Genomic DNA, 138,456 nt, shown 5'->3' on the forward strand with positions numbered 1-138,456 from the left:
ACGTGGGGGATTAGAGAAACACAAAAATAGCACAAGGGATTAAAAAGACAGTGTAAGTGGCTGTAGAACAACATCTTCCCTCTCCCAAATGACATTTTTTCATCCAGTAATTCATCTATCTCAGCCCTCGTTAAAGTTAGTGGGAGCCTTTCCATTAGAAGGATATTGGATCAACCCCAGATCCTCCATGCTGGGTGTAACGGGCACAGTCGTTAAGCTCAGAGGTGAGTGGAAGGAATTTTATGACTGAAGAGTCTGTGTGAAATTTCAGCCTTCTTGAATCCAATGGTGAAACTCCCATTAACTTCATTAATGCTGGGATTTTGCCACTAGACTCAGCATGAAGTGAAATCAATGTGGCAAGAGTCAGTGGGATGTTTGACAACAGAGGTGCTAGCTGTGTTTTACCCACGGTGGGAATGCAAAGCATAAACTGTTTTCACTGTTGAAGTTTCATGCTGCCATTTCAGTGGCAATAGGGGTGAGTTGAGCTCTACTGCAGCTGCCTGTCTGGTACGGAGAGAAATTCTGGCATGGCACCTGACACAGGCTTTCCTTCCAAAATTCTCTCTTGGGAGTTTTCCAGTATATCCAGAGGTGGCTGTATCTAATATGCAGCAGATGACTGGAATATAGCACACTTCCATCCAGCACCAGACACCATGCCCATAATCCCTACCCAGCTGGAAGAAAGCATAAAGCAAGAGTTCAAATCAAAATAAGGAATTTGGAAGAAAAGAAGCTTCTAAGAAAGTAATGAGCTGTACCCATCTAGCTGTGCTATCTGCAGGGAAATGATGTATTTTTGAATTGGAAAGAGATGCATGTATGTAAGAAGGAGGAAAAAATGATTGAAAACACATGGGAACGGAAAGGATTTTTATCACCCTCTCCCCCAGTTTGAAAAGAAAGCTGTCCGTTATAATAATTGCAGTGTAAGTTCCAGAAATGTTCTGCAGTGTGAGGCCAGATCCATCCCTGGAGGGATTGCAGGCAGAGATGAATATAAAAAGGCACAGGAGTTCAGGGATAGGTCAATATGATGATTTCAGTTTTTAAACCGTAGTACAGGGTTTTCTAGAAAGAGTTGGAAATCTCTTTCCCTTAAGTGGTTGGAGTTGAACTCCAAAACCCAAAGGCTCTTAAAACTTTAGTTGTTTTCTGAAATATTTGTGGTTATCAATATCTAATCCTAGCCTGCTTCCCAGCCTTGGGCTGACTTTGAAGTATTATTGAAAAGAACTGCTCTGCACTCCTCCTCTGCCCTAGCCTGCTCCCTAACAGGTTCCAAAATGAAAGGGTTTGTTGAAAGCACGTTTCACCTTTTATTTCTACATGTTCTTGACTGGTATTAGCAGTATCTTCCTTAAAAGAGATGAGGATAATAACAAGGTGATGCTTAATTGCGGTCCCTGAAAAAAAGAAGCCACTGGCTTTAGGCTCTCTCTGTAGCCACCAAAGATCTTTGTCCTTGAGGAAAGCACATAGATGTAGGTGCTCCGTTTTAGTGCCTGCGTTTAGACGGGCTGCCTGTAAGCCTGACTTCCCCTGGGGTTAAATGATTCATCCGTTCAAATACTATTTTATTGGTAGTGCCAGCTTGTCACTCATGTAGAGAAGCATCAAATAGGCTACATTTTTTCTGTCACCTTTTCCACATGTTAACAGTAAACGTGGTCCCCCATTCCTACCTTCAACACCCCATCCCCACTACCCCACTCCCTTTTCTTTCTGGAGCATTCAGAGTGCATGACTTCATCTGCTTGATTATCTCGAGCCTTGGGAATGCTGGCTTTGTCTCTGAAACCACCAGAATGTGCTGAGCAAACACTGCTCCTAGTCAGGCTGCATCAAGGCTGGCAGCTAAAGCCTCCTATGCAAGAAAACTTGCTAGGAGCTGCTTTTCAATGAGATCATCTTTAATGATAGGGGGTTGTCTTATTTTGGTGAACTAGATTGAACATGAGGGCAGTATCAAGGCCAAAATAAAAGAGCTGTTGTTTCCGAATGTTTTTATAGCTTTCTAGGATTGCGGTTTTGCACAAAAGTGGGCATTCATTCTTTGTTATGTTGCAGTTTCATCTTTCATACTGACAACGTGGTTTCTGTCATTGGTAGTGCCAGTAAAATCTACATTGGTAGTGCCAGTGGATTTTTAAAATGTAATTGGGGAGAGATGGGTTTTCTCTGAGAGGGCTGGGCAGCTGTATCTCTGACTTCTTAATAAGAACTATGTTGTTCACTCAAGTTAGTCTGGCTATAGACCATTGCTGTTCTCTGTGCATCGAGCATCTCATGCATGGAGTAAGCTGAAGCAATGGTAAGGGAAGGGTGGCTAACAAGTATGTAATGGGGGCCATTTCACAGGAACTCCTGCGATGGGACTGCAGGAGCACTCTGTGCAACATCTCCAACTTGTTGAGGGGTGTATTTGCTGCCACAGCTGTTCTGATGTGCCATCTCATGAAAGAAACAACAGGAAATTAGAATGGGTTAGATATTACTGGGATATGAGAAAGAGTATTATGTTTCCATATTAGCTGATAATATCTAGGCTATGCAAATGCAATCTTTGTGGTCTGCAGATATCTCCTTCTGCCCTCCATGAGGAAAATAAGTTTTTAGAGCTTGCTCAGAACTTCACAGAACATCAAGCTGTGGCATGATACTGTCAGAAGTGATCCAAAAGCAGGGAGGGAGTGCGTGGAAAAAAATTATTTGAGTTGTGTACCCTGCCCCCAGTCTGCAAGGGCCAGGCACATCTTGAATTTTCTCCTTGAATATTCAAAAAATGTGGGCCTGCCACTATGGGTACACTGCAGAGGCAAATAATGCAGATGGCAATTACAACCACTGTTCAAATCTTAGTCAAGCATGTGCTTATTAGTCTGAACACTGTCAAGGTCCCAGATTTCTCCCTCTCAGGCAGTCCAACCCCTGCAGGCTTAGGAGCTGCCAGTGCATGTGAGGACATTTGCTGTTTTCTGTCACAGTTCTTATATGAATATGAAGTTGAGCGTTACCCTGGTGTTACAGTGATTACTTCCAGCACAGCTTTTTGGGTGAAATAAATCAGTCCAGTCAAATTAGGAAGTGATCCAAGACCTTGCTCATAACCCAAATTAAGTAGAACAAAGCTTTTATTTTATTCTGGTTTAGAAAAGGTTTAACTCTTTGGCATGAAACCCTTTATAGTCTCTCGTAGTCCATCACACAAGCATCAAAGAAATTGCTATAGCTTGGAGAGAAATTCTTAAAAATGTTTTAGGAAAGAGATTATTCTCACCGAACTGAGAAGATGACCTTGTGCTGAGCTGAAACTGGCTTCCAGGAGCTTTCAGGTGGAAGCTTTGAATATCCAGCCTGGAGACTGGCTCAGTTTTGATTGTTTCTATTGAGATTGGTGCTCAAGCCAGTGCTAATGCACTTCTACATGGCCTAGCATATAGAAGATGTAGCTCTATCACAGATTATGAAATTGAAGCTAGAGGAGGTCACTCGGAACAACTGCTGACTCTCAACATTTTAGAATTCTTAAGTCTAAGAAATTTGTATCTGTGAAATTTTAAAGACCTGGAGATAGGAGCTCTGTTGACTCCTTTATGTTGCTTTTCAGGCAGTGAGTGGAAAAAAGTGTACTGCTAACAGGCTATGAAAATTGAATGCTGGTGGTAAGTATAGGTCAATCAGCTTGACATTGATCCAAAGCAAAATAAACAGAATAGACAGAACAACTGAAATAGGAGTCCTTAAATAACAAATTAAGGAAGCAGCACTTTGTTAGTATCTATCTACCTGAGCCTAAGGAAAAACGAATCTTGTCAAATCAGCTTGATGTAGTTTAGTTTACCAAGATTACAAGCTTGCTTGATTAAAGTTGCAGAAGCCTTCTGAATGGGCCTCCTCCGCGTCTTGATCCAGAGAGAAAATGGACAATGTCCAACAGAAAGTGGTTTTGATGCTGACAGAACTCTGAATGGAGATGGATGGAGGGAATCATCCCTGAGCCGTTTGTGTATATAGCAGGCTTCCTCAGGGATCGTTTGCTGGCTTTTCAGTATTGAACACTTGTGTCAGTACCTTGCTAGAAAGCATAAAATCATTATTCTTAGTGTTTGCTGATGTGCATACAGACTGGAGACAAGTGAGGGAATAACTAATTCAGCTCACCCACATTATTTGATAAACTATGAGAATGTAAAAAATGCTCATTTATTATTTGCCTGGTACATGGGCTTCTATTTAAAGCTCAGGACAGCAGGTCTTGTGGGGGCCAGAGGCTTTGGTCCTGAAAAGCAGCAACCAAGAGCCCCTGACGGATGGAAAAGGGAGTATAAATCCCGACACTCTGCCAGGGTGTGGGGTTTGATAAGGCACCATTGTGGATGTGGAAGGAAACGTTAGAAAACTAAACTCAGTATTGGTAAAAAGGAAGTGGGTTGTTTACAAAGTCACTGTATGTTGGATAAAATCCACTTTTGTGCAAAGGGCTAGCACAGATGATATCAAGGTTTGGAATGAGATTTTCATCTTGGACTGCCTTTCAGTGCAGGAGTGGAGTTTACCCTTCAAGCCTCAGTATGTAATTGTGCTACATCAGGATTTAAATTCCTTATTTACTGTTTTCTGACAAACATTTAGGTAAATGCTGCATTAAGTAGACATTTATTTTTAATAACATTGACATTTCTCTTGCTTTTCTCGTGACATTTTTAGCATCTTCACAGATACCTGCATAGCTACTTCTGTTCTAAAATTTGCAGTAATTAATTGCTTTTCTGTGTGTCTGTGGGAGCAGCTATCAGCAAAGAGAAAGGGAGGCACTGCAGTTTCACATCCTTTGATTAAAGGTAAATTGAAATAATTAAAGATGTGGTATTTAACGTAGAGGCTTTAGGGCTAAAAACCAATATCCTGATACCTGCTGAGAAATAACTTTCACCACAAATAATCTCTGTTCTAGTAACTTCTGCTGTGACTCAGGCTAGCATTGGAATGTGGCCTGCAATAATTAATGTTCTGAGACAAAGGGGAGACTTTCTGTTCACCCAGAAATAAATCATGTTGACTGCTTTTCTCCTATGGCAGAGCAATATATGTATAATCTAAGATGTACAGCGCAGCAGTGGAGCCTTTTAGAAATGTATCATCTCATTGGTCAGCAGTAAGAAACCTAATGCAAGTGATAGGTGAGCAGATGAACACTAACAATTTTGGGAGCTGGCTGGTGTCAGGGATGCTACACCGTACTTGTGCATCTAAGAGCGCCGTCCACCTTTTGGTCACCAGTATCAGTCTGTCTGGAGGTGAGACCCTGCAGGAATGTCTCAGGATTGGTCTTTGGGGGATTGCCTGAGCACTGAGTGGAGCTGCAGTTGTGGCAAGAAAACCAGTGCATCGTGTCAAGTGCTGATAACAGGAATTAATTAATTCTGTGAGCACATATTGGAAGCATAAACAAGAGTATTGTTTGGTGTCTCTTAACAAGCTGGTTATGCATGTCCATGTAATGACTCTGAAGAGCCTTGGAATAGCTTTTGGAGTGGGAGGCAAGGGAGAGCATCCATTTTGAGCAGGTATTTGCTAAAAGTGCAGGGTTTTCTCGTAGTTGTGAGTGGAGCCTTTCCATACACAGCCTGACCTCACAAACGCAGGGTTGTTTGTTGAAGTATTAACCAGCTACTTGGGGAGGGTTTCTAAAAACAGCTCTTTTTTATTACTTTGCAAGCACTCGAAACAAAATTGCTGATGTGGTTGTATCAATTTCCTTTCCATGATTGTCTGTTCTTTCTTTGCTTTGGTGTCTGAGATGCTTTGGGAAGTCTGGGATCTTCCTCCCTCTCTTCTATGACTCCAGCTCCTCTCCAGGCTGCGCTGTCAACCACAGTCTCTCTGTCTCTCATCCTACTGTGAAATCTTCAAACCTTTAACCAGTGCTGTAGTTAAACGGCTCCTTCTCACAGTGCTGCAAAAGCTCGTCTTGCTCTGCATGCCCCGAGTTTCTGTACTGGAGTCATGGCTAGAACTGGAGGAACAGCCTCTGCCAGCAACCACCCACCTTTTCCAGGACTTTCCACCAGAGCAGGCAGCTCTTTGCACTTGGTATCATCCCTGCTGTGGCTGAGAGGAGAGGTGAACAGCAAGCACCAAGGTTATGGTGTCACAAAGCATCTGATGAGGTGGCATCAGGCAATGTTAGTGAACCTGGGCTTGATACCATGTTTTTTCTTCCAGCTCAGCTGAAAGGCTGACTCAGGAATTTTAGTAAAACGTGTTCAGTAGGCACCTGGCACCTGCCACAGACAAGACTGCTTCATTGTCTGGCGTGTGTTCATTTGAAAAAGCAAATATATGTAGTTTGCATGTCTAATTCAGCTAGAAGAGACAGAAAAAGACCAAAAAAAGATGTTTTTCTGTTTCATTTCTGGAGCCATTCTACTTTTGTGTAAAATCAGTATTGTGATTGAGGCATTCTTATTATAATTTTGCAGATACTTGTTCGTAATGGGAGACATTGCCATGTGGCATTCTTACACCCTTTTTTTGTCCTTTATGAAATTCTATGGTTTCAGTTCTGAGTAAATTAGTTTTGGATTGGCTACTCCAGATGTAGATGCTGTCTGTTCATAAAGCAGGTGCTGTACAGTAACAGAATTAAACTGCCAGTTTAGTTGCACTTGAGCACCTCTGATTTGATCCAAAGAAACCTTCATGCCAGCAGAGAAAGTTAACAATTTTGTTTTCAGCGCAAGCATGAACTTTTATGATGCAGAGCTCTTATGATGCAGAAGTTGTGCAGCTGACTGAAGTAAACTGACTGGTGATATTGCTGCTCTTTCATGCCTGTCCTCATTTACTGGTTATAAACCCCTGCCTCTTTACCCCCCTGTCCACAGCAGGTTTCTTACTTTCTGTATCTTCTGGGCTTCGGTAACATGTTTACTGAGAAAAACTCCTGTTGTCTAGTCTTGAGCCTTTGTGTGTTTTTATACATTTTCTTTTTATTTGCATTAAAAGAAAAAGGTGGAGGAGGGGCAGAACTTGGATCCTAATGAGAGGTTCGTTAAGTAGTGGGTGCAACTTGGAGGCTAAATGAAAGCTTTTCCTTTTGAATCACTCTGCATTTGTACAAGCGCAAGGTGCCCTTAGTACCTTTGTAATTCGAAGTCATTTCCAGCAATATGAGTGCGGATGGAACCAATCACTGGTCCTTATTTCTAGGCTCTTTCTATTTTCTCATGGAGAAAAAAGTCTTTCTGATGTTCTTTTGAAGCTGAACATGATGCAAAAATCAGGCAGACCTTTCATCTTTCCATCTTCTCTGTTGAAACATGGGGACATGAGTCTAGCACATGGATCAAATCTCCTGCACACAGGGCTGGAGACAAATCACAGCCATCTCTTATGTACAGGACCCCAAGAAGGTGCTCACCCCAGCCACAGCCTATGGAACAAACAGTTTCATGAGGGTCTGTGCCCAGCCCTATTGCAGGACTGGATCCCCATCTCACTCCAAGCAGGAACCTGGGGCAGGCTGCCCTCACGTGGGGACAACATGCAGCGCTGGGGTGAATGGCCCTTGCCTGCACCTGTTGCTATTAAAACCTGTGGGAGATTCCTTTTCCAGAAGCCTAATGGGATATGTTTCAATCTCTTCTAATTGAGTAGTACTACAAAACAAAATGCTGTTTGAAAATCAATGTCCTTTTGTATGTAGATCTTCTCTTTCACCTCTCTCATCATGATCAAGGTACGGAGCTGAATTACAAGCCCTGCAACATCTGGGTGATGACTGATAACAGGGTACATTCGCAAGGGGCCAAAGCTTGGTCTAGACCGGGGAGCTGGCATAGAGAAAAACACCTCCTTTAAGGAAATCTGGCAGCTCAAACAGACTGGCACAGTTTTTCTGCCGCTCATCCAGACCATGGTTAGCTACCGGGCTGGCACGCTGGTGGAATGCTCCCCACATCCATCCTCTCTCTGCCACGCACAATCTATCCCTCTGTGCTGACCACTGGAAAAGCATGTAGGAGTTATTGTACAAAGATCTGCCTGTGCAGCTGGTGAAGTGAGAAGAGCTTGCTCTTGGATACAAACTACAACAGCTTTTTTATTTTTTTGAGTAGATTAGGTGGCAAATGTGCACTGTCTTCAGAGTCATCTAAAACCAAATTAATGCCATGCACTTGTAAGCCGAGGCATAGGGAGGCAAGTAAATCCTTCTTTCCAAGTCTCAGGGGAGTTGCTGTTTCCCTGCAGCATGCAGGAGGGGTTCATGTGTGCTTAAAATGCCGTGTATCAGTTACAGAGACCATGCTGCTGCTCAGATGACACAACTGGTAAGCACACAGTTTTCTTCCTTCTTGACCTAGTAATGTGTGTGCCCTCTCATCTTTGTCCCCCATTTTGTTTTAATAGGGAGCAGCCTACACTACCAGCATAACAATTTGTTCCACGGGGGCTTCTCCTCATCTAAGGATGATCTTTAGAAAAAAGGCTGGGGTTGGATTGACACATGGGAAATTATTATACTAAACCTAGATTGCATGGGGAGATCTGCATTCAAAGCTGATGCTGCTCTTGCTTTTTTAGGATTTTTAGGATGGCAGAAATTCAGGCTGGATGCAGCAATGCTGCTCTTTGCAGCTGGAGGTGCAGGGAGAGGTTTGCTGTTCCCTTATGTGTCGTCATGGGCTGTTGGGTTGCTGGAGAAGCTGACAGGTTGCTCCAGATAACTACCTGGGTGGGGTATTTTTGAGTAACTGCTTCTGGGATTGTCCTCAACCCAAAGACCTGTTAAAATTAGAGATTGTCTGCTGAATAGGGATTTCTGCTCATAGCCATAAAGGCTAAAATGACCAGATAGAAAAAGCTATCAGTTTCCAGTTCTCCTTGAGCAGATGTTTCTATCTCCCCTCTAGGGGTGAGCAATGAATGGAAATTAGTTATAGGGAGTTCCAAGGGAAGGCAAAAATAAAAGCAATTTAATCATAAGGTAAGTGTTTATGTTGCAGAAATAATGAACAGGTTTTGAGCAATAAAGATTTTAGGATATAAAATAGGGAAATGAATATTTTATGCATGGAAAAAAATTTTGGTAGATTCTGAATGCTAGATTTCATGCTGGATTAAATTTGTACTATTAGTTCTGTACAGAAAATTGAGATTTTTTTGTAAGGGAAACAGTAGCAGGACTTTGTCTCATAGAGAGACATGATGAAAGAAGGGCTTTCTCTCGCCCTACATTTACATCCAAAAAATTTTGCTTTTTTTCCTGTTAGTATCTTGACCAAAACCCCAAACATTTTTAATGCATACTCTGAATACTGCTTTGCCCTGTACTGCACAGACTAGAGGCAGCTAACTGAAACAGACCGATGGGAAAGCATCAAAATTATTGTACCAGGAGAGATTGTTTATATATCTTTATTTAGCAAACGAAGTACATTGCCAATAGGAAGGAGAAAAATGGAGACTCAGCTGTGTTTACCAAGGCAACAGAAATTTTCCTGAAGTGAGGCCAACTTTGATATGAGCTATTAATTTTGCTTGATTTTTGCAGGGGTAATTCTCAATAGGGCTTGCATGTCATGTTTTTGTGCGAGGACATAAACAACTTGCTTTCAGTTCATGTTAGCTTTGCATCTGTGCTTCTGAAAACTGACACCTGCTCTGGCACTTGCAGACCTGTGTCATGGCTGAGAAACAGGTTGTACCCTGTGCACTTTTGGGAAGGTTTGGGATCCTAGTGGCACCAAAACAGGTTCTTGAAGCAATGCCAAGTGCACTGTGTTAATCTTGTATTTTTTGCCCTTCTCTTCTTCCATCTCAGCAAAGGTTTTCCTTGTGGCCTTGATCCAACAAGCCATTTAACTGCATGCAGGTGCAGGCATATGATGGGACTTCCTGGTATGTCTCACTGTGAGCTAAACTGTATTTTCAATGAAAAAACAAATACAAGACAACTTCTGTGCCCACCTACCCCTGCCAGCCACAGCCTTTGTTAATGATGAGTACAAACATATTTCCAGAGCACCAATGTACAAAGGTACAAGTCCCTTGGCACGTTCTGACCTTCAAAGATGGGCACAGTTACTGGGATTTACCTGCAGCACTTTGGCTTTATCCATGAGAGCAGTTTTGCTGGGCAGTGCAGCAGGCTGTGCCTGGGTCTCCTTGCTCCCTGGATGCAGTTGTCTGAGCACAGGTTGTCTGGTCATGCAAGGCCACCTGCAACTCTTGCACCATCAGTGATCCACATTGTGCCAGTTGTCAGTGACAGGCACAGGTGGTGGTGTCCTGGAGGTTGCCATCCATGAAACACTAGAGGAGGGTGAACATTTTTCTTCAGGGTTTCCTATGAATCGCACTTTTTCCCATTCCCTAGGTGTGGCTATTAGTTGGTGGCTTCAATACCTGCAAACCTATGTGAGATGTCAAGTCTATTTCTGCTTCTGTCCTGCCTCAGATAAAGTGCCAATCATGAGTGCCAGTGCATGAATGTCCTTTCTCATCCCACAAGGCCACTCGTCCTCCTGATCCATTGACCATTACCTTGAGAGTCTTGTTCCTTGGCCCTTTTTCTACTGCAAATGTAGGTAAGTAGCTCACAACCGCTCTAATAACTACCCTTTCCCATTGGCAGGAACCCTTGGCCTTCTCTTTCCCCACTGACACCTTTCCTCACAATGTCACCCTATTGTTACCCCCCTTCTCCTTAATCCAAACTTTTCTGCCAAGTAGAATTTATTTAGGTTGAAGTGGGTTTTTTGATTTCTCACTGTGCTCAGATTGCAATGCCTCAGAGTGAGCCCTGCCTCTCCCCATCACCTTCTTAGCAGAGCCACGTTGTACGAGTATACTATTAAGTTACTTCCTTCCACTCCCTGGATTAAGAGCACATGTAGTAGGTATTGTTCAGGTTTTGAAAGCTAGAAATTTTCTTGGCCTGGCCAAGCATGCAAACTCTGACCCATTTGGCTGAACCTCTTGCACGTGTGACTGCCCCCTGAAGAGCTCTATTGTTGTGGCACTACAGTGCTGAATTGGCTGTATCCTAGTAGGGAATTACTTGGTGCTACTTAAGTGGAAATGTCAACAGTCTTGCAAATATGAAGTTATCACCAGAATCTACTTATGTGCAAGTTCCTACTTATGTGCAAGTTCTGATAGACTTCTATCCACTTTAAGAAAATGATAGCTTTGTCTGTAGCTCATATTTCCTGGCTTGCACAACTGAGAAGAGTCAGTCTCAAGGAGTTATTTATGGTGTTTGCCTGACACCAATATTTTCATCCTTTTGAGCACTGTAAGCAATCACTGGGTACAGTCAATTTGGTAAGATTTGGTTGGGAGTTTTATTTCAAAGGACTTCTACGTAACACCTAAATTAAGATTTGATTTGAACCCTGAGGAGAAATATACAACTAATGGACATGACTCAATTCCTCCATACTTAGAAAAAATCTACTAACATTTTTTGACAAATGGATCTGAATGAGGCTTAACCAAGGACCTTAAGCTGTGGGCCCAGATAAAGAGGTTCCCAGAGAAGTCTATGTGCAGCTTGTCCTTTCTTTTGGCAGCCCCAGGCTGATGGAAGCTCTAAACTTTGTTCCTTTCCCAACTGTCATGGTTTGAGATAGCCCCAAAATCCAATTCCCTGGCTCCATCCCCCCTCCCACATCTCAACCTAATGTGAGATGGGCTTTTCCAGACAAAACACACCAGACTCAAAGTGGGGGAAAGGGAATATATTACAATGACTGTACAAATAAATACCATATCACATTATACGCATGATTACAACTATCTCTACCATGACATATAGTATTTACAATGATCAGATCTCTTCTCCCCTCCAAATAAAAGTCCAGGAGGGAAAGAAGGACAGATCCCTTCCAGTCCTTAAGCAGCAGCTCCTCTTCTGTCCTCCATGCAGCAGTAACTGGGTTGTTGTAGCTGGATCTCTGTTCAACATACACAAGGGGGTCTCCAAGCCCCTCGGCTCTCCTTCGGTCCAAGCGAAGGCCTCACCTGTGGACTGCCAGCAGGGACAAGACTCGCTTCACCGCAGGCATATCACAAAATGCAGGGGCATCTTCATGAAAGTCCCTTCCTCAGGGGATTCAAATTCCCGTTTGCAGAGCTCCGTGCTCTGTCTCCAGGCAGCGGGGGGGGGGCAAAGCCCTCCTCCACATTCCTTTGGCTGTCCTGGTCCAGCTTCAGGATGCCTTTGAGCTTCTCGGCTCCTCTCTGTAAGTGCTGTAGCACTCCAAGGTTCTTTCAAGTAAGAGTCCATCATCTTCCTCCTTCCAGGAGGTCTCAAAGGAGTTTGGGGGGTCTGGTACAATCTTACCCCCAGGAACTCTATCTCTCAGCTGCTGGCTCTCTTTCTCCTGGCTCTGTCTTCCAGGAGTCTGCGGTGCTGCATGTTGCTTCTGCTGCTCCTTCTTGCAGGTCCTTATCTCTGGCTCTCTGCCACCGTTTCTCTGGTCAGTGTCGGCTGCTGCTCTGTGCTCATGAAGAAAAACATCTCCCAGCATAACTACAGGCACCTAGCCCAGCTTTATGCTGTTCCAGGTCCCTGCAGCCCCCCCAGCCGGGGGCTGGGAGGGGGACCAGAGGCCCCAAGGGGCACAGAGCCCCTACCTCGTGGCCCTACAACATGGCCACCTCTTCTCCAACAACCCAAACTACAACTCTTCTCTTCCGGTCTGGTTGTGAGATGTTGACATTTCTGCAGGAGCGCCCATTGGGCAGAACTTCAAAACTTCTAAGGGTTTCCACCCCTTGGGGTCTACCACTTCTCTTAGCCTCTGGGGGAAAACAAGGTCCAAACCACGACACCAACCCAAACACTAACCCTAGGGGTAGGCCAAACCCTTTTCTAAGGATCACAAGCTGTAGCAGCAATCAAGAAGCTTTCAGGGGAGAAATATTTTTACAGCCTCCTTTGTCAGCCACAACACAACTAGAGTTCAAGGATTTTCCCTCTCCTGACCCTAAACACTGGCCATGGCTGGACTATCACAAGCCACGCCAGTGATGAAATTTTCAGAGACAAAATCCTAATGAATCCTATCCCTCCCTCTGAGGGAGCTCCTTGGCAGCTCTACATCACATGCAGCTTTAGGCTTTGACATTCTCCTGAACCTAACCCTAAACCCTGTGTGTGAGCTGAGCATTTGCCAAAAACACTGAGCCATGGCTGAGATAAAGAACTTGTGATGGGAGAAAGCTCTTTGCAGCCCCTCCTTTCCCTTTGGCTGTCCATTAACAACCACATGCCAGCTGGAACTATAGGACCTGTAAGTGCCCTCCCTGTAACCCTAAGCCAAGGTGTGGGCTGCTTCATAAGTAAGAACACTAAGCTATGGCTGAGATGAAAAATGTAGCAGGGGGTTAAGTTTTTTACTGTTCGTTCCAGCCTTTTCCAAACCTTTTACAGACCCATGCCAGCTGGAGCTCTAGACATTTTTCCTCTTCCGCCCTTAGCCCTAAAGGCTAAGTCCCTGAGGACACCTGATCCTTAGACAGGCACACAAAGCAATGGTCCAGATGAAAAAGCAACAGGAGGAGAAATCTTTCTGTGGCCTGCACTTTCCTTCAGAAGTCTCTCACCAGTGCTAACTGGTACTTTAGGGGCTTCCCTTTCCCAGCACTAAACTCAGCTCTAAGACTGCGCAGGGAATGAACCCTTTGCTGAGGACCCAAAGCCCAAATCAAGCAGCTGTCAAACCTTCTAGGAGACTACTGCTTCTTTTGGCAGCCTGTGGGGGAATGGAGCATCTACTGAAGCTTCTGGGTTTCTCTCCTACCTAAAGCAAAAGCCTGACCTTGAGTTAACTATAGCTAGGGATAACCTGCCATGGTCCCAATGAAGATATCAGAGGCACAACCTTTCAGGTAGCCCATACCTTAATCCTAACCCTCAGTGTAGCATGAGCCCTGGGTCATCATTTAAATGAAAAAGTTGTAGGGGAAAAACATTTTTGCTGCCTCCACCTTACTTTGGAAGCCCCTTGGCAACACCATGCCAACTGGAGCTCCTGTTGCCGGCTTTCTCCCTGTTCCTGTCTCAACCTTAGCCCTACCCCAGACTCCCACCTCAGCTCTTCTACAGCCCAGGGAAAAAGGTTGTCAGGGAATCTTTTTTTATCAGCTTACACATTGCTTTGGCAGTCCAATGCCAACTGGAGCTTTAGGTCTTGTCCCATTCTCAAAGATTAATGTCACCGTTACCTGAATTTTAACCCTATCCCTAAACTGGGCTATTCAAGAGATAACCAGGTTACTTAGAATCAGAGAATCAGCCAGGTTGAAAAGGACCTCTGCGATCATCAAGTGTAACCCTTGATCCACTACCGCCGTGGTTACTAGATCATGGCACTAAGTGCCACATGCAGTCTCATCTTAAAAACCTCCAGGAACAGAGAATCCACCACATCCCTGGACAGTCCATTCTAATGCCTGATTACTCTCTCTGTAAAGATTTTCTTCCTAATATCTAACCTAAACCTCCCCTGGCAGAACTTGAGACCATGCCCTCTTATCTTACTGATAGCTGCCTGCAAGAAGAGACCAACTCCCACCTGGCTACAACCTCCTTTCAGGTAGTTGTAGAGAGTGATGAGGTCTCCCCTGAACCTCCTTTTCTCCAGGATGAACAGCCCCAGCTCCCTCAGCCTCTCCTCATAGGACTTGTGCTTGAGTCCCTTCACCAGCGTTATTGCTCTTCTCTGGACCTGCTCCAGCACCTCAATGTCCTTCCTGAACTGAGGGGCCCAGAACTGGACACAGTACTCGAGGTGTAGCCTCACTGGTGCTGAGTACAGGGGAAGAATCACTTCCCTGGTCCTGCTGGCCACACTGTTCCTGATACAGGCCAGGATGCCATTGGCCTTCTTGGCCACCTGGGCACACTGCTGGCTCATGTTCAGCTTCTTGTCAATCCAAACTCCCAGGTCCCTCTCTGCCTGGCTGCTCTCCAGCCACTCTGTCCCCAGCCTGTAGCACTGCAGGGGGTTGTTGTGGCCAAAATGCAGGACTCGGCACTTGGCCTTGTGGAATCAGTCCAACTCTCCAGTCTGTCCAGGTCCCTCTGCAGAGCCCTCCTGCCTTCCAGCTGATCGACACTCCCCCCAGCTTGGTGTCATCTGCAAATTTGCCAATGGTGGACTCAATCCCCTTGAGTGCTGAAATGCTGACAATATCCTTCCTTCTACCTATAGTGACTCACTTTTACTCTTTAAGGTCTCTGTTCCTCTTAACTCTTTTCTTAGTGCCACAGCCAGGCACAGCACAATTAAAGATTGAGTCATATTGCTAGTGTGTTTGTGAGACCTATTTAGGGTTCTTCCTCTCAAATGAAAAAAAACCCCACACATCTGCCAGGTAGCACTGTTGTGTCTGTGATTAATTATGGGGTGGATTGAGACCAGATGACATCCTCATGAAATGAGCACCTTTGTCCACTAATGTGTGTGACCTCTGTGATAAAGTGGTGGTGATAAGGGCTCCAGACACCAAGTGTCTTCCTGCCTGTTCTGGTGCAGGCCAAGCACTGTTTTCCCCCCATCCTGAAGATTTTCCCTTGGCATCCAGCTGGGCAAAACAGAAGGGTCAAACCAGCTCCCTGTTCTTTTGCATCCGGCTCTTGCTGTTCCTGCCAATGGAGCTGAAAGGAAGACCACATGTTCATTTTCATGTCATTTCTCCCACCCGTCAGCTGGAGCAAGCCATGGATCCCTGCCATCTAAATCCTGCAAGTGTTTCCCTTCCCCTCCCACCCCCTTCAAATATGTGTGCCCATGCTGGAAATCACTTAATAATAAAATAAAAGGCTTCCCATATTAGGAAAGATTATTTTCTGTAACTTCTGGTACAGCATGTTCCAATATTTTCAAGGACCTCTGCATGTCCTCTATTATGCTTTAATGCTGGGAAGGCTGGGGCATCCACCCCCAGGGCATGTATGGAAACCTCAGCACCCATCTGCCTCAGATGTCCATCATGTCCACATGGGAGGGCTCACAGAATGGTCATTCTTAAACACACACACAAATCACCCCCAAGCCCATCAGTAACGGGGCTGTGCAGGAATTAAGGTGGAGCACTCTGGTAGGCAGGAGCTGTCAGGCCCAGAAGATCTGCTCAGAAGTTGTCATCCCCACCAGCTCATAAGACTGCTGCCTTCCTCAACAATCAGAGAGCTCCTCTCCTGTGCAAGCAAATCACAAAATCTTACACAACTCTGCAATGTCATATATTCCCAGGCTCAAACTCTGGGAACGTGAGGGGATACCTATCATCCTGAATAAAGAGACCCAGGGAGATGGTGTTGGGTAGCCAGTGGAAGAAAACAAGTAGTAAAAGAAATATTTTCCATCAGGAAAAGGAATGAGCCAGGAATGATCCACGTGTCTGGAAAATGCAACAGTGAATGTTAACAGATCCTCACCCTGAGGTGTGCCCTCTGGTTGTTATTGTTTCAGATGGCCTCAAATGAGGGTTATCTCCCGTAGCTTTTCGGATCCTTAGCAAAAGAATGAAACCTGCTCCTTGAGATCAGCCCAGCTGCATCTAAGGCTGTGACTGTACCACAGCTCAGAGCTATAGGACTGAATTTAGACTAGTGCAATGGTCATCAAAGTAAACATGCAGCATGTTCAGAGACCTCAAGGGTTCGAGGCCAGGAAGGGAGGACGACTCTGAAACCTGGAAGGCAAATGGAAAGAGCAGCTAATATGAAAGAAAATTGCTGTATTAGGGATCTCTGTAGGCCAATACCAGGTTAAGTGCTGATGAATGGTAATTGCCTGAGTGTCACTCATGGGTTATTGCAGGGTGGATAATAACAGATTATTATTCAGCCAGGAGAGCCCTAGTGCATTTTCATGTGATACACAAGGGCTTACCTACATGGTTTTGGTAGTGCTATAACTCCATCTGTAGCCATTAAATCAGGACATCCCTCTGGCATGGATGCAGTTAGATGGATGGGACCTGACTCCCACACATGAAGTAGGGAAGGCTACATGGATGCAAACAACTCCAAGCTGATACAGCCACCACCGGCACAAAAGTTCGTAGCATTGAGATGACACAGTGTAAATCACAACTCTGTACCCAACAGTAGAGTGAATCACTAAAAAAAACCAAATCCAATCCCTGTGACATAATTTTAAAAAAAGAAAAGACAAGCTTTGTTTTGCTGCATGTTCATCTTTCCAGCTCCTTGACACCAAAGGCCAGAGGGATACATGGATGCACAGGCAGCAGCAGAGGGGAAAGGCAGGATGAGCTGATGGTGAAGATCTGTCCTGGCACAGCACATTGAAGCCATGCTGTAACTACTGCAGGGCTGTTGTTGTGCAGTGTAACAGGCAGCCTGACAGAAGCAGAGTCTGAGGGAGGGTTTGATGAGGCTGAATTTGCCAAAGAGCTCTTCAGCTGTAGGAAACAGCGATGGGGAAGGTGCCTAAGGGAGGAATGAATGGTGGAGCGGGTGCAAGGGTAAAACAGTTGGCAGGGTATTGGAAAGCCATAAATCTTCAGCCCTGGCATATATGCTTGCTAGGTTGGCGAAAAAGGCATATTATGAAACTTGCATCCTGAAATGTGATACATTTTAGTAGAAATATTACTTTGAAGCAAGATATATTATTTATTCCTGACCCTTTCACCTCAGCCAGAACACTTTTTCATATGATTTAACTGAATTAACAAGTAGGCTGTGATCTGATGAAGCAGTGAATTCTGCAGTGGTGCTAGGGGACAGAGCTCCCCTGTCGCCAGGGATGGGGCTATGCCACAAGATGAGAGCAGCAGCTAGGGGAAAAAACCAAAAAGACCTTAGAAAACATTGATTTTTGTTGGATGTTGAGGTGATGTGAATGGGTAGACTGGGGTGAGGGCTTCAGCTGGTCTTGCCATGACGTTTTCAGGCCTGAGCCAGCAGCTGCTCAAAGCAGAGGAAGCAGCAGAAATAACAATTTGCCAAGAGCAGTTGTGATGTATTTTGGTTAATGCTGTTCGCAAAAGTTTACTAAAGACCACAACCTGCTCATAGGGCCAAATTAAGCTGAGGAACATTTTTTTTTTTAGATTTGAAAGGAGACTGTATTTATTTAATAATATATCCACAACAAAACCAAGTTAATTCTCAATACAGAAATCAGGAAGTGCACTTCCAGCAGGAGGCACGAAGGACATGCATGACCACCACTCATGCAGCAAGCTGAAAACATGCTGTTAAATGATGGTCCTCTCTGGTCACAGCATTTGGGGTGACAGTAGAAAGCCCAAAGAAGTCTTGTGACCCTCTAAAATGTCTAACTGCATGAAGACGGATTTTATTCTTCCAGGAGTGACTACTGCTTCCCATGGTTACTCTGAGTGGGGCTTGTATTTGGTGTCAAGGCAGTGCCTTGTTGCATACTCAGTTCCCCAGCTCAGGGTCCCTTTGCAATGCTTGAGGGGGATATATTGAATGAAATATGTTTACTAAGTCCTTCTCAAAAAGTACAGCAGGAGGAGGAAGAAGGTTCTCAGAAAGTGCCAGCATTAGTGCAGGATGTGGTAGATGGAGATTAGCTTCCTCCTCTCTCCCTCAGGCTCCCTAGGCTCATCTCTCACACCTTCCTGTTGAAGCTGCTTCACTTTTCTTCAGTAGTTACTTGGCTAGAGAAAAAAAGAGCAAACACAAGGCAATTGCAATAATAATAGCAGCAGTACTAGTAGTAATAATAATAACAACACTAATAATTTACTGCTGACAGCTGCATGGATCACTTTGGGTTCTGACTGTTTTTCTGATCAGTGTGTTCTCTTGCACCTCTGAAAGGGCAGATGTGCTGGCCCTGATCTCCATAGGTGAGTCAGAAGGACACTGAGGAGGCAAATCTGAACCACTGGAGTTGCTGTCTGCTGCCCTTCAAGACTCTTCTTACTCTCCAACATAACCAAGAATGCAGGGTTACAGCCTGTTCATCTCTGCTTGGGAGAGAACACAAATGATCCTCAGAAATCAGAGTGAATAATTCCTCTTGCACAAGAAAAAAATTAAGCATAAGGAAATGACCAGAAAGGAAGAATAAACAAACGTGCTGAAAATAATTAGTATTAGTAGATGCAGATTTTGCCTAATCAGGAAGGTAAATGGCTGGGGCACTGCAGAGGCTGAGCTTGAACATGAATATATTCCTAGCCTTGCACATCACCACTCTGGATTTAAGGAGGTGTCAGCTGGGGAAGAACTTGCACTAGTGATTGTCACATCCAAAAGCAAAGCCAAAACAGACTTCTTACAAAAGCTAAATCTTGATCCCCATCCCCCCTTTACCCTCATTCTCAGATCGCTAACCACTGGTTGCAGCTACTCCAGGCTCAAAGGGGAAAATGCTGAACTAGGGCAACTCTTCCTCCTCCAGGACATTTATTAAACTAACACCTTTATTATTCAAAATATTTGAACAAGTGGTAGCAGGGTTACCTCCCTTTTTCAGAGGTCTGCTGACGCCAGCCCTAACACAGCAGAACAAAGCAGAGACTTTTGCTCAGCACACCATTTCTCGTCTCTCTGGTTCCCCCTGCACGAACTGACCCCTGATGAAGGGCAGGCGAAGGCCTGAGCTTTAGAACAGATTATCTTGTTCACCCTTGGAATTGAAAGCAAACACTCTCAATTCTCCTTTGATGCCAGCTGACCTAAATCAAAGCTCGCAGACCCCTGGCTGATAATGTTTACCAGATGCAGCAGTGAAGAAGGGTTTCTAATCTAGCTTCTTGCTTGCTAGGCATCCATACTGAAAATTAAGTACATGGGTAGGAGTTTGGCATCTGACTGCTGTGAGAGAGGGCTTGCAGAAAAGAAAAGGCAAAGAGAAAATGATGATCTTTCTTCATAGCCCAGTACATTCAGGTACTTGACTAATAGCTTGTGATAATCCAGGTAAGTGCAAAAGACCCCATTAGAGGTTCTGCAGTGCTGGGGTTTGCTGGCAGCTGGATCTGTACTAACATTTGGGAGCACGGGGGGAGTTCTGTGTGGCAAATATACATTGACAGGAAGGTAGAACCAAGCAAAGGGAAGGAGCAACAAAAGTAGCATTAATATTTTTGCTGGCAGAAACAGAAGAAAATTGGAAGTGTCATCTGAGGGACTCTCAGTGGCAGATACGGGCCTGATACTGCTGGGGATACAGATACCTCTGTCATCTGCTGCACGGAGAGAGAAATGGGGACAGGTACCTGATCACCCCATGTCGAACAGAACAGTGATGTGATGCAGATATTACTTCATAACCTGCAATTATCGTCTTGGAGAGTTAGTCCTGCTGACAGCTCAAGAATGACAAAGCAAAGGTGCTTCAGTACAGAAGGAGGAATGAACTTGTCTCAGGAGAAAGGCAAAGAAAGTCTTACAAATGCTTGACTTTCAGCGACACAATCTATTACGTGAGCACTTCAGTTGAGCCTATTGAGAAAGGGAGAAGGAGAAGGAAGGGGGGAAAATGTATGCATTCATATTTCAGAGGCCCAGCTGCCCAAAGCAAACCCAAACAAAAGGCACTGTTGTCCCATTGCTGGAAATAACAGCAAGATCCGGCTTTGGGGCAGCAGGAGAGAACTAAGCATCACATGACAGGACATGTCCACGCTTGTGACGGTCTTTGTGCTGTATATATAGCTTTGTATATGATACAGAAAAATACCAAACAAAAGAAGAATATCCAGGCCCCACAACTCACTGTGTGTCCTTGTGTGTCCTGGGGTTATGCTTGTACTGCCAGGACACAGCTCTCCAGTCACATCAATTCCCTGGGGCTCCTGGGAATGTGCTGGCCATCCTGGGGGATGGACCCTCCTTTCAGAAACTGCCTTAAAAAGCAGCAGCTGGCTGGGAGCAGGGAAAGCAGCCAAAGGATGTAACCTTGTGCATGAAGCAAAGGCTGGTGAGCATGGCCTGCATGGGGAGGCTCTTGTCTGGTGTTCAGGGCAGTGGAAGGAAATGTGGCATGGCTGCAAGTCCTGCATACAGGGAGGGGGAACATAAAACAGGAGTCCACAGGAATATTCTCCTCTCCCTCCTCCTCCACATTTTTTGTGTATGTGCCAATTGCCATTTCTGAGAGATCATGTTAAGGTAGTTTGACCTGGGCTAAGAACTCTCATTTATCTTTGCTTTTTAAAGAACTGGGGCATAACCACATCGTGTGGACAGTGAGCTTCACACTGTGCTCCTTCACACCAGGCTTTGCTGTCTGAAGAATCACTAGCTTGCTCTCAGCTCCATGAGCCTGTGACAGCCAGAAGGCCAAAGAGCACAACATGGGATGTGTACATCCCCTCCAGAGGTTGAAGCAGCTGCTGCACAGTAGCTGGTCTCTCCATCACCTGTCAGGCTCACATCAGTTACAGCTGCCAGCGTGCTCCCTCACCTTCTTCCCCATGTATCATTGACACACAGGAGCCACAGCCTTTTCTCCATTACTGGTCCCACCTAAGTCCTTCTCCCAGAGTTGTTTTTACCTCTGTTGTTCTGCAATCCCTTTGCCTGAGCAGGACCCTGACACTTCATGATTCAAGCAACAAATGATACATAATTAAAAAACATGCATGACCTGACTGTCATATCCTGTTAACCAGTTCTTTGCAAGAAGCGAGTGGCAGAACCCAGCTATCCTCAGCAGGTCTCATCTGTTTTCTCCCAGGTGCCTGCCTTCTTCACTCCTCACCTCATTGTGGAGCTGCTAAAACATCAGTGAGATGTCTGAGTCAAACCCCCATACAAGTCCAAATTTTTGTTCCTAAGCTCCTTAGATGCATCCTGCTGCAGCCCTCCACATCCAAGATGAAAGCCAAAGGATGGAGTAAAAGGAACCCTCTGCACAGTCTGATCCCCCATGGGCAGGTGACAGAGAAGTCAAGGCTCTTTCTTGTCTTGAATCCTGGGATGCAGCCTTCCTGACCTGCCTGTTTTACTGTATTCTCATTCAGTATGTATGTACTCATGTACTCATACCAGGAATTTCAGTTTCAAGCTCACTATTAGCCTGGCCTGAATCTGCTGCCCCACCCTCTCCCAGTCTGTCCAGTGTGTTTGTTTCAGTCTTGGACTGAAGTTTGAAGTGAGGCAATAGGTCTTCCAGACAGGAAACTTGGGCTCAGGGCTGGCAGAGGTTGTAGGTTTGGGAAGCACAGGTGTGGGGGCTGCACCCTCCTGGCCCTCCCTCCATCTCCCAGCAGTGCCAGCAGCACAGTGCCTGCAGCCTTTCCTTCCGTCTTTCCTCTCAAAGCACCTCAAGGATGCCACCCTGGCACAGAGCTGCCTCCTAACAACAGGGGTGCTTAAGATGACATGCATTTAATTATTATTTAGCATGTGGTTTGCATGCTGTCTAGTCTTTGCTTGAAAGACGGTGTATAGGGAGAGAACCAACAAGTTTTTTATAGTCCTGGAAGAGCTATGAACCAAACCGGCTCAAAAGTAAGGTAAGCTGCAGATGAAAGGAAGAGCCATGTGTTGTTGCCACAGGTGAGCAGCCAGGCATCTGCTTTAACAAAGAGTGTTTAAAGGCCCCCAGTAAGCACACCCTTGCTCATGTCCCTATCAAAAGGAAATTCAGTCTCAGGAGGATTTATTTTTTTTTCCCTGAGAAGTTTTCCAGCCATATGGTGCCAGTCTCAAAAATTCATGTCTGAATCATTTATTTTTTATAGGTAAATATCTTCCTTCTGTCTCTCCCTTATTCAGGCTTCATTAGTGGGACCAGAACCAATTTTTTTTTTTTCTGAATAGAGAATGAGCGTCTTTGTCTTGCTTTCTTGGATTTGTGGAATTTTTGCTTTGAGAAGTTTTGCCATAAGGGAAGGAGGCTGCGCTTGTCCCATCCCATGAGGTGGCTCAAGGAAGCTCCACTCTTCGCCACCTTGCATGCAGCACAGGGCTGCTGGCAAACATCCCTGCTGAAGTAGAGGAAAGTCCCTCAGAAATTGCATTTATGTGATAACATGCTTTTGTTACAATATACGTGTTCAGCTCTTCTTACAAAGACCACTGTGGTTTCCTCTCTGCTGACTGTGTTGCAGCACCTCTGGAAAATACACTTCATCATCACTTCAGCGGTCCCGTCATTCTCCAGGTTGTCTGCCATCATCTCTTGCAAGCTGGAAATGAAACAGCACTTTCTCATTTTATCTCATGGAAGCCAATACGCAGATGTGTGTGTGCCTGGATGGGTGTGGTTTTAAATATGTCTCCTGTTTGGTTGCTGTATACTCACCAGCCGAGTGAGAAAACCAGCACTGCAGCTGCCCTTCCCTGGCTCCTCTAACTGGGCTCCACCATTGTAGTGCTAAAATATCCTCCCAACAGCAGACTGAAAGCAATGGTGGGAGAATACTTTCATATTCAACCTGATATACTCAGTCTGGGCTATACAAAAGCCTGAATTACATACTGCAGTTGGGTTGTTACCTGCAGCGATTAGATGTGCACTAGCATGTATAAGCAAGTGGATGTATCCAACTTTGGGAAAGATTTTATACAGGCAGATAAGGTAGTCCTCTCAGTTTCTCTCAGCATGAGGATTTTCTGCTTTAGTGGTTTATTTTTGGACATGCAGGCTGCAGATAGAGGAATTTTGTTAATAAAGGCATGCAGTCTCGTTTGTGAAAGTAACTTTTCTTTTCAGAAGTATGGGAGAACATTGTGCTGTTATACTTAAATCTGTACATGTTTTGCTGACTTAGAAGTTGGCACAGCATTTCAAAGACTAACTCATTAAGCCTGATTTCTGTCCTTTATCTTTTGTTTTTTAAAAGGCTTTTCTTTCCAAAGTCTCCTTTTCTTTCAAGGCACTTCAGTGAAAAGTCTTCTCTTGCCCACCTTCACAACTGCATGTAGCATCCTTCAATTCTTCCCGATTTATCTTCTGTATTCTCTTGACTAGAGGCAGATCATAAATTTGCCCTAATTTATGATCCGATGTTTTTATTTCTCTTTTATTTCAATTCTGCATTTTCTGACACATTATTTCACTCTAATGAAAATAATATATCTATGGAGGTATGCTTGTCCTTCTAAAAGTAAATTATAGTGGCCTACCACTACAATAAGGACAATAAATGTATCAACTGGAAGCAGAATCAACTGATTCCTTGCTGCCATTTCATCAAGCATCTGGACCTTTTTTTTTCCCCCTTGAACTACTACTACTTACATGTTCAAATTAAAAAAACTGTGTTTAAAAATAAAGTGAAGGGTCAAACTCTGACCTTGTCTTCTGTGGGAACTGCACTGATGTGGTTCTTAAGATTGTGTTCTGGTCAGAGTTCTACAGTAGAAAGAAGAGCCTTTTTTATTTTCTTTTGGCTTTTTTGGGGGGGCAGCAATGGCTACAGGCTGAAAGACCGACTTACGTCTTGTTTGAAGGCTTCAAAACAAGCCAGTCCTCAGTGACAGTTCTGGGACTTTATTTTTGTACTTTTCTTCTAGCTTTTGTCACCAAAGGTTTTGCAGGAAGAGAGGATTATTATTATCAATTTTAAAGAGGTCATCTCCTCCTGCTTCATCTCTCTCTCTCCTGGAATCATTATTTTCTATTTGTTACATCACATTTGTTTCTGTGGAAGTGTTTATCGTAAAATAGAAGAACATGACATCATGCAGGAAAATAACAGCGTAGCTGAGGAATTTTTAAGGGTGTCCTGATTTTCATTTTTTATTTTCTTGAACCTGATTTGATCTGTTTGCCTGAAAAAATAATTTTGCAGACAATAGGCATTCTACCTACCAGTCCCTTGCTAATATGTATGACTTCCCAGAGCTTTCATGTTTCAATATGAGATGATCACCAGTGGCTCAAAATTTAAACTTCCAAATCAGGGTTAATCACAAAAATGCATCTAGATCCTCAGCCATTGATGCCCTGGCAAAATTGTCCATTGATTGTGACTCCTGCCAAGCTGGGATAAAGATTAGTTAATGCCATGCTCCTGATGATCCTTTGCATAATGTTTAGTTTATCTGTGGGGAATAGAGAAGGTTTAGACAAGATAAAATATTCTCCCACTCATGCTTGGTGTTTCTCCTCCTGCTGGAGGTCAGAGACTGGCTACAGTAGGAGGAGAGAAGGTGCTCAAGAGTCAAAGCTTCTCTGTGTAGCACTGAGCAACCTCGTGGGTGACAGGTCATTCCTGTAGTCCTCAGACTCAGAACTGAGATGATTGCCCAGCTGGAAACAAGAATCAAATGAAGAACCAATGAGTTGCCTCCCAAGGTAATACAGTGTGCAATGTACCCTTGTAGGTCATCTGGACTTTTTCTGCAGATATGTTTTTTACTTTGACATTGTTCTAGGACATTATGACCCTTATTGCTACCTTTCTGTGGTCCTTTGATGTGGTTTTTGCATACTTTATTTCTGCACCAAAGATCTCAAGTTCTTCATGGATTAATGAAGTGTTTTGTGGCAAAGCAAAGAAGGGGTGTGGATCCTTCCATTATATAGTTGCCTATGACTGCCAAAGACTGGATTTAATGACTCAACAGGCTTCTTCCAGTTGCACTACTGATACCAGTAGTTCATGCTGAGCTTGTAGGAGAGTCTGGACTATGGCCCTGACCATGCTTTAGTTGCATTCAGGTCTGGATTTGGAGTAGGAGTATTGTAATGAGCTCTGAAAGTCACAAGTTACCAAGAGGAAGGAGCTGAAAAGAGCAGTCTACTGCCTGAAGTCCACAAACTTCACTGATTTGAAGCCTTCTGACTTCACATCCCATACTCCTCTTCTGAATTTGCTTTTTTAGAGAAAGGCTTTCTCATTCTCCATGCAGCAATGGAGTCTCCTTGCATATCACAGTCTTAAACTTGCCTGAGGCCTCTCGATGCTTTAATCATGAAACACTAATTCAAGAACCAACAGGAAAGACTTTTGGCAGCCACTGCAATCCTGCAAACACAGTCCCTTCCTTACTCTGTCCCTAACTCTGTGTATGATTTTGCTGCAGAGACTGGCTGAATTTGCTGTGGAACTACTCCTTCATGCCTGTTTTTCTACTGGGGTTTTGGAGACCTCTTCACAGTTCTTCTTATCTCCACCTCCACGCTCCTGCTCCTCTGTTTGTCATGTCTATTTTATGATCTTTCATCAGGTGGGATCATGCAGTCTCTCAGATAGTGAACATCCTCACCCCACAGATATTTAACAAATCCAAATACCTGCATTGCTATTCTGGCCAGGAGGCATTACCCTGGCATGGGAGTTGGAGAACAAACAATCAGGGCACACAAAAGGGCTGAGGGAGAGTTACCCAAGCTGCTCTTCAATGCTTTGTCATGGAGTCACATGGCTCTGAAAGCCATGTGGCCAAATGGCTCTGAAAGCAGCATTGACTATGACAGACCAGATGTACCTCCTGCACTGCACCCTCAGTGCCTCTGAGCATCCCAGTGGGTTTTCTGAAAGGAAAAGCACAGGGGACCATGGTGCAGGCTTCTCGAGGTGGCCCCATGGAAGGTCTAGGGGAGATGGGAAGATCCATGCTAGTCCCATGGTAGTGAGCCCTCCTTGGCCTCTGGAATGACTTATAAGCAAGGAAGTCACCCCTTTCTGCAAAACAAGAATTGAAAATACGAGGCAAAATGTTGCCACAGCAATTTTAGAGGCCTGCCTCAGAGATACCTTGGTAGAAAAAACAGCAACCAAATGCACACAGTATAATGGGAAAGAGAAGATTTAGAAAACATCAATTGTTCTGAGGAGATAAAGATAAGCTGATGGATGTGTTTTAAAAATGGGAGCTTTATCCTCATCTTTTTTATTTAATAGAAAGGCTGATTGCATTCTCTTTCATATGAAAAATCATAGAATCATAGAGTGGTTTGGGATGCAAGGGACCTTAAAGACAATCTAGTTCCAATCCTTCTACCATGGGCAGGGACATCTTCCACTAGACCAGATTGCTCAGAGCCCCATCCAACCTGGCCTTGAATACTTCCAGATGTGAGACATCCACAGTTTCTCTGTGTGATCTGTTCCTGTGTCTCATCACCCTCACAGTAAAAAGTTTTTTCCTAATATCTAATCTAAACCTGCCTCTTTCAGTTTAAAGCCATTATCCCTTTTCCAGTCAGTGGGAACTTCACCAGATTGCCATGACTTCTCAAATATGATGGATATTGGCTTAGCCTACTTCCCTGGCCAGTTCTCTCAGGAGCCATGGATGTATTTTGTCAGGTCCCATGGACTTGTGCACCTTCAGGTTACTTAGATGTTCTTGAACCTGGTCTTCTCCTGCAATGAGCAGTTCTTCATTCTCCAAGTCCCTGTCTTCGCCTTCTTCAACCTGAGCAGTGTGGCCAGAACACTTGCCAGTGAAGACTGAGACAAAAAAGTCATGGAGTACCTCAGTCTTCTTCTCCACGACCCAGATAACCAGGTCTCCCATGTCCTTCCTGAAAGGGCTCACATTTCCTCTAGTTTTCCTTTTTTCACTGCCTTGCCTATAGAAGCATTTCTTGTTGCTCTTGATGTCCCTGATCAGGTTTGATTCTGTCAGGGCTCTGACTTTCCCGACCTGATCCCTGAACAGGTCTGCTTGAACAATTTTTCTCTATTTATCACAGGCTACCTGTCCTTGCTTCCACCCACTGTAGGCTTCCTTTTTGTGTTTGAATTTGTCCAGTATCTCCTTGTTCATCTACACAGGTCTCCTGGCATTTCTGCCTGACTTCCTTTTTGTTGGGATGCATCAATCCTGAGCTTGAAGGAGGTGATCCTTGAATATCGACCAGTCTTCCTGGGCTCCTCTTCCCTCCAATGCTTTATCCCATTGTACTTTATTAAGCAGATCCCTGAAGTGCCAAGATCTTCAGTCCTGAAGCCCAGGGTACTGTGTCGTGTGCCCTCCTCATCGCCTTGAGGATCCTGAGCATTTCACAGTCACTGCATCCCAGGCTGCCCTTGGGCTTCATATTTCCCACCAGCACCTCATTGTTGGTGAGAAAAAGGTCCAGCATAACACCTCTCCTCATTGGCTCCTCTGTCATTTGGAGGAGGAAGTTATCATCAGTGCATTCCAGGAACCTTCTGGATTGCTCACACCCTGCTGTGTTGTCCCTCCAACAGATGTCAGGGTGCTTGAGATCCCCCATGAGGAGCAGGGCTTGTGAATATGAGGCCATTCCTATCTGTCTGTTGAGGGACTCATCCACTTGGTCTTCCAGGTCGGGCAACCTGTAGCAGACCCCCACTATAATGTTACCTGTCCCAGCACTCCCTTTAATCCTGACCCATAAATTCTGGGTCAGCTCCTCATCCATCCCCAGGCAGAACTCCATGCACTCCAGATGATCACTGACATAGAGGGTAACACCACCTCTTTGTCTCCCCTATCCGTCCTTCCAAAAGAGCCCATAACCTTCCATTCCATACTCCAGTCATAGGAGCCATCCCACCATGTCTCCGTGGTGACAGTAAGATCACAGCTTTGCAGGCATGTGCATGTCTCTTAACTCCTCTCATTTATTCCCCGTGCTGTGTGTTGGCAAAGAGGTATTTAAGTTGGGCCTCCTGATAAAGATGACTTTAGTGGCTGTGGTGGCAGGAATACCTTTTGTGCGGCCCTTCAGGTGCTCTCCTGATCTTTCTCCGAGCTTTGGTCATCTCTTGCTTGCACTGGCATCAAACTGGAAGGGAAGCATTGACATTCCCCTCCCCTAGCAACTTTAGTTTAACAAACTTTATTAAGCTTCAAGTTTAATAAACCCTTTAGTTTAAATAAAACAAACAAGTGAAAAGGAGGCAGTTGTAAATTTTTAGCTGCCTATTTAAAAACAAGGGAGCTGAAAACAGTTATTCCAAAGGCATTTGCTTCATCCTGCTCACTAACTTGTAACTCCAGTGGAATAATTAATTAATTTGAGATGTGCAAGTGCATTTCCCAGCATCTCCTGTAATCAATCACTCTACAGGGAGACAATTAATTTATCAAAATTAGAAATTCTTGATAGGGCTGTTTCACAGTTCCTCTACCTTTAGAGAGGAAAACAAAAGAATGAATTAATTAAAAGGGAGAATTTCTCCAAGTAATGACTCCCCAGCCAAATAAAATTGAACTTATTGTGATAAGGAATTTACTTTGGGCTTGGTGAGGAAGTTGGTGAGCTCTGAAGGCAAGCAGCTTCCATAGACAGCAGTGCCCAGAAACTGTATGAGCTCTCAGTCTGCACTATTTGTGCCAGGTCTCAGCACTTTCTCCTAAGCCGTTCAGCAACACTTAGAAACACCAGCTTAATTTTAAACTCATTGGCTCACTAATTAACTGCTGAGGTGCCGTTTCATCAAACATGTGGCCACAGCACAGGATATATGGGCAGATGCTCCCTCTGCAGGCTGGTATTGCCCTCAGGATGTGCTGGAAGTCGTGGTCCCTGCAGCAGCCCTTGACTGAGGCATGATTTTTCTCCATGTCCCTGGCAGAGGGGAAGCCACCAGGCCCAAAGTTACTGAGGATGGCTGGAGGGCTCTGCCATTTCACAAGCTCCAGCAGCTATTAGATGCACATTCACTTACAAAATCTGATGTCCTTATGGATGCTTATCTGGAGTTCAGCATGATGGAACCTCAAGTTTGGGGCTTTTAAGTGCTCCTACAATGCAAATATTAGATAATATTTTATAAAAGTAAGAATAAGAAAATAAACTAAACAAAAGCCTGGCTCAAATTCTGTTGAAATCGGTGAGGCCTTTCTTTTGAGCCCATTAGTGTTCGGATTTGGCTCTCAACAAAAATTATTTTTTTCCATGAAAGAAACACTAGAAGTATGTTTGCTGTTCCTGCATTCACGTACAGGATTCTTCCACTTTTTTCTCTTCATAATGAAGAATTATAGACTTAGTCCTAATCAGTCAGCAGCAAGGAGTGAAGAACAGATCCTACACAATAGATTTTATCAGAGAGATAATGAAACCCACATGACATTTCAGGAAGACCTTTGAAAGCCTTTTTCCTTAGATAAGCTATCACCTGCTCTCTAAGCAAAATTGTTGTGACTATGGGGTTTTTCCCCTTTGATTGCCATTTACATAACCTTTTGCATAAAAAGCAAGATTCTTGTTTCTGAAAAGTCCATGTTCTCCTCTTGCCTGTTCCCCTCCAACCCCCCAAAGTTTCCATTCTCTGTTGGCAACTTGATAAATCACTTCCACGAAACTCAATTATGGTATCACCAACACAGCTTTATCACTTTGGATGATAAGGAATAAGCAGCAAGCACAGCCACAAAACTGCAGAAATACAGATTATGTTTCCATGTCATTTGCTCCATTAACAGTTGTATGGAGTGTTTGAAAAAAAAAAAGAAACAAAAAGAAGACATGATAGAAAGAGATTATATTCTTTACATATCTCAGATGCTTACAGCTGAGGTAATACATAAATTATTAGCCCTAGGTAGGGCCTTCTGAGACCAGTGAAAGGACTTTCATCAGCTTCAGTGAGTTTCAGATAAAACAATGCTTTTGGAGTGAAGCAGAATACCATTATGTAATGAATGCTGACAAAAATTGGAAAGAGAAAAAAAAAAAAAAAGCAAGTGAGAAGAGAAAAAAGGCTGTAGGCATTTTTGCTGACTTGGATATAAAGGTTCACAGCAGACTCCATTGAAGCCGAAACAGATCCATATCTAAATGGAAATAAGGAAACCACTACATCTGAATGAGATTTTGCTGATCCAGTCTAATTAACCTGGTAAATGTTCAGATACTTTAGTAATTAAACTTTAACTTTAGAAGTTAAATTGCTTCTAAATAAGCTCCTGGAACTTACTTTTGGCAAGGACATCAACAGTATTCTTGTCTTCTACACTACAAGACCCTGGAGCATCATTATGATGGCCATGATTATAGTCCAAGCCACCACTAGAAACAGATTTGAAGAGTTAGAGACCCATATTTAACTATAGTCAAGGAGACTTGTGGAAAAAGAAAAACATCAAAGAATTTTAACCAGCAAAATTTATTCTAACATTTAAATCATTAAGTGCTACAATCAACTTGTGCTGTAAATAAAATGAACTGTGGGAAAGTTAATGGACAAAACTACAGTGATAACAGTAGGTTACAGAGAAAATATTACTGGTTAATAATCACCATCCAAAACATGTTTAAATATTTCTTAAATAGAGACACATTGCAGCTTGGAAAAACATAAGGAATACCTGTAAGACAGGACAATCTGTCTCGGGAAGGCCATGAGAGTGGCTATGAATAACCTCCTTGACATGACTTTCCAGGGCAATGCTGCACAAGAAGAGGAGCATCAAACAGAAGTTACATTGCCCTGTATCAGTGCAGCATCCACAAGACCGCTTCTGGAGTGAGATTCCCAGTTATGGGGTCCATGCTGCTCAGAGAATGAGGCAATACTGCCAAGAGTCCACAGGAGAATGGTCAGGGTGACCCTCAGCCTGTAGACCAACCCCTCCCAGGTGTGACTTCAGGTGTGGCAAAGGCTGGCATTCTCACAAAGGAAGAATGACTTAGGGTTTTACACACAGAAAAATCTATCTGAAAAACAAATGGTGGGGTTGTATAAAGTTGCAGACAAGGGAATAACAAGATCTGGTGGGTAGAAATTGAAGTCAGATGAATTCAACCTTGATGCAAGAAGTAATGTCCCTACTGCTGAAGTTGATGAGATGTTGGAGTGCCTGTGCAGAGGAGGAGGTGGATTGCATTCACTATGCTAGGGGCCTCTGTCGGTTTGTGACAACACATGCCCTTTAAAAAATGCTGCTCTCTTAAGATAATTGCACAAAATGCATGCAGAGTCACAGAGGGATGAGTAGGCAGGAGGGATCAAGGTATGGGAGACAAGGTGCAGAGGGGAAATTGGGGCGGATGAGATCTGGCACAGATGCATCCCTGTTATTTGCACTGCTGTGGATGGCTGTACACATGAAAATACAGTGATTCCCCTCTTTGGTGCCTCCTTGCTCCACAGAGAGGCTGGGGAGTGCTATGGGTCTGGGCAGTGCCAGCATGTGCTGATAAGGCCATTAGTGCAATGAACATCCCTGCATCCAGGCTTCATGCAGTTGCCCAAGGGGTGTTGAGGGGATATTTTTATCCTGCCAATGTATGACTATTAGATATGTATTTCAGAAAAAGGCAGAAAGAAGAAATTTAACTCCAACTGGGCACAGTAAATCCAAACAGAAAGAATCATAGCACAGCAAGGCAATCATTTGGTGCTGGCAGATGATATAGAGATCTCTTTTGCATTTTATTTAGACCATTAACAGATACAGAATTAGACCAGAAGAATCCTTTGGGTAACATCTGCTGGGTCCACCACGCTGAGCACGGGCCACCATGGTGTCCACAGATCCTGGGGCTTGCTGACTCCTCCTGCCCACCCCTGCCTGCCGCCACCACAGCCTCTTCAGCTGATGGGGTCCAGGCTTTGCTTCTGTCTCCAACTAGGAGAGGGCCAATGGGATGCAGTGCCATAGAGGGAGTCCCTGTGGGCTTCCTGGCCTTTGGCTACCTGAATGCTGAGCAGAAATGAAAAGTTGTTCATTGAGAACTGGACTCCTCTGGCTTCCTGCTGAGTGTGGCTGAAGCCCTTTAATCAGTGGGAGCTAATTTGGGAACTAATTACACTTGGTAGAGGAACAGGCTGTCAAGTAGTGTGGGAAAAATTATTTTTGATTCAGCAGAAAACATTTTAACCTGAGGTGTTCTGTAGGCAGTAGGCACATATAGGAAGCAGGCATTTCTGAGAGCAGGATACGTTGTCTTTTCAGCAACATTCCCCCTTCACTGGGGATGTGTCCTATTTGGACAGTGTCTGAAAGATAGAAGATGAAAGGCTGCTGAGGCTGAGGTTTCATACTAGCCAGCACCACTCCACCTTCCTGCTGCATCAGAGGAGTGACAGCAGCCAGCGGGGTGGGATCTACCAGGGCATGTTGAGGCTGGTGTTGGACCTGAAGAAGGCTTAGGATGTGCAAAACCTCTGGACTTATTTGCTTATCAAAGGATTTAGGCTGAACTCTCTAGAAGAACCTGGCACAGACTGAGCCCAGCTCAGCCCCATCGGCATCCAGGAGGAGCTGGGCTCCTCAGTTCCTGGACCTCTTTGAAAATCCCAAGCTTCCTCTCCCCTCCTGCCCCTCGGGGGCTGGGACCATCTCACAGTGCTTACTTGTGACTTATTTCATAATGTAATAAAATATTCATGATATGGCAGATCTTAAACTTGCAAAACTCTAACAACTACTGTAACGTGGAGTTTGAAGGGCTGGCGACTGTAAATGGTTAACTAACAAGTGTTTACAGCGCCTCATGATAGTCGCTGGCACTAAGACAAGGGCAGTAAAAAGTGTATTAGATGAAGATAAATGTGAGACACAGGCAGAAACAAGTACTCCAGCAGATGTGTGTGGAAATTAATGGGGTGGTGATAATAACAAATTCTGATTTGTCACACAGTAAATGTGTCTCTTGATAATTGGTTTCCAGTAGGATACCAACCGAGCATGCAGGAGACTTAAATGGGGTGACATCTCCACATTGCCAATGCATTGGATAGACACAGAATAGTTCAAAAAATATAGCTGTAAAAGTTGAGTTTCTTTTGTCCCATGTAGTCTTCAAGATTTTATTTTCTGGATTGGCGACTCAGTCTCTTGATAAATAAATCCCCAGGGCTACCAGGGAAAGATCTCGAGCTGAGATTTTGGTCACGTTCCAACTACTGCTGCAGATATCCTGTCTGATGTGGGGTGGGCAGTCACCACTGGCCCCACATGTCTGCTCATCTACCAAACTGGGACGTGAAAGCTCCCACACAGCACAATGCCAGATGTGTTGTTGAACTTCATGTGTTTATGTTTGTGAAGAGAAAATAGGATGAAAGGCATTGCAGAAATGCAAGATATGATTTGTTATGATTTAAAAGCCATTCTGGTTTAGCAGTGCTACTTTCAGATATTTACACCCTGAAAGCATTTCCAGATAAGGACTCAAGCCCAGCTTTTCTTTTCCGGTCCCATTTTTTTAAAGAAGAGGAATAGTTTCCAAACCCTTTGGAAATGAGACTTTGAGCTTGCCTGCTGCAGCCTGTGTGACCACAGGAACAGGCTGTGGCTTCACAGGCATGGAAGCATGGAAAATAGTTCCTCTGGTTGCCTCTCTTCCTCATATGAACAGATACAGTTCCTCCCCTAGCTTCATTCTGCACATCCATCCTTTCAGGCATGTGCAGTGAAGGTAGCACCAACCCATCCAGGGCTTCAGCTACATCCATTATCTGTTGCCCAGGAGGAACCAGGACAGATGGAATGAGCAGCAGGGGAAATCAAGGGGAGGGAGATGTTTTGTGGTTCCTGTGCTAGAAGCATAGGCTGTGTACCTGGAGTGCAATGTGAGGGTGTAGGTCTACCATGCAAAATTTCTTGTCAAGGAAGTCACTCAGGAGATGCTGATGCTCTGCATCACAGTTTGCTGCTGCCTGAACTATGCTTTTAAAACTGGGCAGCAGCTCTATCTGCCAAGGCCTTGGGAAGTTCCAGCTTAATAGCAGATGGAGGGTTTTCTTTGCTTGCTGTATTTTGAGGAAGGATTATGTTTTTTTTAGTTGGGGTCAGTTTGGTGAAGCTGTTCACAGATCTGGGCTGTAAACACATTTCCCAGCACAGTGGAGGTTGGGAAAATGAAATTCATCTCGCAAAAGACCGGAACAGCCAAGCCAGGATTGCACCAATGTCAATTTTGCCAATTGCGTGGAGCTCAGGCTGTAGCAGGGGAGGGAGAAGAGGAGGACAGAAAACCATGAGATTGGTGTCTCTATAGGAGTAACTGTAAAAAGGACCCACCTCATCACTGGTACTTGGTATTTCTTTCCAGTTACCTGGAGTGAGGTTGGGTGAGTGTGAGAATAAATCATGTGGGATGTCTCTGAGCACCTACTAAAATCTAGTCATTTCAATAAGTGAGGGGTATGAAAGACAAAGAAGATGGAATTTAGAGATTTCTGTCTTACATCCTAAAATAAATATGACATTTTCCACTGCCAGTGAAGGTAGAAAGTACTTCCCTGCTTGAAGTCTCCCTGCTGAGATCACTTTGGCCGCAATGTGGTGGTGCTGCTCAGATACTCTGGTCCCTGGCCCCTTTCCTGACCTCCTCATGTTCAGGCACATCAGTCCTGCACCCCTTTGCCTCGGGCTTGGACAGTGAGGGGTCAACAGCAGAGTGTAGTGCCTGAAAAGTTCCCAAAAGCAGTGCCTGAAATGTCCCTGAAAGCAGTGAGCAGGGGACCTGCTGGCTCCAGGCTACTGACGATGTACCTCAGTTGAATGCATCTAATTTCCCAGTCATTGCTTCTTACACACATGACCTGTTAAAAGGATTAAATTAAAAGAATTCCCAGAGCTAAACTAGTGATGATATGATGAGAGACAGGAGCTCAAGCATATCCCAGAGGTGACTGATCGGGTTTCCTAGGATGTATTATTTATGGGGCCATCTGCTTTAGACAAGTATTGAAGTCTGAAGTGGAGGAGGATTTTGATGGAATTCACTCATTTAACTGGGACAGGGCGATGGTGGGGGAGATGCTGTGGTTTCCCTCATCCACCCCCCCTCCCAAAAAAAAAGAAATTATGTAGTTATTTATTGGATAAAGCTGGTAGCAGAGTACCTGCATGTCAATGCCTTCAACAAAATGCTGCTCAGCTCTGAGAGCTCAGACATGTCCTCACAGAAGGGGCCATTCATAGCATGGTCCATTAGCATAAGGGATAGAGGTACAAATACATTCCAGTCTGAGTTACTGGTACTGTGAAATACAGGCATATAAACAGAGCCATGACTGGAATGTGAGGAGGCAGGGGGAGCAGCCAAAAGAGGCAGAGTCGGCAGGAGAACAGGAAGAATTTCCCCAAAATAGATGATTTAGTTACTATATAGCTCAGTAACTGCAGAATCTGCTTACAACTATTATAGACAACATGAAGCAAAATTGCAAATTTAAAAAAGGAAACTGTCTTTCTTTCTGATTTAGACTGACATGCTATTTAAATAATATAGGTCAAACAATCTGAAATAAAATATCTTCATGAACAGGATTCCCTTCTGTCCACCTCCCACAGTGCTAAAAGAAGCCATCTTCTGGTGACATTTCCCCATCACATGTGCATTATCAGATTTCTAAATATCAAAGATTCCTCAGGGTAATGTCTAAGCCTTTCTTAGTGATCAGGAGTGAAAGTCCTCTCAAAGCTTTGGTTGGGTAGGTTCTACTAAACTTTTACATAGAAATGTGCTGGAAGCTACCTGTCAGTTTGCTGTCCACTTTCCAGTAATTCAGACTAATGACTCGTCAACAGCCCTTTTTTTTTATCTTTTTGCATCTGTCTAGAAGGAGCTTTCTGCTTCAGTTCCTGGTTTAATAACACAAGGCTATATACTGAGGCAAAATTCTCACCAAGTCTTACTTGATTTGTCTCATGACTGTTTTCTTAATCCTTATTTTTAGTTTTTGAAAAAAATTATCTGAGCAACTGGTGCTAGCATTAAGAGATTTGTAGCTCTGAATTCGGATATTGCTTAAGAGCTGTTCTCCTGGACACTGGGCTCATGCATGGAAGTTTTGATTACAAAAAACACAGAGTCACAGACTATAAGAAACGTGTCTGTGAATGTCAGAAATGCTTTTATGCAGAGTTTTTGCTTAGGTGAAATTTCAGTTCCTGTATTACAGAAGGTTTCTCAGCATTGCTACCTATCAGCATTTTATCCAAACAGGCAGGGAATTAGACTTCTGTCTGGTGGGTAATTTGTTGCAAACAGGCAGGGAATTAGACTTCTGACTGATGGGTAATTTGTCGCATCATCCATGTGCCAAATGGTCAGGCTGGGAAATGCAGTCTGCAGAAGGAGCCTGGTTTAGGTCATATAGCAGGATTGTTCTTCCTCATGAGCTTCACTGAAGTGCCTTTCTGATGTAGCTGCCATCTCGCTGCACCCCTGGCAATGGCACACCAAGGCACCACTGGGCTCTTCTGACAAGGAAACAGTGTCTTGGGATGTGGCAGTCAGGAATAGGGAGCAGTGAAGCTCCCCGTGAGTGGCTTCAGCCACGAGTGTAACATCAGCTACACATTAGTTATCCATGAGGGCCTATAGCAAAGGGCTGGGTGCCTCTGTGGCATCTGGACAATGAGGGTCAGGGTGCTACGAGCTAGGTGTTTACAGTAGAGGAGAGATCGCATGAAACCCCATCTGCTGGGCCACGCAGGCAGGTGCCTCTTGCATACTACCATAAGGTACCACAAGGGCAATTCCTTGGCACGTGCTTCAGTGTCTAAATACCCAGCAAGGTGAATGCAGACAGAAACCTGATGAAGATGAGTGCTTGGGGACAAGCAGGGCAGGACATGCACTATCTTCCACTGAAGTCCCTTTTTGTTCCTCCATTGCTGTAAAAGTGATACTAGTGACAGATTTGTCTCTCTACCTCCCAGCCCAAAAGCCTCCCAGGGACTGGATTTCTCTCCCAAAACTGTTCCAGTTGGCAGCCCTTTACCTACCACAGGGAAATGACTCACAAAAGACAAGACCTTTGGGCAGAACAGAAGGCCAGGAATTTTAAAGCCCTTGGAGGGGCTTGTCATCCAGTGGCTTTTGAGCAAATGTCTCTGCATAGGCTTCTTCATTTTCCATCAAAACAGGCTGAAATGTTATGAGATCTTCTTAAGGAATACCTACAGCAAGCAAGCCTCCCTATATGTTGGTACAGCCTTTATCAAAAAGTGCCTTGCTGCTGGCACTGTGCAATTAAAACAGGGATAAAAAACCCAGTGCCCTTGCTACTGGGTTGGTATTTTGCTGGATTTTTCTTCTGACTAGTTATTCTTCTGCTGATTTAGTGAGTTGAACTGTCTGGGTGAAGAGACATGTTTTTGGAACCAAGGTGGTGTAAGTAGTGAGAGTAGCTCTTAGAAGAGATGAAGCGAGAAGAGAGGCTGGTTTTGGTGGTGTCTGAGTCTCAGCTGACGTGGATCTCATCCCTACGTGCTGTTCTGCTGTCCTCTGTGCTGTGGCTTGTTCAGTCAGTGAGAGGGTGGATCAGGAGATCAATTGAAATGACAGGAAGGTTGCTTCTCTCTTTTCCTTGGGGGTCCTTGTGCCAAAGTCGCTTCCCTGATCAGGACCACTGCATGACTCTATGAAGAGCTGTGTGGGCCGACACAGCAATGTGGGGAAAAGCAGGGCAGATTTTGCTTAACTCACCTTTGCTGCTAAAAATGCATTCACTGCATTGGAGCCTCACAGACCAGACCTGAAACTAAATTTTGTTTTTCTAAGAAGGCATCTGTTCAAGTAAGCACTGATGTTTTCTGTGGAGTCAGCAAAAAAAAAAAAAAAAAAAGGCTTTTGGTGGCTTCCAGGTCCTGTTCCTTTAGGTTTAAATGTCTATGCCATGTGGACTGTATTTTGCTGTGTAAACAGCAAGCCACAGTAGAGGTACTTTTGAGGTCTGCGTGATCATGTTACTTCCAAGTGGTGGCAGTAAATACAGTCATGCATCTCTGTACTCCTGCATGAAGGCGGACATGTGGCTGGTTGCTTGTAAGTGTGGAGTATCTGGGCCCTTATGGACTGCACAGAGCTCCTTTGACACTGTATGTCCAGATGTGTCCCATGAATATTCACCCTGGCATGGCCAGACATCCTGAGGTATGATCTGAAGGGTACATCCATTTCCACTGAATGTCTGGATATATATCTTGCCCTAGCCATTCAATTTTAGCCATTAGCTAAAAATACATAATGTGCCTCCAAAATACAGCTGTAACTTCATCAAAAGTTTCTTAGTTTTTTTAAATTGATTGTGATTTCCTTGGGCATTTGCAACATTACTGGGGCGTTTCACTGAAAAAAAAGAGCTTTTTAATATGCAGATGCCACACTTGTCTGATTCTGATTAGTTACAAATTCAGATAACTTAATTTGATATTATTGATGTCCATCTTGTTTATTCTTCCTGGATCATCCCTAACAAGAGGTAAAAAGCACTGCACTTGTGGTAAAACAAAATTTTGCTGCTGCAGCCTCGTAAGGTTGAGCACAGCTGGTGTTTTACCAGGAGAATAGGTCTTTATGAAACACAGCCTTGCTCCCTGCAGTAAGCTGAGCCTGCTGGTCATGCCTTCTGCCTCTGGCCCTCCCGCTGACCCCAGGTGTGCCATCCCTCCTGGATAAAGGGTCTCAGCTCTGCTGCATGGGCCCATACTGCTTCCCAGCACCTGCAAGGATTTAAAGACCATTAAAATACTCCCTGGAGCCGGTCGCTCATAATGCAGTCAACACAAAAGGCCAAATTCCTTTCGCAGGAGAACACGGGTACATCTGCATGCAATCATCTTCCTCCAGGCAGACGGCCCGATCAAGCAGAAATGTGATTCTCCACACTTAGTCCAAGGAGTGCTGGGTAGACGCCTACAGCCAAGGGGCTGGGATTTGGGAGAGTCAGAATAAACGCGCCTTTCACGCCCGGCATCCCCAGCAGTCCAGTGGCTCCTGCGCTCACAGCCTTGGTCACTTCTTGCTCTGCTTGCAGAAGGCAAGGCATACTGAAATAAAGAGAAACTTGTTCTGTGGCAGGAAAGGTAATTTCTTCTGGCCAGGCATTTTGGAAGGAGACAGGAAGCATATTACATTAAAGGTAAACTGATAAAATATTTGTCTGCTGGAGGAAGGGGAGGAATGTCAAAAACATGTCAGTGTTCTTTAGAAAAAATTATTGTGGTGTCTTACTCCTTCCCTGACAACAGCTGTGGGGTGTCATAAAGAAATGTTTAGCCTTCGGTGGTCTATAGCCTCATGAAGGGGATTTTCCTTGCTGGAAGGATGCTATTTGTCCATCTGTGCACATGTGTGTGTGTGCACACCAGGGTATGAATGCCTCCTCTGCAACGGAGGAAATGGCTGAAAATATTAGAAGTGAGTGGACATAGAGGGGATACTAACAGAGTCTCTGGGAATGCTATTGTTTGTTTCTTAATATTTTCTTTATTGCAGCTGACCAAAGGAAAAAAAAATTAAAAAATCACTTCTTTAGCGGAAGGTGCAGTTTGTAGCACAGATGTGTTACGGTTTATGTACTTTTGTAGATTTGTCACATTTCATGTTAAAACTTTCATGCTGATACTCAAGAAGACTGAAGAATTAATATAGGTGCAATTAAGAATGCTATGTTTGGGTAATAAAGGGAGAATATTTTTAACAAAAGCAAGCTTGACTATTGGGTTGTTGAGCTTCACTGTGATTACTGAAAGCAAGGTGAAGACAGCAGTCACAGTGTACTTTTAATCCTTAAATCTGATCATCAGTTAATGTTTGTAAAGGTTTGGTTGTTCCACCTTCTCAGACTGGTTTTTACCAGCTCCTAGTCCGTATAGCCTGAGGACTTAAGCCAGGTTTGCAGAAGGCTTGGGCACAGCAATGCAATTGTAGCCTCAATGCCCCAAAGGCATGGGTGTCCCAGCTCAGCGCAGCATCCCTACAGCTGGACTGATTAAAAGGATCAGAAGTGACAATTCACCACATCCCCGCAGGAAAGTGCTGCACTGTCGGGCTGGGCAGGAGGACCTGGGGCAATGCAGCCTGCTCTGTATGTGCCATTTGGAGGCATATGATTAAATCAGGCATAAGCTTCTCCTAAACTCTTTGAACTGAACTCTTGCCAAAACCTGACAAGGTCTTGGTTTCAGCTAAGCTGTATTCCTGGCCTCAAACAAGTGCCTAATAGAAAGAACAGCTCTCTAGAATAAGTCTTTGGGCATTTTTGGGAATCTATCTGGTTTAGGGAATTTCTTAATATAAGGGTAAGGTGAAAGAACATCATCCCTTAACAAGTGCAGGGAACAGTGATGGACAGACAGTGTTTCAAAAAAAAAGTTGGCATGCAGAGGTTTATTCACTAGTCTGCATGTTTTGACCATTGCAGATTATTCACATACCTCCATGTACACATGCAGAATTTTAAGGTGGTTGTAGAATGATCTGTGCCAGTGCATGAAAATTCAAAGGGAAACATCTGTCATTAAAAAACAATAGGAAAAAGCATTTATTTAGCACAGGCTGAAATACAGAAATGTTTGCCTGCTGTGTTTGGCTTGATTTGCTATAGGGAAGACTTAATGACATACAGAAGGGTTGTCTGTACGAAACCGTGCGGGGTCTGCTGTTTTCTGGGGCTTCACTCCTGAATGTTCATTTGGGTGTTGCAACACACTGACACTCTGTAATAAATCCATTAGAGTATTATTTAAGGGCCTCACACTCAATGTATTTTTTTAATATGGCTTCATTCCCTGAGAATGCTAATGCAGATATATGGAGATAAGAAGCTTTCTGATGACAGACACAGATGGGATGCCTTTAAGGCTGTGTCAGTGGCCTCTGAAAATATTGATTGCCAAGTGCAGTTATGGAGAAAAGATTCTGAAGCCTTTGGAACAGAACAGTTAACAGAGCATGAATCAAACCTGGGTTTTCAGTTATAGGAAGGATAAGCCCTTATGTGAGTCCAGCCCTATGGCAGTCAGCCAGTCTGATGGTTGGGTCTCAATGTAGCTATAGAAAAATGCACATCTGTGTTCCTTTGCTTTGTGGAGGCTGTCCTTACAGAGAATATTCTTACCACTCACCACATAGATTTCATCCTCAGCAGGAGGCTGAGTTTTCATTCTCAGAAGAAGGTACAAGCACAAATCTTCAACTTCAGGGAGTAAATGCAATTTGTCAGGCTCCACTCTTGCCCCTTGGTCTTTCTAATAGGCTACCCTACTGCCTTTTGCCTGCTCTGCTGCTTACTTGCAGCCCCTCTGCTCCCCATAGCACTGTCTTAAGTCATCCTTTGTCAGGTATTGCCTGAAGCCACTGTTGTGCAATTGATGGGAAAATGGCGATGGTTAGGCAGAAGGAAAGTTGGATTGGCTGGAATTTCTGAACAAATTTGGAGCAATCCATTTTATAGGTGATTTGTTAATGTACAAACTCTACACTACCACTTGTCTTTTCCTTCCTTTTATACCTGAGAGAGACACATTGATTTTAAGGCTAGAAGACATCGCTCTGGGCTGACCACCTGCATAATTCAGATCTTCTGTCATCCCTGTATAAAGTCATATTTCAGGATCAAGAAAAGCACCTGTGACAGAGACTATCTTTTGGCAAGAACAAGAAAACCTCCGCTTGATTAAGAAAGATCCACGTAGTCCAAGACAATCCTTCAGAACTTGTTTCAGTGTTGACCAAGAAAAATGTCATACTCCTTCCACGTACTTGTCAACACCCATCTGATATTTTCCCTCAGAAGTTAGACTCTGAGCCCATTACACATGCAATTAGGTTATAAGTGCCCCAGAAGGGAGGCTGCTCCACTACCTGTATCGCGCCACTACCATGCATCATCGCTCATGCACAAAATTCAAATATTAGTAAGCAAAATATGTGTTTCATAACTGGAATTGTTCTTGTCTATGTAGTCTGAGAAAAGGTAGATATATTCTCCAACATATTTCTATGCAGAGAATGTGCTTAGATCTTTCATTAACATTCCTAGTTTGTATTGTTTATTTAAATATAAGAGTTTAGTTCTCTGTAATGAGAGCTTATTTTTAAGTGAAAATATATGATGTTTAAGTGAAAACCAGAGATGACTGAGAGAGACACCTCTGACATAAGAAGAGGTGAAATTTGTCCATAATGAAACTAAAATGAAGGTATTCTCTCAGCCTTTGTTTTAATCTGTTTCTTTTTTTAGCCCTGCCTGGAGTTATCTGTGCACTTGTAGAGAAATCAATCTGTTCCTTGGGCAGTGGGATCTCTCCATTGCTAGGGCAGACTGATTGATTGTTTTGCACATTGAGACTGTAGGTTTGACAGGAACTCTATGGGAATGTTAACAGCAGTGGAGATTTGAGGGATTTGGCTTCTTTACTAAAATATATACCTTACAACATATGTTCCTTTTTATCAGATAAAAATTCCTCTCTCTGCTATGTATACCTCTCTTCTTTCTGCTGTGTTTCTGTTTCTCTTCTCTTCTCTTCTCTTCTCTTCTCTTCTCTTCTCTTCTCTTCTCTTCTCTTCTCTTCTCTTCTCTTCTCTTCTCTTCTCTTCTCTTCTCTTCTTTTCCTCTTCCTTTTCCTCTTCTCTTTTCTCTCCTTCATTTCCAAACATCTCACTATGGGTTGTTTAAAGTACAAAATAAAAGATTAGTACTTTGGAAGAGCTTTTCCATGGGCATGTTTAGTGGCTTTGTGATGATTCCGTGATTTGGTTATATTTGGCTTTTTTTTTTAAGTGTAGAATTATTTCTCATGAAGTGGCCAACCCAAAACCCCCCCAAAATTATTATGAAATTATCAAGGGTAAAGTGTTGACTTCACTAAACCCAAGAACATCTATTGCATTTAAATCATCAGAACAGGATTTTTTTTGTCCGGGTGCCTAAAATTTGCTCAGCAGCCAGCCAGGCTCCGGCTCTGAAAAATGTGCTCCCATGATGGGTAATGCTTATTCAAGGTATGACTGATCTATGCTCCCTGTTTTCTCCTCATTGAATAAAAAGAGGCAGAAAATTTCCTACCTGCTCCTATGTACTCCCTGCTGTCCAGGGAAGTGGTGGAGTCACCATCCCTGGAGGCTTTTAAAAGATGCATGGATTTGGCTCTTAGGGACATGGTTTAGTGGTGGACTTGGCAGTGGGAGGTTTGTTGTTGGACTCCATGATCTTAAAGATCTTTTCCTACCTAAATAGTTCATAGATTCTATGATGTTACCATCTCTGATTAGCAAGTGATTATTAACAAGTGAAATTCAGGAAGAACTTCTTCACAGAAAGGTTTGTTAAGCATTGGAATGGGTTGCCCAGGGAGGTGGTGGACTCACCATCCTTGGAGGTGTTCAAGAAACGACCGGACATGGCACTTAGTGCCATGGTCTAGTTAACAAAACAGTGATCAGTCACAGGTTGGGCTCAGTGATCTTGGAGGTATTTTCCAACCTAAATGATTCTGTATGATTAGCAACAGCAAAGTTATATTTCATGTTGCATGCTCTCCCTGCATGTGCATTAATCAACATGAATATTAAAAGTTTTAATGATCATCTTTAAGAAGATATTCCTAATCTAGCTATACCTTGAGTGAAAATAAACAATCTAATACCACTGTGTGGCCTCTCCTGATCTATCATATAGATATCTATTGTATGATCTGTCATATCATCATTACTGTGCTCGTGCCATTTCTGGAAGGTGCAACAAGTCCTCAAATGTTTGTCTGTGTGTTTATTCACTGCTGTATGGATAAACACTAACCTGAACACACATGAGAGAAAGAGGTTGGTGTCACCAGAGAACCACTGTGCAATTACTGTGCTCAGGTCGTCCCCAGCTCCAATCTTTCCATTGTGGCCATTAGGTGGTAACATTACCTAATGGAAAGGCAACCACTGACCTTCGCTCAGGAAAAAAAACTACAGATCTGCCATGCAAGGTGTGAAAAGGTACTAAACTTTAAAGCAAAAATCACTGCAGTCCTCTTTAGAAAAAAAAAAAAAAGAAAGAAGTTGGACACAAAGGTTTAAAATGGCAGATCTTGGGAGAGCAGGAGGTGAAAGACTTCTGTGTAGAAGTGGTAGAAGTGATTGAATTGCTCACCCCACCCTGAAGAATTATAGTCTCAGAATTCCTCTTTCTGAAGCAGATTAACTTTCAGATTAAAGTGTCTGGTCCAAAACTGAGTGATTTGACCAAAAATGGGACTATCTTGCCCACCAGAGCATTTTTGATAGTGAGGAAACAACGTGCTGGAGATGAGTGGCAGTATATTAGCTCCTCTGTGCCATAGCCATTCTCCATGGCGAGAGTTCCAGGGCATAAGAGCAATTATGTCGATGCCTAGAGGAGCTTGCAGGGACTTCAGAGACCTATCTACATTAACAAGTCCAGGCAGGTTCTTCTGTGTGGCTGATGGAGATGCCGGCTTGACTTCAGGACTCGTGGAGACTTGTAGCAGAGGGAAAGCTAATGGGCCCTGTTGTAAGCTGGGTCCAGCCCCATGCTGGACTTCAGGATCAGAGCCCAGTAGCCTTCCCCTCCATTGCTCACCAAACAGGCCCAGGAGAGCAAAGAACTGAGGATGAAATATCCACCTTTCCAGGGGAGCTGTGTTTCTGTACAAGTGTTTTGTGATATCCAAGCATAGCATGGGATTTAACCTTTCTGAAATAAGTGGGACTCCATAGGGCTCTTGTGATTAAAAACACATCTGTGCATGAATACTTGCAGGGTGGGTGCCTAAATGATCACAATCAAAAAATCTCCCCTCAAATTTCCATACCCTGCAGCCACCTGCCCTTTGAAGTCACTGGCATCCAAAGACAGCTGGGTGCAGTGGGGCTTCATGAGGGAAGATTAAAGATGTCACGATCTCTTACTCAGAAGCAGCGTGGAGAGAGTACAGAGAGTGCATTCTCCTGGAAACAAATTGAACTGTAAATCAGAGAGGTAATCCAACATCAGATGAGCAAAAGCACGGGCTTGTTCATAGACAGGGCTTAGGCAGGGTATTGGTGAAACTGGGAAGCACAGACATAAAGTGGAGCAGCCACAGAGCAGATCAAGAGAGGTGTAAGGTCACATGTGATAACATCGGGAAGACAAGTGAGATTTCTGCTCTGATAACCTGAGAATCATGCTCTGAGCTGGGATGCTCTGCCTGTTATTAAGGCTCTCAAGGGCTCATGTTTGACCCGAGGAGAGACCAGTTACCTGCCCTCTGCTGCAGGTGACTCTACCATATTTTGACTGTTTGGGCAGATGTTTTGCATGCTGTGGGCCTGCCTCAGGCAGGCTGGCAGTGCTGCTGAGAATTGCAGCCCATGTGATTCCTACCTGCCTGAGAAGGCAGGCAGGGGAAAGCAGGTTGTTGTGTTCATGCTGAAAGTGCCTGGCATGCTTCAGGCAATATTCCAGCTCCTGTGCTTTGAAATGTGGGCTTCACACTGAGCCGGGGTGGCAGCAGCTCTCTGGGATGCTTCTCTTTTCCTTCTCCATGAAAACACACCCACTTTCTCCCATTTCAAATAATAAAAAAAAAAAGCTTTAAAGCACATGCTTAGTAGGCACATGCTGTGTCCCTGCAGGTCTCTGGGGCTCATGGCCATGCTGGAGAGGTTGCAATGGAGATGTGCAGGGCACACCCTGCCGCCCAGGCTATTGTGCATTGCTGCAGGGTCCTGGGACTGAGGGGACTGAGGCACAGAGAGAGAAGCCTTGGGTAGATGTATGACAGATTAAACCTGTCACTGCCTCAAGCTCTTTGCTCCTCATCAAGCAAACTTTTTCTGCTGGTAAACTTTCCTGCACATGCAGAAATCCACTCTGGAGCATGCCCAAATTCAGCTGGCATCTGAGTCATTGACAAGGGGTCATGAAGATACTGATTTGTCCTGCAGGGGCCAGTTTTAGGCATTGTTAAAGCCTCAAACACAAGATGGGAGAAGGAAGAAATCAGGTGGGATGGGATCTGTGTGGAGTCACATTGCCTCTCTCTCTGCAGTCACCTACTCTGGGGACAGCGCTTACCAAGCATCAGGTGAGCCCAACTCCTGGCTATTCCTCAGGGTATGGTGGACATAATACCCCCCTCCAGCAAAAAGGAAAATTCTGTTTCACCAGTTTCACCCCGTTCCCACTTCTGCACATACTCTCCCACTGCCTTCTTATTTGACTCTAGCTCTTTGAAACCACCTGCCTGAGCTATCGCAGCTCTCTAGTCCTGATGGTAACAAACCCAGCACACTGAATTGGCTTCAAAATGTACTGGAGCTGGTAAGGGTAGGGAGGATGAGGTGGCAAGGGGCAAAGAGACTTCCCCATCTTGGTGGTAGAACAACTGACTTCAGCTCTTAAGTGTAAGGCAACAGCCATAGGAAGCACAATCTGGTTTTCTGCCATCCTCCAATTGGTGCTGGGTACTGAACTGTGGGCTGCAAAGGCTGGCTCCTATTTACAAAGGAAGAAGCTCATCTGTGAAGAGTTTTAGGGCTGCAGGTGGCAAGAGAAGGTATATTCCTCCAGCTGTGATTGAAGGTGCCCAAGTGCTTGTAGGTGGCTGGGTTTGCAAGAAACTCATCTTCTCACAGCTGTCCCTGGTCTTGAGCGAGTTGCTGATGGGATGGTGCTGTGTCCCCAAACCAGCTTCCTGGTGAAGCTCAAGGGAAGACATGGCAGCCAGAACATGGCTTCTGGCATTGGTGTTGGACACTTTTCAGAGAAGGACTGGATGCCTGTAAATAGCACATGGTCACTGATGACATGATGTAGCACAAGGTCATATAGATTTTTATACATTTATATTAATAATGCCCACCCCCCCCAAAAGCCCAGAGTTTTGGGGAGGGAACAGAAATATATAAAAACCACTAAGACAGCAATGATGTTTAGGAAAAGGGATGCTAAAACTAAACTGTTAAATTTAAGATTTTTCAGACTTTGCATTTCCTAATCTTTGAGTAGGTGCAGCCTGTTTGGTGGGTGGGTTTGAGGTTTACTGTTGGTTTTTTTTAAGTGCGTATGTGCATTCTGGATGTGAATGATAAAATAAAGGAATGACGCAAGTAAAAAATAGCTCAGAGACAAGACTTCAGAAAAAATTGCTTTGAAGCATAAAAAATAAGAATCCCAAGAGACAGCACTAAAGGAGAATGATTTTAATGAAATCAGGCCATGATGAAAAGACAGGTATTAATGCACTGCAGTCTCTCTCCATCTCCCTTCCTGTTAAATCTGAAGCGTGGATATGCTATATACTTCCAGGTTTATCCTAAAAGGATACTGGAAGCAGTGGAAGAGAAAAAGGAGAAGGATTTCTTAGAGAGAGAATGTTTTTATCCCTCTGTGGAAAGGAAGCAGCCATGATCAGATAACATTGCCAAACTAATCTGCTTCTCACTGTGCTTGTTACCAGAGTAATAAGTTTAATTCTGCAGCGAGGAGAGCAAAACACTACGAAAGGAGGAGGATGGACAGACCGACAGACACTATGTCTTATTTGACAGGCTCAGACAGATGCTGCAAAAAATATCAGCAGTAGCCAAGCACTGGAGAGAAAAAGAACCCCAAGAACTTTATTTTAAGCTATTTTCTATGGAAAATATGAGCTCTAATATTGCTAACATGGACCAAAGTAATGGTGCAACCAGTTGAGATGCAATGGCAGAAATGTGTCCCAAACCTTGTGTCAAGGTCAATGAGTCTCTCGAATAAACTTTGCCTACAGAAAAAAAAGTGTTTGCCCTGGCACTTGGGACACTGTCAGGACATGTCTAGAGCAGTGGAAGAAATAGTATGAAACTCAAAATGTTTCGGAAAGAACTGACCGATGATTTAAATATTCTTCCTTCTGTTTGGAAGAAAAAAACTCATGCAGTTTTCTTGGAACAGGATGCATAAAACAATCTGGAGTGCCAAGTGCCTCTATCCTAAGGCTAGAGACCAGGCCAATATGGTTGGGAGATTTTGCAAAAACCCCATTAGCAGAAAATAATCATTTTCTGGGTGTTGGGAGTGCTGTTCAATGCTGCCGTGTTCTTGATCAAATGGATAGTTTTAATGGATTGTTAAAATCTACATGGTGTTTCTCTGCAAAAGATGAAGTGTCATCTCCTGCAATCCCTGGGCAATTTCCAACTTATCTATTTGCCTACTAAGTTATGCTGATGTCAGGCCTGATTATTCGATCATAAGTCTCACTATATGAGACTTATGAGGGTGGTTCTTGGAAACCCAGATTTTGAAGTCCTGTGATTATATAAGCATTTAATCTACCACATATTTAAGGACATTATTGTGTTGAAATGCTTGAAAACATGAAGCCTAATAAAGGAAGAAGGAAATAAACCAAGATCAATCTTCTTAATGCATTTTTTTTGTGCTTGGAATTACTGAATATCCTTGAATAGCCATTACTGATACTATCTCTTACATTTTAATGAATAAAACACAGTTCTCTCAACAGCTATTGTGATGAGATGCAAAAACAGAGGAATCTTCTTGTACTAAATTTTAGGCAAAATGTGCAATAATAATAATAATAATAATAATAATAATAATAATAAAATTAAACACTTAAAAATTCAGGATGCTTTGAGGCAGACATTTCCTCTTTCTCCCCCCCCCCCAGTTGAACAGCCACACATACCCACATCACTTTAGGTACCTGCAGAAGCTGCTGGGCTTAAAACCACTATATATAAACTCAGAGATCACATAGATGAAATGGGGTAGCCCAAGCAGTCACTAAACAGGCAGCAAGTTGCAGAGCTATTTAACAAACCAGCTAGTTTGTTAAATAAGTAAAGTCTTCTTTACTTATCCCAAAAATTATACATTAAGTTCTGCAGGCTCCAAAGACAAAGCTGGCCAGCAGCAGACTCAGGTATCAGAATTTCTCTGTCTTCAGTGATCTCTTTGCCTTGCTCCTGCCTGTAGTTTCTCAAGGTCAGGCTCAGAGTGGTTTCTGTTGGATTGTTCCCAAATTTTTGCCTCAGGCTTGCAAGACCATAGTCCTCAGTCTAGTTCCATGCTGGGAATGTGATGAACCTGCCAGCTCCAGCAGCCTGCCATCCTGAAACAGGCATTCCTCCCATTCATGGTTCCCATTATGCTATCAGGCTTGATGGAGTTTACACCATGTGTGAAGGGACCCTGCTCACTGTTCCTCATTCCAGAGCTGTCTGGGGAACAGTTTTGCTGACAGCATTAATTAAAATCTTTCAATAAAATTTCAGCACCAAGAGCCTACTATTGTCACCAGTGGTGATGAAAGACATTTAACTGAATGACATCATTAGTGCAGACTTGCTTACCTGGTGCCCTTGGGAATGCTGCCCAACCATCCTGGCAGACACCTTTAAGCACTGGCATGCCAGTGGAGGCCAACCAAGCCCTAAGACAAGCCTTAAACTCATCCATGTTTTAAAGAAAGCAATGTCACTGCTGATGGAGAGACCCCGGGAAAACACTGAATTATCCAAATTGCACACAGAGCAACAGTGTTTTTTCATGGCAAATAGCAGAAAGGGGTACCACAGGCCTGGCAACTGGATATTCACTTGGGGGTAAATATTTCAAATGACAATGCAGTAGCTGCAAGCTCAGCAGAAAAAAATACGTCTTACTACAATGCCAGCGCAACAGTGCCTTAGTCCTAAAAACAACCCTAAAAGAACTAAAGATTGCTACTGGGAAAATGCCAGTCACCTTTCACCCTTGCCTTTGAAAAGAAGTGGTGTTATATTTTTACACAGCTTCTTTACTTTATGTCAAAAACTTCTGTCCCTTGAGCTGAGAAAGTGACCTCTTCTGGGGAGACACTGCACTCAGTTTAAACCTGAGCATTATAGCTTTCTGTCAATCACTTCTTCCATCACTAGAGCAATGATTTTCTACAATAACCTTGTACTTGAGTCAATCTATTCTCTAGGTTTCACCAGATTGCATTTCATCCCAGCAGCTTCTTGAGTGATATATTTGGTATCCAGAGGAGATTCTGTGGTTTGTATTCCATTGGCCCAGAGGCAAAAAGAACCTGAAGTTCTGCACAGCCCCAGCTCCCACACAAGGCTTGTTATAAACCACCCAGCTGAACGAAACACCCTTTGCCATTACCAGTATAGGAGTAAACCATGAATATTCATGAATTATTGCCCTGGTTTTATAAATTATCTCCATCATAGCTTTTACCTGTAGCCTTGCATATGTGCTTCACTTCTGTCCCTTCCAGCTATATTCTGCAAATAACTATCCCAAAACCTCAGGTGGTTTTTGCAAACAGGCTGTCAACGTTAAGCTGATGAAAGAGTGCGTTGATTCAGAAGATGAGACGTTTGCTCCAACACATGGTGTTGTCTGCTGACACTTGAAGCATGGGGCTATAGGGAAAAATCACTCAGAAGCAATGACAGAAAAGACAAACACATTTTGATTCACGGTTGTGTGGGAGTTGAGCCGGGACCTCAGCTTCCTATAGGAGTGCTTCCATCACAGGGAGCTGGAAGGTGCTGCTACCTCCTGCTTTGCCTCCATAGAAAGATGTGGCTCCTGCAGAGAGCAAGAAGCACTTTGGCTGGAGCAACTGCACGGTTTTTCAAGATGTTGCTGTTGCCACTTCAACTGGGATCACAGAATCACAGCATCCTTAGAATTGGGTTGGAAGCAACATTAAAGAGGATCTTGTTCCAACCTGCCAGAGACACTTTCTGCTAGACCAGGTTGCTCGGAGCCCCATCCAACCTGGCCTTCCAGAGATGGGACATCCACAACTTCTCTGGGAAATCTGTTCCAGTGTCTCACCACTCTCACAGTAAAAAATTTCTTCCTAATATCTAATCTAAATCTACTCTCTTTCAGTCTGAAGCCGTTCCCCTTGTCCTGTCACTACATGCCTTTCTAACAAGTCCTTATATGAAAGATGAGCAGAGAGGTTTGAGCATTAGCTCAAGGGTGCTGGCGAATGAAGGGCAGCAAGGGAAAAGCTTTGAGTGCAGGTCCAAATAATTTTTTCACAAGGGGAAAGATCCATTGGGCAAACAGGAGTGGTTGCATGAAGTAGCATTTGGGCTGAGGCTGAGGCACTGCTGAGGGACCAGCCCATGCTGATGATTCTTCTGCATTTTATGGTGAGTGATAAAGCCAGCCATGGGGTCTGGTCCCACTCCCACAGTTAGCTGTATCTGAATAGCGCTGACAGGTTACACATCTCATCACAGGGAGTTGCCACACCACTGCACAGCTCCCTCAGTGTGCACTCCTGTATCTGTATATACGCACACATACATATTCAATATACATATTTATATACAATTACACCATATACAGTATGCAAACTGTGTGTGTGTGTGTGTGTGTGTGTGTGTGTGTGTGTGTGTGTGTATTCAACTGCAACTGATCTGGAACTGATCCTTGTATCACAAAGCCAAGACCTCAGCACTTGCTGGATTTCTCACAAGTAGTTTACAGAGAGAGCTCAGCTCTATCTTCTTCTACTCTGGCATGGGTTCAGCAGGAGGTGAGATGCTCATAACGGTCTCCTGGGTGTTGTGAGTCTCTGCTGTGAGGGAAGAGAGAGGTTTGTGTCTGAGGATGGGTAAGGAATTACCTAGGAATGCATCTGGGGTGTGTCTGGCATCTGCAAGGGAAGGAACTGAAAGATTAATTCACTGAGGGAAGGTTAAGTCTCAATTAGGAAAAGAGAGAGTAAGTTTAGGCATCAGTACAGTTATGAACCTCCTGAGCAAGGGCTTTTAGTTTGTGACTTTGCTTTTGGTCCCTGAGTTCTTACCATAAACTTAAACTGTCTATATGCAGAAAAAGAAACCAAAATTATTTGAAATGCGTTGCGGTTTTCTGTGGGCTTGGGCAATGGGAGGAAGGGAGAGGGAAAAAATCCTGAACTAAGTCACCTTTGGTGGATTCTGATTAGTTTTTCCATCAGACACTCTCTCCATTTCCATCTGATTTTACAAGGAACAGACAAACTGGGTTTATATAGAGAGCAATGTGAAACGACAGACTACAGCTATTTTTTTTTAACTCCCCTGTCAGAAAAGCCATCATGAACCGCTGTCGGGTCTTTTCCATTCTCGCTGGATTGATTACGTGTAACACCAAAAACAGGCGTTGCTGGCAAGTGGCCGAGCACACGGGTGGGTGCCTGGTCCTGCCCAAACGAATCTCGCTGCACCTCCAAGCGCGGGATGCACAATCCCACGGAAGTCCGCGGAACTCCACCCGACGCCGGGGAGCTGCCGGGGCCAGGAGCGCTGCCTCTGGACCCGCCCTCCCCTCTCCGGCCCTGCCGCCTCCCCGCCCCTCCTCGTGGCGTCGGGCCCCTTCCCTCCGCTTCGGCTCCTCCGTCCCTGCCTCTATCTCCATCCTCTCCGTGTCCTCCCGCACAGGTGGGTCTCCTCGCCTCGCCGCCCCCGCCGCGATGCCGCCCCCGCGTCCCCGCGGGGCCCTGCCCGGGGCGTCCCTGCTCCTCCTGCTGCTCCTCCTGCTCCCGCTGCTCTGCGCGGCCCCCGGTGAGTGAGTGCGGCGTGCGGGATAAGGGACAGAGGGAAAGCATAACCCGGCGCGTCCTGGGGAGCGGGAAAAAGCCTTTTCCTGGCATTCCGCGTGGGTTAGCACCTTCGGACGCTCCAAAACTTGTGCAAGTTGGGCATCTTTTAAAAAAGGTGCTTGTTTGCCAGTGAACTAAAGCATTTCGGAGCAGCCGGGCTGCTTGCAGCTTGCAGCTTGCAGGTCTCCTGTTCTGCTGCCGGACCGTGGGCTAATGCCTTGGGGATCAGCAGGATGACTGCTTCGATGTACTTTCGGGCAGACTGCCAGTCTGCCAGATAACGTTTGGAGCAGTTAGCATGGCCCTCACCCAGTGACCAGGGTTTTGTGCCTCGGATGCTGGTACTGGCAACAGCTGTGGTAGTCTGATGAAAAATATAATTTACTTGGTGAAGAAGGCCAGCATCAGGATTCTGTTGCCAAGAAGAGCTGGGGAGGGGATGCTGGAGTGTCAGAAGCTTCCCTGTGGTGTGTGTTGCACTCAAATGTGGAAAAGGGGGTAAAGAGAAGCACTGGGAGAAGCTTCTCTCTTTTGCTTGTTGACCTGGAGCTATGACAAAAATACTTCTGGTATTTTTTGAGAAATAATCTTTATGTTGTTATTTCCTTCTCAATAAATGCATGTGCTTTATTTTTACTTGTCTAGATGTTTCAAGGGGAAATAAGCTTAAACTGATGCTTCAGAAACGAGAAGGTAAGTAAGGAAGCAGCCAAATGCTTTCCTTTATTTTTCCTTTGAGTCAGTTGCTGTCAGTCGAGGCTGCTGCTATGGTGTCCCTGTACCTCCAGCCCAAGGAGAGCAGATGGAGCAGCAGGCTACAAGCACACAGCCACTTTCGCTACGTACCACACCAAAACCTCCTGCTTGGACAGAGCCTGTGCCTGCATGCCTGTCTGGGACCTGGTATGGGCAAGGCTGCAGGCTCCACTTACCACAGCCCACTCCAAAAACTGGGGTTCCCAACCTCAGGCAGCACACTGCCTTTTCCTCTGTGCAGTGCATAGCACCTACCTTTTCCAGTGTATGCATGGCAGATGTGGCATTTATCTGGTTCATTCTGGGAAGTCACAAGCTTTTCCGAGGAATTATAATGCATGGAAATTCTGCTGGCTCAGGCACAGAGAAGAAAATGTGCAAACCTGGCTTGCTTATGATGCCTTGACTTGTTCTTTTTGTCTTCTTGGCCCCGCATGTGCTTCCTTTTTGGAAGACTGCTTTCTTACAGGAGAGATGATGGGCCCAGCAGTCAGATGCACAGAATGGCTTGCTGGTTGAGGGAAGGATGTGGAAATCATGCCAACTGGGAACAAGCAGCAGATGAAATATCCCAGAAGTTTTGATCACCTCCCCTCAGTCTGCTCTGTCGCTGAACCAAAATATTTATACCACCACAGAGGGGACTCCCACTTTCTGCAAACCTGCCTGATTTCTCACTGGGTTTTTTCTGGCATCAACTAACATCTCTTACCTGCCCTAAAATATGTATCCCATCCACATCTGTTTTCCTTGTGTGTGGGTTCTCTGCATCACCATTCTGCAGTGTTTGTGTGCAGACAGGAGCAACCCCTGCCCTCCCTGCACCCCAGCAACAGGCCACTTGTTTGTTCGGTTCCCCTGGGGAGAGGGACCACCAAAGGGGAGGCTTCTGGAGCACGCAGACAACATGGCTTAGACCAGGAAGAACTGCAAAGCCTTGAAGGAGGGAACATGTAGCCCCTGTAACTCCAGCCTCGCTCCCCTTTTCTGGTTGGTTTCTGAAGTGAGCAGGCCAAGTGCACAGTACTGTTTCCCTTGCTGGCAGTGTCTCTTGTGTGAGGCTTATTCATGGGACATTTGCTCAGCTGTCCCTCTTCCCAGTAATAACACCCAGCTCACCCTGTTACCAGTTTCCAGCTCATCATCACAGGACAGCCTACTGTTTCCCACTCTTTCTGCAACAACTTATCTATCACTTCTATCTCTTGAATCGCCTGCTCACTGCAGTCCTTTGTCTCCCTGACAGTCTGACCAGCTCCTACTTCAAAGGTTTCCACATCTCCCCTTGACTTCCCTCCCTGCCTGCCCCAGTCTCTTCCCTTGCAACCTCCAAAAATCTCCATCGACACCCATGTTCCTGATTTCTCCCTCATTCCAATGAACACTCTGAAGCCAAGACATTTCTCCCACTCCCCCAAGTGTTTCTTGTTTCACAGGCAGATCAATACCAGTTTTTATCATTTCTGTGTGTGGCTGGGGGCTGGCCAGTCATAGAATCATAGAATTGCTAAGGCTGGAAAAGATCTGTAAGATTGAGTCCAACCATTTACCCAGCACAGTCACGTTCACTACTAAACCATGTCTCCAAGTGCTACATCTACGTGTTTTTTGAACACTTCCAGGGATGGTGATTCTACCACTTCCCTGGGCAGCTTGTTCCAATGTCTGACCACCCTTTCAGTGAAGGAATTTTTCCTAACATCCTGTATAAACCTTGCATTACTTGAGGCCTTTTCTTCTTGTCCTGTTGTAGTCCTCACATCCATACCTTTTGGAGGTACATAAATTCCTCTAGCAGCCAGAGCAGATTGCCTGACTCTTGGCATGGAGCAAGCCAGACAGTCACAACTGAGTCTGGCAGGTTGAGGACATTCCCATGCACCCACCATGCAGTGTGCTATGAAAGCCTAATGGGCTTTCATTTTCAGGCATACAGGGCATTTAATAGCACTCATTATTTCAAAGCTACTTTCTTACACAACAGATTTAAAAATCTATCTTTTCATGTGTGCCTCTCTTCACCCTGAGAAGTTAGCAGTGTTTCTCCAGCTTCCTGAGGCTTCATTCCAATTTCTGCAACTGCAGCACAGAGAGGCCAGTCTTCTGTTCTCTCCTCAAAGCACAAACACATTGTGTATGTGCTCTTTGGGTGTATACATTTAAATTCCTCACTAAGCTGCTGTCTGAGCTCAGAACAGCTTTTCAAAAATCCAGGAGAATGAGGGTAGCTGAGAAATCCTATTACTTCAGTGATTCCTGGGTTTATTTCTGTACTCTGCGACAGTCATAGCACTGGCAAGCACAAAGGTGATGGCATGATGTGAGAAGCATTTTCTTACCTGCTGCAAGCAGTACACTTCAGGCTGACCAAATATTTCCTGGCATGCCTTTTGTGGGGGGAATTAATTTCAGCCCCTGTTGCTGCAAAGCCTGAGGTGTCAGTGAAGGAAATGGCAGCCAAGGAGTTCCTGAGCAGCCTGAGACGCCAGAGGCGCCAGCTGTGGGACAGAAGCCAGCCTGATGTACAGCAGTGGTACCAGCAGTTCCTGTACCTGGGATTCGATGAGGCGGTGAGTATATGAAATGGAGAGCAGCATGAAGAAAAGAAGGCTCCTTTATTGCAGCCTTTCAGTACTTACAGGGAGCTTATAAAAAAGAGGGAGAGCAGGTAGTGATTGGACAAGGAGGAATGGTTTTAAACTAAAAAAGAAAAGATTTTGATTAGATATTTGGAAGAAATTATTTACTCACAATTATTTAGTTACTTGTGGTGAGGCACAAAGCAGGTTTCCCAGAGAAGTGGTGGCTGCCCTATCCCTCTAAGTGTTTAAGGCCAGGTTGGATGGGACTTTGAGCAATCTGGTGTAGTAGAAGGTGTCCCTGTCCACGGCAGGGGGGTTGGAACTAGATGATCTTTAACGTCCCTTCCAAGCCAAGTTTTCTGTGATTCTATAAGGCTTGGGAGGGGTTCAGATTGAGCAGTGGTGAGTGAAGATGCACAGCCCTGGGGTTCCCAGGGAGAACCTCCCTTGCTTCTGTCCACAGAGACTGAGATTTCTTCTTTTAAAGTAGCAAATGTCACACGGAAATATTAGCTCCCTTACTTGTCAAAGATTTCTGCAAAATGTTATTAGTAGAAAAAAATTACATTAAGATTTTTGGTGGAGTTCCTGCCTGCTATTGAAGGTAAGCTTAATAAATTGCAATTGGACGTATGAACAAAGTTTGCTTTGAGAAATAAATGGCCAGACTCAAAGCAATCAGTCGTATTTCAGGAAATTAATTTGTCAGCCTCAACGTAATCAGCTTGCCTTTAAACACGCTCAGAAATCCACACCAAACTGGTTATGATTGGCACTCATAACTTGATGAAATAGCACTGACATCATGTACCTAATGCACACGTGTGCCTCCTTGGTGTGGGCAGCTCCTGACCACCACCAACACCAGCAGCTGTGCCTCAACTCTAAATGTGAAAGGAAAACCATTTGATAATATTCAGAAGAGAAGGATACATTTTTTAAAAGCAGTTAATTTGTAAAAAGACTGGAGTGGAATCAAGCTCTGCACAAAGCTCTACTCATCTTATCTAGATGCTGAAATAGGGCAAAAATAAGTGCATTTGGTTGCAGTCCAACATGTAGCATCATTTCTACTTTTAATAAGGGATAAAAATAGTTATAGATGTTGAATTCTTGGCTTCTGTCAGCTGCATGAATATGTTTAATAAAATTGCATTGGAACAGGCAAGCTGGAGTACATTTTAGACCTTCGTGCTATGTGGATTGCTTAGAAGATGAATGCACTCATTTTCAAAGCTGCAACAATTAGAAAAATAATCCTTTGCTTGAGCTGAAATAATGAAGGGTACTTTTTTTTAATTCTCCTGGACATTATGTGGATATTTTTAACAGCATGGCTATATCCCCCTTCATCAATAGGAATAGAAAAAAATAGGAAAAGTGTTTCATACATCAGAAACTTAAGACTGGGGGCAAATACCAAAAGTAGTAAAGACAAGCCATGCAGAAAAAGTGAATTCTCCTCTGAGTTCCTATGTGTATTTCAAAAACTGAAATGAGGCCTGTTGAGGGATACAATGAATCCACTTAGTAGTTTTTCTTGAATATTAAGACACAGTTTTAACAATGAAATAACTGTTTGTTCCAGCAAAGGACTTGGGTCATACTTAGCCATTGTGTATTTTGCAAAATTTTTTTTTTCAAATCTCAGCCAAAAAATATTTCCAAAGAGTCATTCAGATGGAAAGGCTTTGGCTTGGCAAGTATTTGATATCCTTGCACACTGTTTTTCCTCTGCTGTTTTGAGCAGAATTGAACTGCTTATTGCATTTCCATAGCTAGAAGGCTGCACTGTACCTTCATTTTTACCCATGCAAAGACAACTAAACCTTTACATTTTTTAAAGTGCAAAACATTAAAATGGTTTTACAGTCCACCACTGACAAGGTAATAGAGATATTAAAGGTGCTTAGTGCACATTTTAGTTGAAGGTGTTCTCACTTTCAGCACTTTAGAGTGGGCAGAGAGTGTAGGAGTGGGTGCCAGGTGGGGTTGGAGAGGGACAATTCCTGCACTCAGGATCCTGATGATCCCATAGAGAAGGCAAAAGGTCTCAAAACCTCTTAGATCTAAAGATTTAATTTACGACAAATGTGTGAAGGATCCAAATTTTTGAAAGAGGCTCTTGCACCACTTCTGTTTCATCTCACTGTTGTAAAGTTTCAGGCTGGAAAGCAAATGTCCCCCCATTTTTTTTTTTGTTTTCGGCAGAAATTTGAAGATGACATCTCCTACTGGACAAACTTAGGGCGTGCTCGTAATGAATATTATGGTGGGTACTACCAGCACCACTACGATGAAGATTCTCCAATTGGCCCACGAGATCCACACAGCTTCAGGCACGGAGCAGGCGTCAACTATGACGATTACTAAAGTCATTTATCCTACTACAGCTGGTGCCTGTAGGGCTGCACTGGGCAAAAGTGAGTCCTCCCTCGGTCAGAATGACCCCGCTTTCTTTCTATTCATGTCAAACAGCAAGAGTAAAGGAACTGCCAGACTTTGATGAAAGCAACATGATTTTAACTACCATTACTTAGTAGTACACTTTATATAAAGTGTTTTAGAAATAAAGCTTTTTCGATAAAATAAGCAGGTTGCCGTTATTCAGTAGAGTTCATAACAGCAAGTTTAATTCCAACTGTATTACTACGGATTTCTTTTTAAAGGGCACTTTCATTTGCTTTCCTACAATCAGTTGCAAAATTACATTATATCATCTACTTTGGCATATAGAATATATAATATAAGCCAGTATACTTAAGATGTGCCTGCTCATTCAGATTTTTATCAACAAATAAATCCAATTATTCTTGTGGGAAAAGAAAAAAAAATTCCTCTCAATTGAAGTGTTGCCTTGTTGCCTCCTCTATTGTTTCCATACCTACTGCACACAGCCTGTATGACATGGCACTTCTGCAGCTCCTACTGGGTCAAGGACAGATATTCACAAAAGCTAAATTCAGTGCAGAGGAACTCGTCTACCTACAAAGCTTGTGAAAAGAGTCTCCAGGGAATGGGCTCAAGGCATGAACCTGACTTCAGAAGTAATTGCTGAGATGCAGAGCATCTAACCTGAGTGGCCCCAACCCCTCCCAGGCACGATAACCCAAAGGTTATCTTTGGTGAATATTCCCCTTTTTGTCCATTCCACTTAGCATCAAGCTTTCAGCTGAGCTCTAAACAACAAGCTAAGCTATTTAAAACGAAGTTAGTATCAGACAGCATCCAACACAGTCCCCTGACATAATTTCCTACTGTAAAGTTCCCTCTATCCCCAATTCAAACTGGAATGTATGCGCATTAGTCTGAGCATCAGAATATATCAGAGACTAGGCATCTGTCAATGGGAGGGTTGTTGGTGGCATCATGTATATTAAGAACCCTGAAATACAACCAACTTTTGTACCACAGCAATGTCAGCCAATATTGTAGAAAAGCACTTATGGAAATCTAAGCCTAGGAGGGAGATTTCAGTGGTCAGGGGCTTCAGCAGGAGCTCGGCAGGGGAAAGCCCTGCTGGTGCTTGAAAAATGTAGAGGACTGGGAAGGGGCAGCTGAGGAAGGCTGGCTGCTCCTGAAGAATCAGGATAAAGAGAGATGAAATGGTTTCCTCCAACCATAGCAGTTAGACAGAATGGATGCTTTAGCTGTCTGTCATCTAAAGCTTACAAGAAATTTCCAAAGCATGGATCATGGCAACACCATTCTTTACACTTCACTTCTTTCTTAACTCTGAGTGTATTTCCTAATCTTTCAGTTAAAGCCCTCATTATGTTATGGACTGGTGTCTAGGAGAGGCAGCCCAGCACTATCCAGCTCCTTCAAGGAACACTTCCAGGGAGATAACTCTTTGCTGAAGGAGTCAAATGGAACAAACATATTAGTCACTTTTCTGCATGCACAGATACACGCTAGCCTAACATGCTCCAAACCCTCAGCTTTCCCTAGGCTTGCTCTTAGCATCCTTGCCAGCTTAATTGGTTTAAACTGGTGCGTTTTCTTGGCAGAAGAGCCTTTATTCCAAATACAGAATAATCCCATTCTGAGTCAAGCACAGACTCTTTTGCACAGCTGGAATACACCTATTCCTAGAAGAATACTTCCACTTTGCATCCTACAAAAAAAGTGCACTGAATTTGGCAACATTTGAAGCATGCTGATAATTTTCATCATTTCCCAGAATTTACAACAACTGGGAATTCAGACCTGCTGAATAAGGAAGAATTTAAAAAGTGCTGAAAATTAAGATCATCCCTCCCTAGGCCTTTGTAAGTTGTGTCCATTCCTGCAAGCTGACTCAGTCTAGCAGTTTTCTGTGCCTTGCAGGCTCACAACCAAGTCTATGATCTCTATCTTCTGAATTCTCAAAGAAAAAAAAAGAAAATCTTTACCATTATGTGTGTTGTATGGTTAAGGACTGGGATAGAGTTAACTTTCTCTGTAACAACATGTATGATGCCATGATTTAATTTGTGACTAAACCAGTGTAGGCAGAACACCAATGTTCTTGCTGTGGCTGAACAGCGCTTGCACAGCCTCAAGACTGCCCATCTCCCACACTGTCCCCTAGCAGGCAGGCTGGGGGTGGGTGAGAGGTTGGGAGGGGGTGTGAGTGGGACAGCTGATCCAAACTGGCCAATTCCACCTGACAGAATGACTTGCTTAACACTCAAAGCTGGGAAGAAGAATAAGGGGTAGGGGTTTTGCCTTCCAGGGTAGCTGCTGCTAAGGGACAGGGTGAGCAACAGTCTTGCTTAGGGGAGATAGTGAGTAGCTTTTACATCACTTGCATATTTTTCTTCTTTGCTTCACTCATTAAACTGCTCTTACCTCAATCCTCAAGTTTACTCATTTCTGATTTTCTAATTCTCTCCCGTGTCCCACTGGGACAGGGAATGGCTGTAAGGGTACTTTGTTGCTGGCTGGGGTCACCCACCACAGGCAAGCTCTGAGGAGAGGGCACCCTCCTTCCTGCAGACGGGTGCACCTGGCTTGAAGTGCAGCAGTTGCAATGACAAGAAAGCAAGCAAGGATGAGCCATCACAGGTTTGGGCCAAAGGAGGAAGACTAGCGAGGAAAAAAATTCATAAGATATGCATGGAGCGCTCCAAAGTTAATTTTCTTTGACTATCCCCGAACAGACAAAAACTGTGCTTCCCCTCCCAGCCTTTCTATTCTGCTGTGCAAACAGCACAGAGCACTTCACCTCATCACCACTCCCAGCCATCCCAGCACTGACATCACATAACCTCTCTCCACCAAGAGAGAAGAGCAGCAATTGTTCATTGTGGCTCCCCACAGAACAGGAATAGCTTGGCCATACTCCAGCACTTCATATTTCAAAACCTGATGCCCCCAGTTTGTGGGTGTCAGCCAGGCAAATCCATCAGTCAGTCTGACAGGGCAGTCCTGCCTACTTTGCTGGCAATACCTGCCAGGAAACCCTTCTGCCAAAGCAAGGAAATATTACTGCTGTGTCCCCACAGCCACTCTCACACACATCCCCAAGTCTAGACCGAGATATTTCTCTCCAAATCCAGTGTCTTCAGCAGCAACCTTATATACTTTTTTTTCTTTTTTTTGCAGGGCAGACAGGCCTTCATTCCCTTTAAGTCATTTGTAACACGAATATTTTGAGAATGGGGGATTGGGCACTTCTATCCCAGGACTGTTTCCTGGGTGAAAGATGTAGCTTTCCTTTATCAAAACAGTGTTCTCTACAGTGGAGTGGACAGAGCCTAGATTGCTGTGCTTGGCTTTGACAGCACTTAAAGGCCACTGTTCCCTGTGGCTGCATGCTTTGGACCTTCCAGCTGCTTCAGCCATGGCTTGAACCAAGGCATTCAGAGGATTCCTGTCCTTGCTGAAGAGCGTGTCAGAATCTAGGGAAAACACAGCAAGAATGACCAAGCTGTTGCTTGTTTCAGGCTGTAAATGGCAACAAACCAAGGTGGACAAAAAGTTGCCACTTTGCTATTATCAAACAGGCAAGTGAGACAAGGAAAGGGACTGGGAAAAGAGAACCAGAATCTGATTTTTTGGCAAGAAATATGAATTGTTTTTTCAGCAAAACCTCCCTGTTGATACGGAACTGCATTCAGGAACCTCCTGCCATACAGGAGTCCTGCTTTGCTTCAGAGCTATTGCTGCTCTTCCTGGTAGCTCTAGGGAGTCAGGGTCGCAAAGGAGGCATTCCCTTCTCCTGCCACCAGAGATCCCAGGACAAGGAAACATTCATAACAGAGCAACTATGGATTTGTGGCAGCTATGTTCCCAGCAACGTCAGGGAAGGGATGTATGGTGGTTTGGGCTAGCAGGGTTGAGCACAGTTCCCTTGCTGTTAACAAAGCATCTTGTTCCTGTGGACAGGTGGGCTCTGATCAGCCCCTAACAACCTTCAAGGACTTCTAAGCCTCAGGTAGCATTAAACTCAATACTAATAAGGCTATGGACTAGCTAAATGCATCAAACTAATTGAAGCCCCACTTTGCTCTCTGTAGCCTGTTCCCTAAGGCAATTATGCCTCTTTCAACTTTGAAACTCAGTTCAAACCCTGAGAAGTGCAAGTTTTTTCAAATATATTTCTTGAAAAAACAGATGATTAAGACACATTCATAGATGTCCAGAGGGCAGTGAACTCACTGGCTACTAAACCCACTGGCGTCTATATAGGTTAAGAGAAGCTGCAGACACCTTGTACATGGGGAAACTGTCAGATCATTATTTCCCCATATAGCAAAAAAATCTAACCTAAAGGTAGGCATGAGGCTTCTCTAGATTATACATTCATGGAACTACTTAAAATAAATTATGTCTGCAAGCCCCACTGTAGCTTGCCTGTAGACTAGCAATGTGGCTGACAATGCTCCTGAGCAGCTTACATAAAGAGGTACATAATGCTTGAAAAAAAAAAATAAAATCCAACTGTGGATCTCATGCTTTAATAACTTTCAGCAGCAAGAGTGGTCCTTCTTGTGAGGTTCAAGGAATCCACAACAGTGGGTGTCTTGCACATCTCTCATTCTAGAAGGCTGATCTCACGCACCAGCACCAAGCTGGCCAGTTCACTCTGCCACATTGTGTATTTCCTACTGAGAGTGGAGGACTTCCATCTAACACCAGCTGAGCTGCCCATTCATACAGATCACTGTGACTAAACAGGCATCTCAGTTTGGTCATGTTAGTTTTACCTTGTGTGCCTGACCAGATGACAGCAGAAAATTCCAATTCTCAAATTTTCTGGGAAAAAAACCACGTCTCAGCTTCATTTATTCCCAAGTCCTGTATTTCCAAGCTTTCAGTGCTATATTCTTACTGCCCTCCATCAAAAATGGTTCTTCTGGAGAGGCAGCAGCTGTTTCTTACCTGTGCTTCCCAGCAAACTTGATGCCTCTTTCTTTTAGCTAGATATGTAACCCCAGATGGGAGCAGAGAGCACCAACAAAACTTCAAATTACCCCTGACTTTCAGTCCAAAGCACCATCAGACTGTTTTAAAATGATTCATGCCTTTTAAATCAGCTAGAAGGCCAGTCACTGGCTTCAAAACCTAAGGACAACAGCTGCCTCAGCTGCTGTTTCTGGAGGATAGTATGTCGAAAGAATATAGGAGCTGAACCTGGAACTTCTGAAACAAAAACTAGAAACAGTACAAGGAAAGTAGGAAAACCACAGTCTTGTCACTCAGGCCCAGTGGGAAGCATGAGACACACACACAGATGGACTGGTACCAGCCATTTGCCCTCTCTTGAATTTGCTCCTTTTATGAAGGAGCTGTGAAGTAACCTAAAAAGCTTTTAAATCCTTCTCTGTTGTATCTAAAGCTTCAGACTTCCCAGGGGATTTTTTTTTAAAAATGCATTTTGTGCTAGTCTCCAGAAGCATGCTTGTGCCTGTACAAGTTTACATATTTTGTAGTGAAGTCACTGGATTAAATGAAAAACAGACCTGAAAGAAACAGCCGGTACCCACAGCTCCCACTTACTCTACATGACTGCTCTAAAAGCTGAACCAGGGTTGCACCCTTGTGTCCTACCTCTTCATAGATGCTTTGGCATCCAATGGCACAATTTGTATGAGGAGTGAAACATCTTCCCCCAGATATAATCTAGAGTTTAAGAGTTAAACCCACCATGCTGGGAACTGATTAACAGTTCTCTCCACAGAACTATTAAAGAAGTGGGCACTACTTTCACATAAATCCAGCTGTGGCTTTGAGTATAATGAGAGGCTATGCTTTGTGGGTGTATCAGTAATGACAGGTTAGACACATCTGGAGCACACATACCATGGTGTACTTTGCAGGCAATTTAATATGGAATAAACGTCCAGATCAAGAAAAAGGTTTCAAACAAAAAAACACATCTCAAGCTGCTCAGCTGTGAAAAGATGGAGGCAATGCACATTACCTAAATTCCACCTCTGAGGCAAGACAGGAAAATGCACCCTGGCTCCCCATCTTAGTTGTATGGCAGATTTCCAATGGACGAAAACTTGCGCTTGTGAGCAAGGAAAAACCCATTTTGTTTTAAAAGGATCACTGCAGCCCCACTCCAGGCAGGGCACACCAATGAACACAGCAGCCTCATCATTGCTGGAGTCACTGGGAACTTTACCAGACAGACTGGATGGGCCTCCAATCCTTGCAAGCACCATGAGGCTCTGGTGGATGGCACACTCAGACAAAGGGGCCTAAAGCCACACTGCTCTCAGAGTCTTCTCTGGGTCTGGGCATAACCTCATCACTACAAGTTAACTCCCACTTTGACCACCAACCTAAAGATACTCAAAAGTTAATAAAACCATCAAGCTTTAATGAGATAAAGTCAAGTCACTTTGCTTGATGAGATTTAGGATTTTCAATTTGGAGTGGCACTAAGCCAAGATACCTTTTAAAAACTCTCTGCCAATCTCCCCTCCTAGATATTCAGTATTACATAATGAAAATAAAGGAGAACTATTGAAAACAAGGGGAATCAGAATTTTTTTGCTTGGGCTTTTTTTTTTTTGTTAGGATGACAGGCAATGTTATCAAAGTTGAAAGCATTTACTGGCAATTCAGTAACTGCTTAAAATAGAAACACTTTCTCAGTGTTTCCTCAGGGAGGCTGAAGTTGAACTCCATGGTTTAAAGAAAATCTTATACTCCTGCATCACTATCAACTACCTGAAGTGGAATAAATCATGATGTTTTTGTCCAATCTATTTCAACAGACATCCTGCAGCCCTTACGATACATCTATTAAGAGACAAGCAATGAAAGACCAAAGTGACTAACTTTGAGCGAATTATTTACAGACTGTTACTTTATAATTAATACACAATAAATCCACAGACGTGCAAGGCCAGAGAAGTGCCCACAGTGAAACTTTGAAACTAGTAAATAGAAGTTTCAATATTTTATTAAAATAGCATATTCAACCACTGTAACCAATAATACATTAACTTTATTCCCAGAGTATGCACAACACAGTAGTGATTCAAAATATCCTTATCCATGGTAATCAATGAAAATATCTAAAATTCAAGTGTACAACTAAAACTAAACCTTTGAAAAAATCTCTCCTTTAAAGAATACATAAAGCTCTCATAAAGAATTCTTTTAAACTCCTCTATATGCAGATGTCAGTGTCTCTCACCTGACAATACCATTAGCTTTTTTCTTATGCATAGTAGAACATCTCATATTTTATAGTACCCATTTTATAAATAAATTGGCATTTTCCATCCCATTTGTGTTTATCATCAGCTTCACAAAGAAACCAGTAAATAAAACTGTCAATGACAGTCACAACAAAATGATCTCACATCAAGATATAAAACTTGAAGATACTAAAAGATGCTTCTACTCTATTTTACATAAAAAGACAGATTTAAAAAGTGCAAGGCAAGATTTGCAGGGAAAGGGAATATTTGTTTGTTATTTTTAGGCACATCCACTTCTTTAAAGCAAGCTTCAGAATGAAATTCCAGTTCGTTCTTCATGATACCTGTTTCAAAGTCTCTCAAAAAAAAAAAAAAAAAAATTACATCCGTCAAATGTCAAGCAGGGAATTTCCTGTCCAACGAATAGTCTTCAGTTGTGTCTTGTTCTTCCTTTTTTCATCCTTGCAGGTTTTGGTTTGGGAATATACTGATTGTTCGCCTGATACTCAAGTTCTTTACGGAAGTAATGAATTGCTTTATTCAAACCTTCTTCCAATGGGACCTGTTCCCAAAAGGGAGGAGAGAATCATATATCTCTAAGTTCACATCAGCTCATTTCTCAACAGTATTTTTTAATACAGCTATCACAAGGCAGACAGAGAGTCTCTTAGCCAAGTATTAACAGCACCACATACTGGTTACATCCCCACACTGCTGATGAATCTGAGGTTTTAAACAGCAGATATATTTTCTGACACAGTAAGTCGAAAACCCAACAATTTTAGATCTCGCACATACTTATGATTGGTCTGTTTAGTATCAAAACAGACATACATAATTCTCCTTTTAATTCCTAATACATTGAAAGAGACAAACACACAGCATTTAAGCCCCTTGTATTTTTAAGGATTAAAGATCCTCTTTCACAGAATGGTATCAAGCTGGCATCCAGTATCTCATTTGATATTCTTAAATCCTATACAAATAATTGTAATTCTACAAATTGTGATGTTTAAATATGGGCATAGAATATGGAGACAGGAACAACAGAAACACAAGTACTCCACTTTTCTCTGGAGCCATATGCTGGCATGCTTGCTGATACCATCCCCAATACAGGAGGATATAAACAGCAGCACAAAAAGCTGCTTGCCTTGCTGTACCAACACTGCACTGCTACTTCACAGTAAGTTTTGTTACTGGCTGTGCCAAACATAGAAGGCCAGAAGTACAAAAGTCAACTGTTTTAAACTTTTTGTGATTGCAACCCTTGCCATCATCCTTGTACTTTCAGGCATGGTCTATTAATATTGTGTGTCTCTGTGAATCCTTTCAGAAGAGTCTGGATCCACCTTTTTCCATAAGGTTTACATTTACTATGTAGGTTCACATATCCTGGAATGATTTTTGTCTGCAAAACAAACCACTGTGCTAGCTAGAATGGGGAGCTGGTTAAGAAAGTTACAGCTTTTCTGGGGACTAGGCAGACCTTACCTCCCCAAACCAACCAGCTCTTATCATCAGTGACAGGAATGAGGACTGCAGTAACAAGAGCAAACCCACTAGCTCTGGGTTTGGTAACATAGGTAAGTAACTATGTACCATGTATTTCAAAGGATAAAAGAAAGGTAAACATTTCATAATACACAAGTGAAAAAGTTAAAATGTGTATCCCAACAATGTTTTTTTTTCCTACTGAAGACTATTACAAATGCTAATGCTAATCTGCTCTTCTGGATGGCACAGGCCATACAATCTTACCAAGTAATTCCTGAATTGTGAGCTTGTGAGCTAGGGCAACAGATGAGGGACAGTCTTCTAAAAATCTGTCCAGGAGATTGTGTTAGGCAGATATTCTGATAAGGGAAATGTATCATTATCATGTAGCCCTCCCTCAGCCTCATCTGCCTCTCTGTGCTTTTGCACACAGCAACAGTAATTCATCTGTACATACCACAGGCTCCCAGCCAAGCAGTAACTTGGCTTTTCTGATGTCAGGTTTTCGTTTCTGAGGGTCATCTTGTGCTTCTGAGAGAAACTGGATTTCACTCCCACTGCCTATTAAACAAGAAACTGTGAATTAACATTTGCAATTCACTGTGCTTTGCATTTACATCTTGCCTATCAATTTCAGCAGTAGGTCTTTCTGCAGCTTTCTGCTTCATGATTCTATCACTGAGATGCTTTGCACAGACACAGCTGCACTGCAATGCAACAGCTGGGTGAACCACCTGTCCCACAGCAACGTGGATTCACAAAGCATTTCATAAAGACTTCAGCATGGATTCACAAAAATTAAGTTATGCTTGACCAGTCTAATAACCTCCTACGATGAAATGACTGCTTCAGTAGCAAAGGGCAGAGCAGTGGATATCATTTACCTTGACTTCAGGGAGGCTTTTGACACTGCCATAACATCCTCATTGAGGGCTGGATGAGCAGACAGTCAAGTGGACGGAAAACTGTCTGCACAGCCAGGCCCAGAGGGTCGTGATCAGTGGCACAAAGTCCAGTTAGAGATTGGAAACTAGTGGTGAACCCCAGGGGTCAACACTGGATTGACACTGATACACCAAGTACTGTGCTGCCATCCAGAGAGACCTCGAGAAAGGAGGCTGGAGAAAAGGCTGACAGAAACTTCATGAAGTTCAACAACAAGTGCAAAGTTTTGAATCTGGGGAGGTACAACCCAAGGCACCAGAACAGGATGGGTGCCAACTAGCCGGAAACCAGCTTGGCAGGAAACGCCGTGGGGGTCCTGGTGGACACAAAACTGAGTATGAGCCAGTCACGTGTGCTTGGCACAAAGAAGACAAATGGTACCCTGGGCTGCAGGAGGAAATGTGCTGTCAGCAGGAGGGAGATGATTTTTCCCACTATTCAGCACTGGTGAGATCCATATGGAAAGCTGGGTCCAGTTCTGGCTCCCCAGTACAAGAGAGACACAGACATATAGACAGAGTCCAACAAAGGGCCACAGAGATGACGAAAGGGACTGGAGCACCGCTTCTATCGGGAGGGGCTGCAAGAGCTGGGGCCCCTCAGCCTGGAGAAGAGAAGGCTCAGGGGAATTTCATCCCAGTGTGTAAATACCTGATGGGGGGCAGTAAAGAAGAGGGAGACAGGCTGTTTTCAGTGGTGCCCCGTGACAGGACCAGAGGCAGTGGTCACAAACTGAAACAGAAGGCTCTCTGTGAACATCAGGAAATACTGTTTTACTGTGAGGGTGACCCAGAACTGGCACAGATTGCCCAGGGAGGATGTGGAGCCTCCACCCATCTGAACATGGTCCTGGGCCACTGCAGTAGGCTGCCCTATCTGAGCAGAAGGGTTGGACCAAATGGCCTTCAGAGGTCCTTTCCAACCTCAACCACACTGTGATTCTGTCAGCACTTTGGCATTGCAAAAGAACTTCAGTTTCTCTTTGCCTATATTCTCCGATCTGATTTAAATAACCAACATAGCACTGGCTTTTCCTCATGACAATACATGGAAACAGAACAATTTCTCTAACCATATCTAGCAAATATTATACATGCCATGTTACTGTGGAATTTTATGGATGTAGAACTAAACTGCCTCTCTGGGTGGACTGGAACAGACCAAGGTGTTTGTGAAGAAACAGACAAATGGAGGTGATAATTAATCTATATACTTGATAGGTTTGGTGCTGTGATTTTTCAATTTCCTTCCTTGATCTGTGGATTCGCAGAAGTTTTCTGGAGGGAACAGTCCTCTCTTAGAAACACCAGATGCATCAGCTTCTGTACTGTATGTTTGAATTCAACTTTTTCACATCTATCAGAAGTACTTTTGGAATCTACAGACTAAAAACCTGTGGCTAATGGCAGCAGTATGTTTCATCTCATTGGGAAGCCATACTAGAAGATGAAGCACAACCATTTGCTTCCATTCCTGAGAGCTCTGATTTGTTACAGGTATCAGAACAAGAATGAGGAGGAAGCCACAGTGTTTTCTTTGCAGGTGCATCAGAATCACTGTTAAATCAGTGAAACGCAGAGAAAGACTGTTGCCACAGCAAGAGATTTTTAATGGTAGTTAATGGAGCAAAGCCTGCACAATCGTGAAGAACCACCTTGCTGAAGTATCCTTATTGCAGCTAAAGTGTTATGCAAGACATCTTTCATTCATGGGTTTTACATCTCACTTTTTGTGGCAAAACAAAGATAAAAAATTATCTAAACATTATACAAATTAATGGGTATAGATTGCAGATACACAGAAAATGTATCCATTCGACTCTTCATGCAATATTTTACATGCAACTGAGAGGATCTGGATTATCTTATTAATATTTAATTATATGTTCAGGATACAATTAAATGCCTTTGATAAAATTATTAAGAAATACAAAGACCAATTAAATTATCCACATTACACACATTAATCAAGCAATAATCATCTAACAACAATAAGTATTTCGTAAGCTTTACTAAGAATTACTTATCATACTCACCAACAAGTTTTTTAATTAACTGGGCAAACTCTAGGATAGTGTGCTCTTCTGGATTTCCCTACAAACAGAAGAGATATTCACTACAGTAACAATTAAACACCTTACAACATGCTAGACATGAGATGATTCTAGATGAGGCATGTTAAACTCTGAAAAAGCTAATTGTTAAGTTTTATTCCTACTTTGATGAAAAAAAAAAAGTAACTTTGACAAGCTCCATACACATTAGTAAAGTTACTCTCCGTTAATATTTACCTTGGTAATTCAGTCAATGGTATTTGTGCCTTGGTATTTGTCTTGGTAATAAGACAGTATGTATGGAGACGCCCTCAAAAAATCAGTCAGTAAAGAATGGGCAAATGCACCTCAATCACAGCAAAGGCATAGGTCACTCAGCAGCCCCCTCAACCACATTATCAGCTGGAATCTGCATCAAGGACTGAGCTGAGTTGAGGACAGATGATATAATGAAGAAGTATCCTAAATTCTCATTTCAGCCAAAGTTAGGAAACCAAACTAATTTAGCTGCAAACAATTGCTTCTGCATAGCTTACATATCAATGCATAAGGACTACTTGCTTTCCCATACAATATTCCTTTTCTTAACATTTTGTTAACCAGTTTGCACATGAACTCCTGATCAACATTTCAGAACAAAATACTGAAAACCTCCTGCTATTGCATTAGCTGACCTTCACCAGACCCATTTCCCACAATTCTTAGCTCTCCTTGTTTCAAAACTCTTCTTTACTACATCTCATTTCACCTAAAGCTGAACATTCAGATACATATAGATTTAAACATGGAGTTTTCTAGAGATAAAATTTCTATCAGAATCTGAATAGAAACATAGAAATTAACTCACGGCCACAGTAGAAAAGGAAAATCTAGTGAACAACTGCCTTGCAGAGCTAAATATCTGATTTGGGAAAAAGTTGGCATACACAGAAATGACCTGGCATATGCATCCTTTTTCTATTCTTATATCCACTGCTGAGAGCAGGGTGACAACAAATGGAACAGAACAAAAATCCAAGCAATTTTCTAATCAATATTAAAAAACTATATCATAAAATACTATTCCATTTTGCTCTAATCAAGGCTAGTATGAAGTGGTTTATAATTATTTAGATCTAAGTATTCCTTCAGTGCTTTTTTCCATTAAAACCATTCATTGATCATTTCCCTGTATTTTGCAGTAATTTCTTCCTTCGTATTCTAATTACATAAATCTTTTTGCTAAAACGAATTAAAAACTCCAGCAAGTTTACGTTGTTCTTGGAACTGTAAGATCCCAACATTTAGGGGCTTAATCTTATTTATAAATAGAATATATGGGAGAATACATTCTTCATAACGGAAAGACTTTTTTTTGCTCCATTTATTTTTTCTAGAAATCAGTATCAGTGACAAGGAGGAAAGTGGAGGTGATCTTGACCACTGCACAGTAACACAGCAGAGTGGAGCTCTCATACTCACCAAGTTGACAGGACTGCTGACATTGCTGTTCATCAATGCCACCAACCCATTTACAAGATCACTGAAAAAAAGGGAAGAACAGACTGAGAGAATTTCCACTTCTCTATAAATAATATTAGTGTCAAAAAGGAGAGCTGCCTCCTCAGAACTTCAGTAAAGCAGATCAGACAGCTGAGGAATGCAGTAATCATATTTACTTCAGTGGGTGCACGTTTACTCAAGCCTTTGTTACTACTAAATGAATAACGTTTCCTCTTTCCTCCAGCACTCAAGCATATTTAGAGGCAGACTTCCAACACACTTCAAACAGAATAGAGCAAGTTGCAATTCAGAGGCACATGACACCACCACCTGCTTTGCAGCCTGTTGTTTGAATTGTCTTTTCATTTTCAGAAATTCTTAAACCAAATTTCTTAACCCAAGTTTGTTAAAACCCAGTATTTTGGTGTTACCTTCCTCTAGCAAAATAACCCAAAGTTATTTTGGATTATCAGCAACAAACTTAGAAGTTTGGTCCTGACACAGAAACCCAGATCCCTTCCACTATGACTTATGATCAGGCTACTTTGACCTGATGGGGTTTCTGCAACATCTATTACCACTGTTATTACTTTCAGCAGAGGAAAAGAATATTTCTAAGTGGAGAATGATTAAAACAACCCAGTAGCCCAGTCTGGTTTTTTTCATTTTCTTTTTAGTTTTTTTCTTCTTGTGTGCACAGTTTGCACATCAACCACAGCAGTCCCAAAGACACAAGGTGGCAGCACTGCATTAAAATGCAAGGAGTGACAAACTGCTCAGCATTAAAAACTTGCCTATCTGTTACTTGCTGTGTCTTGAAGGGAAGAATGCATTAATATCTCAATTAAAAGTTCTAAACCAACTAATGTTTTATTTTTTCATACTTCTATAAATCTCTGTGTCTCTCTTCTGAAAGTAAAGCTGGCCTAAGAATGAACATAATCTTTTTGACTAAGATGAACACACATACAAAGCTGGCCAACCTCTGAGAACCATAAAGTACAGTAAATTATCAGCCAGTACAAACAAGGCTTACCTGACATACTGGAAGGCTCTTGTCTGTGTTCCAGGTCCATAGACCTAAAATCATACGGAAAATAGAAAAGTTACATAAACACAGAAGTCCTCTCTAGCTCAATTATCTTTTCCTTACCATTCTAGAAAAACGTCCCAAGAAGAAACACCTGAGACATAAGCTCAGTGTTCCAGAAATATAACAAATTGTGCTTGCAGAGCCTTTGGCAAAGTATCAGTTCTTTCAAGGTCATCTTCCTCTTGGATCTGTCTCCAGTAAACATATCCTTAGGCATTTTTTTAATCAAAACTCTGCATGAAGGAAACATTCTCAGGGGTGTAGGACAGAGTGATGCTTTGTCCTCTCCTGGAACACTGAAAGAGGGTTCAGCATGCACTCAGCCAGAAAAGAGCATCAAATATTTAAAGCAAACTTCACACTACTAAGATGCGGTTATGATGAGCAATTTTGATTCACTCGTTAACAACAGCCAGCTTCAGAGAGATCACTAAATGTCAGTGGTCTCTGAAAAATTTGTCAAGAGAAACAGCACTGTGTTTAAAGCAATCAGGCCAAAAAAAAAGTCATGTGGCTATAAATAGAATAATTTCTAGATTATATAACTCCCACAGTCACCTGCATAGATTTGTATCAAAAAAAAGAAAAAGTTTTCTCAGGTTATGTGCTGGTACTTTGGAACAAGTTGTTTAAGTTCAAATGGACAATAAAGTATACTTAAAGTGTACAGAATGGCATTTGATACCATTATTTTTTTCACAGTTTAACTGTGTGCAGCACTGAAATTCTGAAAGCTGCCAGTGGGCACATTTAAGTGGTAAAAACATTTCAGTTTTAACTGGTGACGCACACATCCTACCATCAACCTGCTACAACAGAAAGGCTTTCTGGAAGGACAGAATAGAAAGCATGCTTGTTTTCTGAGAGGACAGAAAGGACAGTACAATTGGTGTACAGGCCACCATCGGTCACTTGGTAAGCCTCGTGCTCTCTGAGGCTGACTCAGAGCCAGAAGGAATTCATATTTCAGTATGTAATGAGAAAGATCAGGTATCTAAGAGTTCACCAATAAATGATTTTGAGAGGAATGCACCAGGAGGGTACACTGACAGCATGATGGTTTCCCAAATAAATAGGAAGCAGATTTTATGTATTTGTTCCTCCTTGTTTACTTTTAGCTTGTGGGATAAGTTTTACAGAACAAAGTAATTTAAGAACTAAGTAATTTGTGTGTGATTTCTGCAAAGTCATTCGTGTGGCTATCTTTCCCACCTGCAGGCAGTGGCTGGAAAATACAATATAGTTTCCACCTTCCAATATGGTGGAATAATACCCCCCTTAATACCTCCCAATTTCTCCTAATAAATCCTTCCTTTACAATAATATAAAGCAACAATTGTCATGTTTGCATTGGCTATAACTCTACAAATTGATCAATTGATCAATTACTTTGAACTAAGAGACCAAACACATTTAGTTTCGAAAGAGGTCAACACGCTTGGTATTCCTTTCAGCCAAATTCTGTGATGATACAAGGGTGACATTTTTTTAGGTCTCAGCCACTACTTATTCCTCATAACTCATTTCATCTGACCTGGTCAGCTAAACAACTCTCTCCTTAGTTCTTTTCTCATATTAATTTTCAACATCAGCCACTTATTGTCTACAGAGCAGTGATGTTGGGCAAATATTCTAATTTAACCTCTATTACAAGTACATTCTTGCTAAACTTTACACAGTATAGCAGCTATAAAAATAAAATAAAAATAAAGCTTTCAGTACTCCCTCCCATAGAAAAGCACTGACTCCAGACTCCTCTTACTGATGTTCTGAAATATCCCATGGATTGTACGTTTCAAAGCAAGATAACTGCTTCATATTTAGTAAGGCTTCACAAAACTTCCAGTTAGTGTTCTTACTCTGCTCTTCTTATAAAAATTACAGTCCTACTGTCAATAAAAGTCGAGAAACTATGCAAGAACGAAAAAAAATTTGAGAGTCCAAAAATGGCACCTATATGCACTGGAGACCAAACCTAAAAAATGGGAGTACCTTCTGATCCTCTGTAAGCAGGGTAAATTTTCTGAGCATTTAGAGGCTCAGACTTTAATGCACAAAGAAGCCATCTTGGGAACATATGACACTGACAAGCCAGCATATGGTTACACTCATATTTTGATACAAGAAAGCCCTACAAGGATCAAAACAGTCAAAATGAGAAGCTCCATCCTCTTGTCTGCTTCTACTTGTTTAGTGTCTTGCAGGTTTGGGGAGATGCCTGGCTAAGAAAATTAAACTCTTTCTGCAGGAATTTAAGTGCCCTTATTTTATGTTTTGAATGGAAGAAAGCATTGAACCCACACAGTTGTGCAATTAGCCTACACAGAGCTGAAGAGACTCCTATCAGGGACTAGGAAAGCTGGGCTCACTGGTTTACTCAGCTACCTAAGACTAAGCCCTGACATCTGCAGTCTTAATGCTGACATATGACAGATTAAATGTCATATGCCCTAGTAAACACTGGCCATTAAGTCACAGTCAGCATCACACAATTGCTACCATACACTGAGCACTGACAGCGCTTTCTACAAAACTAGTAAATCTCTGCAGAAAAAGCAAATCTTTAGGAGAAGCGGTGAACACAGCATTACTACATGCTTGTTACTCTGAAATAACCACAAGCCTAAACCAGAAATTTAGAAATGGCTAGGAACAACAAAGTAGATTCATTACTGATGAGATTAAAAACAGTATCAAATTGCCTGTTATCACTCACTGAAAAAACAGCAAGCAAATTCTGACCTGCAGACAAGACCAATCTTTCAGAAGTTTCAGTGTACTTAAGTCAGATGATGTGCACTGCTTTGCAGAACATACAGAATTTGAACTTCTTTATTTTCCTTCTTCTGTAAAGAGTTCTGGATTTCACTCTGTCAGTAAGGTATCTACTACCCAACTTTTGCAGGGGATAGCCATACTTTGGCATATAATTTGAGAAAGATTAAAGTTAGGGGAGATCTACCACAGGACACCAAGCTTTATCTTGCTTGGGTATGACTTATTCCCTGGTCTATAATCTTCAACGCTCTGCCCAGTTTCAGATTTTGCTCTATAAGAATTACAGTAGTTGGAGTTGCCACAAAACTTTCATCCTTTTTCTTTTTGGATTGTCTGCTCCTTCTTAGAGAAATTCCTGACTGATCTATTTCATAATCTCCAATAGAACGAATGCTGTCTTAAACTCAAGATAGTTGCCCTGTGGAGGTACTTAGCAACACCTTTAGTTATTTGGCAGAAGCCATTGACTATGATTTCCTGGCACTTCACTCTTCTAACCTAAGCAATAGTAACAAATATTTGTATGACATTTCTGTTGTATGCCACATAAACTGTAAATGTTACCATAAACTCATAACTGATCTCAGATTCCAAACTACTTCTCCCTGTTTCAGGTCAGGCAGGGTCTGTACTGCTAAATTATCAGTAGCATCTTTGGCAGAGTATTGGCCTGTGCCAGCTCTGGCTCTCTCAGTGTTGTGACTTTGCTTAAGCATAATCAAGAGCCATTCACAGCAGTTGGATGTGGCAACTTTTGGCAGGAAAATGTAGCTGTATAGAAGTGGATCATGCCACAACAGTTTGTCAGTGGTAACAAAAACCAGACTTGGATGGCTTTATTTACTAATACGTGATGTAGCCTGAAGGCCTTTAACATTACAATACACATGGAAAATTTGGGCTGAACTCCAAGCTTGCAAAAAGACATTTAGATGCCTAGCTTCCAGAAAGGGTTTAGAATAAGTTCCTCTACAGGAATAAGTACCAAAACAGGATTCTGTAAGCCTTGCCATGCCATGTCCCCATATAAGAGTTGTGAGACAGATAAATATTCAAGTTCAGGATGACTACAATGCTTGTGCAGATTGCATCTGGTAGCCTTGTTTCTTTCTGGGAAAGGAACGTCAACACCATCAACAGAGCACATTTCACATACATAATTCTATACATTTGGTACACTGAAAGACTAAATTTTGGAGGGGTGGAACATCAGTGTTTTCTAAAATCTATCCTCGTTCACAGCACATGTGGACAGGATATAAAGATGAATGGTTCTTCCTATCAGCAAGAGTCATTACTTACTGTTAGTGGTTCTCCCTGGAGAGCTTGTAGGATAAAATTACTGACAACTCTTCCATCATTCATATGCATTCGAGGACCAAAGGTATTGAAAATTCTGGCAACCCTCACTTCAACTCCTTCCTGTAGGCAAAGAAAAAAGAATTCTTACTTCTTTAATAAATGTGTCTTTCTCCCTAAAAGTGAAAAATAACTCTTTCCTGTCCAAAAACTTTCTTAAGAATCCCTCTTTCAGCTTTAACATGCATTGTTTTCTAATCATGAAATACTTCTAATCCTGTTGAAAAAGGTAGTGCATACAGCAAGGTAATTTTACTAGTTCTCAGTATTTATAACGCAAATCTAAATCAGTGACAGAAGAGCTCAAGAATTCAGCACATGCATTTGCTTCCAAGAACTTGAAGATTTTTCAGTAATACCCTTCCAATAACAAGTTAGTTCACCTGGGCCTTACCTACTTTTTTTTGCACATATGAAGTCTCACAAACACCAGATATAGTACCAAGGTAGCACTTCCATAGATTATAAAAGTTGAATATGTCAGATAAGCATCATTAAGAAGGACATAAAATGAGTGTGTTTGTAACCACAGTCACAATGTTTCTTAGCACCCTTCTTATTAGGCTGTGTAAATGCATGCATTACAAGCCAAGTCTCTTAAATGGCTTGGTTTTTACCAAGAAACTTTTCTATCATTTCCAAAGTCCTTTCTACAGAATATTTTGCAAATCTTCAAAGCAAAATGCAACAAATATGTGAAATTTGAAACTTTCCGGATACAGCATTTTAACACTGAAAAGTAATCTCTCTCTAGATAGTATCTGTTTACTGACACATTCATTTGGACAAGCCACGGTTCATGATAAAGCCTACAAGAAGGACACTTGTCCCTTGTGACCTACAACACGCATTTGGCTACTGTTGTGTTCAGAGCAACATGGTATCCTGTAAGCAGACAGATGCCAAAGACTGACAGTCACATGTCAGGGAGGAAGATGCCAACTTCAGCATGAGCCTAAGCATCCTCTTCATATTACCTGGTCCTCCCACCTCCCAGGAAAAGACATCCTTGTATCAGTCACAGGAAATAATTTTTTGAAGCAAACTTTGTGCTGCTGATTCAACTTCATGTACAAGTGACACTTGAAGGAAAACGTGATCTTCTCTCTTGGGTCTCCAAGTGATTCATAAACAAATGAATCCTCAAAGATACTTTGTGAAAGCAATAGCATTAGCTTTTCACAGGTGAGAGTGAGAGGTAAAAAGCACACTTAACACTTCAGCTATTATTTGGTGTTGAGAAATTGGAAATACCAAGTAGTATAGCTAAAGCCCAACACCTCCCAGCATCGAGAAGGCCAAAGAACATTCAGTTCTGTTTAACTGCAGGTAAAGATTCATCTGTCATTATCAAATGTTGTTTACACTTGCAACTAAATTGTAATCTAACAGTAACCAGGGAGTTAACTTGTGCCACAGGAAAAGCTACAGTCCTTGCCACATAACAAGCTTGTATCCCCAACAGAGCCAAAAAACATAACCTCAAAACATCCACTTGGCGCTGCTGAAACCCTGAAAAGATCAGAAGTCCTTTTCCATGCAAAATGCACCAAGTTGGGAACATACTCTTTATTTCCTGTTAGCTAAAAAACTACAGCAGTGTAACACTTCAAACATATACTTCTAGCAGCATATTACAGAGCCATTCCGCAAACCCTCACTGTATCTGGAAAGACATACTGTGATAGAGTGGCTCCTCCTTTTGTTTTACCCAGCACTCTATCTTAAATAGGACACTGACTCCTTCAGGGAGGGATTGTATTTCATGTGGGCTTTCCAGATATTGCCACTAATAACAGGTATAGAAAATAAGGCACTTAGACACTAGTATTCAAGATAAAAATAACTCATTAAACAATGCTGATAAAAAAGGCTCTCTTGTTCTGCACAAGCTATAGTAGCAGCCTTGTTTTCCAGTATTGGCTGGAAACTACCAAAGGATGTAGAAAAGAAAAACAACACGTTCTCTATAGGCACTTACTCAGAGTCACAATTAATCCATTATTTCTGCTCCCTTCTATTTATTCTCCTCACTCCTCTGTAATGTTGTCTTTTAAAATCAGTATCTTTTTATTCATAGTGTCACCTGGCAAAGCTTTTCTCTGCAGCCTACTGCTTTGAAAAATCTATTTTCTATGCAGTTGAATTTTCATTTGTGCCTTTAAAACTGAGTTCTATCTTCTCAAAAGAAACTCTTGCACAGACAAAGAGATTTTGGAGCCAATTACTTAAAAATTGTCCTACGTTTCCTTTAGACGTTTGATGAACATCTCCTTTGCAGTGATCTTTTTAGTATGTTGAATAACTCTACTCCTTTTTGTATTAATTGCCTGTGAATACTTATACTATGTTCTTACCTATGTCCAGTCACTCTGAGTATTAACAACGTGTAACAATGACTACTTCCACAATATTCCCACTAGCAAAGTCACCCCTGGATGCAGCACTCCAGGTGGGGTCTCACCAGAGTGGAGTAGAGAGGCAATACATATACCAAAGGAAGACCTTAGTTGCATTCTGAAAACACTGAATATTTTGACAAATGGTGGTATGACCTTATCTAGTAAAACAGAAGTTCTGTGAAGGAGAAAAATCACTAGCTGTGCAATCATATCACTTCCATACCAAGTCACACACCTGTATACAAAGTTTATGCAAAAAAGCACTTCAGAAGAACAGTGAAGGATCGGCGAGTAACAAAGCTAAGAGTGCAGAATGAAGGAAGCAAATAGATTGACAACCTGTTTTTTATGAGAGTTTCAATAGTATGGCTTCCATCTGGTTAAGGCAGTTGAGTGAACTGAACAAGGCTTTCCAGGAGGGAGTGCTAGCAAGCACTGAAAAAGATGAAGAGAAGGGAATTCTGAAGAAGTTCGAATCAGAGGTCGCAACTCAGTTCTCAGAAGAACAGGGCAAGGAAACTTGAGAAAAGTTCCAGAAGCAAGCACCTCCACTCGCACTAAGGAGCAAGGCTGACCTGAGCTTCCATGTGAATCTATGAAGGAAGAGCTGCTCCCAGAAGCCTACACCAAATATCCTCTTAAACCACATGCTCGAGTGCCTCACAGTGGATGAGATGGACTTGTGTATGTGCTTTGAATTTGTGAGTGCTGCATTTCTGCAGCAAATATTTCACTCCTCACCTCTCCTTGCAATCAGATGCTTAAATATTCCTGAATGCTACTACTACCCTCTGACTCTTTGATAACTATATACTTCCGGGTTTGTTTAAAGACAGCAGTTGTAAACAGGAGAGAAACAGTTGTAAACAGTCAAGAAATGCTTTATTCATAGGGTCAAAAGAAGTGAACAAAAGAACACTGCCAGCAGAAAAGAGTGCACCAAAAAGGTCTTGGTCGGGACAGGCTACTGAGGAACTCTGATAACAGTGAATAGCCATCTTTGGGTAGATTCAAGAACTGCTCTGATTCAAACTGGCTGTCTGGAAGTATAAAGTAAAAGTTTAGTTGTCCTTCATATTTTTTTGGAAACACTATTAGGTATTTAAGGCATCTAGCAATGTGCGTAATGACGGACATCTTTGGAAGCCATAAAAAAATGCAAATTAAGTTTGCCCATTTCTTCTTTTTATTGAAGCTGGAAATATTTTAGCCTGAAATCCTGCAAATTCTACTGTTTTGGGCTATGTCACTCCTACTGAAAATCCTCTTAAAAGCACAATACCTACTTTCACAGAGGAAATCAGACCTTCCCACTAGCAAAAGGTAGTATTTCCTCCACCAGTAACGGCCTATCATTTAAACATTAACACCCCCCCACCAGCTCAACAGTGTTTCAGAATAAATCTGAACATGAGACAAGCTTGGGCAGACTTCACTAACCCATAATAAAGTACAAGAAATATATCACAGAGCTGCCCCTAGGACAGAGAGTTCATTTGCATCATGAGTTTTTACTTAATGCATGTGGGCACTGCAGTTCCACCTCACAAATCTTTATTATCCGTTGTAAATCCTGCATAAAATTTATGAAATGTTATCATGACTCTTCCTGTGGTTTTAAGATACAGCCCATGATTTTCAAAATTACCTCCAGTCTTGCCCTTCTAAAAGAATACTGCAGTGTGTACCACAAACCTGCAAAAAATTCAATACGCCATAGCACAAGAATTTCTCATAAAAACTGCAATCTTCTCCAACTGCAAATGGATTTCCAGACTGACGAGGAATATTCTGTTACAGTGAAATATCAAAGACGTCATCCTGAACAAGAGCAGTACCACCATATTGGACCTTAAATGATTTAAAATAGAACAGAGGAGACTGGAACCTCTGCCTTCTCTGTCTGGCAGAGGAGATTAGACAAAATTACTACAATCTCTGTGCTAAAATACCATCACTAAAGTCTTATCACTTCAGCTTGATTCTCTTTTCAAGGTTTTTAAAAGCACTTAGTATTTTATAATTTAAACGTTTAAAATTTTACAGAATTTTAATTTTAGAATACTATTTTTGATTTATACTTTTGTATATTAAGGCTGCAAATCAACAAGAAATACTGATACAAGTTTCTTTAGTGTGCCACATTTTCTACTTGAATATCCCCCAGAGATTTTGCTGAACCACAATTAAGCAAGATTCATATACAGGTAAAGAGTCAATGCTGTGTTAGTTTATGATGAGTTTCTATCTGTTGATTATGAAACTCAGGGAAACTGGCACGTATCGTTTCACAAATTTTAAACTGCATTTTTATCCTCATGTTACTGTATTTATCTTAAAAAGAACATCACATGGCTAAGTATTCATATCTTTTGTTAAGGTCTGTGTTTGTACCTACATGTTTTTACCACTAAAGTGTTTAAAAGTGTTGAAAGTACTTTTTAAAGAATTTCCTCATTTTTACCTGTATATTCTGATTTTGATTATGCTCATTAAACATTCTACATTTATCAGTAATGGCCCTATTCAGCCGTATTCACTTCTCAACACAGTAAGGTCACTTCAGTTTAATCTAAAAACTATTTATGATACTGAAAGACATATTACACCTATTAAGAAGACTAAAGCACATTTTCTTCAAGAGCACTGCTCATTTGAAAACACAACAGGTGGGAGCCATAAAACCTTCCCACTAAAGAAAACAAATTTTGCAGCTATAGTATGTGTTCCTACTCAAGACATTCTCTATTGCCCGCCTACTCCTAAATACACATATTACAGTCTTGCCATACACTAGCCTTCATTAATTACAGAAAAAACACTGAATCTGATACAAGTTTAATACCTGCTTCATGTATGCATAGCACATGGTCTCTGCAACCCGCTTTCCTTCATCATAGCAGGCTCTTGGACCTATTGGATTCACGTGGCCCCAGTAATCCTCATTTTGAGGGTGAACTTCAGGATCTATGGGGAAAGAAAACCATCTTAAATGAAGATCTATAAAAAGGTGACTTTCAGTAGATCACTTGCGTTATACAATTCAACAGCTTCTCTCTGAACTATGCATTTGAAAGAATCTTACATTTCACACAATTCCTTAGAAGTGCATTCAATTTTGAAGTGTGAGAAGTACATCTGATAAAAAGGCAAGCTAAGACAGTGATGAAAATCTATCATTCTGACATCTGCCAAAATATTTGTAAATACCCTTATATACAGTCATATCTAAAAAGCTCTAAATGTTGTTTTATCCTTCTTACCTCCATATACCTCTGATGTAGAGGCCAGTAGCAGCCGTGCTCCAACACGTTTAGCTAACCCTAAATTTTGGGCAATCGAGAAAGAAAAACACAATTAAGAGCAAGTGCAAGAATCTTTCAGTCACATTAGCTGGTTCAGTGTGATCCTGTTTTACATGTTTTTAAAGAGAATTTGATTTCACTGGACAGATCTAGCTGTAAATCACATCCATAGCTCACATTCCCAAACTAGAAAACTTAAGAAACAGCAGAGCAGCACCCACATATGATGTGTTTGCTTCTGGGACTAAAAGTTGCAATGAATCAAGATCCAAGAACTTAATGTATTACAACCTAAATAAAGGCCAAGTAAGCATAAACCACTTAGGAAATTAGGATCTTGAAATAACACACTATATTATGATTACCAAATCCTTCTTTACATAGCTTAAAGATAAGCTATGTAAAGAAAGTGTTAGAGAATAATATATTATAGGACAAGAATCAATAATTTCTCTTCTATTATGTCCCTTCAAACTGCCTGGATGATCCTATCCATCACTTGACATTATCCCTGCACTCTATTTCAGTGACTTTCTGGTCTCCAAGTTGGCATGGCAAATCAAAGTATATGCCATTCACCTACGCCATTCCGGTACCTCAATAGCTTCTAAATCACTTAATTCTCTGAATTGTACACTTTGGAGTATCACTCAGATGAGAAACTCAGCTGAGCTAATGCCCGAGACTTTTTTTGACTCATAACAACTCTTAGGATCACTGACACACAGATCAAGCTGCAGCATACATCAAATGGATCAAAGATGGAAGGAAAAAGTAGCAAATGCTTGAGGGTCTTCTTTTCATAGACCCATTCCCAGCATAAAACCTAACAGACAAAGCCGAAAACATTGCCTTGTAATTATCTAGCATGAAGCCAGACATTAAACATTCTTTCAGAATTTGCTAGCCAAGGCATGCACAAGAGGGTGCAGTTCCACCTAGTTCAACATTTGCTGTGGCAGAAAGGAACAGTCACTCATGGCAATCATGGGAACATTCCACAGTCACCAAAGTGAAAAGTGCAGTCGTGAACAAAACCCTGCTATAAAATAACACGCTCTTAACTGTTCCTGGGACTTTTATAATTACTGCACACTCCATAGCCAAGTTACAGGCATGAAGTTCTTGTGCTTTGACAGCCAAGTTATCAGTGTTCATTTGTAGATATATTTAAAGGAAAAGTACAAAGACAGTAAAAATACCTCCAACTTTATTTTTCTTAAAGGAACAACTTTTTAAAATGTACAACTTATCTGCTCCATCCTCCCCTCTCCCCAGCAACTTTGTCCAGGTTATATTATTCTAATCAAGTTAAGTAAGAAAAAAATTCCACTTACCCAGCATGTTTAATGTCCCAATAGTGTTGGTCTTTAATGTTTTTATAGGATTATACATGTAATTTGGAGGAGAAGCAGGAGATGCTAGATGATAGATCTGGTCCACTAGAGAAAAATAGAGGGGGGGAGCATTATTATTTTCCCATTAACATATTAAAGGAGATAGCATTAGATTCAAGAAACAATTAATCCTCTGCATTTCCTAGAACAGGAACTCAACACTTCCTGTATTGCTACCTACAGATAATATGTATAGAAACCTGTTGCAACCATTAGAAAGACTTAATTTTTAGTAAAACAGAACCTAAAGCATAATATATATATCAACACTGCTGACAAGATACAGATGACTGTGTTGGTGTTCACACTTTCCACTTGTAAAAACTTTACTTATGAGTATGTCAGAAATGTTTAGAAGTTGCAAAACTATTTGCAACAATCTGTTACCCTCAAGTTTTTAAGTGACTACAAGCTTCAGAATATTTTCTGAAATGGAATTTGATGCAAAAAATGGTAGAAATATTTTTGTAATACCATGAGGAACCATTTGGAAAAATAAATATTGTATTTTTATTTCTAAACCATTTGTCAATGAAATATTAATGGGGTTTGTATCATATTTATATATTAAATATATATGGCAAGAAACAGGCATGTAACTTTTGTCTTTTTTTCCCTATGATGATGACCTTTGTTCTATGCTATGCTTTGGATAATACAGCATTTTAGCTTTAATTAAGAAAACATACACACAAACCAGAAGCCAACACAGAGATTTCAGTGCCCCTCCACTCCCCGTTATGAAATATAATTAACCTACACAAGTCAAAATTCATTGTCTGAGATAGGAATGCAAAGGTTGAAGACACTACAGGGAAACCAGGATTTTTTGTTCAACTATAATGAAAACAAAGCAATGAAAATTTTCACAGTATTCGACATTCAAAAGCTCAACCTGCAATCTGTTTATAACATGACTGTTGTAAATATGTAAATGTCTTTCTGTCCTCTATGTAACATGAATAACAGCCAGCCAGAACTACGTGAAAAAACAGCTATGGATAAGTGAATGCAAAAAAAAAATAAATTACACATAAGATCAAATGAGAGAGAGTGATGTTTAAGAAAAACAAATTCCCTACACCAAGGTCAACCAAGAAAAGCAATCAAAAGGAGATGAATCAGAATGGCAGGACAAAAGAGAGGGAAAATAATTCCTTCTTTGTATTTCAAAAGAAAAGTAGTGAGGTTTTTTTTTTAAGAAGACTCAGCACTGCAACCTGACAGAACCTGGAAAAGTCAAGGCCAGGTGCTATTCTGACAGAAGAAAATACTGCATGGCATAAGGCTGTCTTGCCCTAGAACAGAACACCATTGGTCAAACGTTTTTTCCTCTTAATTATTTCCTTAGGTGTTTTATTATTAACAAGCAGTAGTAAATCACAACATTAAAAAATAAAGCTGTATTTTGACCACATATTGATTTCTCTCATCCCTCTGTTGGGTTTAACTTTCACAGCATCTGTGACATAATGAATGTTTTTCTCCAGTTTTAAATGAATTTTACTACTAAAAACAGGGTAGAAGCATCCCTGACTTTCAAATGAACATTTTTTTTTCTTTTTCTCCATTTAAATATAACTATACTTGCTTACACAACACAAGCTGTATATGAGCTACATCTAGTAGGGAAAAACACAGAATGGTTTGGGTTGAAAGAGACCTTAAAGATCATCTAGTTCCAACTCCCCTGCCATGGGCAGGGACACTTTGCACTAGACCAGGTTGGTCAGAGCTCCATCCAGCCTGGTCTTGAACTCTTCCAGGGATGGGATTCCCACAACTTCTCTGGGCAACCTGTTCCAGTGCCTCACCAACCTCACAGTAAAGAACTTCTTCCCTATCTCTAACAACCTACCTTCTCTCAGTTTAAAGCCATTACCCCTCGTCCTGTCACTATATGAAAAAATAAAAAATCAAATACAAAGTTATCCCTGCTCACAACTATCTGAGAACACTGAAATGTTAGAGAAATCTACTTCCTGTTGAAGACTTCCCTTCCTTCCTGATTCTCAAATTTCATTTGACAAAGTAAACACACAATCCTTTGCTTTTTGACCTCTCTCTCTAATATAAAAAAAAGCACAGAATTACAGCAACAGTATATATAAGTGGCTTGATTTATCCATGTGAAAGGCACAGTTTTCAATAGTCTATTAAGCAATCAATAAAAGAATGAAAATTAGTTAAAAGTCTTCAAAACACAAACCTCCTTCATACTAAAACATAACATCCTTTGTAAGATAAGCACATGTTCTGATAGCAATGCTTTAAAAATACTGGCTAAATTGACATGGTAAAATATTTAACCTACTTTCTTTCTGAATCCTTAATGAAGTGTGCTTGCACATAATGTCAAGGTTTTCTAGATTAACTGCTGTGTTTCAGCCTACTGGGCAAGCTCAGTTGCTGCCTTCTATGTAACATAGCTCAGGTAAGTGCATACTAGCTTATCTGTAGCAAGCATGTCAAAGTTTACCCAATGCTGCAGCCCTGCATTATTGGCACCACATCAGAAATCTGGCAAAACAAATTATGATTAAATTTTATTCACTGCTTAAGTTTACAATATCAAGAGTGACCAAAACAAGGAGAAATTATTTCAAGTCAAACCTCACCCCAGAGAACAATTAACTACCAGAATAAATACAGGATGAGTTTCTAAGGCAATCTGCATGACTCTCACTGCAAGTTTTATTGTCATGACAGAATAATAGTATTTGTCAGTATGCTCGAGCAGATACCACAAAATGTATCTATCTCTTATATGCTCCTGTGCTGTCTTTGGTCTACAGGTGTTTACCTCTAGAGCAGAGATGAACAGCTGCCTAAAAGATGTCAAAACGGCCCAGAAAGCTAGAGAGATACAGTTTTGGCAGCTGTGTAACATTGGTGACAATTTCATGTAGCAAATCTTCTGCTATTTGTTCTTGAATTAACACAATACAGTATTTCCAACCACTATCAACTTTGGTACGGCATCAAGAGAAAACTTGCCATACAAGGCACCTATAATAAAAACATAAATAGCATCCAAAGACTGCCTGATGCAGCGAGACTTGGAGGAAGCAAGCTCTCAGCTCAGGCTTGATTCCAAGCCCTTCCTGCATTACTAATGCAACTGAAACTTTTAGGATTTCTGTCTTCAACTCGAAGCTAATTAATTGCTCTGCACAATGAAGAGTGACATGGAATGATTATTCCTTGCTTTGGTCACTATTGACATTGTAAGCTTAAGCAGTGAATAAAATTATAATCAATTTTTGTGCTGGGGAAATAAAGCAAAAATGTAGCACGGGGTAAAGTTTAGTTGGTCAGTTAAAGTTTGACATGCCTCCTACAGATAAGCCCTGAATATGAATAACTTGACTGACTCAAGTTATGCCTCTGAATATAAGTATCCCCCTCCCACAGCATGGTACAGTCATGAAAGCAAAGAAAAGGGTAGACTGGAAGCTGGCAAAAGGAATTCTTAGCGAAGCCACTGAACGCTGTTCACAGACAGCAGGCAATTCGAGAACGGTGGCTCAGAAAAATGAACAAAGCGATAGTTGAAGTCACCTGCAGCCAACTCAGAGTTGAACTCTGACCTGACTTGTATGCTGTTTCTACCTACCTATTCCATCATAACCTCTTCTAAATCTAGTTTTCAGCAAGCTGTGGTGAAATTTTTGCAAAGTGAAAATATCACTTCAAAAGCATTTTGGTCTGTCAGTAATTTACTGCCCAATCCTAGTCTGTTGAAGCAGTAGTGAACTCTTTCCTGCCTCCCTCTCCATCCACTTAATTTATGTTTTTTTTTTCAAATACCTGCTGAATTTTTGACAATCAGCAGCTCCTATAAGAGGGGTTCCTTTAATGCCATGTGACAATTCAGATAGACAGGGTGAAAAGCTACCTTCCTTTTTGCCACACAAGGATACAGCTAGGCCTGTGATCATATAAGTGGTCATATAACTGTTAGCTAGAAACAAACGCATATAAATACAAAGCCCCAAAAGTTTTATAATCTTCAAGTTTATTTATTTATTTTTAAACAAAAAATTAAGTGTCATGAACAGTGTTGAAAAAAAAAGAAAGAAAAGTGAAAACACTCTTATCCCTTTAGTCCTTCATTTCTCCTTGTTTCCCAGCTAACAATTGCTTTAAATGAAATAAAGAGAAGGAGCTGGGGGAAAACCCAGGTTTTCCTTGCCAGAAGTACAGTCTTGGCTGTCTCAGTATGGTTTGCCACAATGTACTTTTCCCATATGCACAAAGGCAAAAATAGAACTCTGTGCTGAAAAGGTTCAGCAAAAGCAGAACTAGCAGAGAGATGGAAGATGGGGCATTTGTCAAGTGTCAGATGGCCATCTTCTAGATCAAAGGGACAGGCAGACAAGCAGCTCCAGGACTTTCCCTCTTGCCCATTAAGGAATCTTTAGTACATCAAGCCTTGGACCAATGGAAAACATCACTGTTTTTCCAAAACATTTAGAGAATGCTGGACATTTCAGCAGGGTGAAAAGACAAATTTCTCCTGCAAACTTGTCACATTTGATCCATCAAACTGACGATGTTGAGACAGAACAATTATTTCTCCTTCCACCTTCTCTCTATGAACTGTCAGGTCTAAAAAAATATCTACTATTTTTTTGTCTCAGAATTTCATCAGGTCAGCCAGACAAAGCCACCTACCTAGCTTGGCTGACAACCTCGTGTGCTCTAGCACAAAGCTGACAGTTATTTAAGATAGCAGGAAACTTAACTCTGTTCCAGGCATAACTGTGGAAAGCTATCCTAGCTACAGCTTTTCACAGGCTTAACTGTTTGGGTGCCTGGGACAGTAGCTACTGGAGGACAGAAAGAAATACATCTAGTTATTGACCTCCACACCTCTTCCTTATTACATGAGGTAAAGAAAAAAAGTTTTACAGCATTTAATTCTGCCCACCAAGAAGCCTTGAGCTAGCTTTGCAAATAAATCAGTGCATTATTTGAAAATAATCGTGTGAATGGTTGTGCAAAGCTTTACATAGGTAAGTAAGGACCATAAAAGAAGAACAAATGGTAACAATAAGATTCTGAAAGTTTTGTATGTAACTCATATTGGGGATTAGAACACTCTAAATCACTGGAACACAGCAGCAAGTAGTTTACCAAGCACAGAATGGTAGACTAGTAATAAAGAAAGATTAAATAAATTTGTTATAATTTTGCTGGAAAAAAGGCAAAAAATTAAATTCATTTCAAAATAGCACAGACACAGAAGATGGCATAAACATTCAAGCCAGATATACAGTGGCAAACGTAGAAATCTATGCTCAACATAAAGTTTAAGTAACATATTGGAAAATAAATAGCAACTAACACTTGTCAATTATGCCCTTTTCTAGGTGAAAAGCTAAAAAAAAATCCCTAAAATTTAGCATACATGGAATCTGCAATACCTAAATCTGGACATGAATGTTCAGTCTTGTGTTTTCCTTAATGCTAAACAAGAACGATCAATATAAGCACTCACTTCTACAAAATATTGCAATTAAACTACCTTCCTTCATATCATCTTTCTTTATTTTCTAGCCATAATAATGCATGTGCTCTCTATGTTTCCTAAGTGATTGGTAAGGGAGGAACCTACCACCTTTCCTATGCTAGGAAATGACCATCTTCAATTTCTGCCTTCAACACGTGTCATAGTCCCAGAAAGGACTAAACGGGTCACTAAGTCCACTAAGCACCTGCATCCATCACTGTATTTGCTAATCAGGAAGTACTAAGCAGAAAAGCTTTGATCAGAAGTGCACAAACAAGTTTCTACAGCTTGAACATAAAAAGAGCTATGCCAATTCCATTACTGTAGGTCAGGCCAGTGAAGCGAGACATTTCTATTGCCCCGAACTAAAAAGGACTAAAAGTAAAAATAATTTCCCTGATGTCAAAAATGCTGTCTGTAACTTCAGACAAACTAGAATAACTTCATAAAGGTTTACCATATTGCTCATATTAGAGGAGTTTTGGAGAGCTTCACTCCAGAGACTGAGGCACCAGTGCACTCAGCTCTGGACAAACAAAATTAAGCAGCATATGTCCTCTGCCTTGCCGTAACATTCCCTAACTGAACAACCTAAAACCACCAAGTTAAATGTATTAAGTATCTGTCAGAGGGAACAAAGGCTAGGAAGGGAAAAATCTGGAAGTTCAGAAGAAAAAAGAAAAAGGAATGTATTGAAGACACTCCCTGTGCCTCTATTTGTATGCTCTAAGTTACCTGAGAACATTGTTTAGTAAAATGTTATCATCCTGACTTCAGGAAGCTATAGACTATTTTTTTGACCGATTTTGTGAGACTGTTGGTTTTAGCCTTAAAGTCAACTCAGACCCACAAGCTAGCAAAGTACTTAAAACTAAAAGCTTTTTGTAGTCCCAGTCAAGCAAATGATCTAATAAAGTTCTATAAATTTATTTTACTTACCTATGCCTGTAACTAACAACTGCAACACCTCCTGAAAACTCTGAAAGCCCATCTCCTCATAACTATATATGCCACATACTTACAGCACTTCTCTCAACTTACAAAATGTGGTTTTGTTCTATCATTTTGAAAGCTTTTCAGTGAAATTCAGATGAGCCAAAACTACCTTTGCATTCACAACAGTCACTGAAATTAGAGCCAACATTTAAGAACTGTTTTTCCAGAAATCAGACAGCTGGCATGAAGAATTAATACAAAACAAGAAACCAAGATCAAAACCAAACAGCTTTATTTAATGGAAATAATTGAAGATGAGTTAATTTCAGGACACAAGTGATAAAATAGTTCATCCTTATTTACCACTTGCACACACTTCTCTGTCATTTCACTTTTCTGTCAGTTAGGCAGTGTACATGCATTTGTAGGAACAAGTCTTTGAACATCAGAATGGAACAACTCTTCACTACTCTGCCCAAAAAAGAAATAACCTTTTTGCAATAACGTTTTGCATTCAGCTGCCACAGACTGCAATTTTAGAAGTGTTATACCAATATTTTTCAAAACGTCTGTGATTAGTGAAATGAAATCAGTTCAATTGAGTCAACTGATTGGGGGTTAAGTGCACCTTCAGTAAATATGCAGATGACACTAAGCTGGGTGGGAGTGTTGATCAGCTTGAGGGTAGGAAGGCTCTGCAGAGAGACCTGGGCAGACTTATCAATGCGCCACAGACAACTGCATAAGGTTCAATAAGGTGAAGTGCTGGGTCCTGCACTTGGGTCACAGCAACCCCATGCAGTGCTACAGACTTGAGGAGGAGTGGCTCAAGAGCTGTTCAGCAGAAAGGGACTTTGGGGTGCTGTTTGACAGCTGGCTCAATAGGAGCCAACAGTGCACCAAGGAGGATCAACAGCATCCTGGCCTCTATCAAGAACAGATGAGGGAAGTGATTGTTATCCTGTACTTGGCACTGGTGAGGCTATACCTCAAGTACTGCATTCAGTTCTGGGCCCCTCACTTTAAAAAGGACATTGAGGTGCTGGAGCATGTCCAAAGAAAAGCAACAAGGCTCATAAAGTGTCTAGAAAACATGTCTTACGAGGGAGCTGGGTTTGTTTAGACTCAAGATGAAGAGGCTCAGGGGTGACCTCATCAACTCTCCACAGTTATCTGAAAGGAGGTTGTAGTTAGGTGGGGGACAGTCTGTCCTGCCATGCCTGCAGTGAGAGGATTAGAGGAAATGGCCTTAAGCTGAGACAAGGAAGCTTCAGAGTAGATACTACAAAAGAATTTTTCAGTGTTACTGTGTCAGGCATTGGAATAGGTTGCCTGGAGAGGTGGCTGAGTCACCACCCCTGGAGGTGTTTAAGAGGCATCTGGATCTGGTGCTGGGTGATATAGTTTAGTGGCTTTAGGGGTTACATGGTAGCGCTGGGTTGACAGTTGGACTGGATGATCTTAAAGTTCTCTTTCGACTTTGATGGTTCTGTGATTCTAAGGGTTTTCACTGTTGACTGGAAAGCTGTGGCATTTTTAGGCCCATGTTTGTTTCAAATTTGTGAAAGGTGTGGCAAAACCAAACCAACAAACAAAAAACTCCACAAACAACCAAAAAGAAGCCCAAGGCCTTAGTGTGTTTATGTGAACTGTGAAATAGTTCAGCTGAGGACATTTTTCAGGTGGGAGAGTTTTAAAGGGAATAGGCATCTATCACCTTACAGAATATTGTTTTAAGGCTTCCAAAGGTGGCTGAAGAAGTAAGAAGAAGAAACACCAGTGGGAGGAGGATATAGGCTATGCATACCTGTCTGAGGTTTTCTTTCACATTTATTCAACTGCTGGAGCTATTGCAGAAAAGGTGTGTGTGCCTAATGGCATTTGATAACCAGGCCTCAAGACTGAAAATTGAGAGACATTACTTGCTTTTTAGAAATCCAACTTGTAGAATGACTACCATCTTACTACATCACCTTGGAAGTGGCTTATATTTTTGTGTGTGTGTGTTTTGGGGGGTTTTGAGGAGTGTATGGTGTGGGGTTTTTTTTTTTAAGGTTTTTTGGTTGATTGGTTGCTTTTTTTCCCAGGGTGGAGGCATGTATGTGCTTTTGGGGTTGAGGTTGTTCTTTGGGAGACTGCATGGCAGTTTTCTGTTTTGTTTGTTTGTTTGGGTTTTTTGTTTTGTTTTGTTTTTTGTTTATACACATACTTAAGTATAACTATTTCACACTAAAAATACAGACTTCAGGGGCTTAAAATTACATAAAAACAAAACCTAATTTTTTCTACAAATACACAGTCAACTCTAATGCAAAGGTGGGTATAAACAAGACAGAACTAATTCTGAAGCCACTATGTAAACCAAGTACATTACTTATGACCTACGTTTATTTAATCTAAAATTTCCTTTAGCATTTTTAATGCAATTTATTACCCTGAAGTGGAGTGGATCACAGTAACACCAGATCAAGCATCCATTCTCATTTGTTCTTCAAATAATATCTGTATGTCTTTACACTACAATTAGTAGTAACATGTGCCACAGTGCTCACAAGTAACTATCTCAGGGAGACTGCAATCTGAAACAATGTAGAGAATGAGGCAGAATATAAGTAAAGGTGGATTTCTGCATTTTTTTTCTGATAATAGAAAAGAAGAGTAACAAGAGATTCTTTTCTTTACAGACCACTCTTCAGAAAAAAAACTGTCTTTCTGTATCAAAAAAATCCATTTATTAGTGTATTAAACCTCTATACAAGCATAAGGCTGAAATGAGAATAACTTTAAAAACCTTAAGTATTTTAAAAATGCAGAATTCAACTAAAATAGGAAAAAAAAGGGTTAATATAACTATTTTAGAATTTATTTTTTTTACTATTTTCCATCTTTCAAGATTCCTAAACTACTTTCATTCCATTAAAGAATTCAGGAACCTTGTTCTTCTGCTTGAAAAAGCCCAAGTGAAAGCTATGTTCTCGCGCCTTTTCCACTGACATTACCAAATGCTAAAGCAAAGGAAATCCTAGCAGAGGAGGAGAAAGACATTCAGCATTACAGTTAACCAGAGTTATCACAGGCCTAAGAAATAAAATGTGTGTTTAGGTGATTTATTATTGTCTCTGCCCAATCTAGATCAGGATTCAAGAATGCTGAGAGCCACTTCATGCCATGGATCAAAGATAATGACGCAGCCAAGGCAGATTGTGCGTAGGCACCACTGTGAAGCTCAAAGCTATGCATCTCAAGACTAAATTCACTTTTCCAAATCAAAAGTGAAATCACTGTTCTTTCTAGACCAGAAATGAGGTCTCTATCAGAAATAAAACACTGATTGCTCTCTCTGGAATTCAACTGTCGAACAACCTTATATGACCTGGCTTAAACAGGACAGCAAATACGCAGAAATTCTCTAGATACAAACCTACTTTTTATCATGAGTTCACAGTCATTGCAACTTCTACTGACAAGTAAAAAGGAGAAAATGGGACTAAGAAAAGAAGTATCTGATCTGTATGCAAACTTGTTAATCTGTTGCAAGAACTATCCCCCTCTGCCTCTAAACTGGACTCTAAACTCTACAATGAAATCAAATTTTATCATGTTCTTATACTAGTGTATGAAAGTTAATTTTATTTTAACATATAGCCATGCCAGCTTCAATTTACACTGTTGAAGGATGAGAAGACATGCAATAAACTACTCACTGAATAACATGCTATAATTTGTTGTCAGAACAAATTGGGGAATTGGTGTCTTAATTACACAGAAGATGGAAAGGCAGCTGAAGGATTTCAGAATTCCCATTCATTAGTGCCTAGTTCGTTGGGCAACAGTATTAGCAATGATGATAATTCTCTGAGAAGGTTTCAGGTGCTATCAGTCAGAAATAAGGTAATGCAGGTGAAAGGTTAGGAAATTGAAGTGGCTGAAGTATAAGTTACCAGCACCTGGAGTCAAGATCCTTGTCCCATTATCCTGTCTGTAGAAGCAAAGGTTTGAAGTAAAATAACAGGAGTAACTAAACCAGTGTATTGTCAAAACAGAGCAGGAGCATGTGCTTATGCAGGACTGTTCCAGTAGTGTTGTCAGGACTTCATCACGAGCTATTACACAAGAGATGCAAGTGCTAGAGATTTTTTTTGTGAAATCCCATCCATTACATTTAGCAGGAATAAAAAAATACAACTGAGATTCATTTTTTTGTTTTAAAAAATGAACAACTCTATTGCTACAGAGTTTTAAAAGGATGGAGCAAACGCACCAGAACTGCAGTGTAATTTGAGTAATCCTTTCATTGATTCATTATATACTTATATACTCCCATAGAAGTCTATAAATCCATGTATCTCAAATACAACTACCTTAATGCTATCTTACACTATGGCGTAGTAGTTTGAGGTTTATGACAGTTTAGATGTTGAGCTACTACTTTGAAGCAGAATGTTTTTCTGTTTCTTTCCTTGTTTAGGATTGGTAGGTTTTTTTGTTTTTCTGTTGAAAACCAGGGAAATTTGGTGCTGCTGTTTTCCTATTCTACAGATTGTAGAATGCCTGTACCTAAAGTAGGAGCAATGTTTTCTACAGAAGACACTTTAGGGAACTAAGGGAAGTTAGCTTCCTCTCAACTGACCATACACAGTTGCAGGATGCAAGTCTAGGGTAACTGAAGCCCTGAATTAAACCATGCAGTTAATGAAATATCTGGACTGCAGACTGTGTGTGTGTAAGCCAGTGCAGGCACACAGGGAGATGAGACAATGGATGGAACAGGCAGACTGACCCACTGCCATCTTGCCTTCTCACAAAATCAGTCACATCAGGAAATTTTTAAGATCTCCTTCCTCCCATCCACTCATGAAGAACAGATTTCAAAGACAAAAGCACTCTGAACCTCTCACTCCATAGTGGTCACAGAAAATAGACTAATAATAAACAAAGCACAGAGCTATTACATAGATCAATCCAGAATTTAGTGCATAAATTTTATTTCTTTAAAGGCACACATACTGAGAAGGGTAAAGCACAACAAAGTGCAAATACCAAAGCAGAGTCTACTTACCTTCAATGTACAGGGGCTCAACGACATCGTGATTTATCAGTTCGAAGTTCTCATGACCAATCCAGTGCTCCACATTTCTTTTCCTGCCCGTAAAGAAGTTGTCCACAACTGTAACCTCATGGCCATCCATCATTAGTTTGTCAGTAAGATGAGAACCCACAAACCCTGCTCCTCCAGTTATCTGCGTTAGGACAGTTGGTATAAATTTCTTTTTCTTTTTACAGAAACACTAGACAAAGTCTACAAACATGAAGACAGAACAGTAGCTTTCAGATCTTTGTTTACTCCAGGGAAAACAACTCCAACAACAACTCTATTTCCATATCTCTTTTTGTTCCAAGATTTACAGCATTCAAAATTTCAAGAGACATATTTGACATGTTTCATCACTGTCAGGCTAGAAGTTCAGCTACCTATTCACATCAACAAAATCTCTTTTTCAGATTACATTATTTTCCTTTTTTCTTTCAAATTGGATTGTGCCCTTTTATGCAACAGCGAAGCTTAAAGACACAAAACGGTAATAGGATAATTTTCTGCAAATTCCATTTCCCATAAAAAAAAGAGATGACAGAACGCCAGGTTATTTTTGTGTCAGATTTATAATATCTGACATGTCAAATCTAGCTTTTGTCTTGTATAAATGGAAGACATGTTGGGTGTTCTAAGTACTGCAAGTTTTCACCCAGAAAGGAGGAAGGAAATTCTTTGAAGACCTCTCATTTGAAATATCTGCTAAATCCAAAACCATTCTTTTGTGTTTTAATGCATTCATAGCTCACATCATTCTGGACTGAGGAGGTCTAGATGATTTCTGCAGGTCCCTGACAACTGAAGAAGTTCTATATCATTAGCTCTGACATGCAACATTTGCCTGTCTTGGAAATTTCTGATGTTTTATTGCAAAGAAACAAGCAGAAAAAAATATTTAAAACCTCATACTCTTGTTCCATTGCAGATGTAAAAAAAAAAGAAAGTTCATTATTTTTTCCCCTTTTGCACCTCAGACTTCAACAGTAAACAACCAAAAAAACCTCCAAAACTCAGTACTGAAGCAGTCAATGCAAGTAAGTATAACAGCAAGTTGTGTGACACATCCAGACAGATCTATCTACAGAAGCAATTATTTTCTCTGCATTTCATAATCTGTTTTCAGGAACAAAGACATGACAGATCACCAGTCTCAACAAATGGACTTGTAAAGCTCTGTGTGGCATCAGCTATATTATATGACTGCCTGATCAAATTCACATTTTGAAAGTGATTCAGCTGTTGATGTCCATTCTTCAGCTGCAGCGACAACTAACTAAACAATGAAAGGACATGGTGTAATTGTCGAGCAGGGATCTAATGGTGTGCTACAACAACAAAGTACTTTGTGGAGAAGGATGAGATGCCTGGAGTTCTTTCACTTTGGGTTAGTCAAAGGCTAAACATTTATCCTGCCCACTACCTTGCCATCCACTATTTTAAAAAGCCAGATCAGCAGATTTTTTTTTTAAACTAGAAAAAAGATAAAGGAAAACTACCAAAGACTGAAAAGGGAAAAAACCCCTAAAAAACTCCCATAAAAACTACATCTGCTTTCTTTTGTAAAAATTTGAATGTCCACTTCTTGCATTCTCACACTTGTTTTTCTTATTAAAAATTCAGGACGACCAGTGTTTCAAAGTAACTGTAAGTACCAGCTAATAAAAGAATCATTTAGTTGGCCTATTTAGTATTCTTCTGAGTTTGTCAGGGCTTCCTTGTAGCAGATTCAACATGTGATTCAGTTCCTTGACAAACCTGAAGGAGAAACAGTGTTTAGCAGAAGCCCTCTTTGAAAGAAAAAAAAGAATCTCAAGATTCCTACCACGCTGCAACAGAGAGGATGGAAGAACAGGTTTCTGGCAGAATGCTGTGAACAAGGAAAGAAGAAGAATAGTAACTGAAGCAGAATAGTCCTCTGCCATGTGCCACCACACGAGCCATGCATGGAAAACCTACTGCCATAAGCTTATCCTGTCTTGGAAGGATGTTGCAGCCTTCCTGAATGTTCCAAGGGTTTTGGCTTTTTTGTGGTGATGAGGACAAAACTTTTCTGTAGACAACCTGAACCTACTCCTTCAACCAAGGCCCAAGGAAATCTGCTGCTACTTGTATTTCCAAGATTGCAGAAAAGGCAAACTCGATGCTTGCACTATATCTTGGGTGCAGTAAAACAAAGTGTCTTCTTTCCAATCTCCCTTTTGGAAAAAACCACAACAAAACCACGCACTCCTTACAGCACTATGCTATATGCAAGCAAACAAACAAACAAACAAAAAGGAAAAAAGAAAAAAGCACAAACCAATTTTGTCTGGAAAGAAGTTTCCAATTACTTTAAACCTGCAAATAGTTTTTATGATAAATCTAAGTTAGCTTTATTAAGATATCACTTCCATAGGTAGTAGACAAAGAAATAATTGAAAAAGGAGCTGAATTTCCCCTGGAAAAGTAAACAACTGTGTAAATTATGGGGTTTTTTGATTACTTGAGGTTACATTAAAAAAAAGATTATTTATCACTGAAGTTCTTTGTATAACCTTCCTGTAATCACTCATAACAGCATAATTTCTAAATATGACTTCCTGCAAATCACAATGACATATTAATCTACACAATCATATATTGTACATGAATCATCTCCATATCAGAACTGAAGTACCAGCACTTGGGGCTTCATAGGAATTAATAAAAATATTGAATTACTTAGTAGTGCAAATATGCTCGGTAACTTCATCACCTACTAAAAGGCACAAATATTACTGATAATTATCTCCACTAGAGCCACTTCTAAGGTTCAACTATTTGTTACATGAGTTCATTTCTTCTGTCTGCAGTCAGATTCAAAACATGTCATGTATTACATGGAAATCATATTCATTTTTAATTTTCTGCTTTTATCAGTTTACTGTATTCAATTCAGAAAAAGCTCCACCCAACTGACTGAACAAATGTCAACGCTGTCTTCCATAATATTAACAGAATTGCTTCTCTGGCATACGAAAGCCTGTGTCTTAGTCACTTCAGAGAGCTCAGGAAATGGATAAATCACGCACAACAGGACGAAGACCTCTTTTCAATGAAAGTGACAGTGTCTCTAGTCCCAGTTGAAATACCATCATTACTAGCAAACATCTCCAAACATATGCAGTGTATAAAAAAATAATTGCTAGAACTGTTGTCTAGTCAAGTCACTGCTGTGGGTATTTCCAGGCTGGAGCTGGAATGAATCAGAATTTAGGATGGATTCTAGAAAAAGATGCACTATCAACAAAATACAAAGAAAATTATCTACTGAAGTTCACTTGGCTTGCCAAGTCTTGAGAAATTTTGAAGTGTCATGCAAGGTCTACATGTGACCTTTATATGTGGATTTCAGCTACTCAAAACATGGATTCTTGTTTCTCATAGGATTATGACAGCAACTCATAACAGAACAGAACTGCTCACATGGGCAGGAGGCTTGTGAATGCCCATCCAAGTTGCCACCAAACTAATCCCTGACCATAACAGAGAAGAAACGACAGAACAACTTCCCATTCCTTTTGGCCAGTTTTCTTTTTAGAAATTTAAACTCTACAAAATACGCAGACTCCCCCACCAAAAAGCTGTTCACCTCCAGGTCAGCAGAAAACACTCCTATTTCAACTACTTGCCATCTCTGTTGAAATAACAGATTACAACAAAACACCCAGGATTTTTCAGTGGCAAAGTCAAAGTGAACATTAAGAGCTCCACGGCCTGTTAGTAGCTTTCACTGACACTTTTCCTGAAAGCACCTTCTCACTTACACAGAAAATATGACATTAAGGTTACTTCATTACCCTTGCACATGAGGCACACAATTTAGGAATTTTCAGACTTAGACCTCTCTCTGCTATTCTCTCAGCATATCTTCCATATTCAACAAGGGCACAGAGAGCCTAGAGGTCTCCTTCCTTCAGACTGCCACAAAAATGACAGAACATCATTGCAGAATTCAAATAATTTGGTAACACTCATTTTTTATGAAATTTTGCAAGAGCAATGAAGATTATTGCCTAACAATGCAGCAAAATCACAATTTTTTAATATGCATATCTTCAGTGTTTTTCTTCAAAATTTTGAACACAAAGCAAATGAAAGCATCAGGTAAGTTAGGCACTTTAGCAGGGTTTTGTCCTAGACTTCGCTTTTTACAACAGAGGCAGAAGTTCATACTCTATGTTTACACATCTCAAGTAGCTATACTTTCTCTGTCTTCAAAACACGGGAAAATTTTTTCCCAGTTGACAGAGAGAAAAAAGGAAAAATTTAGGTCACAGATAATGTCAAAAGTGTTTATAGACAGAACTGGAAAGCTGATGTTGCAGCACCATTCACTGAGTTTAAGAATGCCCTGGATTACTGCTTGTCCTGACTTAACCTGCCACCCTCTTCTACACTCAAATGCTTGTGATGCTTCAAAATAACAGAAACAACAGAGAAGATAACAGAGAGATGAACACTCCCCGCAGAGCAGCTGTTTTTCCAGCCTTATGACTAGATTTTGCACCATTCGGTCACAAAAGCTTTCTGTCAAGATGTGCCTAAAAGTTTCCCAGGCTCTGCAAGTTTAAGCCATCTGGGAACACACACAAAGATCCTTTGGCAGTGCAATTTTACACTTTTACAGAGGAGTTTAATTGGTAAATCAAATCTCCAGAACAGAGTCCAAGTCTCATGTTCTCACACTCAGCATATGAACAATAACACAAAGTAAGTGAAGCACTACTCTGTGCAACATATATGACATCCAAGGTAATTTACTTTATCCCTTTTCATGTCTTTAATTAATCCTACAAGACGGATTACATTTCACAGAATTATTTGGTATTTCCCAAAAACAACCCCCAAATAAACACCAACTTACCAGGATTCTTTTACGATCCTTTTCTGATAAAAATTTCACCGGTGGATATTTCTGGGTAAAACTACAGAACATTTCAAAACAAAGAAGAGAAACTAAGTAAGTTTCAACCCTTCTGATTTTCTAGAATGAATCACTTGACTTCTATTTTTTGAGAGAAGAACTGATGCCAGGCATGATATCTCAAGAAAATAAAACAATAAAACACAAACAGCAATTGGACATTTTTTTAAAAAAGTTCTAAAAGATAAACAACCTTCTTAAAAGTTCTGGAAAAGAAAGCAAGTTTTGTGACTTACAGCATTGACTTGGAACACTGCTCCTTAAAATTTCAATGAGAAACTTACAATATAAAGTTTTAAATCTCCTTAAAGTTTCACAACAATCAAAGTTTACAATCAGAATGTTGAAGAAACATCTCATAAGATACTTCAACAATTTCTGCCAGAGAGCTCATTCTGTATGAAAACTAATCCTAATTTGCTTCTCAGAATCATCCAGACTGCCATTGTTTTGATGGTCTTCAAGCTACTGCCACTTAATTTTTGCACCTTCCTTACAGGACCTTAATCAAAACAAAACCACTGTAAAATAAAATTATGTGACATATAAATCTTAGGTGCTCTATCAAGCTCTCGATACTTAGAACCTCAGACGATTTCATGAATGTGGAATTACATCACTTTTCTCCTTCCCCAGCATGCATTTTGCATACAGTAAAAGTCCTCTCAAAGAAGGTGTGAATTTTAATTTATTTATTTATTTCAGTAATTAGTATCATAGTCTTGGCAATATTTTAATAGCTCAGGTGTTTCTTAATTAAGTACCAGTGTGACACTGCACGGAAATCAAATTATGGTTACCCTTCTCCTCCAGTAAGTTCACATGACAGAGATGCAACTGGATGTATCACACAGGAGCCATATATACCAAGAGTTACATTTTCTCCTGCTCACAAACAGATGCTGACTGAACTGACCCTAAACCTCTGATCTTGAAGCACTTCCTCTGCTTCCAACCTGCAGTACCGGCTCAATAAGAATTTTTCAGAGGTAAAGCACAGATGCTTCTGTACTTTGTCAAATTTTCATCCCACTGTGAAAGCTGCTTTCAGTTTTGTTTCTTGGATAGGAGAAATATGGTGCTGGAACCTTCCAACGTTAGCCACACAGGGAGACTGAAATAAGAAACTACTTACACTTGCCTTATATCACTATACAGGTCATTAACAATTTCTTTAAGCTGAGGCAATGAAAAACAGCAGTGCATAAGCATAATGCAGAAAGTAAAACTCCTCCTTTCTGTGACAGAAAGGAAAATTCATCAATAACAAAAGATTTATGGAGGTCAAAAAAAGTTTAAGTGTCAAAAAACTAGATGGAAGGCACAAGTCTGTCTTCTCCATTTCCAAGACCATTATTTTAAGGTCACATTAATCCAGCTCGGAGTCATATTGCTGCCAAAGGTACCTCACAATCACTTTTGCTCCTTCTATTACACCAATACTAGTTCAGAAGCAGTGGGATAGAGTCTGGCAGCCAAATGATGATCTTTTTGCAACAACATTGAGTTTATCTCGACCTAATGCTTGCCTTGGTGACATGATGGCAATGCTTTTGCTGTGCAAGCTATTAATAAAAACTTTCCAGCTTTAGCTTCAGTTAAACAATCTCTTGTCATGAGACTAGCATTAAGGAATTCTTGTTTTTCCTGCTTCTCAAAAACATGACTATGGCTTGCTTTCACGTTTTATCAGCTTATGAGGTAAGAAAACATTGACACTAAAGTCGGCTTTGCAAGCAGGATCAGCCTTCAGGCATCTGACAGTGAGTAGTTATTTACTGTCACTTTACATAGACATAAAATTAAAATATTATTAATTGCAACAAGCCACATGCAGCTAACCAGCAGAGGCAAATGAATGCATTATTTGAAAAATCCAACAATAATAAAAGCCCACATTTTGTGAAAGTATAATTCCCAGACTGCCTCACAGAGAGGTAAAAAATATTTTGATTCTTTCTCTTCTTTGCTAGAGATCTGAAACAAGACTCATCAATACATGCAAAAAGAAAACAGCATTTAGATGGCTCCTGGGAGAAGTTTTAACTCAGTGGTTCCACTCAACAACTCATTGCTCATTTAGAAAAATATAGTAATTATTAAAAAAAAAGAGCCAAAAGGAATGTGTTTCCACAAAGATCCTCTGTGAATGGCAGAAGAAAATACCTGAATTGACAGCAACTGAAGCTGAAGATTGACTGGGCTATCAATAAAGATTAAATAAATCAATTGAACAGTTATAATTAGTATGGTAGTATCACATGCAACCGCTACAGGTAACACAGTCTGCAATTTGTTTCATGTTGCCAATACATGCCTAGTTAAATGCACATTAAGAGATGAGCAATCAGATCAGTATTGTCACTGAAACAAGTTGCATGTGGCAGGTCACTGAACCTTTCAAATCCACTGTAAAAAACAACTGAAAATTTGTCTCTTTTTTTTCTTACAGCCCAAGAGAGGTGGGAGGAGGAGGGGCAACTGCTCACTGGAATGACGAAACTCTAAACACCAAAACACTCTGGGTGTCAAGCAAACCTCTGGCCAAGAGCAATGGTATTTCTGCCTCCTTTTCAAGGGGAACAGCACACAACCACTAGTATGCCATATATAACCCCGTGGGCTTACTGGTACTGCTTGGACAAGTTGAGAATTGGCCCTCAGTAATGCAGCACTCTTGGCTGGTTGTTTGCTTGGGACACCAGCAGTGCCACCTGCAAAACAGTATCACTGTCAAGGCAACATATCCTTATCGGAGCTGACAATTCCCACCTCTGTTCCAGCCCTTGTTTTGTGATGAAAAGAATCTGCCCATGAGGGCACTCAAATCAGAGAACTGATCTGACAGAAAGGCAACTAGGCTGTGCAGAAAGGGAGTTATTTGCAAATATACACTGAAATCCCTGGTTTCCCCATCCAGCTTACTCAAATGGTTCTGATGGCATAAAAGTGAGGAAATGATCTCGCAGGGTGAACACAAGCAGCAAGGGAGAAATGGATGAGGCTTGGATTTTTATTTTTTTAGCAACTATGTCTATTATATGCACTTGTGGATCTACAGTACATATTTAATATTTGCAGCTCATCAAAAAGCTTGTGTGCTTTTTCTCAATTGCATCATCCAGTTTAATCCAAGACAACACATTCCCTTACAAATCCCGAGAGAAGCAAGTCAGTCAGGCTCATCCAAAGCTCATACAGAGACTACAATTCACAAGCAAATCACTGTAATTAGCTGAACCATGGTAACTGATCACAAGCGTAGGAAAAATGAGGTTAAACATACTTTCAGTCTCTTGAAGTTGAAACCAGTACATGTTAACACACACCTTGGTTGGACTTTCTAAACCATGGTAATCCGTTCATCAGATGGACTCCAAACAGTAAATTCCTCCACACAATTTGAACTTTACAAGAATTCAGCACTCCCAGTTTGCTTTAGTGGGATTAATCAGCCTGAATACCTTAAGCACGAGTATCTTTCAGCATTCAAGGCCCCATCCTCACTTACACATGACAACAACTCAAACGTGCTGAGGGTATATACAAAACATTTCTCTCAAGTCTACAACTACAGAGTTGACAGCTACAGAACAGAAGCTGTGCCTTTGAATTGCTTCCCAAATTTAGCAGAAGACATACCTTTTTTCTAGATCTTTGATTTTCTCCCTTAGAGGTGCAACAGCCTAAAATAAAGGAAAAACATTTAATCTTTGAATAAAACTTGACTCACATCACAAAACACACATACAGGGAGCTACTTCTGAGCAAAAAACATGGCAGTCTCCTATGAAGAGCTTTACTGAAGACACTCCAAGAAACTTGCATCTTAAAGCATCCTTTACATAAAAAGCCTTGAACCTTTTCCACCAAAAATCCAATCACCTAGTACAGTGTGAAATGAAATCCCTTAGCTTAGCACTGAAAACAAAACACTCTCTAGGGCTATACATAAGTTGAAAGCTATCAGAAGGTTGTCACTTGAAGTGGTACTATGTAGCAACACATCAACAACCAACACTAATTTGTTTTGTACAAATACTTCTAATTAGAACTAGACAATTCAAGAACTTCATAAACTGAAATACGCTGCATATTCACGTTAAGAGGAAATAATATGGTATTGTCATTTACATTTATTAAATATTTAGCTCTGTGGAGCAGCAAATAGCTCTTGAAACAGTTATTCTGATGGTTCAAGCTTTAAAAAGATCCAGAAATGCTCAACTTCTCAGACCTTACAGTAACTCTGCTCTACACATTGAATTTCAAGCATTTCATCATTCTTTAACAGCTGGAATTTTCACAATGCTTGTTGCTACACTTACCAGAACTAAAGAAAAAAAAAAAAAAAAAGGACAGAAAAAAAGAGAAGAGAGGCATGGAAAAGACAAACTAAGAACACAATCTCTCCACTGATTTTAAACAATTTCAGTGGGCTCCTCACTGCGTTCAGAGGAACAATTGTTATATAAACCTGCTGGAATACAAGACATTAGACAGACCAGACTACACTAATACAGTCACTCATACCCACACAAGGGTAAGGGGTATTGACCTCAAGGGCTTCTGTATCTATTAGACGCTTTGCTTTATTATTATTAGAAGTCTAGAACATTTGGAGAAAGAATTGTTGCACATATTCTTAATATCTCACAACAAACTGAGGTTGAAATTGAAATTCAGAGGTATTGGTACAGAAGTTCAGAACCACCAGTGTGTCCATTTCCCATGCCTACTCCAGAAATTACCAGGCTCATGCTTAAAGCATTAGTACTGCACATCATCCCCAACCACAAACATTGCTATTTGTGTCCATTATTTAAGAACAAAGCAAAGTATTTTTGGGCACCTTCAAGTTTCTAATGAGATATATATATACTTCACATTTTGTAAGGGTGACAGAGGAAAGAATTTGTGTATATTCTTTCAGTAACAAATTTAACAGTTCTCAGAAGGATTCTACCACAGCCTCTGCAGCAAATGCATCAGCTGATTTATTACTTTCAAGAAAGGTTTTGAGGAAAACAAAGCAGAGTTATGCATCCATGTTAGAAACTCAACTGTAGCAAAGAACAGTTCAAAAACCTATGTACAGACACAAATCCAATGCTTTGAATGGTTTTAGCAGAATGGAGAGTAATGAGATAAAACTAAATGCACCTCTTCAACATGAAATCAGTGAAATGGAGTCCTCAAAACAAAACAGATTGCAAGTACTAGCAAACTAACCTCCTCTATTTTACTCTCCACCTTCTGATCCCCATTTTCTTGAAGAGTCCTGTTGGCAAGAAAAGAAAAAAACCATAATCCATACCCAAGCAATAGCTGCTCCACTGCACCTTCATCATGCTGTTAAAACAACACCTTCAAAGCATCTCGAGTTAGTATCATTTCAAAGACACACTCAGAACAAATTAAAGTGGGTGGTTCAATTCCCACTGAAATCAGTTAGCTTTATCACCAAGTTTGGCAGAAACTGAACCAGCCCACAGGAAAGAACAGTAACTATAAAAATTACATTCATTCTATACAGAAAATTAACTTCATTTTAGAAAAGCGTCTAATCACTGTTTTTGAGTGTAACTTTACTGTGCAAATGCCCAAAACTCTCTTTGAGGGTCTCTGTACACTGACAAAACATTTTCCCTTAATGCCACAACAGTATCAATCAAAGAGAGAAAAGGACAAATAGATCTCACTTTGAACTTTTTCAAACACAAGGGAAAAAAAGCCCTATACTAAAATGTGTCTTAAGTGACCACCTTATGTGCAATACTGACTTCTCACACAAATGCTAGTCATTTGAAATGAAGTCAAGGATGATGCATGTTGTGGTAACTTTTGAAAACAGAGTACCATCTAAGAAGCTAATGTCTTGCACAAATCTGTGTGGTCTCACTTAGCATCTAATTGTGTAAAATAACTCAATGAGTTGTGTTCATTCTTGAGTAAACTTCTACAAGTGTAGAATATTTTACCCCCTGCATATAGTCTACGTCATTTTCCTTACATTTGCATAATTATATTTTTTCAATTAAACCTTCTGAAAGGGGAATTATTTATCTTCCAGTAGTAAGTTTTTGCATACTAGAGGATTCATAGGTATCCAACATAAAATGGAGTTCTTTCATAAATAAAAAAACAGAGCTCCTTTACTTGGGACTTGAACTCATTACACCCAGGGAAATAGAAGATCCTTTGTTAAGTAGATATATATATATACACCATACTGTTAGAAGTTAGAGCAACGATTCCCTTCATAACCCTCCGTAAAACTCTTACCTTTTAAAAGTCAGCTCAGTCTATTACTGAGGCAAAAACCTTAGTGGTCAGATTCATTTTGTGGTATCTGTAAAAAGTACAGTAAATTCCTACACAAAGACACACAGACCCTGAACCATCTTTTCAAATCAGATTGTCATTTATTGTATTAGTGGCAAATAACAACCCTCCAGTTAATATTGAATGAATTTACTATAAGGAAGCAACATTAAGCTATCCTGGTGGATTTTGGAAACGTTTTTCCAAATAAGAGAAATTTACAAAAAGCTATGCAAACAACTGTGGAATATATAGCCTTTCTTCTCTGATAAACGAGCCGGGAAACTTTGGAAAACCCCTCAGTATATTAAAAGGTCGCCTCAAAAATAGTTCCTACTAATTCTGGAACTGAAGGACTGTCACTGCAGTTTAGTATTTAACGAGCTCTTCCTCCTAACAAAGACAATCTTACTGGCTGAGAATCAACATCAGACATTCAGAAATAAAGTTTTCCCCCTCGATAGCTCTAAAAAGCACATCTCAAATAAGAAATATGCAGGTAGTGGTAGAATTTGTAATAACAGCTTATCAGGGAATAAACACACTGGATAGTACATCCACTCGTCCTCTGCCAACCCCTCTCTGAGGTTCTTGTCCTTCCTTAAGAAATGCTCAGCTGCTCATGTAACAGCTGCTAAGCTGCCATAGTTCGCTAGTCATGATAACAAGGTAATCTAAATCATATCTCCATCTGCAAGACAAAGCAGCTCAGCAGCTGTTTGCCCGACAGCTGAGCACTCTGTGCATCAAGGGTGGGAAACTCCAAGAGGAGTAAAGCGGACGGGACAGAAACAGATCCCAGAGAAAGCTGTCCTGGGTGAATCAGAGCCCACAGAAAATTCATTATTTTTCTTAGTTTTTCCTCAAACTTTCCTTACTCTGTGCCGCTAAGACTGCCATGGTAGAGTACCAAAACCCTTTAGTAGCAAAACAACATGGTGAAATATTTTGTCCTCTATACACAATGACTTTGTTATAGGGAATGGGTTGTACCCATATTCTCTTCAATTTCTTTTGCAGCTGTGAATTTGCAGCTGTTGTGAATTTGCAGTTTGTGAATTTTCCTGGAGGACAACCTCACATGCAAGCAGAAATGGTGTGAAAATCTGCATGTTTTGCATGCATATGCTGTGCCTTTCTATTTCTAAAGGAAAAAAATTCTAGGGAACAATGCAGGATTTTTTGCTTTTTAGCAGTTAAAGCATCAGATTATCTCCCAGTTAACTCGGGAAGAGGAAAAACTCTCCAAAGTATGTTTCTGATTCTAGGTACAGAAACGCAACTATGGCAAACAGCAGAGAATCTGCTGCTCTTCAATATTTAAACCCATGTTATCAGTGAGATACAGTCAAATCTGCGCTGAGAAAAGGAGAATCCAAGCCTATGAAACTAGGTATGCCAAACAACTTGCCAAAACTGGAAGATAAATTTGTGTAAAGAAAGGTAGATGTTGAAGTGTGAGTAAGATCCTGGGCGAGATTTGCAGCACACACATGACCCTTTTTGAGACCGAAACTCTGGATTTAAAAAAATGGTATCACCTGCTTAGCAACCACCCAAACAACAGTGTGAGCTGCTGTTCTGTTTTCTCCCTACTTTATATATATTGACATGTTGATGGGAAAGGTAAGTTAATTTTATTTTGCATAAGAATATTCCATACAAAAATGATATACATTACCTCATATTGACAAAGTTTCCCCATACAGCTGAAAAATAAGAACACAGAAAACATTACAGTGTCATATAACAGTACACGAGGTAATTTTTCCTATTATCATCAGAAGGAATTTAGGACAATATTAAGTATGTTAATCACAAATTATCTAAATAAATTGCATACACACACCCCTCCAAGTATCTATGACACAGTTTCAAAGCGTGGGAGGAATTCTGATGAGATTACATGAGACAATAAGGAAATGCACAGGAATTATCTAAACTATAATTTGCCACTGTACACAGATTAAATAAACCGGAACACTTGACTTGTTTACTGGGGACACTGAAAAAAATGACAAGAGCAAGAAAAGAACCCTGTAGACCTGAACCACACCAATTGGAAACTGCAGAGTAACAAGAATAAAGACTGGCCACTACAGGTGAGAGCTGAACCAGTCCGAAGAGATGCCACAAGAGTCCTGCATTAAAGGTAGCAAGTACTTGTGCACATGTGTGTTCTTTCTCTAAACACATACACATTGTGATGGATACACAAAAGATACCTAAGTAATATAACCAAATGCCTCAGTAAGCAAACAAAACCCATTTATTACACTGTTTGTATGGAAAAAGTTTTATAGAAAGATAAATCACAGTCTAGAATAGCACAGCAAAGACGCATCAGTTTCTGGGTTCACAAAAAAGATTCATCTGCCCAAATTATTTTCTACTAGAAAAAAAATCTTTAGAAACTTTTCAGGGTTTAAGTAATTACAGGAAGACTATCAGAACACTGTTTTTCCTTTCAACTAGGACACAGAATGTAGTTTAAACTGAAAAATTGAGAAGCCATAAACCAGACTACATTGACAAGGAAGACCTGACAACTTCAGATCATCAAGATAAACAAGGTTAACATGGAACAGTTAAGGGACCCTGCAGAACAAGCAACACAGCAAATATACCCCACATATCTCCAGAAAATCATTCTGCAGTTGCTCTTTAAGGATTGAAATGACACTGGGTCTTAAGAAGAAGGAGTTGTCTATATGCAGTATTTACATACATATAGAAAGCTTCTGAAGTGTCCTCAGTTTTTGTAAGCTATATTGCAGGTCTCGAGTAGCAGTTAGTGAAGTATTTTGCCTACATTTTGGCTTTCCAGATTCGTTTTCATCATTATTACCTTCTGAGTTCAAGCAGAGGATGAGGTGTTACAGAAACAAGAAAAAAAAACCACTGCTACAATCACAGGCACCTTCCAGGCAGGAGGAAAAACGAAACATACCCAGGAACAAGGAATGGGAAGACACAACTGAGGATGCAGTAATGCAGTTGCTGTTCTACCCTTTAGGGGATGGCAAAGCTACTGAAGTGTTTGTAACTGCTGAGTGCTGCTGATTAATTCAAAGAGTAACTCAAGCGAATCCACGACAGACTATCAAACAAACTGTAGGAGGGCACTGTGATATCTCTGGTGGTGTCATAAAGCCTCATGTCATCTTCTGGGAAAAAGACAGGGAAGCTTTATATTAGAATGAATGATCAATAAAATCCAACAGAATTTAAAAAAAACCTTGAATTTTATGTTAACTAGATAAAAGTAAATTTACTGTGGGGAAAAAGGGATACAGCGTTGAGCAGTAAGTTAAATTCCAGTTATTCACCCTCTGGCTAGGATTCCAACATTATTTATGATAACATTAATGGAAAAACTTTTTTTTTCAGTGAATGATGACCATCTCACAACTACAGGCACAGAATTCTCAAGTTAGATACTTCTCAGTTATACTTATAATGAATTATTTTCTTGGGCTACAGAAATGCATACAAATAATAAGTGTTGTTTATGCAGTGGCAGGAAGCAGCTGGGCTTAGCTGGTGCAGCAGGAATTGATGAAAAAATGAGTTGCCAGCTGCAACACAAATACCATGCTGAAAAGACAGTGCAGATACATTGCATACAAGAAACTGGCCTCCACATGTTAATTGTGTGTTCTCAGTATCCACAGCAGGGAAGGGCAGCTCAAAAAGGCATTTGCATCCTTCGAAAATCACTATGACTGCTTGATATTTCAGTCCTGTAGGGGTACACAACCTTACAATACGCTTCTAAGCAGCATATTTTTGTACCATTGTGGGGGAAAAAATAAAAAAAAAAAGAGAGGAAAGGGGAAAGGGGAAGAAAAAGAAACTGCAAAATGAACCACACAGGAACTACCATATTGAGGGATCTGAAGAACCCTGAAGTCTCTCTCACGTGCAAAGAGGCACTGCGGAAACTCGCTTCAACATACTGCCCTCACAAAGGATTCTGAATGCACAATTCCAAGAAGCATCTCTTCAACTAATGGTGCTCACATAGAGCTCACATCAAGGTTTAAGGGATCAGATGTAAGATTTTGCACTACAGTGGAAATAAGGTTTGGTTGTGTTTCTTCTAAATGCACAATTGTTTATATAACAGGCTTACCCTGCTGCAGAACCAGCGACATGACTGGGCTTGGCGGCTGGCTGGGGTTAAACCACGACAAGGACTATGGCTCACAGAGGATTTCCTTGTCCTAAAGGTTATGCCAAGGCCAGTCTGACATTCGGGCAAGAACAACTGAAACATATTAAGGCAAGTGGGTCTAAATGCACAAGCAGAACGATCAGAATTACAAGCCTAAATTCAAGATGAAAATCCTCAAAGGCACCATAAAAACGTTTAACAGGCCCACCAAGTTCAGGCACCAAAACCTGCAAACAGGGATGGTTAAAAAAGTCTTCCACACCAGCGAGGTCACGAATCAGGCACTACACTACATATAAACCTAGTTTTCAAAAGCATGAGACTCCTAATGGACCAAATTTGAGCAAACACTAACATAACCAAGCACCTCACTGTAAAAGCCAGTCTTAAAAATCCAAATATAAAGCCAAATATTTTAAGCCAAAAAGTACTCATCCAGGATAACAGTCCTGTGCCAATTCTCAGACCTTAGAGATTTAACACCCTCATCCTCCACAGCCACACACAGTACATACTCTATGAAGAACTTACTAGTCATCCAACTAGAGAGCACTCAAACACAGAGGCTTCCTGCTGTCTACTGAAAATGTGCAAGGGAAGAATTCATGATTAATTGGACTAGACACAGGCATGACTTGTAACCAAACAATTAAGACACTCACCTACAAGACAGAAAGAGACAGAGGTTCTGCTTATTCTCTCAAAGACTAACTGTAAACCTCATCCAATGACTAAGGTAATAATAAGTTGCCATTAAGGTAATAGTAAGTTGCCATTAGGGAAGCGATCAGAATATCTGGAATGTTCTAAGACACAAGAAAGCCTGGTTTAATGGCCTGTAGGAGAAAGGCCTGTAGTCCTATTATGACACTGTTTCTGAGATGTTTTTTCCCCTCTGCATCCTTTCCATAAAATAATGAGAGAAATAATTTTTCTTGTAGCATTTTTACACGGATTAATTGCAATTACCATGAAGATTAAAAATATATCAGTCATTAATCCCTCCCACAGACATTACACGTTGAAGTGACAGCTTCCAGGGAAGAACAACATGCCTTGGGCGTAGTGAGAAATAGCTGGTATTTTTAGAAAAGAGGAGATTTGTTTCTTAAAACTTTAATCACAGTATTGTTACTAAAGAGGTATTTACATTTTGCTGACTAAACATTAATCACCCAGGATTTTCAGAAAACCCCAATCCTCTTTTTTGTTTGGTTTGTTGTCTGTTTCTGGGTTTTTTTTCCCCGCAGCCTCTGAGAGATCAAGCCCTAACTATTTGGCAAGCACAACCTTACAGTTTTACAAGATTTCTCAAAACTACCTTAAACAAAAGTCAGTCAATTAGATATGAGTAAAGAATGTGGGGGTTTTATCTACAGAATATAAGTTATATTCCTGGAAATTTAAAAGTTTAGTTTTTCTAGAGAAGCCCCTTTCTGAAATTATGCTGGATGCAGAGCACTGCAATGAGTGGGAGACTGTCAGCAAAGGAATATTCCAAGAGCTATGCTTGGGATACAAGCCAACCCTGACTGCATTAAGTGAAAACAAACAAAACAAAACAAAACAAACTACAAAAACTGTTAAATCACCCTTGAAAAAGTACAACAGAAACTGCAAGCACCTTCCTGGGGTTTTGCTGAGCATCCACTATTAAATGGACACTTCTCTGTCATAGTCAGACTTCTAACTCTGACCAGCTGCACTTAAGAGCAGCCAAGAGTTATCCTTCTGGATCCTCTGAACATAGGAGCAGGATGAATGTTTTCATCTCAGAGTACTTTCAGTCTGTCATCTGCAATAAAACTTATTATATAGGTTTCTATAGAACACAGATTACTATGCTAAGAGAACCCTTCATGCCTTAATTAACTCATCCAAATAGGCTGGGGAACCAAAATAATAACACTACCACAACTGAAGGTGGGGAAAAAAAAAAACACAACCATCTCAAAAGAAGCCTGTACCTTTATCACAGGATGATTCCTTTTCTCTGGGTCTCTTTCAATGACATTAAAATCAAATACTATTAAAGGGCATCAACAGTAATACTCACCCATAATCTGAAATTATTGGTGACAACATCAGTTTCAGCATAACATACATTTTAAAACAGATGTTTTAAAAAGCAAAACCATGATGTCCATAGAGATCCAACTGTACCAAAATCAGATGTAATCCCTTTTAAAACCATTTTTTTCCTAATTGCTTTGTTGGTTGCATTTCCAAGACAGTCTGTTAAACAAACTTTTACACAAACTTTTGTCTAAGTAGATTTAGGTGAAAACACAGGATTTTTTGCCCTGTATTGCCCTCCTTACAACTTCTGCTCCTCAGAATAACAAGACTACAAGATGACATTTGTTACAAGTAGATTTCACTATCAACAGAAACAGCATGCAGGAACAATATGAATATACAGGCATAACCTGAACTTCTAGAGCAAAATCATAAGCTCTGAACGTCTAGTGAATTGCTTCAGTCAAACTTTCCATTTCAGACAGATGCAACATCATTCAAAAAAGGGTGGTTTTTTTTTTTCTTTTCCTTAAATCTGAGTCTCCATAGTCACTCAGCAACTTCGGTCTCCCGGCAGAAAAATAAGGTTTACTTTCTCCAGAGGAAAATTTGAGAAAAGGGAAAGTACACAAAGGGAGCTTTTTATTTATTTAATTATATTTATATTTTATTTATTTATATTATTTAATAAAATGCTTTTTATTAAAGATGCATTGAAGTTTTAATTTAATTAAGTTACATATTTAACAATGTAAAGAAAACAATTCCTTTCTTTAGGAATATTTTATTTCCCAAAAAACACCTTTCTCACTAAATTGGAGAAATAAGGATTTGATGGATTACTCAATGGATAAGGATCTTGATAAATTAGAGGGCTGGACAATCACAAACCATATGAAGTTCAACAAGGGAAAGAGCAGGATTCTGTACCTGGGATGGGGCAACCCTGGATGTTCATACAGACTGGGGAATGAGATGGTGGAAAGCAGTGCCACGGAAAGGGACCTTGGGGTCCTGGTCGATGGCAAGTTCAGTATGAGTCAGCAGTGCCCTGGCAGCCAGGAGGGCCAACCGTGTCCTGGGGGTCATCAGGCAGAGCATCACCAGCCAGATGAGGGAGGGGATTGTTCTGCTCTGCTCTGCACTGGTGTGGCCTCACCTGGAATATGGTGTGCAGTTTTGGGTGCCATAACGTAAGAAAAATTTAAAGCTCAAAAGAGGGATATAGAAAGCTCATAAGAGTCCCAAAGGAGGGCAACAAAGATGGTGAAGGGATTTGAGGGGAAGCTGTATGAGAAGCGGCTGAGAGCACTTGGTCTGCTCAGCCTGGAGGAGACTGACGGGAGACCTCATTGCAGTCTACAACTTCCTTGTGAGGGGAAGAAGAGGGGCAGACACTGATCTTTTCTCAGTGGTGACCAGGACCTGAGGGAATGGCCTGAAGTTGTGTTGGGGGGGTTCAGGTTGGATATTAGAAAAAGGTTCTTCAACCAGGGGGTGGTTGGGCTGGTAAAAACAGGCTCCCCAGGGAAGTGGTCCCAGCACCAAGCCTGACAGAGTTCAAGAAGCATTTGGATGATACTCTCAAGCACATGGTGTGACCCTTGGGGATGGTCCTGTGCAGGGCTAAGAGATGGACTCGATGACTCTTGGTGGATCCCTTCCAACTCAGCATATTCTGTGATTCTGTGAATTGGCTGGGTGGCTTCATCCAAAGAGTTCTGGTCAATGGCTCAATGTCCAAAGGGAGGTCAGTAACAAGTGATGTCCCTCAGGGGTGCATATTGGGACCAGAACTGCTCACTATCTTTATTAATGACACAGACATTGAGAGTACCCTCAGCAAGTTTGCAGGTGACACTGAGCTGAGAAGTGTCACTGAGGAAAGGGTTGCCATCCAGAGGGACAACGACAAGCTTAGAGAGTGGGCAAATATGAACCTCATAAAGTTCAACAAGGCAAAGTGCAAAGTCCTTCACCTGGATCAGGGCAACTACCAGTATCAGTACAGACTGGTTACAAACAGTCTCAGAGCACCATTGTCAAAAAGGACTTGGGAGTACTGGTGGAAATACAGGACATGAAATGGCAATGTGCACTTACAGCCCAGACAGTAAATCATATTCTGCCCTCCATCAAAATAAGTGTGGTCACCACATCAAGTGAGGTAATTCTCCCCCTCTATTCCACTCTCATGAAATACCACCTGCATCCAGTTTTAGGGCCCACCAGAACAAAAAAGACATTGACTTGTTAGAGAGGGTCCAAAGGGTTGTCACAGAAAAAGGTCAGAGTGATGAAACACCTCTCCTGTGAAGACACTCTGAGAGAGTTTGGGGTTGTTCTGCCTGGAACAGCAAGTACTTATTGTGGCCTTTCAGTACTTAAAAGAGGTTTATAAGTCTACGCAGATTTCTGTATGGCAAGTAGTTCTTCCTATTATATTTCCTGAACTGCTGCCTTGCTCAACAGTAAAATTCCTGCACCAAATCAAAGACAGCAGATAGGAACTGGAGCTTTTCCCACTGGATTTTCACAGGAAAGGTGCTCTCTCTCCAATTTGGACACTATCACCAATCCCTCAGCTAGTCATCAATTAGCAAAACAAAGGTAACATAGTCATCAGGACATTTTGTACCTTCTCTTAAGAACTGTACTTTCCTACAGCTGTGAGATGTAACACTATGGAAATTTTCTGTCTTTACAAGAGTTAATGGAGCTTCGTACTGGATGGTAAGCTGACCAAGGATACTTTTTGTTACATTTCAATTAGCATCATCACTTCATGACTGAATTCTGTGCTTAGTTTCCCAGATGGCGAACTCTTTTCAAAATTTCTGTTAAGTCTTTTTTCCAGTTCTCTGTTCAGTGTCCCTACTCCTTCAACATATCATTCTTTACTGCTACTCATCCACTGACCCATCTGTTGACTGCTAAGACTGTTTTCAGTGGACACACAGAATGCTCCAATGGTCAGCACTGCAACTGAAACAAACTCCTTTTTCCCAGCTACCTTTCACAAACCTCTTCAGGTAAATTGATGCAGTAACCCCCACCTCTCCCTCCCTACAATCTATAAACAAGAAGCTGAAAACTACCAGTTTCAACCAAACTCTGCTTTGGTCAACCAACCTTAGAGAAAAGAAACCAGCAATATAAATGACAGGGAAATGTTTCCCCTTTGCAAAAACAGAGGGTAAAGAAGATGAAAGTTCTAAGAGTGTTTGTCCTTGAGTAGAATGATGGCAGCATCACCTCCTGAACATGCCACAGAAAAAAACAAATACTAAGTGGAAATAAAATATTACAGACAAACATTAAATCAAGATAAGATAGGATCTGTAAGCATTAATTTCTCCAGGATGCCAAAAAATTGGTTTAAAATATCCTGGCTAGCAAAGCATAGCCAGAGTATATCTATTCCTGACCAACTCAACTGAAGCATGAATGAATTTTCCTAAGCAACATGGCTTCAGCTAGTTGGAACCCTGATGAGCAGGGAACTGGAAGCTGTTGAAGACAGTGAACTCACTTGCATAAACCCAGAAATGAAAGGCAGCTCTGCAAGACATGAAGCCAGCAAGCAAATGTTTTGGGTTTGATTATTTTTGGTGGAGAATCCATGGCATGCTAACACAAAAAGCAGGCGAGCCTGATGTCACATACAATCATTTCTAACTCTTCCATAGCTAGTCAATCCTGATGTCTGGTTGTAAAACAGCTGGGGAATCAAGATTTCTGGTATTCTCCACATCAGTGCTGAATAGCATTTGAGACAGTCAGCCTGAAGCAATAGTACAGGACCAAATTGACAGCTATTTTTCTATTATGAAAAGTGGAAGTAAAAGCTTATCAAAACAAAATATTAAGTAGTATTTACCTTAGTTTTGAACATACGCAAGACAAGCAACATGCAAGGGGCTGGTAAGATTCAAACTGAAAAGCTTACTCACACCTTGATATTCTGAGAAGAGAATACTACATTCTTCCTAGCTGATGGAAACCTAACAAAAACAAATGGCTAATCTTGTAAAACAAAGGATAACAACCACGGAAACTAACAATGCTGGGGGAAGTCAAGCCACCGTACTGCAGGATGTACCTCCCTCATGTTATTTTGATATTTCATTTTTAAGTTGTTTCAGTAGCTGTGCTGTAATTTATCTTATAAAGGAAACAAGGTCTTAAGCTTGGATCTCATGGCAGCACCCTACTATGACATTTTCCCCTGGGAAAAGGATCAAGGCTACTGATACACTTCCTGAGAACTATTCGATCTACAAATTAGTAAAGAGAACTGTTCTACTTTACCAGAAATAGAGCTCTTACCTTTTTCATTAAGAACATGCAACTTCCTTGTCATATCAAGACATCAGCAGATTACTCACAGTAGCATCAAGACTAAAGCAAGCCATGGAGATTGAGGAGCTCTGGTCTTTAAATCCTGGCTACGAGTTTTTACACTGTTATTTCCAACAACTTAAATAAGGTCCTGATTCTACAAAGACAATCACACTAAAGCAGGTCAGAATGCTCACATAAAGCTGAATAAACATTTAAAACGTCCAAGGGAATGAGTTTAAGGTGTTTATGTATTGACACACCAACACACAAACAGGTGGGATTTTTAAAAGCAAAACTCTCAGCCTGCATAAAAGTTATTCATATTATGGTAACACTGAAGGTTTTTTAATATTATTGATTTACTTGGTTGCTCTTTTGTGATCTGTCTACATTTCTCATTGCAGACAACAAAAATCCACTTCACCTGTGTTTACAATCACCTCATGTTCTGAAGCTTCAATATGATGTAAGTTCCCTCCAGGACTGAAAGGATTAGTTTCAGTCCACCTCGCTTTGGTTAGCACTGCAGTCCTGCACTATCTTGCTGGCAGTTAAATCAGAGGAAAACCATAGTAGAAGACTTTGTCCCTTTAAAAGGGCAATGCAAATGCAACCTCTGGGCAAAATTTCCCACGACATGTAGCATAGTATAGCCATGCAATGTTCACAAAAGACAGCCTTGCAAGTGAGCCAACTAAGCTAATTCTGAAGAGTATATAAAACAAAACTGAGCAGCATTCTAACAGATTACAGAGTGATTCAGACAGCTCGCTAGCTGTGGTACCTCCAGATTCATCACCTGGGCAATGGGGAACAACGTCACCTCTTTCACCCAAGGGCTCCAGAAGAGGTAAAGGTAAATGTTGAACTCTGTTCACTCCAGTTTTCCCAGGAGAGAGTTGCTTATGTTACAATAGCTTTTAACTGCGTGCTAAACAGAAATGCTCCCTTTGACATTTATTTTTATACACACAAAGCATGCACAACACACTGTTTCAAGTGCACGATTTTTTAAAATTAATATAGATTAGATTTCCAGAAATGAAGCACCAAATATTACTTTAATTCAAACCCAGATGTAAAGTAAGGATTTTTCTGACTCTAAGTACTACTAGGGAAACCAGCGAAGTCCATAAAAAGAGTTCTAGGGATCTTTAATGTGACCCTGACTGTGCACCTCGTGCCACAGTGGTTCTCAACCAAAGTAAACAAGACTCTTTAGGTGAGACACTGCAAAGCATGTGATGGCAACACCCCCAACGGCACTCACAGCTGCCCATTTCACCAGTGTGCATGACCTCCTGAAGCTGGGCCAAAACAGCTGTTGATTACCCACACTGCCAAATGGTTATAACACAGTTCCTTCATCTGGTGTACAGCACAGAAATTTAAGTCATTGTATGTGGTGTATGCTGGTGGGAAACAGATGTGGAGCAGAGATACCAGAGACAGCCTAGCCACCCAACACCTCGTGCTGTGAAACTACCAAGGGAGCCAATCAGTCACTTTTGAGACTGCAATAGCCGAGAGCCTTTCAACAGCCTGCAAAAAGCTCTCCCTCTAGTTTGCAAACTCTCACAGAGAAGTTCTTCAGGCACATTTGTAACATATTTGCATTCAAAGGCAGAAGCTTTTTATGAAATAAGACACTGTTCAAAGACATCTCCTACACATTTGCTCAGCTTCACACATAGACTGACAAAATGGCACTATCAAAAAAAGTCCTATCCTCCAGTTCACAATTCCCTGTAACGTGTGCTCCAAATCTGATTGCCCATGTACTAACACTGAATGGAAATTCATGGAAAGGAGCTGCACAGCCTGAAACCACTTAGTCATTTGGAGAGTACTTGAGAAGGAAGGAATGTAAGAAGCGCCAGCACATACACCTACACCAGCAGCTCAGTTTTCTCAGATTCTATGCTATTTTAGTCTGGCATTATCTGACTGCAACCAGAGCACAGTGATGATTCAGTAATATTGCAAGGAGTACACTTTTAAGATAGAAGGATGGGATCATAATCACTTCCACAGAAAAGCAAACAAAAAATAGTCTCTCTAGACTCTATTAGACCAGTGCATCTGCCAGCATATCATATTATGTTGATGACACCAGAGCCATACCTCAAAACTCCACTACTTTTGATCCGTAGTCAAAGATGGAAAAGTACAGCAACCTGACATGGTAGATTTTCAAAAAACACACTCCCATCAGACACCACCCTATTCCCTTTTCAAGCTACTTTTTGCCACACTGACCTGCAGTCCCTCTCCTCCTCCACCTTCTTCTGAATCCCAAAGAACAAGCAGCCAGAGGACTTCTCCTTAAGGCTAACTTTTACTCACAAAGCTAGAAAGCAAGCACAAACCACGGTCCACAGAAACTAATCAACAGCCAGGTCCCAATGACCGTGTCAACTGCCACTCACATCCAGTATTTGTACAGCAGCCTATTAACTTCTGTTTTGACAATTATCACTTTTTGGCAAAACAAGTAGCCCTTTCAAAATAGGAACAGACATTCAGCAGTCAGTATGCATGGCACCTGAAATCACTTGGACAAACAAACTGCCCGAAAAGTCAGAGCTGGCACACAACTTCAATGATTACAGCAGTTATCTAAACAGCCCTGTAAGCACAGTAACATATGGTAATAAAGGGAACTGCTGTGTTGTGTTTCTGTGGTAGGAAACACCACCCCTTCTAACAAAATTATTGGTGTTGTACCTCTCCACCCTCCCAAATGCAAAGGGAGGATCCTAAATCTGATGCGTGCACCCATACCCAAAGCTAGCTCACCTACCATGTGCTTTGAAGCGTCAAGAGAATCACTTGTTCCCTAGCTAAGCTGACAAGGCATCGTTCAGTCTACATAAAACCTAGTACCTAAGCCTGAAAACAAAACAGGCTAAAATAAAATAAACTAAAAATGCAACAGAAAAAAAACAAGAAAGGAAAGAGAGCTGACAGGACAGCGTTTTAAATCAGACTATTTGGCTCACACCTGGTAACTGAAGTCATAAACATCCCCGTCACTGGCTATTCTAAGATTTTCTCAAATACCTTTGTGCCTCTCTCCAGGCTCTTAAGACTCCAGCTACGCGCTGAGTTAATAAACAAACATTTATTTAGCCCCGCAAAGGATGTGGGAGGATTTTACAAAAAACAGACACGAGGCCTGCCCTGGAAAAACTTCCCTGCGGGCTGTTCACCTCACGCCGCTACCGGATCGCGATCGAGGTGGACAAAGTGCGGTCTGAGGAAAACATCCCCGAGCCACGTCCCGCTCGCAGCGCTCCCCTCGGGACGGGACAGGGGAGACACGGTTGATGGGTACGCCGGCACGGCCCAGCCGCACCCGGGGAAGTTTCAGCAGGGCAGGGAAAGGGGGCAACCCTCAGCCCCGCCGCGCAGAGCCCCGGGGAGCCCCCGCCCCGCCGGGGACGGAGGGGCCGCGCTGCGGCGCCCCCGCAACCGCGCAGCGCAACGGGGCGCGGGAGAAGCCACCGCCGCCTCCTCCCTCGTGGCGGGCGGGGGGCACGGGGGGCGCCCCGCAAGCGGGCAATGAATGGCCGGGCCAGACCCGCCCCCCACCCCCGCTCACTCACAGGCGACGTAGGCGACGAAGGCGAGCCCCATGAGCAGCTTCATCCTCCTGCGGTTGATGGCGGTCAGCAGGCGCAGCAGCGGCCCCTTGCTCACCATGCCCCGCGGCAGCAGCACGCAGCAGCGCCGGGCGCCTGCACGGCCGCGGCCACCCCCCGCTCCGCTTCCCCGCCCCGCTGCCCGCGAACCGCACGCGCAGGCGCAGCGGCAGCGGCGGCGGTGCCCGCCCGCTCTCCCGCCCTCCCCTTCCTTCCCCGCCGTGGATGCGGCCGGAGCGGTGCCCGCGCATGCGCGCGCTATCCCGTCCTTCCTGCCTCCGGAACGCTCCCGGCCGGGGCCGGTCCAAGCGCGACCGCCTCCTTCAGGGCGTCCTTGCGGGAAAGCGGCGCGCCCGCAGTCTCCCCGCGGCCCTGCGCTTCCAAGGTGCTTCAGTGTCGGCGGGCTTGGTCACCTGTGGCCACCCGCTGTGGTGGCCCTTGGGTGGTGACTTGCTGAGACCGACCTGGGCACACACGTAGATAACGCGTGTAACGTTGCGTCCTTCAGTGCCTGGTGTTTTAAAAGCACCATTTGCCTTGTCCCAAATGTGCTTTCCATATCTACACGTTTTGCCGTGGTAAGAAGAACCGTCTGGACACGTTTCTGTGCAATCACAGAATCACAGAATATTCCAAATTGCAAGGGACACGCAAGGATCGTCCCGTCTGGCTCTTAGCCCTGCACAGGACCATCCGCAGGAGTCACACCATGTGCCTTGAGAGTGTTGTCCAAACACTTCTTGAAGTCTGTCAGGCTTGGTGCTGCAACCACTTCCCTGGGGAGCCTGTTCCAGTGCCCAACCACCCTCTCCACCCTCTGGGTGAAAAACCTTTTTCTAATATCCAACCTAAACCTCCCCTGACACAACTTCAGGCCGTTCCTCCAGAGTCCGTCACCAGTCACTGCAGAGAAGTCACTCCTCTTCCCCTCACGAGGATGTTGTAGACTGTGATGTGCTCTCCCCTCAATGTGCTCTAGGATGACCCTGCTTGAGCAGGAAGCTTGGACGAGATGACCCACTGTGGTTCCTTCCAACCTTGCCCATTCTGTAATTCTGTAAATGAAAAATGTGAGCATTTTCCCCCCTCCTAAAGTAATAATTTATGAATTTGTCTCTGTTTAGGATAACAAGATTGCAATTATTTTAAAATGGCTTACATGTTTATTGCAGCTTCCATCCGAAGTCCTTGTGGCCAGTGTTACAAACTGCAGATTGGTATTTGGCTGGTATGGTAGGCATCTTCTTCATGTGTCAAATCTCCTACCAGTAAATACACCCACTTAATCTGAAGAGAAATCTCTTTGCACAACCTGACCTTGGCCCTGAATAGTATGACCTCCACACAGTTTCTAAGGAGTATTCTTTCTCACACTCGTCTCCCACAGGAGAAGACTGAGAATGAGTGCTCTTCAATTAAATTACTAGATTCAATCATTTAATTTCAGTATAGAAATGCAGTTTGTTTACACCAAACAAACTATGACCTCAGTCAAACAGGGGCAAATGAAGTTTACAAGAGTTAAGCTTTTCTTATTACAAGGAGTAAAGTCAGCGAAATAAATGTGTGAGTCTCAGAAAGGTAAGTGCATTAAGATACTGTGCAGTGATTAAGAATATCCATCCCCTTATGGCTCACAGAAGTGACTTTTTCCAGGAAGCTTTGAAAATTGAAATTTCCTAACTCCTAACCCTGGGCTCTGATTGTAAGTCCACTCCTTTCCTCTTGGCTTTAGTTTCCTTTGATTTGTGTTTGATATACTTAGATTTCCTGTTAATTACACTGTTTATAGCTATGTGGAGTAAAGGGAATACCATACCAACATTTAGAACATAACCTAACACCAAATTCATCTGCATAGTAATCACTGAAAAGTAACAGAGTTTTATACCAGCAGTAAATTTGGCCATCAAAAAGCTTCAGCTGAACAGTGCTGCATGAAAGCTGGAGAATGTTACAGGAGAATCATTCCCTCCCTGCACCACAAACTCCCATTGGATTTTTGTAATAGTATCCGTATGTACAATACCAAATCCACAAGCCTTTAGGGGAAGGCAAGATGTTTTTAATGGTTGCCCTGCCCTAAGCTGGGCTGCACAATCTGTAACTCAATCAAGCTGCCGGCATAAGGCACCTTGCTTGGCACCTCACTCAGTGTTCAGGCCAATTTTGCTGCAGAAACATGTTGAGACAGGCTGCAATCCATGAAGATGGGAAAAGGAGAGCAAGGGAGCAAGAGATGTTATGGAATGTCATGGTGGAGGAGACTTGAACTCTGTGGGAGGCAGCCTGACTTGCTCTCTACAGGGCCAGCTGTTTGTCATGCATGACACCAGGGCCAGCTGTGACCATGTCACTCTCCAAGTGAGACAGAACATGTCTAACTTAACTGCAGGGGGGTGAGTGTAAGTCTGGCATATCTCAACTATATAGACATGTACCTTATAAAGTACTATAGAGTTCTTCAGACCCATGATTGCCAACAGCAGGGACACATTTCAGGACACAGCTGGTCACATTCACAACCTTGTGCCAAGGACTGGCACCAATAGCAGAGGTTCTTGTATGTAGTGGCTGCTAAATGTGCCAGGAGAAAGGCAGAGGAATGATGCAGTTTTGAGTGCTGACTTTCAGTGCACTATAAATCAGGTATCAGGCATCCATCTGCCTTCAGGTCATTATCTTAGACTGATCACATAACATCATCTAATGGCTAATGGCAGTCCTCACTGGGATGGTTTGCAGGCAGTATACACTGTCTCCCATCCTGCAGTTTTCAACTTTAGTTCTCAAAATGCTTTATGAGAGCATTTTCATATTTTTTGTTCACTAAATCACTGCCTATAAAATGATGGGGTTTTTTAAAAGATGGAATTTTTAAATAACTTTTTATAATGACTAAAAATGTGAATTTGCAGGTGTGTCTACCTGAACGACCAGTATGAACTTAGAATTCACAGCAGCCCTGCAATGTACTTTTCCTTGATACCAGATCAAAACTATGCAATTACGCAGCTGTTATTCCAGAATCAGGTTAAAATCCCCCACCAAACCAACTGCTACAATTTGCAGAATTTCCATGTGATGCCACTTGAGGGAGACTCTTGTGCCATGTGGAAATACAGGGAAAATCTTGGCTTTCTGTCCCAGTTATGTTTCTGCAAGAGATGACATTCCTCTATATGATCTGGGAGACAAAAGTGGGCCCTGAGCACTGAGACCTGAGGAGAGAGAACTGCTGTGTAAGAGGTAACAAAATGAGTTACAAAGCACTGAAAAAAAAATCAAAAATAAAACCAAAACACCCTGCCACACTACTATCATCTCTTCTAACTTTGGTCTCTAAGTTTAGGCTAAATGTAGTCAAGAAAGTAACACAGAGTTGCATAGAGTTACTCATACCCTTCCTCACCATTCAACTGCATCCTACAGCTACTGAGGCTTGCCTGGGAGGAATTGTTCTGGTACCCTTATCGTCTAAAAACTCTAGAGATTCTGTGGAGTTACACTGTTGTACTGCACAGACACACCGATTCAGTCATACAAAGCCCTAGATAATCTTGAAAAACTAATGGCTTCATGTATGCAAAGAGTGAAAAAATGTGTTGTTCTTTTTTTTTAAAGATTGGAATGTGACTCTTTTTTTTGTTAGTTCTACTTTTAACCACAGATCATAGTGGGGAAAGGAACTCCGACAAAAATGAGTTAAAACTAGCAGTGTTTCTTTTCGGGGAAAGTTAGAAGTTTGAGGGTTTGTGTGGTGGTTTTTATAAAGGCTAATGAAAAGAGAACATGCAGTGCTGGGAACAAAGTCAATTCTTTTAATATTAACATCTTAAAAGGAAAAGAAAGCTGCTAAGTGCTTCAGACAGTTATTATTTATTATTTGGATGGTGATGGCAATAAACAGTTTCAAATACAACTGAATCACAACAGTCCTAAGTATTATATGAGCACAGAATTGAGACAATCCCAGCCATTGAAAACACACAAATTAAGAGACAGATCATCCAGTGAATGCAAGCAAACAAGCAACTGTCAAAGCGTAATATGAAAGTTACTTATTAAATACAGATTTGTAGGAATTAGGTGACTCATTTAATGATTTAGACAGTTATTTGCAAAGAATAATTTATAACATATAAGGAAATAATTGTATTTCAAACTACAGTGCAGTCTAACGATTTTGTTAACCAGTTTTGTTCATGTAGTAGTCCCAAGATTTCATTCTGTAAAAGTTGAGGCTCTTTTTTTACATGAAGCACAAAGAAACCCAAGACACAACACTACTCAGAAAAGTTGCTTCAGGCTCCAGGCTTGAAACTGATATACACTGACTAGATTAAAAAAAAGTCAAACAACATTCCAAATTGACTGGTACCATTACCTACCAGACTACTTGTTCTTCATGATGCATTTTTCCCCTGAGTTAACTGAAGGTAGCCCTGTACATTTTCAAAGTTGGAAAAAGATTTTAAGGTGCTCTATCTATTCTGAAAGTGCAGAATGCCACATGCATGATATGCCACATGCCTCTCGTAATCAGGTCAGAATGAAATAGCAGAGATAGTGACTAAATTAGTGGCTATAAAAACTTGTAAGGAGCTAAACACTGTTCCTCAAGATTCTTTTATCGTATATAGATGAAGCAAGTTTATTAGGCTGGGTCAACAAGTTGCTCATTCACTGCTGTTTTACATTTCATGATTTCCAAAGCCCTTTGGAGCTTTTTAATTGACTCTCCCCTAGAGCGCTTGGGAAGTAGCAACATGTTGGGTTGGATAAGTCCAGATCATGCTGGGATTAGTGACAAAGAAGCCCATGACTTCTTTGTATGATGGTATAGAGCAGTCAAAACTGTATGTCCCTGTTTCCTTTTATATCACTGGCCCAGAAAGTGAACAAGAATAAACCTCCCTTGGGGTGGGCTAGGTATGTATATGCATATCGTATAAACATGATATAGTGGCTGAGGGTTGCTCTCTGTTAAGAAAAGCCACTTGGGGCTTATCCTGGAAGTCTGTGCTGGCCACTGCCAGGAACAGGGAAAATATTTTCCTTCTGCATCTTTACTTGCAGTAGTGCTAACTGGATGTGACTTTAGCCATTTTAGTGGTATGCTACATAAAACGTCTGCCTCCTCTACCTTCCTCATGAAAACCTCAGGCACATGGTTTACAAGCCATCTCAGTGATAGTGTTTCTGTGTTACAACAATGTGAGGATTGTCATGTTAATTGGGAATAAGGAACTGATGCTAAGTACCTGAAGGAATAGGACTGCAACATGCTGGAGACCACATCTACTCTGCAGTCTAGATATCTCTATTGATGTTTTCTCCTTGAGGCAAGGAAAGTCTTTGCGCTGTTCAACTACTCTCATGCTGTCAATAAACCAGAAAGTAAACAAGGTCATTAGAGGTGTTAGAGAATTTATACAGTTGAATGTAGATAAAGACATTACTGGTAAGTGTCTGTATCACAACCCTGTTGAATTGTATTTGGAGTGCAAAACTTCCTACTGATGTGTAATATTATTACTCCTCCACAAATTTCCCTAGATGTAGTGTCAGAGAAGTTAGATGGATGACAGAGAGAGCATGTACACTCACGAATTTCTGGAAATGTAGCACAGAGCATTCTTAAGTTTATGTAGCCCATAGTTATGACAGTCCCTGCTCTTATGAAGAGGGGTCTAGGACAGCTGCAAAGAGAAGAGTCTTGTGTATCAGGCTCATCTGAGTGATGGGGCAAAGTGTACCCTTAGCATATTTGCAGATGCCACCAAACAGGAAGAAGAGGCTGATATGCCATAGGGCTGAGCTGCCATCCAGACAAACCTTGACAGGCTGGAGAAATGGGCTGGCAGGAACCTCACAAATTTCAACAAGGAAAAGCACAAAGCCCTGCACCTGGGGAGGAATAGCCCCAGGCACCAGTACAGGCTGGGGGCCAGCCAGCTGGAGGTCCTGGTAGACACCAAGTTGATCATGAGCCAGCCATGTGCCAATATGGAGAAGGTGGCTAATGGTATCTTGGGCTCACTAGGAGGAATGCTGCCAGCAGATCAAGGGAAATGAGCTTTCCCCTCTACTCAGCACTAGTGAGGCCACACCTGGAGTGTTGGGTCCAGTTCTGGGCTCCCCAAGAGAGACATAAATATACTGGAGAGAGCACAGTGAATGGCTAATGATTAATGGACTGGAGAATCTTTCATATGATGAGGAAAAGTTGAAAGTCCTGGGACTTTGCAGCCTGGAGAAGAGAAGGCTCAGGAGAGATCTCATCTATGTGTACAAAGACCTGAAGAAAAGAGTAAAAAGAAGATGGAGCCAGTCTCTTTTCAGTGGTGCCCAGGACCAGAGACAGTGGGCACAAACTGGAAAACAGCAAGTTCCCTCTTGAACATCAGTAAACACTTTTGTACTGTGAGGGTGACTGAGCACTGGCACAGGTTGCCCTGGAGATACTCAAAAGCCATCTGGTCATGGACTTAGGCAACTGGCTGTAGGTAGCCCTGCTTGAGCAGAAGAATTGAACCAAATGACTGCCACAAGTGTCTGACAATCTCAGCCATTTTGTGATTTGGTGTTTACAAAACAAACAAAAGCACAGATCCGTATTTTTCACTTTATTGTTTTCCAGGATACAGCTGAATAGGTACAAAACCAAGCAAGTGTCTATCTTTGTATAAATTTGCTTTAGTTATCTCAATAGAAATATTCATGTGAGTAAAGACACTAATGAACAGCCTTGTGTGTAAACTTACTCTTGTTTGCAGTTACAGGCTTTAGAATTACAGCCTACGGTCAAGGTAATTTACAGTATCAAATTTCTGTTTTGAAGTAAGGCGGATTAGGAATTTCCAGATAGGTTTTCAAGTAGTTAATGAGATTTAACCAAATAAACTTTCATTGTTGCCTTCCAAAGTTAAATTGTGGTCTTACCTAAATGGTAAATTCCCTCAGCGAATACCAGTTAAATGAATTTAGGAAATTGTTTTGCAGCCCAGCAACAAACTGACCAAATGTAGCAAAAGAACCCTTGAATTTTCTCATTATACAGAGTATAAATTCACTGCTGATGAGAAGAATATCTCGTAGATTTCCAAATCATCTAAAAGCAATGTGAACTTTTGAGTATGAAACATATTCATAGAAAAAGTATGACAATTCTTATGTGCACACTTACCTTGTGCCTATCATTGTACAGAAGATTCGTTGCTGCAGTGCTTATTAAAAGCAATCAGCAAAAGAAAACAAAGGTCTAGTACATCCAGGATTTTCATTATTAGATCAAAAATAATTATCAGAAATTTATCTTTTCATGTTATGCCAGTGCTTCCATGGGAAGGTTTTATAAATAAGCAAGTTTACATTTATCACGGGCTTCACACCAGGCATTTAAGCCAAGTTGATTAGGCCAGGCCTCGACTAAGCATATGACCTTACTGGCTCATACAACCTTCTGCTATTAGCTATGGAAACCATACTGTGAGGTGAATCATGAATCGAGGAACGCATGCAATGAAGACAAAGCTGAAACATACACCTGAACTACACTTGAGAAGTATTCCTACATCCTGAAGTTTCAACATGTGGATTACTTTGAAGCATTCTGCAAAAGGTTCTAGAAAAAAAATAATCCTATTGTCAGGAGATTACATCTGAAGTCAGGCTGTAGATCAAAAAGGTTTGGAAACCTTTCTTCTATGCACATGTGATATGCTGACTAAGTAGGCAAAGGATCTCAAACTCTAGTGCACATTAAAAGGAAAATCATTACATTGATTCAAGTCATTGGCAATTTCAACAAATATTGCTCAGGAGCTTGTACATACAAAAGCATTTCCCAACTTAGTTGTTCCAGATTCACTTCCAGACAGTGCAAATGGGCCTGCATAAAATATATTGGAAAAATTATTCTCTTGCCAGGATAACTTAAACTAGTATCCTGAAAAGAATCAAGCAATATCAGTAAGATGAACTGTTAGTGCACATTTTACCCTAATGTCTGTACTGGTAATGGCTGTGATTTGTTTAGCCTGGGTACATACTGTATAAATGTATGTACACATTCCTATGTGTCTTTATGTCTCTCTCCCTGCTCTCCTGTCTTTCTGGTCCCTCAGTAATTTTTTAATCACCAGCTGGTTACATCTGAAATAGCATAGGTCTTAGAGATGTTAATTTCCCTATGCATATCTTGGTGATAGGCAGGTAGAAAATATATAGGTTATGCTTAAGTCTTACTAAGCAGTGAGGAGTCCATGCAGCAGAAAGACATTTGAACACTTTGACTATGAGAGTTTCAATCAGAGCTCACAATTTGTTGGATATTAAACATTCCAACAGCAAAACACAAATGCTTTGCAGACCAGGGTTAATTAGCTTTTCTGTTTCTGGAGTTACTAATTCCTGTAGCAAAACTTAAGAGCAAAGTCTGCAGTGACAGCTTCCTGGCAGAAAGGAATGGGGCCCCAGGAGAAGAGAAACCTACAGGAGAAAATGGAGAGTAGTATGAAAAGGGGGAAAGGAATGGAAAGTAATCTGCTGAAACTAAGGAGCTGTGCCCAAATATTTTGAAATAAAAGTTTTAATTATCCATGTTTCTCTCAAGAATTTTGAGAACAATACTAGACGATAACAATCTAAAGTAGGTTTCTGATCCTTTTTTCTCCCCACACACAGTACTCCATGGCATTTACAAAAAGAAGAGTTTGTATGAGGAGAGAAGAATAAAGGGTGTCATGAATGGCACTTGTGTAGCATGCCTTGGCTCAGCCCACCCACTCTCACCCAAAATGAACTTGGCTGTAGAAACTCCAATTACTTATGCATCTCATGCAGCCTTCATTTGCTTAATCCAGCCAACTGGACAGCAAGCGCAAGTAAAACCAGTTTTGTATTCCATCTATCAGGCCATTCGTCTTCTGTATGATTTTGTCACATGTCAATGGACACTTCAAAGCAAAATCCATTTGGAAGGCATTATTTTCCATTTTTGTTTTTTTAAAGAAGATTACTACACTGAAATACCATTTCCAGAAGCTTTGTCTAGAAATTAATGTGCTCTTCCAGAGAAGTTCCAACAAGACATTTCTGACTAGCTTTATAATTTATTTCAGTATTTATAGCCAAGTAGACATGGTTTATAGCACTTAAATTAATCTTGTTAGATTATAAAATCTGGAATACTCTTAGAGGTGCCACCCTTCACATTTGTCTAAGCTTTAGTAAAGGCTGTGCTCATACATTTATGGGCTAAGGTACTCTGTGTGGTTGCTGAATGAAATACCTATGCCTGAACAAAAACTATATTGAAACACCAGCTATTAAGGACCTCTGATGCCTTTCAACATGGTCATGCATTTTGGGAAATAGTTAATGGATATTACTAGGGGCAAAGACACCTCTCTTTTTAGCAGTAGTTGCTGTCTATATTGCATCCTGCAATTAATTGAGATGCTGTCTGTAGGATTATTGTCCTTCTCTGGGAGCTGAAGGACAACCTAGCACCAAATTCCTGATGTTGCTCACTGTTTTGGTCTCAGATCACCCATAAAAGCATCATTAGAGTGTAACAGCTGTTACAACAGCCCAAAAATCTTTGTGTTTCCCAGCTTTCACGTGCTGTCTAGTACATCCCCCTGCTACTCTTGATGGCTTCTGTGGGTTAAAATGCTCACAACTCTACATAGAGAGTTGCCAAGTGCTAGTCCTGGGGACACCATAGTCAAACAGTAGGGAATGGCAGTAGTCAGAGATGTATACCTGATGTAAATTTTCATCTTCTGTACACAAAGCTAACCTAAGATATTGGACAAAGTGAGTAAAAAGAAAGACTCTTTATGTAAGAGAGAGATGCAGAGCTGGTGTGGTGCTGTGGGCTAACCATTGAAGGTATCTCAGCCCCATGCAGCTGCTCATTCACTGCACCCCTCACGCCCCACCTGTGGGAAGTGGGGAGAATCAGAAAGATAAAAGTGGGAAAACTCATAGGTCAAGATAACGACACTTCGATAGGTAAAGCAAAAACTGCATAAGCAAAGCAGCATAAGGAATTCATTCAACATTTCCCATGGTCAGGCGTGTGTTCAGCCATGCTCCATCACAGCAATGGTTACTTGGGAAGATAAACACCATGACTCCAAATATTCCTTCTTCTCTCTTCTTCCCCCAGCTTTTATTGCTGAGCACAGTGTCATATGATATGGGATATCCCTTGGGTCAGTTGGAGTCAGAGGTCCCAGCTGTATCCCCTCCCAACTCCCTGTGCACCCCCAGCCCCCTCACCCATGTGGTGCGGTGAGAGGCAGAAGAGGCCTTGACACTCTGCGAACCTTGCTCAGTGATAGCTAAAACATCCCTGAGTTACCAACACTCTTTCAGTCACAGATACAAAACACATCACCATATGAACTGCCATGAAGAAAATTAAGTCTGTGCCAGCCCAAACCAGTACACATATGTAAACAAGTAGTGAGGAAGGGCCGTGGAAAGGTGTGGGACATCAACTGGGTTTGTAGCATAGGCATCATGGCCCAGCACATTCCATGTGACTAGACCATCGAGAGAAAGGGGCTGCAAAAGCATGCTCTGTTGTCTTGAGCGTGGCTTTTCAGCTGGGGTTTGTACACAGACATGTATTGCAGACATAGCTACAGCATCTGACTGTTGGTTCACTTGGCCTGGAAAATCAGAAGGTCGTTGATATTCACTAAATGAATAGGAAAAATGCAGGCTGAAAGCAGAGGGAGAGGATACTGGGAAGTGTTTTATTGCAATAGCTTTTTATACCTTCAATTTTTTATTTTCAGTGACTTTGTCTGCAAAATACTATTTTTAGCACCAAGACTGACCCTGGGTATTTCTTCTGCTTAAGATGATTTTTATTTTTTTACTCTTCAGTTTTTCATACATTAATTTTCTCCCGAACACACAGACACTTCCTTCCTCAAACACCTTTTTTTTTTTTTTATACTCCTGAACAACGTAGAAAGGTAGAACTGTGAATATAGTGAAGTAACCCATGCAGAATTTATGCATCCTTGCAGTAAGGCCAGAGCAAGCACTCTCTCTATAGCACATATCTTTGATTTACCCATTGATATACTTTGCCTTGAACCTGCTCAGGTTTATTATTGGAAATCAATCACTAAAAGGGAGACAGTTAAGGGATTTTTTCATCCTTTTGGTATTCAAATGATCATCCCAGTTTACAGATGAGAAAATTTCAAGAAGGTAAGTAAAGTCTTTAGAACAAGTAACGCAAGAGACTGAAAAAGTGTTCATGCCTGCATTTTTTTTAGACTTCAGTAGTTTAATTGCCTCTTGAGCCTGATGAGGTATTGGTCTCTGCTAGATTGCAATAGCTAAGCCTCCTCTGGCAATAATTTAGAAATGGAAATTATCATTTGAGCATCCAGTTTTCCAAACAAAGCCTAGAGAAATGTCATTTAAAACCTCTTCCATCAGCAGAAGTGATCATATAGTTTATATAATTCTACTTCAATGTGATAAAATTAATAAAAGTCTATTTATGATCTACCTACTCACTGATTGTTTTGGAAAGAAACATAATTTTTTTATTTTTGTGGCATCATGTCAGTCCAATCCTGCAGGAGCAAATTAGCTCAGGGAGAGGGCAGACAGGAGCTAAGGGGCTGCTACTCAGTCAGAGACTTCAATATTCAATGTATGTTAATGTGTTACCCCTCTTCCAAAATACACTTATTAACAGTCCTTCAACTCCCCGTGAATTTAATGGGAGCTGCACATACAAAACATGCCTTTATGAATGTTGGTCACTGACAAATCCGTAAAGGACCTTATACATGAAACCAGGTGAATTCCTTGAGATACAAGTTAAAAGCAAGGAAAGTAAATTTCAAAAGGGTGAATCACTAAGTGATTTTGTATACACACTGTGCTAAGCCATATCTTAGAATTATAGAATCACTTAGGTTGGAAAAGACCCTTAAGATACCAAGTCACATCATAAACCTAACACTGCCAAGTCCACCACTAAACCATGTCCCTAAGTCCCTCATCCACATATTTTTTGAACACTTCCAAGGTAGTGATTCCACCCTTTTCGTGAGCAAACTGTTCCAATGCTTGACAACTCTTCTGGTGAAGAAATTTTTCCTAATATCCAATCTAAACCTCCTGTGGCTCAACTTGAGGCCATTTCATCTTGTCCTATCACTTTTTACTTGAGAAAAGAGACCAACCTCCACCTTGCTACAATCTCCTTTTGGGTAGTTTAGCCAGCATTGCAGTCTCTCATTAGCCTCCTTTTCTCCAGGACAAATAACCACAGTTCTTTCAGCTGCTTATCATAGGACTTGTGTTCTAGACCCTTCACCAGCTTTGTTGCTCCTCTTTGGATGCAGTGTAGATCCCAAACTAAACTCTAGACTGAGAGATTCATAACAAAAGGTCCATGAATGCCAAAGCAGATTTTTGTCTGACTGTTCTAAGGAAAACTGCATCACTTCTGTGCAGACCTTTTCCTGTTGTTCGAAATAAACATTAAAACACCAACTCCACTACCAAAAATTGATTCCAGAAACCTCTAGTCTTGTTGAATGATAGTTGTATCCTGTTTCCTAAATGGTGTATCTGAAATTCATATGTAAACATGTCTTGCAACTGTGTTACATTCTTTGTGAACCCACTTTAGCTGTAACTGTTCATTAACTGTGTAGCAGGAGCTAATGACATCTACCAAACTGAAAAATATGAGTGGAATCTTTACCCACCCAACATCACTATAGCAAAATGGTCTGTATAATATAGGGGAACTCCTTGACAGCCCCGAATCTACTAGGAACAGAACTTACGTGATGCCAGGACCACAGAAGCCACTTTATAGTTCATTGTTTAAATGGATTTGACCTGGTGCTAGCTGATTCTCCTCATACACTCTGCAAAGAACTCAAGGCACAGGGGTATAGCTTCAGTTTTGGGGTCAGATGTCTAAGCATTAGACAATTGTGGGATTTAATTTTTAGGTGATTAAGTTCTTCATGAGCTCTAGCTCAAAATGCCTACCAGGTTCCCACAGGAACTAGTTCTCTTTTGAACATCCTTCATTCTGGCTCTTGGTTATAATCATGGGATTAGATCAAAACTTAAAAAAAGGAAAACAGTGGAGCAACCTAAAATACCCTGGCGATGCAAGTGGGAGTGCTTGCACAAGAACTAGCAAAATCAGTATTACATGATTTAAATAACAAAGGTGGTCTCTTTAAGCTTGGAGGAATGCACACTTTATCAATTAATGGGGATTTTATAAAGAACTTCATAACAAGTCTCTTGTCTCAGTCTTTCACAGATTTTTCCATCTAAATTAATTCAGTAGTTCAGCTGTTATCCTGTATTTCCACTAAGCATACTCAGCTAGCTAGCTATCTTAACTATAATCTCGTATTCTGATTCAATGCTTTTCATTGACAAGGAGTCTGCTTGGTTTCAACACCACTAATAAAGTCTTGTCTGGGTTTGATTGTGTGAATATATATTCTTTTTACATCTGTCACAGAGAAATAGGATGGATGTCACCTAAAAAACAACAATCTCTGTCCATTTTTAAACACAGCCAGATGGCAGTTTATTTTTCCATTTTTCTTAGACTGAGTATCCTATGTGATTTACAAGTCTTCTTACAGCCACGTCTCTTTTGACCCTAGAGCAAACACTCAGATTTGCCCTTAAAGTATATTACAGTCTTTCTAAAAATATGTAATTCCGCTTGAGCTCTATTCTCATTTCTTCCAAGAGATCATCACCATTTAGAAAGAGAACCTATACTGAGTGCTGATGTTGGATGTCCAGAGGGTATCGGCACACTTCCCTCCCCTCCTGGGAGTTTGCCTGCCTGGGCTTGGTGCCAAGGGCTTATCTGTCTGTATTCAAGGCTGGCTCATTGGGAAGAGCTCTTGTGAAGAAAAAGCTGGAAGGTGCCTTGTCTAAGGATCCCTTCAAATGTTTTAGGCTGAGTCTCTTGCCCTTGTCCCCACCTTGCAGTTATGCCACAGTCATACCCATCCCCAGCCTTGCATGCTGTTATCCAGACTGTGATCTTGACATGTTAGTTTGACTCCATTACTTGATCAGACTACTTGTCTTTATGATCGTCTGGTCATCTGAACTCTCAGCCTAAGCTGAGACCTTCTCTGGTTACCTCACTCAGGTACTGTGGGACTCGACCCTTGCTGACATGGCCCCTCTGCTGCCAGCTGCTTCCTCATGCTTTGTTTCCCACTGCCTTTTCCTTATAGCACAGTTGGACCTTGCTGCTCCCTGACAGGGAGATTCATGGCAGTAGGCATGGTTTGTTAGCAATACCCTCAGCATCATACTGTGCAATGCCTACTTGAAGAAAGAAAAGGCATTTGATAGTTGAAGAGGGTTCTCTTGCAGGACAAGGAATAGTCATGCTAAGACCTTGTCTATACCTGAAAATTTTTCCTCCTGTAATTGTGACAGAAATAAAGTTCTATCTTCCCCCATCATCCACCCACTGAGATATACTCATAGCATTATAGTAATGTTACTATTGGGCTTGTTTTGCAAGGCTGAGGGTTGTGTTCTGGGCTACCTGAAATACATAGCACCTATAATTATCTAACCTGGCAAAATAAATCATACGTCCTCACACCACTGAACTTAAAAAAGGCAAAACTTTAAATGTGCATTAGACTCCAATTTTTACTTTTGATATGGTTTTGCTGGTATTTGAGTTACCCAAGCAGTGTAACTGTGCTCCTTATCAGAAAAGTCAAATCGAGGCAGGTGAGAAAGTTTGTCCTATACACCCTATGCAAAGATGCTTGAAGGTACATACAGGACCTCTTTTTTTTGTCTCTCTCTAAGCAGTTTTCAGTCATGCTTGTCTTTACACTGCATGAATACAACTACTGAACATTCAGGTCACACTGGAACCATGTGATGGAGGGATAAATGTGGGCTACGTATCTGAAGATAAGTAAATAGTTGTGGTTTTACATCAGCCTGCAAGGCTATTTTCTACCTTTTTGGATGACTTCTATATGACCTTGACTACCACATGTGGGATTGACACATTTTTGCCTTTTAGATGTTTGTAGGTTTCTCCTATAGCTTTCTTCCCTTTAAAGTCTGGAGGTCTTCATCCTCAGGATGCTGTAGTCCAGACCTGTGTGACTGTGTCCATCGAAACACTGTCCCAGCCCAAGTGCATTAAAAAGGACTGTTCAATGAACTCATTCACAAGGTACTTTCTCATCTGCCCAGAGATGCTGTCTATGGCATTGACATGAAAACAATGCTTTATGTAAGAAGCTTCTAAGCAGTTATTCATTATTAATGCAGACAGTTCTGACAGCAAAAGCCAACAGCATTTGGCAGCAAGGACTTAATAAGAATGTCATTAAGGAATTCAGTCTGCCAAGCAGCAAGTGCTTTCTAGTGCAGTGAACTGTCTTCCCTGCCTCTGCCTCTTTTTTTTGGCTGCTAAACATAAAAATGTCATTGTAAGTATATTTTCCCTCTTGATGTGTTTTACTAGTGCCATACCACTGTTTACCAGAAGATTGATGTCAGTTCCTGGTAATCTGTATTCTCTGTCAGTCTCTCAGAGACGGAACAGAAATAAATGAAAAATGCAGAACAAGGGAGAAATAGAGCAAAGCAGTACAAGCCTGGTAATACAGGGGTTGGAACTGGAGAACTAGCAGTGTCAACATTTAGTTTATCTACATATTCATTGAATATGCATTTGCAAACATATTGAAATGTATTTGCAAACACAGACTATTATTTGTGTAGGTGCTTTGCAGAATATTAACAGGTGGCAACGAATAGCTGATAAAAATGATTCCTGAGGAAAACACTTGATATTTGCCTTACTCATGCTTACTCAGTGTCACAGAAATAAAATATGATTAAGATTAAATGAACTAAGTAATTTTTAAAACCCCATGGCTCTATCTTGACCTAGACAAAGTAAAACATTTTTATCAAATGGCTGGAACAAATTGATGCATTAGTTGCTTTGGAAAGGTTAATCAACAAAATTGGCATGTGGCACTGAGTCTTGGCATGCCAAAATCCCTCCTATGTGGCTGAGCAGAGAGAAAATATAATGTAGTGCTCTGGTCTTGGTCCAGATTCAGCTGTCTTTGGATCAACAAATGAGCATGTATCTACTATTTCACTATAGGGGATCTGCAAAGAAGTTTATCAGTTCTCTTAAAAAAATTAAAACACCAAAAAAACAAAGTGCAGAACCATGAAAGGCCTCATGTTTGGAGAATGAGCAGCACTTTCCAGACATTCTTCCTGCTTCATTTTCTAATGTTAGAAATATCAGGAACAGAAATCTTGTCCCTTCTACCTTTGCTGAAAGATTTATTCAGAAATTAGTTAAAAGAGCAGAAGTGTTGAGTGATTCACACAGATAGTATTTCTTGTGAATAGTTTAATTAAATGAATGTAAACTATCTCTAATAAAACCACAACAAATTTCACAATTGAGGTGTTTCAATGTGTTTCAATGTTTCAATGATCTCATTTGCTTTACTTGATTAGTCTGAGTTCCTTGGTATGTGTCACAGCCCTACCATTTCTCTAGCTCTCCACTGAGACTCTAGGGGAAAACAAACCTTGAAAGTGTTTATTTTTTTTACAACACCAATATTTAAAACTAAAATCCTTTTTCTTCCCCAGAAGAAGTCTTTCAGAACACCAACATTTTTATAATTTAACCCTCCTGTCTAGAAATTATGTCAACTTGTATTCATAAGATTGTTATCAACTACCTCTATTTGAAGTACAAAAAGATAACTTTCAAGACCAGAAATTGTTAGCTTTTTTTACAGTCACACTTTCTGATCAATATATATGCAATTAAGGTAAAGGAGCTGAAATGAGTAAGCACGGCACACAGAACAACTAGG

General features: G+C 41.5%; 2 protein-coding genes across 4 annotated transcripts; one reads left to right on the forward strand and one right to left on the reverse strand.

Annotated features, from left to right (window-relative positions):
- The first annotated feature begins 10,411 nt into the window (after positions 1–10,411).
- On the forward strand, positions 10,412–59,151 carry ECRG4 (ECRG4 augurin precursor). Of its 3 annotated transcripts, XM_064646378.1 has the most exons (5): positions 10,412–10,601; positions 53,061–53,183; positions 53,867–53,914; positions 56,390–56,547; positions 58,771–59,151. In XM_064646378.1, the coding sequence occupies exons 2-5, from the start codon at positions 53,093–53,095 to the stop codon at positions 58,930–58,932; spliced, it is 459 nt and encodes a 152-aa protein (XP_064502448.1). In that variant the 5' UTR covers positions 10,412–10,601; positions 53,061–53,092; the 3' UTR covers positions 58,933–59,151. The 3 variants fall into 3 exon arrangements, with proteins under 3 accessions (XP_064502448.1, XP_064502446.1, XP_064502447.1); XM_064646376.1 differs by lacking the exon at positions 10,412–10,601 and having other exon boundaries at positions 52,703–53,183; XM_064646377.1 differs by lacking the exons at positions 10,412–10,601; positions 53,061–53,183 and adding an exon at positions 52,703–53,060.
- A 6,793-nt stretch (positions 59,152–65,944) lies between these two features.
- On the reverse strand, positions 65,945–121,653 carry UXS1 (UDP-glucuronate decarboxylase 1). Its single transcript, XM_064646375.1, has 15 exons — positions 121,478–121,653; positions 109,011–109,038; positions 106,238–106,286; positions 104,648–104,691; positions 100,946–101,006; positions 96,028–96,208; positions 84,458–84,562; positions 83,079–83,138; positions 82,661–82,782; positions 77,357–77,476; positions 73,220–73,263; positions 72,163–72,223; positions 70,684–70,741; positions 68,161–68,264; positions 65,945–66,768 (listed from the first exon to the last, which is right to left on the reverse strand). Exons 1-15 carry the CDS (start codon positions 121,572–121,574, stop codon positions 66,637–66,639), a joined length of 1,266 nt encoding a protein of 421 aa, XP_064502445.1. The 5' UTR covers positions 121,575–121,653; the 3' UTR covers positions 65,945–66,636.
- Between the last annotated feature and the right edge of the window lie 16,803 nt (positions 121,654–138,456).

This window comes from Pseudopipra pipra, chromosome 2 (genome assembly GCF_036250125.1).
Source record: "Pseudopipra pipra isolate bDixPip1 chromosome 2, bDixPip1.hap1, whole genome shotgun sequence".
Taxonomy (NCBI): Eukaryota; Metazoa; Chordata; class Aves; order Passeriformes; family Pipridae; genus Pseudopipra; species Pseudopipra pipra.

Coding starts and splice junctions, on each gene's coding strand:
- ECRG4 (XM_064646376.1), top strand. CDS start 52,718: ATGAACCGCTGTCGGGTCTTTTCCATTCTCGCTGGATTGATTACGTGT. Junction 53,184..53,866: donor GCTGCTCTGCGCGGCCCCCG/GTGAGTGAGTGC, acceptor TTACTTGTCTAG/ATGTTTCAAGGGGAAATAAG. Junction 56,548..58,770: donor ACCTGGGATTCGATGAGGCG/GTGAGTATATGA, acceptor TGTTTTCGGCAG/AAATTTGAAGATGACATCTC.
- UXS1 (XM_064646375.1), bottom strand. CDS start 121,574: ATGGTGAGCAAGGGGCCGCTGCTGCGCCTGCTGACCGCCATCAACCGC. Junction 77,477..82,660: donor GCTATGCATACATGAAGCAG/GTATTAAACTTG, acceptor CTTTGCCTACAG/GAAGGAGTTGAAGTGAGGGT. Junction 66,769..68,160: donor TGCTTGGCTGGGAGCCTGTG/GTATGTACAGAT, acceptor TTTTGGGAACAG/GTCCCATTGGAAGAAGGTTT.